At 41.6% G+C, this 144,179-nt stretch overlaps 1 protein-coding gene across 8 annotated transcripts; it reads left to right on the top strand.

Moving 5' to 3' along the window:
* Positions 1–27,462: 27,462 nt before the first annotated feature.
* Positions 27,463–133,782, top strand: TNRC6A (trinucleotide repeat containing adaptor 6A). 8 transcript variants are annotated; one of them, XM_036280313.1, is made up of 26 exons: positions 27,463–27,529; positions 27,853–27,900; positions 62,454–62,541; positions 71,460–71,481; positions 93,336–93,725; positions 103,306–105,888; positions 107,149–107,325; positions 108,201–108,376; positions 109,526–109,558; positions 110,986–111,066; positions 111,347–111,398; positions 114,436–114,510; positions 114,615–114,757; positions 115,139–115,285; positions 115,436–115,573; positions 116,358–116,417; positions 116,835–116,912; positions 117,223–117,433; positions 119,129–119,260; positions 124,538–124,696; positions 125,233–125,373; positions 127,382–127,489; positions 128,249–128,470; positions 129,863–129,933; positions 130,649–130,788; positions 131,169–133,782. In XM_036280313.1, exons 1-26 carry the CDS (start codon positions 27,525–27,527, stop codon positions 131,542–131,544), a joined length of 5,856 nt encoding a protein of 1,951 aa, XP_036136206.1. In that variant the 5' UTR covers positions 27,463–27,524; the 3' UTR covers positions 131,545–133,782. The 8 variants fall into 8 exon arrangements, with proteins under 8 accessions (XP_036136206.1, XP_036136205.1, XP_036136210.1 ...); XM_036280312.1 differs by having other exon boundaries at positions 116,289–116,417; XM_036280317.1 differs by lacking the exon at positions 107,149–107,325 and having other exon boundaries at positions 116,289–116,417.
* The last annotated feature ends 10,397 nt before the right edge of the window (positions 133,783–144,179 follow it).

Genomic DNA, 144,179 nt, shown 5'->3' with positions numbered 1-144,179 from the left:
CCACTAATGTATGCATTCATTATGGCTGATTCTTGTTTGTGCCCTGGCCAGGGATCCAATTTGTAACCTTGGCGTACTGGGACGATGCTCTAACCAGCTGAGCTACCAGCCAGGGCTGGATTGACTTCAATTTTAAAAGAAGTCCTGCGCTGGCCAGTTTGGCTCAGCAGTTAGAGCGTCAGCCCAAGGACCAAAGGGTCTCGGGTTCAATTCTAGTCAAAGGCACAGACCTTGATTGTGTTTTGTTCCTGGCCCTGGTCGGGTCATGCGGGAGAGAACTAGTCTATGTCTCTCTCGCATTAATGTTCCTCTCTCTCTCTCTCCCTCTCCACCCCCTACTTTATCTGAAGATAAATGGAAAAATCTTTGGGTGAGGATTTAAATAAATAAAATAATACAAGAAGTCCTAATGTGGGTAAAATGCTATCAAACAGCATCACATGCTACAGACAAATTATTCATGAAAGAGTCGATTAATGTGGAAAACTTCGCTGTTGTCTTATTTTAAGAAATTGCCACCTCAACCTTCAGCAACCACCAGCCTGATCAGCCAGCACCATCAACATTAAAGCAAAACCCTCCACCGGCAAAAAGATTACACCTTGTTGAAGGATCAGATAATGGTTAGCATTTTTTAGAAGTCAAGTATTTTCAAATTGATATATATATATTGTTTTTTTAGACAAAAGGCAATAGCCTTTTGCCCACTTAATGTATACTGTAGACATAGCTTTTATATGCACTGGAAAACCAAAACTTTGTGTGACTCACTTTATTGTGATAGTTGCTGTATTGCAGTCATCTGGAACGAAGCCCGCAATATGTCTCAGGTATGTCTGCATATGGTAAAATCATATTTTGAATCAGAGAAAAAAAGTAAAATTATACAATGCAGTAATCAGTGTTAGGTTAATTAGCTAACCATTTGGAAGAACATAAGTTATAGCTGGATGCCTATCTGATTCCTTACACCAAATAAATTTCAGACAGATAAACACTTTAAATGTAAATATACAAAACAACAAAAAAAATCTTGGAAGTGTATACACACATATAATTTTGAATTGGACACAATATTTCTAAGAAAGACACAGAACTCAGAAACTAACAAAGAAATATCAACTACAAAAACTTAAAATAGCTACACAGAATAAAAATAGCACTAAGTTAAAAAGTAGTAAGTTAGAAAAAAATGTGTTTTACAATCCAGACTACAGACAGAAAACAAAGACCACTTATAAATACAAAGGAAAATATTACCTTTAAAATTGGACAAATATAAAAACGTAGTTCACAGAGCCCTGACCAGGTGGCTCAGTTAGGGAGTCGTCCTGATACGCCAAGGTCAAGGTTCCGTCCTTGGTAGGGGCACATATAAGAAGCAACCAATGCACAACAACACAAAATCTATGGGATGCAGCAAAAGCAGTTCTGAGAGGGAAGTTCATATCACTACAGGACTACCTTAATAAACAAGAAAATTTTCTAATTGACTATCTAACATCACAACTTAAAGAATTAGAAAGCAAACAAAAAGAAAACCCCAGAGCAAGTAGAAGGAAAGAAAGAGTAAAGATCAGAGCAGAAATAAATGACATAGAGACCAAAAAAACAATTCAAAGGATCAATGAAACAAAGAGCTCGTTTTTCGAAAAGATAAACAAGATTGATGGACCCTTAGCTAGATTCACCAAGAAACAGAGAGAGGACGCAAATAAACAAAATCAGAAATGAAAGAGGAGAAGTAACAACTGACACCACCGAAATTCAAAAGATCATTAACAGGTACTATGAACAATTATATGGCAACAAATTCGACAATCTAAGCGAAATGGACAGATTTCTAGAAACACACAGTCTCCCAAAACTGGACCGTGGAGAGATAGAAAACTTGAACAGTCCAATAACAACTAAGGAAATTGAAGAGGTAATCAAGACTCTCCCAGCAAACAAAAGCCCAGGCCTGGATGGCTTCACGGCGGAGTTTTACCAAACATTCAAAAAAGAACTAACACCCATTCTCCTCAAACTATTTCAAAAAATTCAAGAAGAAGGAAGACATCCAAATTCGTTCTATGAGGCCAGCATAATTCTAATTCCAAAACAAGAAAAAGACACTACAAAGAAAGAAAACTACAGGCCAATATCCCTGATAAACATAGATGCCAAAATCCTGAACAAAATACTAGCAAATCGGCTCCAGCAATACACCAAAAAAATTATTCACCGTGACCAAGTGGGATTCATCCCAGGGATGCAAGGCTGGTACAATATTTGCAAATCAATAAATGTGATACAGCACATAAACAAAATGAAGAATAAAAACCACACGATCATATCAATAGAGGCTGAAAAAGCATTTGACAAAATCCAGCACCCATTTCTGATAAAAATGCTCAGCAATGTGGGAATAGAGGGATCATATCTCGACATAATAAAGGCCATATATGAAAGACCTACAGCCAACATCATACTCAATGGGCAGAAACTAAAAACATTTCCCTTAAGAACAGGAACAAGACAGGGATGTCCACTTTCACCACTCTTATTTAACATAGTACTGGAAGTCTTAGCCACAGCAATCAGACATGAAGAAAAAATAAAAGGGATCCAAATTGGAAAGGAGGAAGTGAAACTGTCATTATTTGCAGATGACATGATATTATACATAGAAAACGCTAAAGACTCCATCAAAAATCTACTAGATTTAATAAATGAATTTGGCAAAGTAGCAGGATACAAAATTAACGTCAAGAAATCAATGGCATTCTTATACACCAATGATGAACTCACAGAAAGAGAAACTGAAAAAACAATTCCATTTACCATCGCGGCAAAAAAAAATTAAGAACCTAGGAATAAACCTAACCAAAGAAGTAAAGGACCTATTTGTAGAAAACTACAGGACATTGAAAAAAGAAATAGAGGAAGATATAAAAAAGTGGAAGCACATACCTTGTTTTTGAATCGGAAGAATTAACATCATTAAAATGTCCATATTACCCAAAGCAATCTATAGATTCAATGCAATCCCCATCAAAATACCAACGACATATTTCACAGAACTAGAACAAATACTTCAAAAGTTCATACTTTTGAACCAAAAAGACCCTGAATAGCCACAGCAATTTTGAAAAAGAAGGACAAAGTAGGTGGGATCACAATACCAGACACCAGATTATACTACAAAGCGACGGTAATCAAAACAGCCTGGTACTGGCACAAGAATAGGCATACAGACCAGTGGAACAGAACTGAGAACCCAGAAATGGACCCAAGGCAATATGCTCAATTAATATTTGACAAAGGTGGCAAGAGCATACAGTGGAGTAAAGACAGCCTCTTTAATAAATGGTGTTGGGAAAATTGGACAGCTACAATGCAAAAAAATGAAACTAGACCATCAACTTACACCATAACAAAAATAAACTCAAAATGGATAAAAGGCTTAAATGTGACCCGTGAATCCATAAAAATTCTAGAAGAAAATGTAGTCAACAAAATTTCAGACATCATATGCAGCAGAATTTTCACTGATACATCACCTAAGGCAACAGAAACAAAGGAGAAAATGAACACATGGGACTACATCAAACTAAAAAGCTTCTGCACAGCAAAAGAAACAACCAGAAAAGTGGAAAGGCAACCCACTGAATGGGAGAACATCATTGCCAATGATACATCAGATAAGGGGTTAATTTCCAAAATATATAGAGTACTCATACAACTCAACAAAAGGAAGACAAAGAACCCAATTAAAAAATGGGCAGAGGAGTTGAATAGACACCTCTCCAAACAAATTTTGGACATACAAAATGGCCAAGAGACATATGAAGAAATGCTCAACATCACTAACCATCAGAGAGATGCAAATTAAAACAACAATGAGGTATCACCTCACACCTGTCAGAATGGCCACCATCAACAAATCATCAAACAAGTGTTGGCGAGGGGTGGAGAAAAGGGGACTCTAGTACACTGCTGGTGGGAATGCAGACTGGTGCAGCCACTATGGAAAACAATATGGTGTTACCTCAAAAAATTAAAAATTGAACTTCCATTTGACCCAGTGATCCCGCTTCTAGGAATATACCCTAAGAAGCCTGAAACACCAATCAGAAAGAATATATGTACTCTCATGTTCAAAGCAGCACTATTTACAATAGCTAAGATCTGGAAACAGCCCAAGTGTCCATCAGTAGACGAATGGATAAAAAAGCAGTGGTACATATACACAATGGAGTACTATGCAGCTGTAAGAAAGAAAGATCTCTTATCCTTTGAGACGTCATGGAGGGACCTGGAAACTATTATCCTAAGTGAAACGATCCAAGCAGAAAAAGACAAATACCACATGATCTCGCTTATGTATGGAATATAATGAATATAACAGTCCAAGGAATAGGGTAAACCCAGAAACACGGAAGTAGGGTACAGACTGACAACCCTCAGAAGAGGGGTGGTGGGGGTGGAAAGAGATAAACCACAGAACTTATATGCATGTATGCATAACCAATGGACATGGACAACAAAGCCGGGGATGGGGACGGGGGGATGGGAAGGAGGGTGTCAATGGGGTAAAAAAGGAGAAACATCTGTAACAAAAATAAAATTAAAAAAAAAAAAAGCAACCAATGAATGCATAAATAAGTGGAACAACAAATTGGTGTTTCTCTCTCTCCCTTTCTCTCTCTCAAATCAATAAATGAAAAAGATGTTATTTCATGAATAAAAAAAACACAATTGCTTATAAACCCATAAAAAGTTTCTTAACAGCCCTGGCCGGTTTGGCTCAGCGGTTAGAGTGTCGGCCTGTGGTCCTGAGAGACCCGGGTTCGGTTCCCACTAAGGGCGCGTACCTCGGTTGCAGTTTGTCCCCGGCCCTGGTCGGTTGTGCGGGTGGCAGCCACTCAATGTGTTTCTTTCACATCGATGTTTCTCTCTCTCTCTCTGTTCCTCTCTCTCTCTCCCACTCTACCTGAACAAAAAAATGGAAAAATGTCCTCGGGTGAGGATAAAAAACAAAACAAAACAAAAAAAAGTTTCTTAACATTACTGGTGACTGAAGAGATACAAATTAAAATGAAATAACAGTTTGGCAAAAAGACAAGAGTATAATAGTGCCCAAAATGAGAAAGAAGAAACAAATGCTTTCGCCCTGGCCGGTTTGGCTCAGCGGTTAGAGCGTTAGCCTGCGGTCCAGAGAAACCCGGGTTCGGTTCCCGCTAAGGGCACGTACCTTGGTTGCAGTTTGTCCCTGGCCCTGGTTGGGTCGTGTGGGTGGCAACCACTTGATATGTCCCTTTCAGGTCGATGTTTCTCTCTCTCTCCCTCCCTCCCACTCTGTCTGAACAAAATATCGAAAAATGTCCTCAGGTGAGGATAAAAAAAATAAAATAAAAAAGAAACAGGTGCTTTCATAAATTGCACAATCTCTTTGAAAAGCAATTTGGTAATATTTTCCACCTTCTTAAATGTTCATATCTTTTGACTCAGCTAGTCTGCTTCTAGGGATATAGGCCACAGAGCTCTCAAATAAATAAACAAGTGTGTAAATAGAATACTTTTTTAACAATCACAAACTAACAGAAAAATTGGAAGTACAGAAAAATAACTTTTTTTCTTAACCACTTGAGAGTAAATTGCAAACCCAATTTGAAAATAGACCCAAATATATGCCACATCACCTTAGAATACATTAGTAAATATGTCCTACAAGCTAGGTAATTCTCAACACAATCATTGAAATAAGGAAATTAACATTGATATCATCTAACCCTTAGATCCCCATGAGCTTCATAATTATCTTAATAATTTTTAGCAAAGGGATCCAGTTCAGAATCAAGCATTGCTTTTAACCGTCATGTCTCTTTAGTCTCCTTCAACCAAGAACAGTTGCTGGCTGGTTTGCTCAGTGGTTTGATTCTCGGTGGGGTGGTGCGGGAGGCTACCAGTTGATGTGTCTCTCTCACGTTGATGTGTGTCTCTCTCTCCTTCCCTCCCTTCCACTGTATCTAAAAACAAAATCAATGGAAAATATCCTTGGGTGAGGATTAAAAAAAAAAGACAAGTCAGTTGCTTTGAAGAGTGCCCCACAATTTAGCTAGGCTGAGGTTTCAAGTGTCTCAGTCCTGACGATCACTCACAACTCCGGGCCTCCCTAATAACAAGTAATTCATTTTCCTTTTTAATTTATAAATAATTTGGAGGACTATTTTGAATGATATCCTCTTCCTTAGTCAAACTTTTTTTTGGAAACAGATTTACTAGCTCATATATTTAAAGTGTATGATTTGTAAGTTTTGACCTGAGAATACATCCAGGAAACCATCACCACAATAAAAAATACAAACATACCCATCCTCCCCAAAAGGTTTCTCCTGGCTTTTTGTAATTTTTTAGTCTCGCCTTTTCCTGAATCTTCCCCTACCCTAGCACTGATCTACTTTCTTTTTTTTTTTAATCTTTATTGTTGGATGTAAAATGTATTACAGATGTTCCACATTTTTCCCCCACTGGCCCACTCCTCCCCACTCCCGCCCCCCTCCCGCCTTTTCCCACACTATTGTCTGTGTCCATTGGTTATGCATATAAGTTCTTTGGTTTATTTCTTCCCACCCCTGCAACCCTTTCCCTTTGAGGTTTGTCATTCTAGCAATGAATTTGTACTTCTTCTTCTTCTTTTTTTTTTTATCCTCACCCGAGGACATTTTTCCATTTTTTGTACAGATAGAGTGGGATAGAGAGAGAGGAAGGGAGAGAGAGAGAGAAACATCGACGTGAAGGGACACATCGAGTGGCTGCCACCCGCATGACCAACCAGGGCCGGGGACAAACTGCAACCGAAGTACGTGCCCTTAGCGGGAACCAAACCCGGGTCTCTCCGGACCGCAGGCTGACGCTCTAACCGCTGAGCCAAACTGGCCAGGGCGAATTTGTACTTCTTAATCCCTTCACCTTTTTCACCCATTCCCCCAACCCCTCTCCCAACTGGCAACCAACAAAATGTTCTCTGTATCTATGAGAATGTTTCTGTTCTACCTGTTCATTTTGTTTGTAGATTCCATTGTTGATAGATATGTATTCATTGCCATTTTGTTTGTATATTTTATCTTTTTCTTCAAAAAGACCCTTCATCATTTCATATAATAACGGTTTGGTGGTGATGAACTCCTTTAACTTTTTCTTGTCTGGGAAAGTCTTTAGATGGCCATCGATTCTAAATAGCAGCTTTGCACGATAGAGTAATCTTGGTTGTAGTTCTTGCTTTTCATCACTCTGAATATTTCTTGCCACTCCCTTCTGGCCTGCAAAGTTTCTTTTGAGAAATCAGCTAAAAGCCTTATGGGAACTCCCTTGTAGGTAACTAGCTGCCTTTCTCTTGCTGCTTTTAAGATTCTCTTTTTGTCTTGAACATTTTGCATTTTGATGATGATGTGTCTTGGTGTGGGCCTCTTGGGGTTCATCTTGTTTGGGACTCTCTGTGCCTCCTGGACTTGTATGTCTGTTTCCTTCACCAAGTTAGGAAAGTTTTCAAACAGGTTTTCAATTTCTTGTTCTCGCTCTTCTCCTTCTGGCACCCCCAAGATGAAAATGTTGGCACGCTTGAAGTTGTCCCAGAGGCTCCTTACACTATCCTCATTTTTTTGGATTCTTTTTTCTTTTTGCTGTTCTGATTGGGCATTTTTTGCTTCCTTATATTCCAAATCGATGGTTTGCTCCTTGGATTTATGTACTCTATTATTGAAGCTGTGTAAATTATTCTTTATTTCAGTTAATGCCTCCTTCATTTCTGACTGTGTATCCATCATTTTTGATTGGTCCTTTTTTATGCTCTTGAGGCCCTCACTAAGTTCAATGAGCATCCTTATAAGTAATATTTTGAACTCAGCATCTGTTAGGTTGCTTATTTCCATTTCACTTAGTTCTTTTCCTGGGGTTTTGTTCTGCTCTTTCATTTGGACCTGTTTCTTTGTCTCCTCATTTTGGCTGCCTCCCTGTGTTTGTTTCAGTGTATTACTTAACGAGAGGTATGGGGCTATTTGAGACCAGATGCTGCTTGTTTGAAAGAATTTAGAAAAACCTGAAGCAGGATCCAAGACCTGCCAATCCTATGGTTAAACAACTGGCAACAGCTTGGGTGGGCCTGAAAGTTGGGTGGGGCGGGGCAGGGCCTCAGAGAATCACCAGGGCGGGGCTACCAGTGTGAGCCAGGTTGCTGGAGTCCCAGATATGGTGGCTGTCTGCCCCCCCCGCCCCCCGGGAAGGGCTCACCAAAGGAACAAAGGCCTCTGACAGCACGTTTGTCCCGGAGAAAGCCCCCTCTCCAGCCCTCGCTCCAGTGCCAAACAGCTCAGTTCTTCCCTGTGTGTCTCTGGCGCCCCTCGAGCTGCCTCCCCTCCGAGCTCAGAGGGAGAGAGTCCGATAAGTCCGTGCGCGGGCCCTTTAAGGAGCTGCCTGGGGCTCCAGCCGCCTCAGCCTCCCTGAGCCTCAGTTCCCGCTGGTTTTTCCAGCCAGAAGTTATGGGGATTCTGGAACCCTGGCACTGGAACCCTGAGCAGGGCACCTGGTGTGGGACGGGGACCCCTCAGTCCTCAGGGAGGACCTTCCCAGCCGAGGTGTCCTCCTGATTTTTATCCACCACACATGGGTGTGGGGCCAGCCCGTCCCCTCTGACCTCCTACCAGTCTGGATGTGGCTGCTGCTTTAATTCCGTAGTTGTAAGACTTCCATTCAGCTTGATTTCAGGCGGTTTTGAATGATGATTGTTCTGTAATTTAGTTGTAACTTTGATGTGGTTGTGGGAGGACGCGATACCTACGCCCGCCATCTTGACCGGAAGTCACTTGTGGAATTTTTGTAGATGCCATCTTCATGTTGAGGAAGTTTCCTTCTATTTCTAGTTTATTATGAGCTTTTATTTTGTTTTTTGTTTTTTTTAAATTGGGAATAAATATTGTATTTTGTCAAAAGCGTTCTCTGCATGTATTGAGATGATTGTATGGTGTTTCCTTTTTATTTTTATAATATGATAAATTACATTGATTGTATTTCTGGGATAACACCACTTGGTTGTGAAATAGCATCATATTTATATATAATTGGGTTTAGGTTTGTTTGGCTTTTTTTTTTTTTTTTTGCTTTAAATTTGTGTGTTTGTGTTCATTAGAGATGTTGGTCAGTGATTTTCCTTATTATTATTAATATTATTATTATTATTATTTTTACAATGTCATAGTCTTTGGTATTAGAGTAATGTTAATCTCATAGAAGTGGTTGGAAAATATGCCTCCTCTTTATTTAATTTTATGGAACAATTTGGTAGAATTTGTATTATTTATTTCTTTAATATTTAGTAGAATAAATAAAGCCATCTGGACCTGGAGTATTCTTCATGGAAAAGTTTTTAACTACAAAGTAAATTTTAAATAGCTATAAGACTATTCAGATAATCTATTTCTTCTTGAGTGAGTTTTTGTAGTTTGTGTCTTTCAAAGAATTTGTCCACTTTACTTAATTTGCTAAATTTTTTGGCAAAAACTAGTTTATGGTATTCCCTTATTGTCACTTAAGTTTCTACAGAATTTGTAGTGATATCACCTCATTCATTTCTGATATTACTGCTTTGTGTTTTCTATTTTTATTCCTGGCTATAATTTTATGAATTTTATTGCTCTTCTCAACTTTTGGTTTCACTGGTTTTTCTTTATTGTTTTCTCTTTCACTTATTTTCACACTGATTTTTATTTATTTTTTAAAATATTTTTTATTGATTTTTTTTAGAGAGAAAGGAATGGAGAGATAGAAACATCGATATGAAAGAGAAACATCAATTGGCCGCCTCCTGCACGCCTCCTACTGGGGATCAAGCCTACAACCTTGGCATGTACTCTGACTGGGAATCAAATCAGGACCTCTCAGTCCATGGGATGACACTCAATACACTGAGTCACACCAGTTGGGTACTGTGATCTTTATTATTTCCTTTCTTCTTTTTTTTTTTAATTTTTATTTTTTAATCTTCACCCAAGGACATTTTTTTCCATTTTTCATTCAGATAGAGTGGGAGGGAGAGAGCGAGAGAGAAACATTGATGTGAAAGGGACACATCGAGTGGTTGCCACCCGCATGACCCAACCAGGGCCAGGGACAAACTGCAACCGAGGTACGCGCCCTTAGCGGGAACTGAACCTGAGTCTCTCTGGACTGCAGGCCGACACTCTAACTGCTGAGGCAAACCGGCCAGGGCTCCTTTCTTCTTTTTATTTTGAATTTCATTTGCTTTCCCTAGTGTCTTAAGGTAGAAACTGAAATAATTGGATTTGAGAGGTTCTTTTGTAATGTAGATATTTGGAGTGCTATTAATATCTTTTTAAGCACTGTATTAACTACATTGTATACATTTTGGTATGCCATGTTTTCATTTTCACTTATTCATACACTTTAATTTCCCTTTTGATTTCTCCTTTGATTTTTGGTTTATTTAGAAGTGTGCTATTTTGTTTCCAAATCATTAGGGATTTCACAGATCTCTTTCTGATGTTAATTTCTAATTTTATTTCATCAAGGTATGAGAACATATTGTGCATGATTGGATTTCTTTTTAACTTGTTGATTTGTTTTATGATTCAGAATATTATTTATCCTAGTAAATATTGTGCATGTGATTGCAAAGAACGTGTATTCTGCTGTTATTGTATGGTCTGTTCTAATGTGTCAATTAACTCAAGTTGGTTGACAGTGTTGTTCAGATATTCTATGTTCTTACTGACTTACTATAGTATTGAGAAAAGTGTTTTGAAATCTTTCTCTACAGTTGCATATTTGTTCATTTCTCCTTTCAGTTATATCATTTTTGCTGTATTCTAAAGCTCTTTTAGTAGCTATATAAATGTATGATTATTATGCCCTTCTAATGAATTCACCCTTTTATTTCCCTGGTAATATTCTGTGTTCAAAAATCTATTTTGTCTGATATTAATATTACCACTTCAGCTTTTTTTTTTTTTTACTAGTGTTAGTGTAGTTTATTTTTTTCATCTTTTTGCTTTGAATCAGTTTGTGTCTTAGTATTTAAAGAGAGTTTCTTATAGGCAGCATACAAATAGATTCTTTTTTTATTCAATCTGACAGTTTCTGACTTTGAATTAGGATGCTTAGACTACTTACATATGATGTGACTTAATAGATTTTAAATTTACATTTGACTATTTGTTTTCTATTTGTTCTTTGTTTAAATTTTTCCTCCCCTCAGTCATACTTTTAGCTGAGTAATTTCTATGATTCCATTTTACTGCTTTGTAGGATGTCAGAACCATCCAATAGTTAGAGGATAGTCTTTCAACAAATGGTGATGAGAAAACTGAATATCCACATGCAAAAGAACAACGTGGGACCGTTACGTTGCACCATTTCACTCCTTTGTTGGCTTATTAGATATAACTATTGTATTATGTAAGTGGTTGCTGCAGGGTTTATCTATACATTCTTAAATTATATTTTACTTATCATCTATCTTAACTCATAGCCCAACCCCAGTTTCCCTTATTCTCAACATCTTAGGTGAGCCTGGTATCTTTGTTACAATTAGTGAACCAGTATTGATATGTTATTGACTAAAGTCCATCCTGTTGTGGATTTCCTTATTTTTCCCTAAATGTTCTTTTTGTGCTCCAGGATCCACATTACATGCAGTGGTCATGTCTCCCTGGGCTCCTCTGCTGTGACTGTTGTAAGGCTTTCCTTGGTTTGGAAGGATAGGTCCAGAAGGGGGTGGGCTGGGAGCTGCTCCAGGAGGGCCTTGGGCAGTGCCTAGGGGGCAGCACTCTGGGGCTGGAGCTGCCCTGGGTTGCAGAGGCCTCCATAGTGCCCTGAGGCTCAGGCAGATATTGCCAGGATCTTGCCTGGTCCTCCAGAAGGGGGCAGTGGGTGCCTGCAGTGCCCCCATCCCACGTTGCTGCTCCAGCTTCTGCTGCTGACCCAGCCTGAAGTTGATGCTGACCTGCTGGATACCACTGACAAAGCTGTTCTGGTCATAGGGAATGAAGCCCATGAAGATCTTGGGTGAACACAGGAGAGTAAGTTGGTGCACCTCGCAGGCGCCTGTGCAGAGGAAGTGCACGCAGCCTGTGAAGCTGGTGCCCTTAAGGCAGTAGAGGATATTGAGGGACTCCGGGTCCTTGTTGGAAAAATAGAACCAGACCATCCATGACTTCCTAAGCAAAGACCACAGTGTGGCCAGCAGCTCCCTAGGGATAAGCTGCTTGAACATATTCAGGGGTCACTGCTCTGTGTTCAAGTCTTGCTGTGATTCATGTACACCTAGCAAGGCAGTGACTGCCTCAGTGTGTGGCTGGTGCCTATAGAGGCAGTTTGCACTTCTCTGCCACTTGAGCACCCCACTCCAGGTCAGGAGTTTGTTGGAAACTGATTGCTGTCCACCAAGGGTCATTGCCCGTAGCTGGGCGGGAAAGGGCTACTTAGCCCACCTTGGGTTACTGTGCTCACCATGGATGGTGCCCCAGGCTGTGCAGTGGGGACCAGGCCAAGACCAGGAGCCACCATGGACTGGTTCTTTTTTATGGTTTCCATGTCCTTTTTTCTTTTTAATCCTCACCCAAGTATATGTTTTTCATTGATTCATCCTCCATGTGGCTTCTTCTTTTAATCTCTAGTTGTAAGACTTATTCTATTCAGCTAGATTTCAGGCAGTTTGGAATGATGGTTGTTCTGTAGCTCAGTTGTAATGTTGATGTGGTTGTGGGAGCCAGACTCTATTTTTGTAACCAGATCTCTTCCTTGCCTTCCTTCAGCCATGTTGAAGTTTCCCTCTCTGGCTGCGTTTAAGACGTTTCTCTTAATCATTGTCTTTAAATGATTTAATTATGATGTTCCTTGTTATTTTCTGCATGGTGTGTGTGTATGTGCGTGTGCGTGTTTGGAATTTGTTGATATTCTTGGATTTGTAGTTTATAGTTTTCATCAAATTTGGAAAAAAATTTTTTTGCATTTATCTTCAGATAGAGTGAGAGGGAGAGGGGGAGGAAGAGAGAGAGAGAGAAACATCGATGTGAGAGAGACACATCAAGTGGTTGCCACCCACACAAACTCAAACGGGGCTGGGCACAAACTACAACCGAGGTATGTACCCTTAGCGGGAACCGAACCTGGGCCTCTCTGGTCTATGGGCCGACGCTCTAACCTCTGAGCCAAACCAGCCAAGGCTGGAAAAAACTTTTTATTGTTGAAAGTATTATAGATATCCCCCATCAATTCCCCCATTGACCCCCCTCCCTGCTCCAACCTCCCTCCTGCCTTCAAACATACTATTGTCTGTGTCCATTGGTTATGCATATATACATATAAGTTCTTTGGTTATCTCTTTCTGCACCCCCTTCCCTCTGAGGTTTGTTAGTCTCACAACCAATTTGTACTTCTTAATCCCTTCACCATTTTTACCCATTCCCCCAATCCCTCTCCCATCTGGCAAGCAACCAAATTTCCCTGTATCTATGAGTCTGTTTCTCTTCTGCCTGTACATTTGGTTTGTAGATTCAGTTGTTATTCTTCAAGAAGACCCACCAACATTTCATATACTGGTTTGGTGATGATTAACTCCTTTAGCTATTTCTTCTCTAGGAAGCTCTTTATATAACCATCAATGCTACATGACAGCTTTGCAGGATAGAGTAATCTTGGTTGTAGGTCCTTGCTTTACATCATTTTGTAACTACTTTATTTTATTTATTTAGTTTTTTTGTTTTTGTGGTACGTGCCCCTGGCGGGAACCGAACCCAGGACTCTCTGGTCCTCAGGCCGACGCTCAACCACTGAGCCAAACTAGGCTGGGCTTTACATCACTTTGAATATTTCTTGCAACTCCCTTTTGGCCTGCAAAGTTTCTTTTGAAATCAGCTCAGTCTTATGGAAGCTCCCTTGTAAGCAACTAACTGCTTTTCTCTTGCTGCTTTTAAGATTTTCTCTTTGTCTTTAACCTTTCGAATTTTGATTACAATACTGTATGTCTTGGTGTGGGCTGCTTTGGGTTCATCTTGTTTGGGACTCTCTGTGCTTTCTGGATTTGTATGTCTATTTCTTTCACCAAGTTAGAGAAGTTTTCTGTTATTATTTTTTCAATTTCTTGTTCGCTTTCTTCTCTTTCTGGCACCCCCATGATGCAAATGTTGGTATGCTTGAAGTTGACCCCCCACCATCCTCATTTTTTGGATTCTTTTTTCTTTTTGTTGTTCTGATTGAGTGTTTTTGCTTCCTTATATTCCAAATTGATGGTTTGCTTCTTGGTTTCATCTACTCTACTATTGAGTCCCTGTAAATTATTCTTTACTTCAGTTAGTGCCCCCTTCATATCTGACTGGTTCTTTTTTTTAAATATGTTTTGATTGATTTTTTAGAAAGAGAGGAAGAGAGAAAGAGAGATAGAAACATCAATGTAAGAGAGAAACATCAATCAGCTGTCTCCTGCATGCCCCCCACTGGGGACTGAGTCTGCAACCCAGACATGTGCCCTGACTAACCTAGAATCAAACCAGTACCTCTCAGTCCATGGGGCAATGCTCGATTCGCTGAGCCACACTGGGTTGGCTTACTGGTTCTTTTATATGCTGTTGAGGTCCTCACAAAATTCCTTGAGCATCTTTATAACAAGTGTTTTAAACTCTGCATCTATAGATTGTTTTATCTCCATTTTGCTTAGTTCTTCTTCTAGAATTTTGTTCTGTTGTTTAATTTGGGACATGTTTCTTTGTCCGTTCATTTTTGCTGCCTCCCTGTATTTGTTTCTGTGCATTAGGTAGAGCTACTACATCTCCTAGGCTTGGTAGGGTGACCTATTGTAATAGGTCCTGTAGGGTCCAGTGGCACAGCCTCCTTGATCACCCCAACTGGACACTTGAGTGAGGTGCACCCCCCACGTGAACTGTACACCCTTCTGTTGTCATTGAATCTTGACTGCTGTTGGCACGTCTGTGGGAGGGATTTACTCAGGCTGATCAGGTGCAAGGACTGGCTCTGCTCACTGATCACTGACCTCTGACCACCTTATATGATCAGCTGTGCAGGGCCCACCACACAGAGCAAGACTTACTTCAGCAAGGCTCTGGTATTTACTGAGTCCACTCCTTGAGTGTGTTTCCTGTGGAGGTGGTTCGGTGGACATGGTCTGAAGCTGTCCACTGGGTGTGCTGGCTCTGGAGCCTCTCAGAAAGTGCAGGCCAAGCTCAGCCCCTGCCTGTGTTCTACCTGGGGCCACCAGGCATAAGCTACAGAGCAATCTGCAGATGGCTGCTTCTTGTGTTGGGCTTAGAGATGCTCAGGCAATGCTAAGCTGTGAACCAAGGCCAGCTGCTGCTGTGCCAGGCCTGGGGCTACTTAGCAAGAGGTATGGGGCTTGCTAAGGCCAGGTGCTGCTTGTTTGAGAGATTTTCAGAAAATCTGAAACATGAGCCAAGACAGGCCATTCCTATGGTAAAGCCACTGGAAAGAGCTTGGGCGGGCCTGAAATTTGGGTTGGCAAGGCCTCAGGGAATTACGAGGGCAGGGCAAACATTGTGAGCCAGTTTGCTGGAGTCCCAGATATGGTGCCCATCTGCTGACCCTGTGGTTGAAGGGCTCACCAAAGGAACAGTGGCCTCCGCCAGCATGTCTGTCCAGGAGAAAGCTGCCCCTCCAGCTCACCCCAATGCCAAACAACACAATTCTCCCCCTTATATCTCTGGCCTTTCAAGCTGCCTCCCCTGCTCTGGAGCCCAGAGGGAGTGAGTCCCAATTAGTTCATGCTGGAGCCCTTTAAGAGGAGCTGCCTGGGACTCCAGAAGCCTCAGGTTTCCTCAGCCTTAATTCCTGCTGGTTTTTACAGCCAGAGTTATGGGGACTTCTCTTCCTGGCCCTGGAACCCTGAGCTGGGGGGCCTGGTGTGGGATGCGGACCTCTCACTCCTCACGGGAAAACTTCACGGCCAAGTTATCCCTCTTGATTTTTATTTGCCACATATGGGTGTGGGACCAGCTCATCCATGCTTCTGCCCCTCCTTGATGTAGCTTCTTTAATTCCCTAGTCATAGGACTTCCATTCAGCTCGATTTCAGGCGGTTCTGAACGTTAGTTGTTCTGTAGTTTCACTGTTATTTTTGATGTAGTTGTAGGAGGACGCAAGTACTGCCTTTACCTACACTGCCACCTTTACCTGAATACCCTGGAAATTTTTTTACTATTATTTCTACAACTAATTCTTCTATTCCCCAGTTCTCTCCTTCAAGGACTCCAATAATACATATATTAGGCTTTTAAGTTATTTCACAGCTCACTGATAATCTCTTTATTTAATTTTTAGTCTTTTTTCTTATCTTTCATTTTAGATAGTTTCTCTTGCTATGATTTCTTTTCTTCTGCCTTGTCTAGTCTGCTGTTAATCTCATTCCATATAATTTTTTTCTCAGATGTTGGAGTTTTCATTTTCAAAAATATAATGTCCTCCTTTTAAAAACCCCTTCCAAATTGTATCCTAACTTTAGAACATATAGAATACAGTTGTCATAACTGTTTCAATATTCTTTCCTCCTAATTTTAGCATCCATGGCCTTTCTGGGTCAATTTCAATTGATTAATTTTTCTTTTCATTTCAATCATATTTTTTTACTCTTTTTGCATATCTGGTAATTTCCTGTTGGAAGTCAGACAGTGTGAATTTTACTGTTGAGTGTTGCAGATTTGGTATTCGTATAAGTGTTCTTAGGTTTTGTTCTGGAATGTCATTAAGTTACTTGAAAACAGTTTGAACTTTTAAAGATGTCTGTTAAGTTTGTTGGGTAGTACAAGAGCAGAGTGTGACTAGAGCTAACTTTGGCTCAATAGTGATGCAAAGTCCTCCTGGGTATTTCAAACGATGCCACAGGTTTTCTACCCTGGTTGATGAGAACAGGAACTATTCCAAGCTCTCAGTGAGCCCTGGGTATTGTTTCTTTCAGTCCTTTTGTGTGGTTCTTCCCCAATCTTGATGTGTAGTTTTATGATAAGCATGCACTACTCAGTTCTCAGCTAAGATCCAAGCATGACCTTCTCCACCTGTGTGGTTCTCTCCTCTCTGGTACTCTGGCTTATAAACTCCATCCACCTTGATCTCTCCCTACTCTCAGCTACACTGCCTCTACTTAGGGAGTCCACTTTGCATGGGTTCCCCTTCCCATACCACTGCAACCATTGCCTGGAAACTCTCCTCAAACAGTGATCTAGAGAAATCATGGGGTTCACCTCCTTTGTTTCCCATCTCTCTGAGATCACCGTCTTTTATTATTTGATGTTCAATGTACTTTTTGTTTCATAAATGTCTGTATTTTAAGTTGTTTTGGAGGGAAGGTAAATAGAGTTTTTGTTGCTCCATCTTGGTTGGAAGTAGAAGTCCTTGTTCCTCATTTCATGTTTAATGAGTGAATGAATGATATACGCATGTGTCTATACAGAAACATAGTTCTCTGCTTTGTTGAGTGGGTTATAATCCTTACTCTAATTGTTTATTTCAATGTTCAAATTATCCCAAATTTAATCAGTGGGAATAAAAGTTTTTTAATATAAAAATGCTTACTGTAGTATTTCTCCACTAAAATTAATGGACTGAGAGTGAAGGAGTTTGGCCCTTTAGGAAAAGCAGGGCACATTCATTGCTTATTCCACTCAGAGAAAAGAGACGGAAACAATAACTGATTGTTTTAGCGGTGAATGTTGAGGGACCTAGTAAGAGGTAGAAATACCCACTTTATCCTCAACAAAACAATGAAGGTGCCTGGTGGATCTGATGGCAAACGAGCATTATAGAAAGAATACTGGTTGTATCTGTAAGATAAAGCAAAACCCAGCACTTTAAGAAATCAAGCAGGTGTCTAGGATAATCTAGACAGGACTTGCTAGAAGTCAAGGTGGTAACAAGCAGGTACCTGGCAAAACAATGATGCTCCTTGACACACATTATACAACTGCTTGGAAAAAAAGATGACATTCATTCTTTATCATTCAACAAATATTAATTCAATGTTTACTGTGTCCTGGGCACTGCTCCAGGTGCTGGAAAATACAACACTGAACACAACAGACAAGTTGCCAGGAGCAACTGGATAAAATTAGTTACCTCATGAGAACATGAGAGATTCCAACCCTAAATACTCAAGGGGTTCTTTGTAGATGGCTTAATTTCTACCTGAATAGGAAGGAACAAAGTCTTAGTATTGGCACTTGAATCCCATCTATATTATTATAAGCTCCAGAGAATCTCAGGGGAGACTTGACAAAGGAGGAAACATTTGAAATGGGTTTTGAAGTCTGAGTTTGTTAGGTAGACATATTAAATGAAGTGTTCCACTCTGAGAAAATAACATGTTCATGTCATAGAGGCACTGAAAACACACAAGGAAATATCAATAGTTCAGTATCACTGGAGCACAAAATAGGAATTCTGGGAAATGGAGCAGGTTGGGTAGTCAGATAATAGTCTACAGAATATCGAGAACCATTCAAGAATTTTAAGCATCAGCAGGATCTGACTGATATACTAATTAGAAAGACCACTTTGATGACAATAAGCAAAGCATGGAAACACCATTCTTTCATTAAATAAATATTATTAAGGGCCCAAATGTACTAAATGCTAGATGCTAAAGATATAGTGATGACAAAGTAGACATGGTCCTTGCTCTCCTGGAGTTTACAAAGAATCTGAAGCATCAAAGATCAAACAAATAATGGCAGAATACTTTATGCAGCCCTAGTTGGTTTGGCTCAGTGGTTAGAGTGTCGGCCCACAGACCCCAGAGTCCCGGGTTCAGTTCCCACTAAGGGCACGTACCTCGGTTGCAGTTTGTCCCGGGCCCTAGTTGGGGTGACATGGGTGGCAACCACTCAATGTGTTTCTCTTACATCAATGTTTCTCTCTTTTTCTTCCTCCTTCTCTCCCTCCCATTCTATCTGAAGATAAATGCAAAAATGTCCTCCAGTGAGGATTAAAAAAAAAAGAAATACTTTATGCAAATATAATCATGCTATGAAGAAGTAGAAGATGCCTCTAGAATATGTAATTGGAAGACCTAATCCAGTCTGGGGCAGTTACACGGGGTTAAGAGGTGAAGGATGGTTAGAAGCAGGCTGGGTAAGGGAGCTGGTCACCTTTCAGCAAATGAAAGAAAAATTTTGGGTTGTCTGGAGCTTGGGGGGAGTGACTAGTGATAACATTGGAAAGATATTAGGCTTTGAATCAAGAGCCCTGGAAAGCCTTTAAATTATTTCAAGCTCAAGAGGAAGATGATCAAGTTTTCTTTTTAAGAAAAGCGCCTCAGGCTGCTCTTTGGGGCATGATTTTCAGAGGCTAGGAGTGAACATGTGCAATGCTGGCGAGGATGTGGAAGAACCAGAACTTTTCCTGGGATTGAACATATAACCCAATGTAAGCATTTTAGAAATATTTTATAGTTTCTTATAGAGTTTTTTAAAAATATGCCCTGGCTGGTTTGGCTCAGCAGTTGGAGTGTTGGCCTGCGGTCCAGAGAGACCCGGGTTTGGTTCCCGCTGAGGGCACGTTCCTCGGTTGCAGTTTGTCCCTGACCCTGGTTGGTCATGTGGGTGGCAACCACTCGATGTGTCCCTTTCACATCAATGTTTCTCTCTCTCTCTCTTCCTCTCTCTCCCTCCCACTCTACCTGAACAAAAAATGGAAAAATGTCCTCGGGTGAGGATAAAAAGAAAACAAACAAAAAACATTTATCCTATAAATTGGTCCAAGAGAAATAAAACCATGTGTCTGCTGTCCATAAAAAAAGACTTGGCTCTGGCTGGTTTGGCTCAGTGTTAGAGCAATAACCTGCAGACCAACGGGTCGGGGGTTCGATTCCAGTCAAGGGCACGTATCTAGGTTGCAGTTCAATCCCAGCCCTGGTCAGGATCGTGTGGGAGGCAACCAGTCAATGTGTCCCTCTCACATCAATGTTTCTCTCTCTCTCCCTCCCTCCCTCCCATTCTATCTGCAGATAAATGAAAAAATATCCTCGGGTGAGGATTAAAAAAAAAAAAGACTTGTACGAGAATGTTCATAGCAGCTTTATTCATAATAACACCAAACTGGAAATAACCCAAATGTCAATCAACAGGAGGATGGAAATCAAATTGTGGTACATTCATTCAACAGAATGCTTTTCAGTATTAAAAAGGAATGAACTTCTGATACATGCAACAACATGAACGATTCTCACAGACACCATGTTCAGCAAGAGAAGCCAGGCACAAAAGGATATATTCTGGATGACTCCATTTATAGAATAAGGTTCTAGAACAGTAATTTACAGTAACATCAATCAGAAAAGTAGTTTCCTGGTGTCAGGTGTGTGCACTGGGGAGAGCAAGTGATTGAATGAAAGGGACGCAAGGGTATTTTCTGGGGTGATGGGAGTGTTCTATATATTGATTGTGGTAATGGTCACATGGGTGTATTTATTTGTCAAAATTCATTGACTTTTTCACTTCAAATGTGTAAATTTTATTGTATATAAACTACACCACCACCACAACAAAAAGAGGAAGAACGGAGAGAAACTGGAAAGGAAGAATAAAAGAAAACTTTGGAGACAAAATACCTAACTTATTGATGGATTGGATGAGGGGGAGGGTAGAGTTGAAATTGACTCTTATTTTCTGGCTGGGGCAGCTTAGTGACTGGAAGTGCTATTGCTGAGCTAGGGAAACCGGTCCCTCTAGGGGAGTTTGTGTGTGGTGGGGGGAGGAAGCAGAGAAGGAATAAGGAGGCTAAGTTTTTTTGTTGTTGTTGTTGTTTGTTTTTTAAATTTCTTTTTATTAATTTATTTTTGTTACAGATGTTTCTCCTTTTTTACCCCATTGACACCCTCCTCCCCATCGCCCTCACCTCGTACCCAGCTTTGTTGTCCGTGTCCATCGGTTATGCGTACATGCATATAAAATGTCAGTTTGGGAGGCATCGCTTGACCCCATTATACTGCCCTGGACCCTGTTTTCCTTCCTATCTTGCTAGAGTCTTTACTGGAGTATCCGAATTCCTCAGGACTCTTTCCTCCACTTCTCACTCCGCAGCAGTGGCTCTCAGTACTCCTCACAGAGTGGGGAACCACCGAAGGGTGTTTGGTTATCACAAAGAGGTGTGTGTGTGTGTGGGGGGGGGTTGCTATTAAGATTCAATGGCTAGGAGCCCTGAAGGCTGGACAAAGTGGGCCCACAAAATAGAGAATTCCCCTCTCACTGGATATTCACGTAGTGAAAGGTACGTTTATAATTATCTGAAGACCTGACGTCTTACTTTTGTAGTTGTGATATACCCTGAGATCACCAGTAATGCAATGAACACATAAGTTGAGAGAGAATTGTCCTAGTTGTTCAGAACTTGACTGGGCCTTGTTCTATATTCCAGAAAAATTATGTCCCCAACATCACTACAGGTCTTGGTGTGTGAATGATCAGTGTGACACTGCTGTGTCAACCGGCATTTGTGGTAGTGATTCTACTCCAAGGGTCCAGCACCTGCCCACCTTACTGTGGCTTCCGGTGCAGACCCACCCCACGCATGTGCTTGTAGTTGTGATATACCCTGGGAAGGACATTTCATTTTTTTATATTTACTTTTAGCTCTTTTCTTTTTTATATCAGAGATAAGTCATTAAATATATATTTTGAAAATATGTGTTAGGTAGTTTATATTATCTATGTTTACCATTTGGGGATAGAGACAGGGGTGGGTTAAAGTATTTCTCAAAGGGGCTGCAGGGTCCCATAGGAAAGAGGAAAAGAGATGTACAATGTAGTAGTTAGTGACCTGGGCGTGGGCACCAAATTGCCTGGTTAGATACTATTTATGTGACTTTGGACAAATTAATTATCCTCACCTCTAATATGAGGATAGCATTCCTACCGTATAGGACTATGTAAAGACAATAAAAATGATTAGTTAATATTTGTAAAGTACTTATCTTAGAACAGTGCATGATTGGCACATATTTATTAAGTACCACATAAATTTTAGTTAAAACAAATACACGCTCTCCAGGAAATTTTGTTCATGTTCATGCCTCAATGTCCATTTGTACATTATTGTGAAAATTCTTCTAAAGTTAAAAATATTTCAAGTGAGCTTTACCTAAAAAAAAAAAATACAGATCTTGTGATGGTATTTTATGGTAAAGTCTTAGGAAAACCGAAAAAAAAAATCTTCTTTCAAGTGCATAATTTCCCAAGTTCTAGGCTAGTCATTTACTCTTCTCAGTAAAATCAGGAAGAAGGGTTTGGAGAACATTTATTTTCTGGTGACTTCAGAACCCAAAGGAACAAAGAACCCAAGAAAGAAAGACAAATGGAGAAAAGGCCTTATTTAAATTTAAATTTGTACAGCCTCTATTTCTTATTATACTTACTAAGAAGAAGCAAAGACCTTCCTGAGATAGTTAGAGATTCTTCCGGAACTATTCCATAAAAATTTATTATTGAAAAAGTATTTAACATCACTTACATTAAATTCTCTAACTGTAGACTTCAACCATGAAGTCTGCAAAAATTCTAATATTTATTTAACCTAGGAACTATACTTGTTGTAGAACATCATGTTTGCTTACTTAAATGAGCGGTGTTAATGAAACCCGTTACTCTATACAGGGCTCTGTTTCTGGTTTTGTTCCTAATTGATTATGTTAGTAAAATAAAAATGGTAACTCTGGTGGATTTAAAGCATCAAATCTGTTTTGTCCACAAGGAGGACCCACAAAGTCAAACTTCCAGCCTGAGCCCTGACTGGTGTGGCTCAGTTGGCTTGGCGTCATCCCGTGCACCAAACAGTTTCCCGGTCAGGGCACATGCCCAGGTTTCTTGCTCACCTCAGTAGGTGGCATGTAGGATTGACATTCGCTCTCACATCGATGGTTCTCTTTCTCTGTCCCTCTCCCTTCCTCTCTCTCTAAAAAATCAATGAAAATATTTAAAAAACAAAATCAAAACAACAACAACAACAACAACAAAGAAACTTCCAGCCTGAGACCTGCTGTGCTGCAGGGTCTTGGGTTGGCTGCCCTTCTTCCTTCAGCGCTCAGGGAAATCTTTACATTTCCCAAGAAGCCTTCTTTGACCACACAGTCTACGTTATACATTTCTTTGTCTTACACTTTCTTAGAACATTCCTTTCCTTATGTGCACTTGTCATAGTTTGTAGTTGTACACTTTACAGTTTGCTTTAAAGCAAATAAACAACCCTGTTTGCCCCCTTAGACTTAATTCACCAGCGTAGTTCCTCCCAGGTGCCAGACAACAGGCCCTAACACAGCACCCGGCGCTTCATAGGCATACACAGGCGAATAGGGGCTAAAGATACGCATTTGAGATGCATCTGCATTTAAATGGTATTTAAATATAAGAGAACGGACGAGATCAAATCCCAAGGAGATCCTGGGGCGTGGGTGGGGGGATGGGGGTTTGGACCAGAGCCTGAAGGATCTCCAACATTTATTGGTATGAAGCAAGAGACGCTGGCGAAAGATACAAAACAGGAATGGTTAGAAAGGAAAAAGCAAATTCAGGAGACTGTGCTGTCATGACGGCCAAGGAAAGAGTCTCTCTTAAGAAGGTGGGAATGTCGGCTGTGGCAAATACAGCTACGAAGGGAATCAAGATCAGGAGAGAAGTGTTACCACCGAGTTTGGCAGGTTCAAGGTAATTTGTAACCTTGATGAGAGTAATTTTGGAGCAGGATCGAGGACGTCAGGTTAGAGTGGGCTAAGAAGGGAAGTGAGCAACTGGAGGCAGCTTGTGTAGATCACTTTTTTCAATTTGCTTGGAAGAAAAGCAGAAAGATGGAGCAGGAGAGGAATGGGGCATCAACAAAGTTGTTTTTTGTTTTGTTCCTGTGCTTTTTTCGGGAGTGGGGAAGTTACTAGAATATGTTTGTATGGTGATGAAAAATATTCAATAGAAACAGACTTTTTTTTTTTAATATTCACTGAAGGATACTTTTCCATTTATCTTCAGATAGTGTAGGGGGAGGTGGGGAAGAGAGAGAAAGAAACAGAGAAACATCATTGTGAAACAGACACATCGACTGGTTGCCTCCCGCATAACTCGGACCAGGACCGAACCACAACCAAGGTATGTGCCCTTGACTGGAATCGAACCCGAGACTCTTTGGTCTGTGAGCTGACGTTCTAACCGCTAAGCCAAACCGACCAGGGCGAAAGAGACTATTTAATAAAGAAAAAAGATAACTAGAGAACATCCCTGTAAGTTCCTGATAAGAAAATAGTTCTGGTTGTCACTTCGACCTATTCCTGTGCACTAAGTTTAAGTAAGAGGTCATTAAAAAGTAATTAACATGACTTCATCATGTAACCCTGGAGGTGTCATATAGGACATGTCAAACCACTCTGGAAGCATCTTTAAGAAATCACATTTTTTCAATTTCCCTGGGGCTGAGAATTAGTCCCAGGGTTTCTCAATCTTGGGTGCTATTGGCATTTTGGTTCAGATACTCTTGTGTTGTGGGGGACTGTCCTGTGCCTTGTAGGATGTTTAGCAGACTCCCTGGCCCTCTGCCTATTAGATACCATAGTATCCAGCTGTGACAACCCAAACCAGACACTGTTAAATGTTCCCTGGGAGAAGTAGGGACACATCACCCCAATAAAGAAACACTGAGTTAGCCCTGGCCAGTTTGGCTTAGTGGTTACAGCTTTGGCCTGCGGTCTGGAGAGACCCGGGTTCAGTCCCCTGCTAGGGGCACGTACCTCGGTTGCAGTTTGTCCCCAGCCCTGGTTGGGTCGTGTGGGTGGCAGCCGCTGTGTCTCTTTCACGTGGATGTTTCTCTCTATCTCTCCCTCCCACTCAATCTGAACAAAATATCAAAAAATGTCCTCGGGTGAGGATTAAAAAAACAAACAAAAAACACTGAGTTATTCAAAGCAAAGAAAGCCTGATTTTTTTAATGTTTGTTTTTTAAAATTGATTGTTTAGAGAGAAAGGAAGGGAGTTAGAGGTAGACACATCCGCGTGAGAAACATCTATCTGCCACCTCCTGCACGCACAGTACCCCCCTCCACGCACAGTCCCCCCCCCTCCACTGGGGATTAAGCCGGCAAAACCGGCATGCGCCCTGACCAGGAACTGGGACCTCTCAGTCCACGAGACAAAGCTCAATACACTGAGCCACACCAGCAGGGCTAAAGCCTGATTTTTAAATTATGTATTTATTATTTATTTTTTATCTTTATTGTTGAAAGTATTACAGATGTCCCCCTTTTCCCCCCATTGACCCCGTCCTCCCCACTCCTATCCCCTCTTGCCTTCCCCACACTGTTGTCTGTGTCCACTGGTTGTGCATATATGCATGAGTTCTTTGGTTTATCTCCCCCCCCATCCCCGTCCCTTCCCTCTGAGGTTTGTCAGTCTGTTCCCTACTTCCAAGAGAAAGCCTCTCTTTTTAAAAAAAGTCAGCTAATCTTGACAACTGTGCAAATGTTGATAAGTAGTACTGCTTTCATTGCCTTATGCTGTTGTGGAAAATTATTCATAAACCTGGTATGAAAGCATACTGTAATTCATATTTTTTAATTCTTAAAGAAATACTGTAATATAATTTTTAACATTTTGAGTAGAAATAACCATGAAAGAAAGCTAAATCAAATATATGTATGGATGAATTGAGGGTAGGGATGCTGGCAGGCAAAGGAAAATCACTAGCATTTATTTGGTGCCCCCTACCAACATATTACATTTTGTAAACCTCATATAAAAAAAATAGGCTTTTTTTCAACATTATCATAAAAAAACAATAAAGCCAAATATATTATGAGAAGAAAATTAACATTTTGGTGCACCTGCTTTAGGACCGTCTGTGCATTAAGTTATTTATTACATATTTCCCGGAGAGAGGATAGGAACTGGGCAGTTAGGGTGGTTTTGTTTCTTTTTAATGGGAGGGATTTGGGGATTTTTAAAAAAGCCACTGGAAGAACCTAGTTTAGAAAGAAGAAAATGGAATGAGAAAGAAATCCATTCTTTCTCAGAATAAAGAATGGATTTTAAGTACAGAGGAAGAATAATTTTCAAATTAGGAAAAAACATGTTGTGAGAGGGTGGAAAGAATGCACACGAATATGTGTCTAACCGTATCCACCTGTGTGTGTATTGTACATCTACCAATCTCCCTGTTGCTTTGTATATAACTTCTGTCTATATACATGTAGGTAGGTATATTGTCTCACTTTATCTACACGTATGTTTCTGTGTCTTAAGTATCTGTATGTTTCTTACCCTGTGAGCTACCTGGGAACCTGACTTTTTCACTTACTCTGTATTGTAACCATTTCCCCAAGGCGGTTACTCGTTTCCCATGGTTTTTAGTTATCCCAAGGTGCTGCACACTGGTGTGCTGCAAGAATCTTTAAGAAACGCGTTAGCCTCACCTCACTATTTCGTCAGGGGCACTGACCTATTTTCCCTTAGATTGTCGAATACAAAAATGACAAGAGCCAACAAACACAATAGCCCTCTGGTGGGGCTGAATCAAAATTATACCAATTTTTTTGGTCAGTGCTGCAGAATTTTAGTAACTAGTTTGTGTGCCATGAGATGAAAAAGATTGCAAATCGGTGTCCTAAGGCATATCAATCTTTCCGGTTTTACTGCCCCCTCGTCTTTCACAATGTTTCACCACCACCCTCAAAGCCAGGACTTCTGATTTGGATGGTGAACTATTTGCAGATATTGAGGGTTATTTTCTGGACAGAAACTCGTGCAAGTGCAACGGCTGAGTCCAAGGGTCTGCCAGATTAGGTGGAAAAAAACCTCTTTTACCGCTGCCAGCACGCCTCGGTGTGCATTCCCTGCCCGAGGGGACAGGAGCAGAGGTTAAACCACCGGCTCAAGGTCAAACTGAATCACAGCTGCGCCGACTCCGCAGGCTGCCGCGGGGGCAGAATTTGCGGTTTAGGAGACTTCTTTTCTTTTCTTTCTTCTTCTTCTTCTTTTTTTTTTTTTTTGGTGTGATTCGGCGGGGGAGGGGCCCGCGGCAGGAAAGGGAACTGGTGTCGCAGAAAAGGAGGAGGGGAAGGGACAAGTCAGATCGGCGCCGGCGCGGCGACACAAGTCGGGCTCGGGACTCCGCGGGCCCCAGGCGCTCGGCGGGGCGCCTGGGCCGTGGCGACCCCCAGGGAGGGCCGGGCGGGGGGCCGACGCGCCGCGCCCGGCGGTTGCCACGCGCTTGCCCGGCCTGCGGGCCCAGTTGCTAGGGCGTCCATCTTGAGGCCGCCGGCCGTGGCGCCCCGGAAGGGGTTGCGGAGCAGGCATTCACTTCCGGCCTGGGGCCTGCGGCGGCGGCGGCGGCGGCGGCGGCGGTAGCGGCGGCGGCGGCGGGTCGGTGTAGAAAATGGCGCTGGCGCGGCGGCTTGGGCCTGTCCCCGCGGCGCTGCGGAGGGCTTGAGGCTCGCGGCCTCACTCGCCGCGCCCCACTCGCTCGTGCACTTTACACACATGAGGTGAGCGGCGCTGCGGCCTCCCTCCGGCGGGAGGAGCCTCGGGCGCTGCCGCAGGGCCCGCGGCCGCGGGTGGCGGCGGGCCAGGCGTCCCCGAGCACTCGGGCCTGGGCGGGCGCGGGGGCGCGGGCTGCTCCGCGGTGGCCGCGGACGGGACCGAGGGGCCGCCGGAGCCGGGCCGGGGGTCGCCGGCCCCCTGACCGCAGTCGGGCTGCAGCCCCGCAGCCCCGGCCCGGCCCCGCCCCTCCCCCACCGGCCGCGGCGCTGGCGTCTGCCGCAGCAGCTCCCTTCACGCGCATCCCTCCTTTTCTTTTGCTCTGTTCCAGAGAATTGGAAGCTAAAGCTACCAAAGACGTAGAGAGGAGTCTTAGCAGGTAAGATGGGCGCGCTTGCCGCCTCGCCCCTTTAATCGTGAGCTCCCGCTTTGGCGTGTGCGCCCTTTTTGGGTTCACAAGTTCCCCCGTGTCATTTTCTTCCGCACGCAGGGAACGCTGTCGGGGACGAGGCCTCGGGGGATCCTGGATGGAGGGATTGCGGGAGAGGCGAAATTACGCGTGTTTGCCTTGGGGGGGAGGGCAGCGAGCAGCAGTTCTTGTAAACTTAGTTAAAGCATTCGCACCCTTTTAGAATTTAATTAGGGGACTTGTGCATTAATTACTATTGTAAGTGGTTGCAGGCATTGTGTGACTCATGATTGAGGCGGCACTTATGGCGGGCTGTCAAACTGTTTTGGCTTCCCCGTTATTACTCTGTAACTCAATTTGTTGCCTTTATAAAAAGATACTATGTGTTCGCATTTTTTTCCCCCAACACTGTAGTCATGAGGATTTTGTTGCGCTGGGAACAGTTTTGTCCTTGAACTTTAAGAAGCAGAAACTGCGTTTTGTTTTTCGAAACTACATTCGTATCTACGCTCCTTTTATAGGCTGGTAAAATAATTAAAAATGTGTTCCCAGTAAGTGGTTATCATTCTTACTGGGCCTGAGTGCTTTGCCCTGGTAACTTAAATCATCATCACATAGGAAGTTTTTGTTTTTCAAATGATGCCTTTATGGAATTGTTTAGCTTTATTGAGCTGTAATTGCTTAAGCATCAAAGCATTGCACTTTTTTACATTTCCTGTCTTACAGACTTTTCCTTTCTTATTTGCTGCTTTCTTTTGCATCATTGTGGGACATTCAGAGAAATTTCTAGATTAACCAAATCAGTGAGCAGCTTTCTTTCACTTGAACAGAATAAAATAAAATTTCTCCTATCTCAGGTCTTAATGTAGTTGTGGTTGATTATTGTAAGTTTTAGGTTTATGTTGAGGGTAACACACAATTCAAATTGCCTGACTATTTTTTACCATATAGAATCATTTCAAATGACTGGTCTTTGAATTTTTGAGATATGAATCTGTTAAGGTGATCATTAAAGATTCTGTTCTGTTTGTTGAACATTTAAATAAGTTTTGTTGTCAAAAGCTATTAAAGAAATGTTAAGATACAAAACAGGTGGAGTTTTTAAGGTGTAGTTTCAGCAGCAGAAAGGAGCTTCAAGTCTGGGTCTATTTCTCTCTCCATTTTTTCATTGACGTAACTATATTAGTATAATTCCTGTAGAGATTTTCCGGGACTTAGTTAAAAAGTGGTCTCTACCCCAGGTATAATTTTTATATTTGATTACAGTCAATTAGATAGAACTTGGAGTCTCTGTAGGAGTCTCTGTATCAGCTATGTATCAGTTTGAATCCTAACTTTGCCACTTGCAATATGACCTTGACTCTTGGCAATTCACTTAGCCTCTCTGCCTAATCTATAAAATGACAGGCTTGGGCCAGACAGTTGCTAAGTCTGTAGGACCTTATATATAAAAAGGAGTCAAGTGTTATCCCTGGCCATGGAAAGCTTGTACAATCAAATAGAAAGACTGTAGTAACTACATAAATAACTAATATAGGATAGATGATAGGGGTCCAAAGAAGACACCATCTCATTCATACACTTGAGAATCTCAGTTGGTCAGAAGGGACGGAAAGGACAAACAAGTATTGAGGAGGTTGCCATGAGAGGGGAACATTTTCTAAAGGGTAAAAGTGTCCTATGGAGGGAGAGATGTGATTAGGTGGGTAAATGCTTCCTTTTACCTTTATCTCTAGCTCTATGCTTCCTTTTTCCCAAATAAGGAGCATCTATTGGTCTTAACCCATTTGTGCCCTTCCCAGGAAGTCCAAGCATTATTCACTTAATAAACATTTCTTGAGTATCTTCTATGTTCCAAGTGCAAGACAAGGCTCTAGGAAGGAGAGGAATGAAAGAAGTTAAATTTATTGAATGCTTATATCTGCCTGGCATACTTTTCCAAAGACTTGAAATGGACTCATCTGATTCTTGGAACGTTCTGTGAGGTAGATGCTCTTATTATCCCTGTTTTACAGATGAAGACTTAGAGGCACAAGAAAGTTAAGTAACTTTCAGGAGTCCACACTATTGGTAATTGGAGGAACTGTCCTCCTTGAGACTATATTGTCTGTGATTAGAGACATGTGTCTCATCTTGAAATATTTGAATCTCTCGGGAGGCAGAACCCATAGATAACATGCAGTACTTCTAGATAGAAGTTTCTCAACCTGGGCACTGTTGACTTTTTGGACCAGATCATTTACTATTGTAATATCTGCCCTATATATTGTAGACTGCTTAGCACCTGCCAAAAATAGTCTCTACCCAATTGTGACGATCAGAAATGTCTTCAGATATTGCCAAATGCCCCCTTGAGGTGGGGGGGGGGTGCCCAAATTGCCCCCATTTGAAAACCGTTTCTCTAGACCTTTGTCTTTCCTGAATATAACCATGTTAATGTTAACTTCAGTTGATTTAAACATCTTTTAATACCATGGGAGTGTAAATCCCATTGTGTGTACCCCTAGTTTGGTAGCTCTAGTCTCTGAATGTCAAAGTTGTATTGCCATTCTCCTTTTCCTCTTTTAAGTTACAAGTCTCAAGACAGTGTGCCAGGTAACCAGTGCCAGGTCAACAAAATTGGCACATTAAATCAATTTGCTTTACCACACTAGGTAAACTATCTTTCTTCACCATTGGCCATTAAAATGGTCTCTTTGTGTCATGGACATTCAAAGGAGGGAACTGGCCTGGCCAGTGTGGCTCAGTGGATTGAGCGTAGTTCCACTCACCAGGAGGTCACCAGTTCAATTCCTACTCAGGGCAAGTACTCAGGTTGCAGGCTCATTCCCAGGTAGGGAGCATGCAGGAGGCAGCTGATTGCTGTTTCTCTCTGATTGATGTTTCTATCTCTTCCTCTCCCTCTCTAACATCAATAAAAACATAAAAATTTAAAAACAAAAGAGGCAACTGTAATGTCTAGGTGGGGGTAATCACCATTGGAATTGAACTTTAAAGAATGTAATTGAGCCCGACCAGTGTGGCTCAGTGGTTGAGTGTTGACCCAAGCACCAAGAGGTTGTTGGTTCCATTCCTGGTCAGAGCACATGCCCAGGTTGTGGGCCCAATCCCTAGTGGGGGGCTGTCAGTCAGTGTTCTCTCTCATCGATGTTTCTGTCTCTCCCTCTCCCTCCCTCTCTCAAAAAAAAAAACAAAAAAACTTTTTAAGAATGACATTGATTTTGAAAAACAGAAAAGGGCAGTGTAAGAACAGCAGGAATAAAGGCATACAATCCAGAAGTACAGGGAATTTTGTAATAATGGTGAGTAGTTCAGTTGGATTGGCATATAAGGGTGGGGGGAAGATGGAGAGGTTCTTGAATATCAGATTGAGGACTTTTTGCATACATTTTTAGATAGTGAAGAGCTATTGTATGCTTTTGGGCCAAGTAGTGAGATGGTAGAATAATGCTAACTAGTGATCTGGGCAAGAGGTGATGAAGACCTGAATTGAAGTGATAGAAAAGGTGAGAGTGTTACATACTGAGGCAGTGGAATATGGAATGCATTGTGAAAGGAGTCTAAGTACACATGGCCCTTCATCTTGGGTGACTGAGAGATTGATCCAGCCTCTGAACAGAAATAGAAGTTTGGGGAGAGAAGAGAAGTTATATTTTCTTTTTATTTTTTTTTAAATTAATTTTTAGAGAGGAAGGAAGAGGGAGAGAGAGATAGAAACATTGATGAGAGAGAACATCGATTGGCCACCTACTGCATACTCTCCACTGGAGATTGGGCCCCCAACCTGGGCATGTGTCCTGACCAGGAATCAAACTGGCAACCTCTTGGTGCAGGGGTTGACGCTCAACCACTGAGCCACACCGACCGGGCAAATTACATTTTCTAGTCGTAAAAAAAAGTCTAACTCAACTGATCTAATTTAAAATATCTGGAGGCCAAAGCCATGGAATAACCAAGTATTTAGAGCTGGATCAAGTATTTAGAGTTGGACCGTGACATTAGGTAGAGACCAGTCAACTTTCTGATCCCTTCAATTTGTGAATAAGAAAGCTGTAGTTAAGACAGTCTCAGTAACTTAGTCAAGGTTATATTCTCTAACAAGTGACAGGCCTTTTGACTCTCACTATAGGGTTCTTCCAACTGTGCGGTAGTGTTTTTTTTTTTTTGTTTTTTAATCCTCACCCAAGGATATTTTTCCATTTATCTTCAGATAGAGTGGGAGGGAGGGAGAGAGGGAGAAAGAGAGAAACATTGATGTGAGAGGGACACATCGACTGGTTACCTCCTGCAGGACCCCACCAGGGCTGGGGATGAACTGCAACCAAGGTACATGCCCTTGACTGGAATCAAACCCACGACTCATTGGTCCACGGGCTGATGCTCTAACCGCTGAGCCAAACCGACCAGGGCCAACTGTGCGGTGTTTTATTTTACATTGCACAATAGAAAAAAGATAACTTTGGCTTCTACTTACTTTCTAAAAATATAAGAACAATTTTTCTCTGTATTTTGTGCCCATCTAGTAATGATTTTACCATAATTAGGGGCATATTGTCTAAGTAACATGCTTCATGTTATGCTGTTTGTTTTTCTAAACCAACTATTAAATACCATCATATTTAAGAAAAGTTGTTTACAATGTTGTAGTACTGTATGAAATAGCATCGAAACTGGGACATTTTTATCTGAGATGCTTTTGCCTGGGACAGATGCTGAATAAGAAAAGATGAGGAACAACAGGCATAAACCAGGGCATTAGGTCCTGCAATTCATCAACCTCTCCCTGGAAAAATAATCATTTGATTTGGTTAAGGTTTTCTGTTACTTTTTTGTAATATGGTTTGTAGGCCAGCAAATTCATATTGGTAGGTTTCTTTCTAGCTTACTTTAGCAGCTATATGGTAAGTCAGTTTTGATAGAATAAATGAATCACAAACTGTAAGCTTAATTTAAAATGTGTAACAACCTTCTGGAAAATTTAAATGAAATGTCATGAAAAAATCTGAGTGCTGTTCTGTAACCTCTTGTGGATTTTGGCATCTGACATCAGTTTGCAATTATGAGTTCATGTCTTTTAGAGTTGTGTTTTATGACAACTTCAAAAGTCTTGCTCATGATTGCAGACTAAAGTATGTATGTATTGTATGCATTATGTACTGTATACATTCTGCTAAGACTGACTTATGACACATCTCTCATGCAAAATCGAAAAAATGTCCTCCTATTTAGAATTAAAAAAAATCATTCTAGCCCTAAGCAAAGAAGCAAGAATAGTGCAATGAATACCTCTACTGTATCTCTACCTATTGCCTAATAGTACTGAATATTACTATTTGCCACATTAGTTTTGTTTTGCTATGTCATGTGCCTCCTAGAAACAAGGGCGTTCTGCATAACAACAAATAATTATCATCATGCAGAGGGAAGTTAAGTTTTTAGTATATATTTTTTATATATGCTAAATGTGAATTTAAGCCTCAGTGCCTTAATCTGGGGCTGCTTTTAGTTGCCTCGTCTGTAATTCCTTACATCAGGAGCAGCAGCTTCTTTTTTTTTTTTTTTATCCTCACCCGAGGATATTTTTCCATTTTTTGTACAGACAGAATGGATAGAATGGGAGGGAGAGAGAGTGAGAAACATCGACGTGAAGGGACACATCGAGTGGCTGCCACCCGCACGACCAACCAGGGCCACACTGCAACCGAAGTACGTGCCCTTAGCGGGAACCGAACCCGGGTCTCTCCGGACCGCAGACCGACGCTCTAACCGCTGAGCCAAACTGACCAGGGCCAGGAGCAGCTTCTTGTCCTTTTCTTCCCCTTTCATGACTGACATTTTTGATTAGTCCAGACTAGTAGACTAGTCATGTTTGCAGACTTCTGGTGGTATTTGCCTGGTTGTTTCTGTGATTAAATCCAGGTTAGACCAGGAATATCACATAGGTAATATGTTTGTTTTCAGTGCCCCCCCACACCCCATTTTAAAGTAAATTAACCAAGTTTACCCAATAAGTTTACCTTACACTAACTCACTGTTTCTTTTATTTTACAATGTATCAAACAATTAGTTTAAACTGTCTGTAATCTGAATTGTTGAAATTACAGTGATTACAGGTTTTCAGGTTTAAATTGATGAGTTTGTAAGGATTGCAGCCTTGTTGAAGGGTTATTCGGAAGGGAGCTCCCTTGTGATTGGACATCAGAGTTGTCTGTTTTCAGTTTCTACAAGTAATAAACTTATAACCCTGGTAAGAGAACGAAACATAGGGCCTGGGCTTGTGCTATGTATTTTTGAAAAGAATACCCTATTGAAGTTAGAGTGGCATTGTGCCACCAGAACAGGAGTTCTTGTCCTGAATTCCACAGAGGGACCAGATGGTAAAGGGTCACGGAGATTTTGGGATTCAAAAGAGAGAAAGTAATATTCCACTAAGGCATAGTTTTTCTTTTAAAAACAAACGTGAAACTAATATAGTTTAAATTTCTTATTAAGGTAGTCTTATTTTTTAAATGATTTACATGCTCTGTATGAGTTGGCTATGACGCAGAATCCTAGCATTTCTACTCTTGTAATCGGGACAGCATTTTGAATTTTCAGTAGTTGTTATATGACAGTGACTCAGCTGACTTCCCAGTTCTAATGGAATGTTCAAAACAGATTGAAACCTAGTTACGGAATTTATACTTTGAACCTTACAAGATATTTTCTGCAAACAGTAATTGATTGGATTTTGTATAATAACAAACAAGGTTAAACCAAGTCACTTGTTCGCTGTTGTTACTAGTGGTTTTAAATCAGCTAGCATTTTTTAAGCAGCTTGCTGCAGTGATGCTGAATACTTTTATAATTTTGACATCTGTGTTTTGTTGACTGTGGTCCCTTCTTTTATTTTTTGAAGTATCCCCTAAAACAAATAGTATGCACTGATTTTAAATGTATTTTTAAGTATTACTTCACTCTTTGATAATTGACCACACAAAGGATATTAGAGATAACAGGTTTCACTTAATATTCTACATGTAAATTTCTAGGTAATATGAGGCATGTAAGTGAGACTCTTACCATGTAAAGATAGAAAGGGACATAAAGTGTGTATTCTCTGCTGCAAGTTAGTCATCCTCAAGCTGCTGTTCTGAGCCTGTCACTCACTATTTCTTTGAAAGCTTTGCTCACTTCCTTAGTGACTCTGGAATTTAAGCCCTAACTTGAGTCTGTGCTCAGCTTATCTGTTTAGGTTTCCTCTACCTCTTGTCCTGTCCTCAACTCTTCTTCCTCTGAATGTTCCTTTCAGTTTCTCCCTGGATTTTTTTTTTTTTTTTTATAACAGCTTCATTGAGATAAAAGTAACCCTTTTAAAATACACGATTCAGTGGTTTTTAGTATATTCTCAGAGTTGTGCAGTTATCACAACTCCCTAATTTCAGACCATTTTAATTAATCTCTATTCTACCCCTGAAACAAAACCTTGTACCCATTAGCGTTCACTCCCCATTCATCCCTATTCCTAACTTCTGGCAACCACAAATCTACACCCTTTGTTTTTAAATTTTTTTTTTTATTGATTTTTAGAGAGAGGAAGGGAGAGAGGGAGAGAGAGATAGAAATATCGATGAGAAAGAACATTGATTGGCTGCCTGCTGGGGATTGGGCTTACAACCTGGGCATGTGCCCTGACCGGGAATTGAACCGGCAAACTCTTGGTGCATGGGTCGACACTCAATCACTGAACCACACTAGCCGGGCTACACTGTCTCTTTGGATTTGTTTTCTGGGCATTTCATATAAGTGGAATCATACAATATTGTGGATTTTTGTGAATTGCTTGTTTCACTTAGCATGTTTTCAGGGTTCATCCATGTTGTAGTGTGTGGTAGTACATAGCTGTATTACATTTTGTTTATCCATTTGTTCATCAGTTGATGGACACTAGGGTTGTTTTCAATTTTGGCCTATTGTGAATAATGGTACCATGAACATTCATGTATAAGTGTGTGGATATATGTTTTCAGTTCTCTTGAATATATACCCTGGGAGTGGGATTACTGGGGCATATGGTAATTCTATGTTTAACTTTAAAAAAGATGTCTTTTATTGATGCTTTGTGAGGAGAGAGGAAAGAAGAGGGAGAGAGAGAGAGAAAGAGAAAGAGAGGGAGAGAGAGAAACATTGATGAGAGAGAAACATCGATCAACTGCTTCCTGCACTGCCCCTACTGGGGATTGAGCCTGAAACCTGGGCATGTGCCTTGACTCGGAATAGAACCAGCAACCTCTTGGTGCATGGGACAGTACCAACCAACTGAGCCACACTGGCTGGGCTATGTTTAACTTTTTGAGGAACTTTTAGATTGTTTCCAAAGCAGCTGCACTATTTTACATTCTCACCAGCCATGTATCACTTTTCTACATTCTCTGAACACTTGTTATCGTTCTTTTTGATTATAGTCACCTCCGTGGATGTGAAGTGGTGTCTCATTGTGGTTTTTTTTTTTTTTTTATCCTCACCTGAGGACATTTTTCCATCCTTTGTACAGACAGATTGGGAGGGAGAGAGAGGAAGAGAGAGAGAGGGAAACACCGATGTGAAAGGGACACATCGAGTGGCTGCCACCCGCACGACCAACCAGGGCCGGGGACAAACTGCAACCAAGGTACGTTCCCTTAGCGGGAACCGAACCCGGGTCTCTCCGGACCGCAGGTGGACGCTCTAACCACTGAGCCAAACCGGCCAGGGCTCTCATTGTGGTTTTGATTTGCATTTCTCTAATGATGATGATATTTTTGTGTGCTTATTAGCCACTGTGTGTCTGGTTTGGAGAAATGGCTATTCAAATATGCCCATTTTAAAAGTTGGTTATATTTTTATTGTTGTAAGAATTCTTTACATATTCTAGATACAAGTCCTTTATTAGATAAGTGATTTATAAATATTTTCTTTCATTGTGTGGTTTGCCTTTTCAGTTTTTCTTGATGTTGTCCCTTGAAGCACAAAAGTTTTAAATGTTGGTACGTCCAGTTTACCATCTTAACCATTTTTAGTGTACATTTCAGTGATACCAAGCACATTCACAATGTTGTGCAACTATCACCATCATCCATCTCCATGAGTCTTTTTTATCTTGCAAAATTCTCCCCTCCCCTCAACCTATGGCAATCACTATTCTACCTTCCGTCCACATACTGTATGTAAGTGGAATCCCACATTTGTTCCACGTACTGTATGTAAGTGGAATCACAATGTTTTTCCATGTGTGACTGGCTTATTTTACTTATCATAATATTCTCAAGGGTTATCCATGTGGTAGCACATCAGACAATTTATTTTTTTGTTAATCCTCACCAGAGGATATTTTTTCCATTGACCTTCAGAGAGAGCAGAAGAGAGGGAGAGGGAAAGACACACCCACCCACCCACCCCAGTTGGTTGCTTCCCACTTGCATCCTGACTGGGGCCAGGGATCAAACCTGCAACCCAGGTACACATCCTTGACTGGGAATAGATCCCGTGACCCTTCACAGCATGGGCCGATGCTCTAACCACATTGCCACAGGGGCCAGGGCTAGACAATTGATTTTTGTATGTGTGTTAATTCTGTACCCTGCATCTGTGCTGAACTACTTTTTTTTTGTTTCCAATAGAGTGCATGTGTGTGTGTTCCTTAGAACTGTCTATATATAAGGTCATTTGTGAATAGGGGTAATTTTCTAACTTCCTTTCCAATCTTGGTGCCCTTTATTTTCCTTGTCCAATTTTCTGACTAGCAGCTACATACAGGATAATGTTGAATGAAGTGGCAAAAGCAGATATTCTTGTCACATTTTTAATGTTAGAGGAAAAGCACTTAGTATTTAAAATAAGTATGATGTGAGCTGTGGGCTTTTGGTAGATGCCTTCTATTAAGTTAAGAAAGTTGTTTTCTTTCCCTTGCTGGGTGGCTCAGTTGGTTGGAGCATCATCCTGTACATCAAAAAGTTGTGGATTCAATCCCCTGTCAGGGTGAGTATGGGAGGCGGCCGATTGATGTTTCTCTCTCACGTAGATTTCTCTCTTGCTATCCCTCTCATCCCTTCCTTTTCCTCTAAATCAATAAATATATCCTCGAGTGAGGATTTTTAAAAAAGTTTCCTTCTATTCCTGCTTTGAATGTTTTTATCTTGTCATGAAAGAGTGTTGGGTTTTGTCTGTTTTGTTTGTTGAAATCACTGTGTAGCTTTTCCCCTTCATTCTATTAATATGTTGTATTATTTTCCTATGTTATACCAACCTTGCATTTCTGGGATAAATCCTACTTGGGCATGGTCTAGAATCTTCTATATGTTGCTATATTTAATTTATTAGTCTTCAGTAAGGGTTGTTTTTTTTTTAATCCTCACAGAGAACATTTTTTGATATTTTGTTCAGATAGAGTGGGAGGGGGAGAGAGAGAGAGAAACATCAACATCAACGTGAAAGGGACACATTGAGTAGTTGCCACCCGCACAACCCAACCAGGGCCGGGGACAAACTGCAACTGAGGTATGTGCCCTTAGCGGGAACCGAACCCGGGTCTCTTGGGACCGCAGGCTGACGCTCTAACCGCTGATCCAAACCGGCCAGGGCTCAGTAAGGGTTTTTGTATTTGTATGCACATTATTGATCTGTGGTTTTACTGTGATGTTTGTCTTCTTTTGTTACCTGGTACCTGTTTTGGAATCTGGAATCTCGGGTCTTGGGCTGTTGGTTTGGTATGTACCTCATTCTGCTATAATAATTACTCTTACACAATGAGTTTCATTTTCATTTTTTCTAAAAATTGTTCAGCTTTTTAAGGTATAATTAATAAGTAAAATCAATTTCAATTTCTCTTTTCCCCCAGCAGTTAGTGCCCTGCACTTGTGTGGCATTTGTCGTTGTTGTTGAGAAATAGTTGACAATAACTTAGTATAACTTCAAGATGTGATGTGATACATTTAAATAGTCCAATATGATTACCACCAAATCATTAGCTAACACCTCTATCATGTCACTTAGTTACTTTTTTTTGTGTGTGTGTAGTGAGAACATTTAAGACTTAGGCTTTTTACAGCTTTAAAATATATAATACAATATTGTTGATTGTAATCACTATTCTGTGCATTAGATCTCCAGAACTTATTCCTCTTCTAATTGTAAGTTTGTACCCTTTACCAATATCTCTTCAATTCCCTCACTTGGTAACCACCTGTTTTTACAAGTTCGGCTTTTATAGATTTCACATATAAATGATATCATACAGTATTTGTCTTTCTCTGTTTGACCTGCTTCACTTAGCATAATACTCTCAAGGTCCATCCATTTTATTGCAGATAGCAGAATTTCCTTCCTTCTCATAGTTGAATTGTATTACATTGTGTGTGTGTGTATCTCACATCTTCTTCATCCACTGACACTTAGGTTATTTTTATATCATAGCCAAAATGAATAATGCTGCAATAAACATGGAAGTGCAGGTATCTTTTTGATATCCTGTTTTCATTTCCTTTGGATATATATCAGTAGTGGATCTGCTGGGTCATGGGTAGTTGTCTTTTTAAGTTTTTGTGTTTTTTATCCTCACCCGAGGACTTTTTTTTTTTTTTTTCATTTATCTTTGGTTAGAGCAGGAGGGAGAGAGAGAGAAACAGTAGTATGAGAGAGACATATTGAGTGGTTGCCACCCACACGACCCCAACCTGGGCTGGGGACAAACTGCACCTGAGGTACATGCCCTTAGTGGGAACTGAACCCGGGGTTCTCTGGTCCACGGGCCGACGTTCTAACCGCTGAGCCAAACCGGCCAGGGCAATCTTTTTAAGTTTTTGAGGACCTTCCTTATTTTCTTTAGTAGGTGAGCCAATTTACATTCCCACCAACAGTGCAGAAGTGTTCCTTTTTTCGCCATGTCCTCGAGAACACTTCTGACCTCATCTTCTTGATAGCAGTACTAAGAGTGGCAATTCCATTTTCTACTGTATGTTCTCCCTCCTTTGGTTGCAGCCTTAGCCTAGCACAGTGTTTTGTATTTGGTGTCTTGATGTTAATGTTGAGCGTACTTTATTATGTACATCTGTTAAGCTCTTGCTCCACATCACATAATTTAATCTTTACAACAGCCCTTTGAGGGAGGTATAGTTTGAGACCACTCATAAATGAGATGATGACTTTTGAGAAAAGAAACGTTTCTTAACACACCAGGCACTGGTGTTGAGAGTTAAGCCCACTTCTTGTCATTGGAGGCAGAGCTCTGAACTGCATGCTATGAAAGGGAAATGCTTGTTTTAAATACTGTAGTAGATTGGATTTAAACTGGTCTTTAAAGAAGTAGAATGTAGGTGGAAGTAAGGGTGAAGAGTGCATGGTCAGTGGTGGTGTTGAGGCAAGAGATTTAAGCAGGAACTGGTAATTAGTGGAGTGCCTGATGCTGGGGAGCACAGTACAAGTAGAACTGGTTTTTGTTCCTAGAGCCCTCTTATTTGGAACAGGGAGATTAACATCTGAAATAATTAGAAAATGAGCATTGTTTAATTAGAGGTCAAGGGTGAGGTTTGTATGAGTTGGAAAGGAACTAGTAATTAAGATAAACCTCAAAAGAGGAATAGAATTTAGGAGGGTAATTTAGCAAACTGGATTTTGGGTCAGCCTTACCATTTACTGCCTTGTACCATTGAAGTCACTTAGACTTTCTGATTCTTAGTTTCTTTAAGTGTCAAATGGGAATAACATCAGTTCTGTGTTTCAGGGTTGTGGGTTCAAAATGGTAATATCTCAGAGCATTTTGTAAACTATAGAATGCTTTGGTCATTATGGTCGGGTAATTTCTAATCTCACCAACTGTCCTCAACCTGAGCTTTTTATTTTAAAATACTTTCAGATTTAGAGAAATTTCATAAGAATAGAGCAAAGAATTCCTGAATATCCTTCACCCCTGTTCCTTAACTATTAACACTTAATCACATCTGTTTTGTCATTCTTTTTTTTTTTTTTTATCCTCACCCAAGGACCTTTTTCTATTTTTTGTTCAGATAAAGTGGGAGAGAGAGAGAGAAACATGGACATGAAAGGGACACATCAAGTGGCTGCCTCCAGCATGGCCCTGACCCAACCAGGCCCTGGGACAAACTGCAACCGAGGTACATGCCCTTAGCGGGAACTGAACCTGGGTCTTTATGGACCGCAGGCCGACGCTCTAACCGCTGAGCCAAACTGACTAGGGCTGCTTTGTCATTCTTTTTACACACATACTTTTTTTCCTGAACTTCTTGAGAGTAACTTGGAGGTATGATGTCCATTTATCCCTAAAAGCTTAACTAATAAAAATCAAAGGCATTTTTTAAGGTAACTACAGAACCGTTGTCAACATTGGGAAAGTAATATTAAAGCGAATCTATAGATGTTACTTAGATTTTGCTAGTTGTCTCAATGATGCCTTTAGAGCAAATAAAAAAAAATTTGGGGGCGGGGTTGGAGATTTAATCCAGGAATACAGGTTGCACCTATTTTTCATCTTTGTTTAGTTATCTGCATTTTGCAACAGTTTCCCAGTCTTTCTTTGTTTTTGAAGACCTTGGTATTTTTTTTAAAGAGTACAGGCTAGTTATTTGATAGAATGTCCCTTAAGTCTGTATTTGTCTGGTGTTTCCTCTTGATTACATTCAGGTTGTGCATTTTGGGCAGGAATAGCACAGAACTGATGTTGTGTTTTGCTAAGTACATCATATCAGGAGGTTCATGATGGCCATTTATCTCATTACTGATTAATGGTAACTTCAACTATACTTGGTTAAGGTGGTATATATACTATCTAGAAGTATACAATATTGCTGCCATCCTGTCTCATCATCTTTTCTCCCCATAGTCCTGTCACAAATAAGTATTTTTATTAGTTTGTGTGTGTGCTTCCAGAATTTCGTTATGCAAATACAAGCACATGGGGATGTATATTCATATCTCTTTTCTCTTAACACAGAAGAGAATATACTGAACCTATTTCTTTCCTCAATTAACTGTAAACCTTCTGGATCCTTTCATTCCAGAACATGGAGACCTTCTTTATCTGTTTTTATAGCTACATAGTATTTCATTTTATGGCTGTACCAATTTTATTTAACTACTTTAGTATTTGCAGATATAAACTACCTGTGGCTGTAAACTAGCCTCTCTCATATTACACCGTCTATTATCACCTTCTCTGATACCTTTATTCCTTAACCTCTTTTCTACCTCCAAATAAGTGAGTCTACCTTATTTTTAAAACAATCCAACAAACTTCACTTTTATCCTGTTCTTTTTATACCACTGCCAGAATTTTTGAAAAACTAATCCAAACCCCTGACTTAACTCTAAACTATTTTTGCTGTAATTGGGTTTCCAATTCCATCTCTGTCTAGTGAAATTACAGTTTTGAAGATTATCAATGGCTTTCTGTTGTGTAGTGCTAGACTGGCATTGGTGATTCATTTTGGTACGGGAAGACAGGAGGAGGAAAAAAAGAGGGTTGGCTAGTAGATAGAAAAAGGGGAAGCAGGAAGGCAGGAAGATGTGAAATGTATTTTTATAACTAGCTTGTAACGTACAGCATGGTTCTGTGTGAAGATGAGCTGGCTCTGGTAAAGTTGCTGGCTGATAGGCTAGTTGGGCCTTCTGGAAAGTTGCCCCTATTTTCTCTTTCCTAAAGCATTATAGAAAGATCTAGCCCTTTGTCCCATTATTATTTCTAACAGCAGAGCCTCCATTTAAAAAATTTGCTTTCACCCTGGCCGGTTTGGCTCAGTGGTTGGAGCATTGGCCCGCAGACCAGTGAGTCATGGGTTTTATTCTGGTCAAGGGCACGTGCTTCTGTTGTAGTTGGTCGCCGGGTCATGCAGGATGCAAACAGTTGATGTGTCTCTCTCACATTGATGTTTCTCTCTCTCGTTCTCCCCCCCTCCCCCCCCCGCACTCTATCTGACAATAAATGGAAAAATATCCTTGGGTAAGGATTAAAAAAAAAAAAATCTTTGCTTTGTAAAATTTGGAGTTGTCATTAATATAGCTCTTTTGTCATTCTTATTAATATTGTCATCTGTTTTGATTTTTTATGATTATCTTGTATTTATTCTTTGCTTTTCATTTCTACTGCTACCATCATGGTTCAGGATGTTACACATTTACTTGGATTACTGTAACAGTCTTCTCACCCTATTTAGAAAATTGATTTCCTACTTTTACACAGCACTTTTCCTCCCTTTTTTCATTCCTTTCAATACCGATTTCTAAAAATTGTCAGGTTGACAAGTCTCCATGCTTTGTTGATGTCTATCTGTGCTCCCTGGCCTAAAAAGGCTCACCTCTCTGTATGTAGAAATCCTGCCTCTTCAAGACCCAGGTTAACTTCTTACTGCTCCATGAAGCCTTCTATAGCTATAACAGCTCATATGTATGTCTTATCCTCCTAAACTTGATTACAGTCTCTACCAAATGATTGCTTGCTTCCTTATTTCGGGTATGCTGTATTGTTGTTACTGTAGAATTGTAGTTTAAAATAATGTCTTCTACTTGGGTTTTCCCAGTGCACAGCAGGCTGCTTGGTTTATACTATAAACTTTATAGGAATCTCTAGGCACATTCTTACTCGTTTATTGATTAAACATTGTGTAGGTTATTATTAAATAATTTGGATGCAGAGCCAGCTCATCTAGGTACCTTGAGGGTCTGCTCTCCTCTGCTTCCCTATCCATTGTGGAAAATGTGTCCTTTTTTAATTTTAATTTTTTCTTTATTGATTTTATTTTTTAATTTTTAAAAATTTGTGTTTTCTTTATTGATAGTAGAGAGAGAGAGAGAAATGGAGAGGGAGAAGAAGATAGAAACATCAATGAGAGAGAACATCAACTGGCTGCCTCCTGCATGCCCCCAACTGGGGATCAGGCCCACAACCTGGGCATGTGCCCTGACTGGGAATCGAACTGGTGAGGTCTTCTTGGTCATGGGTCGACGCTCAACCACTGAGCCACACCGGCTGGGTGGAAAATGTGTCCTTTTTAAATTGGATTTTCTTTTTTGTTTTTCTGACAAATGATATACCTAGATCTGGACCATGACCTTTTTGACTCAGTAGTGTGTATTAGAGATCTTTCTCTGTAAATTCGTATTTGTCTGGGGTCCCCAAGACCACCCTCAGATTTAGTGATTTATTTACTAGGAAGACTCACAGGACTCTGCGTCTAGTTATACTTGTGACTATGGTTTATTACACCGAAAGTATACAAACCAAGATCAGCAGAGGGAAAGGCACATGGGACAAAATTCAGAGGCAACTGGGTGTGAATTTCTAAGAGTTTTCTCCCTGTGGTGTCACACAGGATGCTCTTAATTTCTCTAGCATCAAATTATGACAACATGTATAAAATGTCTATGGAAGTGCTGATTACAAATTCAGTACTTAAGGTTTCTGTTGGGGGCGGGTCATGTAGGTGCCCTCTGCCTAACATGTACCGAAGTTCCAGACTCCCAGAAGGAAAGCAGGTTTTCATCATAAACCATATTGCTTTTACAGTTACCCATATCAGTTAGAGAATGGTGAGAATCTACCTGAAACCCAAGTTTCTTGACACCAGTCTAGGACCAACTTCTCAGTCTTCTCTAAGGATCGCAGTCTCTGACCTGCTGTGTTAACTTTTCTGTATACCATGGGAATCTACAACCCCTTCCTTTTCTTGGACTGGTGTATAGTACTCCATAGTATGAATACATTCTGCTGTGTTTAGCTTTTTCCTTCTGACTGGCGTCTAGGCTATTATTTTGCAGTATTTATATTTGAACAATTCTTTTTCTAGAGGCTTAGATTGGAAATGTTGGATCATAACATAGTGACATTAAAAAATTTAGTGTTAACAGATGCTTTTAAATTGCTCACCAGGGCTTTACTAGTCCATACTTCCAACAGTGGTTTACAAGAGTACCCTTTGGAAGTGATTGCTTTTAGTCATATTCAGTTGTAGGAAAAATTGACCGGCAAACATCAAGAAGAGCAAGACCAGGAAGGACAGTCTAGATCCCACATGTGTTCTGCTGCCATTTGGACACTTGGCTTACCCATTCTCTTCCTGGTCCTAAGACTTCTTGGTTATGACACCCACCTAATTTCCCTCATTATTACCTTTACTCATTAGTCTGGAGGCTTTTGTATTTTTGTTGTTTGTTTTCATCTTATGGAAAATTTCAAACATAACAAACATAGAACCAAATGGAATAAGGAACCTGCTTCTCATAACCCATCTTCAGCAATTGCAAACATTTTGTCAATCTTGTTTCATTTTTCTCTTTTGGGAGAGGAATGGAGTGGGGCCTGGAGTAGTCAAAGCAAATTCTAGACATTTTAGTGTTTATTAAATTTTTGTAGTAATTTTCAAAAACAATGCATGCTTACCATACATTTTAAACATAGTTGTACTTTTAAAAGAACTTAATTGCCCTAAATACATAGTCCATTTTTGAGGTTAGTCTGATGTTTGTAGTTCGGAAGGGTGTTTCCTCATGTCTTGTATAAATGTATACAAACATACACAGACAACTTAAAAATATGGATAATATTATTCATAGATCTGCAGCTTGCTTTTTTCATTTAACAGTATGTTAGGGCCATTCGTTCAATTTAACAAAATAGATCAACTCCTTTTCAATACCATATGCTATGCTATGCTATGATATGACAGCCATTTCTGTATTGATGGAAATTCAGTGTTTTTCTGCTTTTCTGCCCTTGTAAACCTTGCAGTGAACTTTCATATGGATATGGCCTCATGTGCTAGGGCTTTATTATTGTAAGGTACATGCTGAAGAATGTGGTGGCTGGTTAGAATATGTCTAGTTTTATTTTTTAAAGTTATTACCACAGTACCTTCCAAGAATTTTTAGTAATTTTCTTCGAGCAGTGTAAGAGAGAACCTCTTTGTTGTTGTTGTTGTTTTTATTCCTCACCTGAGGATATTTTTCTACTTACTAGATAGAGTGGGAGGGAGGGTAGCGGGGAGAGAGAGAAACATCAATGCGCAATGTGATAGAGCCACATCCACTGATTGCCTCCCCGCAGAACCCGACCAGGGCCTGGGACGAACCACAACCAAGGTAAGTGCCCTTGACCGGAATCAAAAGCGCGACTCATTGGTTCATGGGCCGATGCTCTAACTGCTGAGCCAAACTAGCCAGAGCAAGAGAGACCCTCTTAAATTTCATTCTTGCTAGCACTGGATACTTTACTCTTAAACATTTAGCCAATTAAAATTAGTTTTTAAAAAAAGTGGTATCTCATTCTAGCTTTAATTTGCCTTTATTAGAAAGAAAACCCAGCCCTGGCTGGTTTGGCTCAGTGGTAATAGCGTTGCCCACAGATCAAGGAGTGCCGGGTTTGATTCTAGCCAAGGACATGTGCCTTGGTTGTGGTTTGTCCCTGGCCCCAGTTGGGGTTGTGCGGGTGACAAGCAATCGATGTGTCTCTCTCACATCGATATTTCTCTCTTTCTTACTTCCTTTCTCCAGCTCTGTCGAAGATAAATGTAAAAAATCCTCGGGTGAGGATTTTAAAAAAGGAAAAAAAGAAAACCCAGCAACTTATTTTAAATATTAAGTTGGGTTTATATTAGGAAATACATGTTTGATTCAATATTAGAAAAATCCATCGATACAATTAATTATATCACCAATCAAAAGTCAAAAATCATATAACCAATGTGATTTATACAGTGAGATCTCCCTTCTGCTCACCTGAAATCCACCTCTTTATTCCTATTCTTTCCCCCATAATCCTATTAGTTTCTTTGGTGTTTTCTTCAGGTTCATTTTATACACACACAGGCAACTACGAATACATATCTTCTTTCTTGCTTTTTACACAAATGGTAGCATACTATGTACTCTGTCATGCACCTTGCATTTTTCCTGATGACTTTTTTTTAAAAGGACATTTTTGCTCATTTCTGATAGCTTTCTAGATACTTTCTATTTCTCTTTTGTTTAAAAAAACTATTGAATTCCACAAATGTGAGACCTTACAACTTAGCTATTCACTAGTTGTGGTCTAGTTGTTTCTTCCACACCATCTCCCACAGACATTCGCAAAATAAAAAATACTGGATTTGCAGTCTTGAAGACTACCAGTGCCTGTTCCCTCTTGTCAAGACCAGTGGCTATTCAGTCTTTGTCTTTGATTCTTTTGCTGTTCTTGCCCTGATCACACATCCCCATGCCTCTTGGAACTCTTAATACTTTGTATTGCTGCAATACATTCCATTACGTGTTCTTGTAAGAGGTGGAAGGAAATAAGAAAAGGATTGTGGAGGTGCAGTCTGGGGAGGAAGATCTATCACTTAATGCATCTAAAGGAAAATAATTATCTGTGGCTCCTGTACAGAGCAAGTACTTTGCTTGGGAGGGGAAAGGAAAGACCATGACTTTAAAAAAAGTTTTTTTCTTTTATTGTTGACAATATTGCAGATGCCCCCCATTTCCCCCCTTTGCCCAACTCCACCCAGCCCCCCACCACCACACCTCCCTCGTCTCCACACTATTGTGGCTATGCATGTATGTTCTTTAGCTAATTCCTTCACTGTCCTTTGTCCAACCCCCCTCCCCCACCCCCTTCACCTCTGACATTTGTCAGTCTGTTCCATGTATCCATGCCTTGTTTCTATTTTGTTCATTAGATTCCATCTATTGGTGAGATTGTATGGTATTTATCTTTTCTCTGACTGGCTTATTTTGCTTAGTATAACAATCTCCAGGTCCATCTGTGATGTTGCAAAAGGTAAGGGTTCCTTTTTTTCTGCATCCATGTGATATTTCATTGTGTAAGTGTACCACAGCTTTTTTATCCACTCTTCTACTAATGGGCACAGGGGCTGTTTCCAGATCTTGTCTATTGTAAATATTTCTGCTATGGATTTAGAGGTGCATATATTTTTTTCTGATTGGTGTTTTGGGACTCTTAGGATATACACCCAATAGTGGGATTGCTGGGTCAAAAAAACATTTCCATTTTTAATTTTTTGAGGAAACTCCATACTGTATTCTACAGTGGCGGCACCAGTCTACATTCCTACCAGCAGTGCGTTAGGGTTCTCTTTCTTCCACATGCTCGTCAGCACTTGTTTGTTAATTTATTGATAGTAGCCATTCTGATAGGTGTGAAGTGATACCTCATTGTAGTTTTAATATGCATCTTTCTGATGATTAGTGATGTTGAGCATTTTTTCATGTGTCTATTGACCATCTCTATGTCCTCTTTAGAGAATTGTCTGTTCAGATCCTTTGCCCAGTTTTAATTGGTTTGTTTGTCTTCCTGGTGTTGAGTTGTATTGGTTCCTTATATATTTTGGAGATTAACCTGTTATCAAATGAATCATTGACGAATATGTTCTCCCATAGTGGCTTCCCTTTTCATTTTGTTGATGGTTTCTTTTGCTGTGCAGAAGCTTTTTAGTTTGACGTAGTCCCATTTGTGTTGTTTTTTTCTTGTGTTTCCCCTTGCCCTTGGAGACATATTGGTAAAAATATTGCTATGATAGATGTCTAAGATTTTACTGCCTGTGTTTTCTTTAGGGTTTTTACAACTTACACTTAAGTCTTTGAGTTTATTTCTGTATATGGTGTAAGTTGATGGTCTAATTGCTTTTTTTTTTTTTTTTTGCATATACCTGTTCCAATTTTCCCAGCACCATTTATTGAAGAGACTGTCTTTACTCCAGTGTATGCTCTTGCCTTCTTTGTCAAATATTAATTGACCATAAATGTGTGGGTTGATTTCTGGGCCCTTTGTTGTGTTTCATTGATCTATATACCTGTTCTTGTGCCAGTACCAGGCTGTTTTGATTATGACGGCCTTGTAGTATAGTTTAATATTCAATATTGTGATTCCCCTCCTACTTTGTTCTTTCTCAATATTGCTGAGGCTATTAAGGGTCTTTTCTTGTTTCATATAAATTTTTACAATATTTGTTCTAGATCTGTGAAATATGCCATTGTTTTTTATTTTAATAGGAATTGCATTGAATCTTTGGATTGCTTTGGATAGTATGGACATTTTAATGATGTTAATTTTTCTAATCCATGAACATGGCATATGCTTCCACTGTTGACATCTTCTTCTCTTTCTTCAATGTCTTAAAGTTTTCCGAGTACAGGTCTTTTACCTCCTTGGCCAAGTTTATTTCTAGATACCTTTTTTGTTGTTATTGTTGCAATAGTAAGCAGGATTGTTTTCTTAGTCTTTCTTTCTTTCTTTCTTTCTTTCTTTCTTTCTTTCTTTCTTTCTTTCTATTTTTTTTTTTTTGTTAATCCCCACCCAAGGATATTTTTTCTATTGATTTTTAGAGAGTGTGGAACAGAGGGAGGGAGGGGAGACAGAGAAACATCAATGTGAATGATTGGTTGCCTCCTGCACATGCCCAGACTGGGGCCAGGGATTGAACCTGCAACCCAGGTTCATTTCCTTAACCTGGAATTGGATCCATGACCCTTTGTTGTGTGGGTGGATGCTCTAACCATGGAGCTACACTGGCTAGGGCTTTAGTTTTTTTCCTGGGAGTTTGTTATTGGTGTATAAAAATGCTGCCAATTTTTGGGTATTAATTTTGAACCATGCTATGTTGCTGAATTCATTTATTAAATCTAGTAGTTGTTTCGGTGGACTTTTAGGGTGTTCTATGTACAATATCATGTCATCTGCAAATAATGAAAGTTTTACTTTCTCCTTCTCAATTTGGATGCCTTTTATTTCTTGTCTGATGCTGTGGCCAGGACTTCCAGTAGTAAGTTATATAAGAAAGGTGGAAGTGGACATCTCTGTCTTGTTCCTAATCTTAAGGTAAATGCTTTTAGTTTTTACCCATTAAGTATGATGTTGACTGTAAGTTTTTCATGTGTAGCCTTTATTATGTTGAGTTATGATCCCTCTATTTCTACCTTGCTGAGAGTTTTTGTCATAAATGAATGCTGAATTTTATTGAATGCTTTTTCTGCATCTATTAATATGATCATGTGATTTTTTTCTTTCGTTTTGTTTATCTGATATATCACATTTATTGATTTGTGAATATTGTACCAGCCTTGCATCCCTGGAATGAATCTCACTTGGTCATAGTATATGTATATATGCAATGTATTGCTGGATCTGATTTGCTAATACTATGTTGAGGATATTAGCATTTATGTTCATCAGGGATAATGACCTGTGATTTTCTTTGTAGTGCCTTCGTCTGCATTTGGAATTAGGAAAATGCTGGCTTTGTAATAAGAGTTTGGAAGTCTTCCCTCCTCTTGAATTTTTCGGAATACTTTGAGAAGGTTAGGTGTTAGTTCTTCTTTGAATGTTTGGTAAAATTCACCTGTGAAGCCATCTGGTCCTTGATTTTTGTTTGTTGGGATTTTTTTCATTACTGATTCATTTCGTTAGTTACTGTCCATCTATTCAGGTTTTCTGATTCTTCTGATGGAGTTTGAAAGATTGTATGGTTCTAGGAATTTGTCCATTCCACCCACGTTGTCCAGTTTGTTGGCATATAGTTGTTCATAGTACAGTCAACCCTCGTTTATCGCGGTTAATCAGTTCCATACTCTATCATGATAGATGAATTTCCGCGAAGTAGGTTTCTTTATTTATAAGTGGAATATTTTGCAGTTAGAGCATAGAAAACCTGTTTACAACCTTCTAAATACATTTTTAACATTAGAGCCCTCTAGACATGAAATAATACCCTTTAGTCACCATTACACTCGTATTGCCCAATATATTAGACAAAATATTAGAAAAGACATATTAGACGTTACAAATATATCATTATTATTATTGTACATTTAATTACACACAGTTCTTACACACAACCACTAACATGAAAATAGTGCAACTTGTTCGATGATGAAGCCATGAAGATGAAGAGATGTACTGCACAGCAAAGAAGAGCAAGGTTACTGCTCCTCTGCAGGCACGGCCTCAGTAGGAGAGTCTTCAGGTGGTGCAGTATCTTCAGCAGGTGCGTCATCGTCATATTCCGCTGAAGGAGCACTAGGAGTAGGCAGTGGGTGTCTGGGTGCATGGCTGAAGAACATCATGATAGGCAGTTGCTGGCGCTGTCTTTTCATATGCATGAGGAGGCCTTTGTAGGGTTCTATCACTCCATCAGGTGCATTCCGGAAACCGCAGTGCGTGCATCATTTGTGGGTCCCATTTGCCAATCATGTCCTGTACTACCTTAATAGTTCTCACGACTTGTGAGAGACGCTCAAGTGTAAGGCCAACTTCCTCCTCCTGACCCCCAGGAACGTCTGGCTGCTCTTCCTCCTCCTCACTCGCAGACTTAGTCATCTCCACCAGATCCTTGTCAGTTAAGGACACCTGTTGTGGATGATACTCGCCCTTCTCAAGGATCTCCTGGAACGTGTTGTTCACGTAGTTCTCTGCTGCAGGCTGGTCAGCAGAGGTAGCTTCTCCGTGGAGAACGACTCTTCAGATGATACCTCTTCTGGAACTTCTCAAACCAACCCTTGCTTGCTGTGAAATTTCTGAACGTTGCAGGAGAGGGTCCTGGTTGAGGTTTGTCCGCCGTAAAGCGCTGATAAAGCCGCCTCTCCTTCTCCCGGATGACCATTGAATCCACAGAATGTTTTTCTTGCGGCTGTCGCTGATTCAAATGGCTAGGTCAGAACTTATTACAACTTGTCACGACGTGCTTTGCTTCCTTGTTGAAAGAGACAGTAGCCGTTGCACAGATGTTCTTTTCATCTTTACGGATGGAGTGAACGGTAGACTCATTCAAATCGTAATGGTGGGCATCCTCCATGATTTTCTTTCCATCTTTGATCATATCCAAGAGTTTCACCTTCTCCTGGATGGTAAGCATCTTCCTCCGGCGCTTAGTTTCAAGCAGCACATTTAGGAGCCATTGTGGGGCTTAGATAAAAGTTCTCAGAAATCACAAACACTTACAAGAGCAAAGATGCTTCTGATGTGTAACGATGTGGAAGCGCCTATGAGAGAAAAGAACTTGCATGAGGCTGAGCCAATCAGTGGCCAGGATAAGAAGAGGATAAGATAACCAATCAGTGAACAGCATGCTCTGATTGGCTTGGTTTCACCACACCTGATTTTTTTGGAAAATGTTATTGCCCACACACAAAGAAAGATCGAGGTGTTGCACCTGGCATGCGTTGAAGGATTTGCGGGGGTGCTCGAATACATAGACCTACAGTCCATACGTACAGTAATGTTTAATTTTAATTGTAATACAGGGGTGTATAATTGACTCAGACAGCCGAGCGCGCGCTGTATCATTTTCACTGTTTCAATCAACTTTTTAATGGATATCTTTGAAAAAACCACGATAGAGTGAAGCCGCGAAAGTCGAAGCACAAAGTGGTGAGGGACGACTGTATTTTCTTAACTATCCTTTGTATTTGTATGATTTCAGTTGTTACTTTGCATCTTTCATATCTGATTTTATTTACTTGGGTCCTCTCTCTTTGATTCTGGGTGAGTCTTGCTAAAGGTTCATCAATCTTGTTTATCTTTTTAAAGAACCAACTCTTGGCTTTATTGACCTTTTGTATTGTTTTTAAGACTCATTTATTTCTGCTCTGATCTTCATTTTTCCTTCCTTTTGCTTATTCTGGGCTTATCTTGTCCTCTGTCTAGTTCTTTTAGGTTGTAGGGTTAGTTTGCTTATTTGAGATTTTTCTTGCTTCTTTAGGTAGGCCTGTAATGCTAGGAACTTCTTTTTCAGAACTGCTTTTGGTGTATCCCATAATTCTGGGTTCTGTGTTCATTTTTATTTATTTTGAGGTAATTTTTTATTTCTTCCTGGGTCTCCTTGGTAACCCATTCATTGTAAAATACAAATCAGCTTAATTAGCTTGTGTATGTGTTTTTCAATTTTTGGGGGGGAGTTGATTTCTAGTTTCATGCCATTGTGATCTGAGAAGATGCTTGCTATGATTTCCGTCTTTTTGAATTTGTTAAGAGTTATTCTGTATCCTAACATTTGATCTATCGTTGAAAATATTCCATGTGCATTTAAGAAGAGTGTATAGGCTGCTTTGGCATGAAATGTTCCATAAATATAAATTAAATTTGTCTGTTCCAGCATGTCATTTAAGGTTGCTGTTTTCTTATAGATTTTTTTTTTTCGGGAGGAGTTTAGAAGATCTATCCCAGTGGTTCTCAACCTTTCTAATGCTGACCCTTTAATACAGTTCCTCATGTTGTGGTGACCCCAATCATGAAATTATTTTTGTTGTTACTTCATAACTGTAATTTTGCTACTTTTATGAATCACCATCGGAAATATGTGTTTTCCGATGGTCTTAGGTGACCCCTGTGAAAAGGAGGTTCAACCCCCAAAGGGGTCGCAACCCACTGGTTGAGAACTGCTGATCTATACAATGATGATAGTGGGGTGTTAAAGTCCCCTACTATGACTGTATTGCTGCCAATCTCTCCCTTAAAGTCCACAATCATTTTTTTTTAATACATTTTGGTGTTTCCATATTGGGTGGATATATGTTTACAAGGGTTATGGCCTCTTGTTGGATTGATCCTTCTAATATTATGTACTGACCTTCTCTGTCTCTTTTTATGGCCTTTGCTTTGAAGTCTATTTTGTCAGAAGTCTGTATTGCCACACCAGCGTTTTTTTTTCTCATTTCCATTTGCATGGAGTATTTTTTTTCTATCTCTTCGCTTTTAGTCTATGTTAATAGTTTGTTCTAAGATGGGTCTCTTGTTGAAAGCATATGTATGGGTCATGTTTTCTTATCCATTCAGCTACCCTGTGTCTTTTAAATAGATCATCTAATCTATTTACATTAACGCAAGGTGGGTCTCTTGTTGAAAGCATATGTATGGGTCATGTTTTCTTATCCATTCAGCTACCCTGTGTCTTTTAAATAGATCATCTAATCTATTTACATTAACGGTTTCATTGACTAGTATTTATCTATCTATTTATTTATTTTCATCATTTAGAGAGAGGAAGTGAGAGAGAGATAGAAACATTGATATGAGACAGAAACATCAATCAGTTACCTCCGGCATGCCCCCTACTGGGGATCGAGCCTGCAACCCCAGCATGTGCCCTGACCAGGAATCGAACCGGGACCTCTCAGTCCATGGGAAAACACTCAGTCGACTGAGCCATACTGGCTGGGTGACTTCTTTATTTATTTAAAATATGTTTTCTATTGATTCTCAGAGAGGGAAGAAGAGAGAGGGAGAGAGAGAAATATGTATAGGCTGCCTTTTACAAACTCCCCACTGGAGATTAAACCCAAAATCCAGGCATGTGCCCCAACTGGGAATTGAACTGGTGACCTCTTGGTACATGGGATGATGCTCAACCAGCTGGGCCACACAGCTGAGCCACACCAGCTGGGCCACTGGTACTTATTTATTGTCGTTTTTATACTTTATTTTTAAACTTATCTTTATTGTTGAATGTATTACAGATGTTCCTATTCTCCCTCTCCCCCAGCCCCTTCCTCCTCAATCCCACCCTCCTACTAATTTCCTCATACTATTGTCTGTGTCTGTTGGTTACTTATATATGCATATAAGTTCTTTGGTTTCTCTCTTCCCACCCCACCTACCCCCTTCCCTTTGAGGTTCATCAGTCAGCCAATTTGTACTTCTTAATTCCTTCATCTTTTTCACTCAACTCCCCTCCGGCAACCAACAAAAATTTCTCTGTATCTGTTCTGTTTCTGTTCTGCTTGCTCATTTTGTTTGTAGATTCAAGTGTTGATAGAGAGGTATTTATTGCCATTTTATTGTTCATATTTTTTTTTATCACCTTCAAGAAGACCTGTTAACATTTTGTATAATACTGGTTTGGTGATGATGAACTCCTTTAGCATTTTCTTGTCTGGGAAACTCTTTATATGGCCATCAATTCTAAATGATAGCTTTGCAGGATAGAGTAATCTTAGTTGTAGGTTTTTACTTTTCATCACTTAAAAATATTTCTTAACACTTCCTCGTGGCCTGCAAGTTTCTTTTGAGAAATCAGCTGATGGCCTTACAGGAGCTCCGTTGTAGGTAACTAACTGCTTTTAAGATTCTCTCTTTGTTTTTAACATTTGGCATTTTGATGATGTGTCTTGATGTGGACCTCTTTGGGTGCATCTTGTTTGGAACTCTGTGCTTTCTGAACTTGTATGTCTGTTTCTTTCACCAAGTTAGGGAAGTTTTCTATCATTTTTTCAAATAGGTTTTCAATTTCTTGCTCTCCGTCTTCTCCTGGCACCCCCATGATGTGAACGTTGGTATGCTTGAAGTTGTCCCACAGGCTCCTTATACTATCCTCATTTTTTGGATTCTTTTTTTCTTTTTGCTGTTCTGATTGGGTGTTTTTTGCTTCCTTATATTCTAAATCAATGGTTTGCATATTGGCTTCACCTACTCTACTATTGATTCCCTGTAAATTATTTTTTATTTCAGTTAATGCATCCTTCATTTATGACTGGTCCTTTATTATGCTCTTGAGACCCTCACTGAACTCATTGAGCATCCTTATAAGCAGTGTTTTGAGCCCTGCATCTGTTAGATTGCTTATCTCCATTTTGTTTAGTTCTTTTCCTGGAGTTTTGTTCTGTTCTTTCATTTGGGACATGTTTCTTTGTCTTCTCATTTTGGCTGCCGCCCTGTGTTTGTTTCTATGTATTAAGTAGAGTTGCTATGTCTCTTAGGCCTGTTGTATTAGGTGTCTCATAGCGTCCAGTGCCACAGCCTCCCTGATCACCCAGCTGGGCCCTTGAGTTGCACCCCTTGTGTGGACTTTACACCCTTTTGTTGTAATTCTTCCTTTTGTTGTAATTCTTTTTTCTTTTCTTTATTGATTTTGGAGAGAGAATAAGGAAGAGGGAGGGAGAGATAGAAATTTCAAAGCGAGAGCATCAATTGGCTGCTTCCTGTATGCCCGCCCCCCACTGGGGATCTGGCCCACAAACCTGGGCTTGTGCCCTGACCAGTAATCAAACCGGGAACTCTTGGTGCATGGGTCGATGCTCAACCACTGAACTATACTGGCCGGGCAGTAATTGAGTTTTGAGTGCTGTTGGCATGTCAATGGGATGTTTTTATTCAGGCTAATCAGCTGCAAGGACTAGCTGTTCCCACTAACCACCGACCTCTGATTACCTTGGATGATCAGCGGTGCTCTGGTACCCACTGAGTCCATTTCTTGAGTGTGTCACTTGTGGACGTGGTTGGGTGGTGGTGCTTTGACGTGGTCTGAAGCTGTTCACTGGGTGTGCTGGCTCTGGGGCAAGGTTAGCCACTGCTTGTGTTCTACCAGGGCCACCAGGCATAAGCTACAAAGCCATCTGCCAATGCCTGCTTCTAGTGCCAGGCCTGGGGCCACTTAGCAAGAGGTATGGGGCTCCCTGTGGCCAGATGCTGCTTGTTTGAGAGAATTTAGGAAAATCTGAAGCAGGAGTCAAAACAGGCCGATCTATGGTAAAGCCACTGCAAACAGCTTTGATGGCCTGAAAGTTGGGTGGGGCAGGGCCTCAGGGAATCACCAGGGTGGGACAGACAGTATGAGCCAGGTTGCTGGAGTCCCAGATATGATGCATGTCTGACTGTCCTGTGGGGTAAGGGCTCACCAAAGGAACAGTGGCCTCTGTCTGTCCAGGAGAAAGCTGCCTCTCTAGTGCTTGCCTCGATGCCAAACAACTCAGTTCTTCCCTGTAGGTGTCTGGTGCCTTTCAGGCTGCCTCCACTCTGCGCTGGAGCTTTGAGGGAGTGGGTCTGAGCAAGTTTATGCTTGGGCCCTTTAAGAGGAGCTTCTTGGGTCTCCAGCAGCCTCAGCCTCCCTCAGCCTCAATTTCCGCTGCTTTTACAGCCAGAAGTGATGGAGACTTCTCTTCCTGGCACTGGAACCCTGAGTCGGGCACCTGGTGTGGGGGGCAAGGACCCTTCACTCCTCAGGGAGGACCTTCACAGCCGAGGTGTCCTCCTGATTTTTATCCTCCACACATGGGTGTGGGACCAACCCATCCGCCTCTGCTCCTTCTATCAGTCTTGATATGGCTGCTGCTTTAATTCCGTAGTTGTAGGACTTCCATTCAGCTTGATGTCAGGCAGTTCTGAAGGATGGTTGTTCTGTAGTAATTTTGATGTGATTGTGGGAGGAGGCAAGTATTGTGTTTATCTATGCCGCCATCTTGACCAGAAGTCCATTTTTATACTTTATGTTTCTCTCTATATATGTTTCTTCATCTTCTTAAAGCATTTCTTTTATTGTTTCTTGCAGTGCTGATTTGGTGGTAATGGACTCACTCCTTTAGCCTTTATTGTCTGGGAAACTCTTTATTTCATCTTTCATTTCAAATGATAGCCTTGCTGGGTAGAGTATCTTTGTTTCAGGTCCTTGCTTTGCATTACTTTGAATACTTCCTGCCAGTCCCTTCTGGCCTGAAGTATTTCTGTTGAAAAATCACCTGACCTTATGGGAACTCCCTGTTTCTCTATTGCTGCCTTTAAGATTCTCTCTTAGTCTTTAGCCTTTGCCATTTAAATTATGACTTGTCTTGGTACCGGTCTCTTTGGGTTCATCTTTATTGGGACTCTGTGCTTCCTGAACTTGTGTGACTTTTTCCTTTACCAGGTTAGGGAACTTTTTTGTCACTTTTTCCAAACAGGTTTTTTGTCCCTTGCTCACTTTATTCTCCTTTGGTACCCCTATGATACAGATATTGTTATGTTTTTGGTTGTCCCAAAGTTCCCTTAAATGATCTTGTTTTTTAAAATTCTTTTTTCTTTTTGTTGCTGTGATTGTGTGTGTGTGTGTGTGTGTGTGTGTTTGTTTGTTTTGTCTTTCAAATTGATGATGATAGATCCTCTGCTTCATTCAGCCTGCTTTTAATTCCTTTCAGTGTATTCTTGATGTCAGATATGGTATTCATTTCCAAATGCTTTTTATTCATGGTTTCTATGTCCTTTTTCATGCTGATGTAGTCCTCACTCAGTTCCTTGAGCATGCTTATAACCATTATTCTGAACTCTACGTTTGACAAGTTGCTTCATCTTTTTCTGAAGATTCTTCCTTTTCTTTCATTTGGGGGTTGTTTCTTTCTCTCCTCATTTTAGCTGTCTCTCTGTGTTTGTTTCTATGTATTAGATAAAACTGCTCTGATTTCCAGTCTTCATGGGGTGGCCTTATGTAGTAAGTGCCATGTGGGACCCAGTGGTGCATTCTCTTTGATCTCCTGAGCTGGATGCTCTAGGAATGTTCCTTGTGTGGGTTATTGCGCGCCCCCCCCTTCTAATTGGGTCTTGATTGTGTTGTCTTGTTCATGGGTGGGGTCTCCTCTCAGGCTGACTGTGAGGCTGAACTCTGACCACATTGTGTGAGCTGATATACAGTTGCTGATGGAACAAAACAAAACTAGAGACAAAAACATTCAAAGGACCCCAACAACAGCAGCAAAAACAACCGCAAAAGAAATGAGAATTAGGAAAAAGAAAAGAGGATAAGAATAAGAAAAGAAAATATGAGGTGGAAGAAAAAAGAATAGGAAGGGAGAGAGCTAAAGAAGAATAAGAAAAGAAAATGGTAAAGAGGAAGGAAAAATTATGAAAAGGGGAAAATGAAGAGAAAGAAGAAAGAAACTAAGAAAAGCAGATAAGCGAAAGAAGAGGGAAAACAGTAAAAAAAAGGAGAAAAATAAGAGATCAAAGAAAAAAGAGAGAAAATAATAACAAAGCAATAAAAAAAGAAAAAAAAATGCAATATGTAGTTTGTGTTGGCAGGGTTTAGTGCCTGCTGTGATCTCCCTTTGTGTCCTGCTCTTATGTTGACTGAGGCTGTTTTGTTTGCCTTGTTTGCCGGTTGGTTCCAGGCTTCCCCAGAGGTCTGTGGTGCTAGCCACTGTCAAAACTGTCTACTTTTGGCTCTTAAGAATCTGTTCGAAGGTTCAAGCTATCCACAGCTTGTGGTTACCTCCACAGGGCTTGGCTGCACATAGGAGAGGCCACTGCACTCTCAGGCTAGCTTTTCAATAGCACAGGGCCAAGGGAGTACCATGACTTTGGGAACCAGATTTGAATCCTGATTCCACACTGTACTAGCTAGATGATTTTGGACAAGTCACTTAACCTTTTTGAGGTTCAGTTTTTTTCATCTATAAAAGGGAAACATATTTATTATTTTTTAAAAGTGAAAATATACATAAAGTACTCAGCTTAGTTACTAACACTTTAATTGCTGAGAAGTTTGTTCTCATTCCTAGATCTAGAACTTGCAGATTTGTTCAGGGGATGAACAATTGCTGACTGGAATGTTGTGTTTGTGAAGCATGTGTCAAATATGCTGGATCAGGTAGACCTATTAGGCCCATCAACCTTACTCCTTTTGCTAGATAACTGTAAAGGATAGAACTAGATGTCGTAGATGGATCGCTACTAGCATTTAAATCCTGAGAGCTGAAGTGTTTGGGCATAGGTGGACTACTTATATATATTTTTCCAGTTGACTTTCTGAAGGGGGAGATGTGGGAAAAGTGGTTAGTTTGCCTTGATGAGAGTATTGAGAAACAACTTATCCCCTATGCTTACAACATCAGCAGATGCTGTCGTATTTCTTTGAGAGGAACTGTGGTACTTCATTTAAGTACTAAGGAGACGATTTTTTGCTGGGAAAACACTTGCTTAACCTCATCAAGAAGTTTTCAAAATGAAGTTTGAGAAGGGAGAAAAAGTTCTAGGTAGATAGTAAGGGTACATCCTATGGAGTAAAGTTAGTGACACAGAAGATTAGAGAAGGATGTGCCTATGACTCCCAGAATGTAAGGAACAGATGCTGAACATCCCTGACCTTGCTACATAATATATGCCCAGAGTATCATGAGAAAAGTAGAATAAATGCATTTTTGGGGTGCCACTGAGAATTTATGAGAGGGGTTCATGACTAGGCATTTGAATGCTTCCTAGAGGCACTTTGTTAAGTAACCATGCCTCATTCAATCCTTATAAAAATGTTATGAAGTACATATATATCCCCAATTTCAATATGGAACCTGAGCCTGTAGATGGTTAAGTATTTAGAGATAGTAATCAGCTTTTGATGGGTAACTCAGCCATGATGTAACTTAATTACGTTTGTTTCCTCTTCCTCTCATATGCTGAGGCTGGCTTGATCCTTGACTTTCCAGTATGGGGGAGTGAGTAAGTCATAGTTACAGTTGGCACCAGTATGTTTTGCTATTGTGTTAGCCAGGTGACAGTTCTACTTGGGACAATGACGAAATATAACAAGTAGTCGTCCTTTTCTTGCACCTTCTAACTGATTTTAGCAGTCATTCTTCACTGTACATAGTGTCACTCACTCACTCACTGTTCACTGTCTACCTGTATCTCCACTGGCTACATCCATCAGTAGAGCCAACTTGAGCTTTGTGTAATCTCACTTAGGTCAACTTATAGCACCCCTTCCAATTTCTTACGTATTCGCCTATTTCTTTTATCTTTCTTAAAAAATATGTTTTTATTGATTTCAGAGAGAGTATGGGAGCGGGAGAGAGAGAGATAGAAATATCATTAAGAAACATCAACATTGATCGGTTTCCTCCTGCGTGCCCCCTATTGGGGGTCAAGCCCGCAACTCATGCTTGTGCCCTGACTCAGAATCTAACCAATGACCTCTTCTTGGTGCATAGGTGGACAGTCTCTCTCATCTTACCTTCTAGTTCATATCCCTTGAATCGCTCCTTGTCTGCCCGATATTCATAATGTTCCTTCTGGAAAGCTTCCTCAAGGTAGAGTTTAGGTAGAAATTTTCTCTTTGTGTGTCAATTTTTTTCAAGTATCTGATGATTTTTGGTTGTCTGTTGATATAAATGAAGGTTTAGGTTATAGACTCTATGGCAATTAATGTTGGTAACTGGAGTGGGTTCCCCTTAACTTTGCTTAGCTTTTATTACCCTGTAGGCTCCTCCCTCAAACAGGAGGGCTGATGCTGAGCTGAGCTATGTGTGTGAAGAGTGTGGTTGGCAGGCTTCACTTCACTTTAGGGTGTGAGGGAGGGGTGGCAGTAGTTAGCAATAAGAAAGGCTTTGATCTGGGTCATCAAACCTGCCTTCTGCCAACGGTTTAGTTTTTTTTAATTCTTTTTAGACTTATAAACACCCTTTATTTGCCAAATGCCACATTGGGAGCTGGGAACACATCTTTACTCATAAAGTCTACATTTAATGTGCTTAAAATTTAAGGTTTAGAGTCTTTAAAAAAGTGTTTCTTTAGTTTTAGGCTGGATTTGAATGCAGCTGCACTTTTAACTGTGTAGGCATGAGAATGGGAAGTGCCAGGGAGGAGTTGAGCATTGGCCTTTCTAACCCTTCAGGCAGTCCTGCTGCACTCTTTTTTTTAATCTTCACCCGAGGACATTTTTCCATTTTTTGTTCAGATAGAGTAGGAGGGAGAGAGAGAGAGAGAAACATCAACGTGGAAGGGACACATCGAGTGGCTGCCACCCGCAGGACCCAACCACGGCCAGGGACAAACTGCAACTGAGGTACGTGCCCTTAGCGGGAACCGAACCCAGGTCTCTCTGGACCGCAGGCCAACGCTCTAACCGCTGGGCCAAACCGGCCATGGCAGTCCTGCTGCATTCTAATTTTTGCTCTCCCAGCTCTAATCGTGGAGCCTCTCTAGAGCCCTATCAGAGGATGGCATGTACATTCATTTAGGACTTAAAGTGTTTATTCTTGGGTTGGAGCTTCCTTTATTCTTGTTTATTTCTCAGCTCTGAATAGATTTATTACCTTTTTTTTCTATCATTTCAGTAAGATATAGTGAAAAAGAAGAGGCAGACACATTTGCCCAAGTCTGTCATTTTGAAATGAGCCAGAGGTTCTTTAGACAAGTTTGAGTATTTGTGATTTTAAGAATTGAAACAAGCTTATTTAATTAATGCATTATTGTTTCCCAAGTATTTATAGAATAGTTTGGAATGCTTTTAGAATGTGAAATTATTGTCATGCTGAAGTACATCATCTATATATGAATAACTTATGTTCTAAAAATAGTTACATAGTTTTTTAGAGCAAGGACAGCCAAAGATACCCCAGATACCTGGGCAAGAGAGGATTTTGGCATTGCCATTTGCTACTAATAATTGATAATTGGGACCAGAAGCAAGGTATCTCTGGCTCACATGATGTTATTTATATTATAGAATTGTTTCCTGATGTAACATTAGCTAATTTCAGGTTGTCTTCCTTGATAATGACATTAACCTGTTAACCGGGGAATAACCGGGGAATTCCCTTTTTACTGTATGCAACGTTTGACGTATTTATACATCCCGCTTGGTTAACAGGTTAAGATAAAAACTCTATATGGTGGCTATATAGATTTAGGTTGTAATTTGTGTTTATTTCAGTGAATGATAAAAGAATAATTTGCCATGTCTTTACTTCTAATAGAGTGAAAATGAATCTGTATGCAACATTATTTTTATTTCTTAATACATTTTGGGAAAGTTAATTGCAACTGTATGGTTCAGGGATTTAGTGCAAGAAGAAGAACAGTTGATGGAAGAAAAGAAAAAGAAAAAAGACGACAAGAAAAAGAAGGAAGCTGCTCAAAAGAAGGTAGTATATGTATAAACTATTTATATTAAGCAGTTGAAACATAAATTTAAAAATAAAATTACTCTTATTGAATTTTAAAGCATTCGATTTAATGTTTTAACTTCAATGCAGTTTCATTTTAACCTTTAATATCTTTGACTATGTATATTTAGTAACTTGCCAAATGCATACGATTTAATTTTAATTTAACTTAATGTATAGTTATTTAATCTTGCCAATAGTTTTTTTCCAAAGGTAAGTGCTTTGTATAGGTCTTTGCCTTTCAATTAGCTGTTGATAGGTTTTCATAATCTGTCATTTCATAAGTGAGAAGAGAATGGAATTGGTAGCTGCATAGATGGATTTGAAATCTGGCTCTCTCATATGGCATGCAGAGCATTGTGGCCTTAAACTTTATTTATTCTTTCTGGGCCTTAAAAGTTTTCTTATGTTTTGTAAAATGAGTATTAAATTAAACGAGATAATGTAATACATACACATAATAATACACAATTGGAAATAAAGTAATACAACAATATAGTAATAAAGGAAATGGTATTGTACATAATAGAAAATAAAGTGTCAATTTCCTTTTCACTTTTTGTTTAGTACCTGGACTGGTTTTTAAAATTTGCAGTTTTTATTATGGTATTTTAATGAACTCTAAGACACAATTTGTTGCAAAAGCCGTTTAGCCAGAAACGGTAACCAAAGCAATACAAATTGCAGAAAAATAAAAGATTATGTTCGTAATTTCAAAAATTTTTACAAGTTAATACTAAGGGCTTATGAAGGTTAACTGAGCTGGCTCTCATTTATAGTATCAAGCTTTCAAGGCTCTTAATTGTTCTAAAAGACCCAGTGAAGTTACTGTTGTATTTTTTTATTCTAATGAAAAATTATGATTTTAATTTTTATGTAACTCTTTTGTGCCAGGCACTGTGCTAGGAACTGGATGTATATAACAGCAACATAGCTCTACAATATTTAATAGGGGAAAACAAAGGATACAAAACTCTGGTAGGTAGGGAACTGTTAAAGCAGAGAGAACTGCTTAACTTGGCGTGAAACAGGGCAGGTGACAGGGAAGTTTTGGGGGAATAGAAGTTGGCCAAGTGAAGAAGGAGCAGAATACAAAAGGATTCCAAACAGACTAACTTCAGAAGAAAATGTCCATAGCCTTGCGGTAAAGTATGGGTTCTGATGGGGAGCTAGCCAAGGGTAGAAATGTCAGGGAACGAGACTCAGGAGGTTGATGGTAGCTATCAGCTCTTCTAGGGGTTTGGGCCATTGAGTTTACCTTGGCAAATTATAGATTGGATTGAAAGGGGAAGAAACTAGAAGCTGAGATACTGGTGCAGGGACTAAAAAAAGTCCACAGAAGTTTTTGAAAAGATACGAAGAGAGAGGAACCTAGATTGACTCTTAGTTTCCAGTTTGAGTGATTGAATACATTTTGGGAGCAGTTAATCAGGTTAGAGGATACACAGAACTGGTCCTTGAATAACGTGTTGATGAGATGTAGGAATTTAACTCTTGTTTATATCAATTAGCCTATTGGTTTCATTTTACTCCTTTCCCCATAGTTCCAAGAACCTATTCAGGGCATTAAGTGAGGATTTACTATAATCCAGTTTTGGATGTGCTGAGGTTAGGTTGTGATCAGCTGATCCTGAGGAGGGGTGGAGTACACAGCACCATGGAGGAGGATTAAGGTTGGGGTGATAGGTGACTCCTGCCATTGGCCTTTTGGTTGCTCTCAGGAGTGAATGGAAAGAGATGCATCAGTATTTGTCATAGTTAGGGTTTGGAATAGGCTTCTAGTACAGTTATCCTGCTTTGCTTTTATGAAGAGCTATATTGGTACTGTCGAGTTTTGGCATTGACATTTGACAGTTCCCTTAGGCCTGTGATATAGGATGGTCTTGGCAATCTGGTCAGTCCTTGCTCAGGATTGTGGCTTCTGTAAGTCTAAGATTTTGGGCAGGCATATCAAACTCATGGTGTGAAGGCCATTTACTTAATGAAAAGAATTTATAAGAAATTAAAGACATTTATTGAGGAAGATGCTTGGGCGTATTTTATGTAGAATTAGTAGTTTGGCAAGCATCTGAATATTGATCCCTATTGATCCTTGCTTCTAAGGAATCTTAAGATTTAGCTGGTAAGTCAGGATGTTGTGAAATGGTTAGAGAAAAGACCTAAGTTATTATATAAAGAAGCATGCTTATTTGGAATTTACTTTGTTCACTGAGGACATTCTAAGAAAGGGAGGATTCACTGGAATTTCTTTGAATATTGTGTGTTTAAAATATGTAATGTGAGTATAATTTTTAAGTTATAACATACAAATTATGGCTCTTGTTGTTAGTTTGTTTTTTTCATATCCAGTTTCCAAATCACTAGTTCAATATCTGTAACCATAAATGACAATTTTTGTGCCATTGGCTTCTCGGTAGATCTGAAGTGACAGCTTTCCATGTTCTCACTTCACGCCCGCCTCGACGTATGGTTCTAGTTTCTCATCTCAACCATGTCCTGCTAGAGCTGTTCTCAGAGGCTTAGAGAGGTGGGCAGTGTTTTCTTCTTTTGCCAGACCTTCAGCATTGGTAAGGTATTTTTTTATGTCCCACAAACACAGTAATACCTAGTCAGTGAACACAATATAAAGGAAGGTTTAATACCTCTAATGTTAAGATTAGTAGGCTAGACTGCCACTGTGACACTGTTCTTCAGATTCCAAATAACCAGCTTACAACTGCATTTAAATACAACCCATTGGTGAAGTGAGGACAGCTGGTATTTCTAGATGCTGTTACTAAATAGCTTTTAAAAAACAAAACAAAAAAAACTCTCAAGGTGACATGTTTACAGCCCATATGAAAGATTGTGAGTTACAAGAGTTTTGAGACCAGTTTCTTCGAGCTTGTCTGTTGTAGGAGCAAGCAGGTATATCCAGGTAGGTGGCAAACATCTACATAAGGCATGTAGGCAGGCCCATTATATGTTGGAACATAAATTCACTAAAAGAAAAAATTTGCCTGTTTCATCTGTGTATACTTTTTAAAAATCTATATATTTTATTTCTGAAAAAAACTTCAGATACTCTATGTTCTAATCCATTCATTATATATATATAAGGGACCCAAGCATTAAAGTTAGTTAAATGTCTAACCATGGTTTCATCAGGGTGCTGGAACTAGGAATAGAATCAAAATCTTCTATTCCTCAGCTGGTGCTTTTCCAGAACTCAGTACCATGGCTTTATCCGTTCTGTACAGAACTTACTATGCGTTTGCTTTGTTTTCACAATCTAAAGGTGAACTTTAAAGCTGGAAATAATATATATGGTCTTTTTTTTTTTTTTAATCCTTACCCAAGGACATTTTTGCATTTAACTTCAGATAGAGCTGGAGGGAGAGAGGGCCGGAGAGAGAGAGAGAGAGAGAGAGAGAGAGAGAGAGAGAGAGAGAGAGAAACAGAGAAACAGAGAAACAGAGAAACATCAATGTGAGAGAGACATCTACTGGCTTCCATTCACATGACCCCAACTGGGGCTGGAGAAATACTGCAACCGAGGTACGTGCCCTTAGCGGGAACAAACCCAGGTCTCTCTGGTCTGCAGGCCGATACTCTAACCACTGAGCCAAACCAGCATGCTATTATGGTAATTTTTATAAGGCATTAAAAGGTCTTATGCCATGGGTGCAAAAAACAGTCTCTAGTAGCCACTGTAGTCTTTTAAAGAAATTGTACTTCAGACCACAGGTTATTTTTTTATTAAAAACAACAACAACAACAAAAAAACCCCCAGATAACACAACTCCTTATATAAACAACCAGACACCAACAAGGCTTTCTATAATGTTTTTATTATGATAGCTTTTCTTATTTTGTCTATTTAAATATAAATTGATTTAAATTCATCTTTAAAGAAATATTACACAAAAATTACATGTGTTTTATTGTATCTCAGCCCCAATACATCTCTATTAATTAATAGAGCTCAATGATTGAATGGCTTTGTTAAAAAAAATTTTTTTTTAAATTTTTTTGCAAAACCCTATTTTACATCTCAGAATGTTTTTACTTATCGTCTATTTACTTATCTTCTGATTCTAAGACTTAGAAAATAATTTGACATAGTATTGGGAATATAGTTTCTGTACTTAAAAAGGGGGGAACAATAGTAGCAGTAAGTTGTTACCATAGATTTATATCCAGGTTCTGTTTTTAGAAGAAATTTCCAGGAGTCTTGAGGATATACAGTGAGGAGGAAAAAGAAGGTTGAGAAATGGGTTAATTATAGAGGGGATAATTTAGTATAACCTTTATTTTAAACTTGTAATTGTAGTTCCTAGAAAGCATTTAATCGTTGAGGGCTGGAAGGAAGCAACAATACAAATTGGGACCTTTTTTTAAGAGACAGTTTTGTTACTTAGTGTTAAGTGCTGAAGGGACTTATAGGCTTTGTGGATTCAGATGTGTTTGTTCACTTTGTTTAAATGAGACTTCATTCTCTTTTAGAAATTTTAGTGTTTACTTTTCTTGTCTCTCAAAGACCATTTTGTTCTGAGACTAGGGATCATATTAAGCAGTCTAAGTGGCAGTTTTGTTTGTTTGTTTGCTTTTTCAGTAAGCTAGGGGATAATATAACCAGGCCTGAAACATTGCACTCATCTAGAGTGTCCCCTTATGGTCCTGCCCCTTATTTTAGCTTTCTGCAGTCATGTGCTGCATAAGAACATTTGGATCAGTGACTGATTGCATATACAACAGTGGTCCCCTAAGTTAAGAATGGAACTGAAATGTTCCCATCTCCTAGTGAAATGGTTTGGTGGTAGCTTGGTGCAATACTCAGATACTATTGTGTTACAGTTGCCTGCAGTGTTCAGTACAAGTAGTATGTGGTACAGGTTTGTAGCCTAGGAGCTATGGGGGAACAGAATTTGTCACCCCCAAATATGTCTTTTTGGCCTAAGGGTTATTTTAAGCTGGTTAATTTTAAGAAACAGCAGACGTGGAGAAACTCTGAAAACCAAATAAAAGTTACCCTGTGTAAAAGACATTTACATTGTAAGGGAAATCTCTGTCACAGTGCCTTCCTCTACCAGGAAGAGGGGGGGTGACATTATCTCTAGAAACTCTCATTAGTGCAGAAGTTAATGACAAATCTGTATAACCACCTTTACAAATCTGCTTTATTGTGCTTTTCCTGGGAACCTGCATTACTGACTCCCACCAACCCCAACATCTTCCATCTTTAGCTGAAGAAAGTATTTAAGGTGGTGGGTTCAGTTATTTTGGTAAGATTTTGTTTTCCTGGGTCTTTCCCATGTATATAGGAAGTATATATGTTGCTAAACTTTTTTGTTTTTCTTCTGTTAATCTGTCATTTATTACAGATGTCTCAATTAAAGACCCCGAGGGTAGAGGGAAAGTTATTTTTCCTCTCCTACAGAGCAGTAGGTCATATACCATGCAGCCAAAGTGTGCATTAGGCCATTCCTTCTAGATTTGCTAAGTGCCTCTATGATCACATAACCATATCACCTCATGACGCAGTTCTCAGAATGAATCCCCATTGTTAAGCAGCATGAGATTATTCTCTTTTTCCTTTTTTAAACTCATTTTAATTCAGCAGACTTTGTTTAAACTCATTTTAGTTCAGTTCTAGACTTTGCTAAGAAATCATAGAAAAACTTCCTTACCAGCAGGTGGGGCTGATAGCAGCAGTAGCTGCTGCTATCTTATGAATGTTCTCTGTATGCCAGACATTGTCTTAAGCACTGTATATGAGTTAAATCATTTTATCCTCATTGTCACACTTTTTGTTCTTGTCTTATAGATGAGGAAACCAAGCTTTAGAGAATTTAACTAATTTTGACCAAGGTCACAGTGTGTAAGTGGTGGGGCCAGGACTCAAAAGCCAGGCAGTCTAGCTCCAGGCTCTGACCTCTTAACCAGCAAGTATGCTTAGTGATAGAGGAGTTGGGACAAGTGGTACAGAGCCCAAAAGAAAGAAAACAGCTAGCATGCTATGTCTGCCACCTGTCTGGTGCCTTCATTAATGAATTGAGGCAGTTGTGAAAATTGCTTGTGGAATCGCAGCTTAGGTTTGTTTGTTTAAGGAAAAAAATGTATTCAAAATGTAAGTCATCCTGCTTCTAGACTTTTCAGAATTCTTTAATTCTGTAACTATACCTCACATTTGAATAGTGTTGTGTATTTTCCCACAAAAGATATTTTTATATTTTACTTGAGCCTCATAATAGCCCTGTAAAGCAAACAATACAGTTTTTTTTCTTTTATCCTTACCCGAGGACATTTTTCCATTTTTTTGTTCAGATAGAGTAGGAGGGAGAGAGAGAGAGAAAAAAAAACATTGATGTGAAAGGGACACATTGAGTGGCTGCCACCTGCACAACCCAACCAGGGCCGGGATCAAACTGCAACCGAGGTACATGCCCTTAGTGGGAACCGAACTCCGGTCTCTCTGGACCGGAGGCTGACGCTCTAACCACTGAGCAAAACTGGCCAGGGCCAGTACAGATTTTTTTTCTCCTTATATTTGAGGAATTAGGAAGCTGAGACCCAGAAAGTTTAAATGACAAGGTCATTCAAAAGTCAAAAGTCAGTTGAAGTTAGTTTTAATATATTCTGTGTAACCCAACAGATAACCAAAAAATTACTATTTTAACATCTAACGGTATAAAATATTAATGAGATAGTTCGGTCCTGTGTTTTATACATATCAATTTAGACTAGCTATTTTTCAGTGGTCAGCAGCCACATACGAATAGTGGCTACCATTTTAAACAGTGCAGATAAACACTGTTAAATAGTTTGAGTAATATACTAGGTCCTGGACTAACCCACAAAAACCTATTTTAAAGCAATGGAGCTCTTATCAGTTCCATTCCTCCTAGTCAGTTAGGAGCTCTTGGATTCTGTTACCTACATTTCTTTACTATATCAGTCAATGTTCTGATGGGAAGACATCTTTAGGTGTCTCCTTGTTGCCATTCTCTGTGTATGACAGCAAACAATGAAATTGATCATTTTTCTGAAGCAACACAGTTTCCCAAAGGACTTGCAGAAAGAGTATCCTTTATGTTGTAAAGCCTAGAGGAACAACACTGTATATCTTGGAGTTTAGTAATGTGGTCATGTACTGTAACTTAGTTTTTTTGGAAGTAAACTGTGGAAGAAACAGGAGAGTTTAAAAGAAAAGATTTACAACTTTTAATGTAATTTTTATGCCCTGGCCAGTTTGGCTCAGTGGTTAGAGTGTTGGCCCGCGGACTAGAGAGTCCTGGGTTTGGTTCCCGCTAAGGGCATGTACCTCTATTGTAGTTTGTCTCCAGCCCCGGTTGGGGTTGTGTGGATGGCAGCCAGTCAGTGTGTTTCTCTGACATCGACGTTTCTCTCTCTCTCTTCCCCTGCCTCTCCCTCCCGCTGTATCTGAAGATAAATGCAAAAATGTCCTCTGGTGAGGATAAAAAAAATAATAATAATAGTGCTGGCCGGTTTGGCTCAGCGGTTGGAATGTCCACCTGCGGACCAGAGAGTCCTGGGTTTGGTTCCCGCTAGGGGCACGTACCCCACCTCCATAAAAAATAATTTTTATGCTAATATTTTGGCTTCAGAAAACTACAAATGTTATTGTTTGACATGACACTTCTATACTTTGAAGTATTTATATACCGAGTTCTCTCTAATAAGACTTTTTTACTACTACTAGATTTTTAAAACTATTTCTCCAGAAATTTAGTATTCAACCTAGGTGACTTTTTTTGCCATTGTCTTTCTATCAGTTTTTTTAAAAATACTTGATCCATATAAAGTAAAAGATGGCCCTCCATTATTTTACATATCACTAGTGCTCTAAAACTTGGTAAAGCACAACTGACTCTGGCTCTCTGGGAAAAGATTAATGTTTGTTGTGTCTTTACTATTAGGGCAATTGCCATGTAGCTCTATAATGATATAATTAAAAATTGGCATTTTTGTTAATAATAATTTTATATGACTAAGCAAAGTGAACTATCAAGCCCCATGACAGGAAGTTAAGAAATGCTTTATCTTCATTTAGAAATGATTCCTGGTTATCAGTTAAAATTATTCAGTCTTTCCTCGACTCCCTGCCTATCCTTGTATCTTTTATTTTTTAGGACTCCCATACAATTGGTCTTAATGAAAAAGTTGATTTTATGGTGACCTCTGTCTAGAATCAGTTCTCTCTCTTTGAGCCACCATGAGGCCGTCCTACTGTGCCCAAATCCCTCTCCCTATTGTGTCACAGACAGTGGAAATAGAGGCAGGCATGGAAAGCAGGGCGCATGTCCATGTGAAGTTACCTTCTGAATATGGTAATTTTAATGAATTGTCATATGTCAGAAGTGGCATATATTTGAAAATTTTCCCCAATCAAAAATACTTAAAGGTTAACTATGTTTAACTCTTATAACAGCCTAATTATTACTAATTTGGCTTAAGTGGTTATCTTTAGCTTTTCTTTCAGAAAACTTAACTCATCTTTTATAATTTGAAACAATTTTTGAAGCCGTTTAAACATGTGCAAAACTCATTAGATACATTAATGAAAAGATGAGAATTATGTAAAAATCATTTAAAAACTAAATACGTGCAATTCCATTTTTATTGTACATTGTCATACAATGTCTTCTTTGCATTGCATCTACAGAAACATTTTTTAATTTTTTATTAATAAACATTGTATCAGAAACAGTTGGGTACATCTATGGGAAAAGCATGCTTCCTTTGCATACCTTTTCCTTATGTAGTTCATCTAAATGACAGATTCCTTATTTAATAAAAGTGTATATATGTCTTATATATAATCTATGAGCATTTTGTCATAACAACCCATTTCTTTGTTTCATATTTACATTGTTTTTTGTTTGTTTTTATTTTAGGCCACTGAACAAAAAATCAAAGGTACGTTGTTTAAAGCTATTTTTTATTCTTCTCTCTTTTTTTTTTTTTTCCCCATTAAAGCAAGTTTGTTTATATGCATTTTTATTCACCTCTAGAGTGGGAGAGAGACAAGAATGTAAGAATCAGAGGGTTGGGGGCAGGCTTCTTCAGTGATACCACATTGAAGTCATCCTTTGGGGTTCATACTTTATCGTGGTGGATATTACACTTTTAGAATATACTTTCTCAGGACCTATTTTGCAGCTGTCTCTGAAGATGAACACCACTTCCCTTGATTTAAGTGTTTGAGCACAGGTACCTTTCCCTCAGTCTTCAGTCAAAAGTCTTCCCTTGCTTTATTTCTTGTCCTCTGTGTACATTGTCCCCCTCTCCTTCCTATAGAAAGATATGACATCCACTCTGTATTATCACTGAAGATAGTAGATTGCTAACCTTATGGTCATTGTATCAGGTTGAACAGCTCCCAGTACACAGCAAGCAAAAGACTTCAGAGAGGTAAGGTAACAGGAACTGAATTCCTTTCAGATCCTAAATCAGGAATTCTTCACCCTTGTAGGAGTTGACTGCATGGTATTGAAATGTGTAGGGCTAGCTATCAGATGCTAAACTTGTTAGGCCTAAAGATTCTGAATTTTTACTTTGAGCTGCATCAAAAGTATGTCTGTGCATTTGGTTGATATACTGCCTGTTTTAATTTGAGGTCAGCATTGGTCAAGGTAACATTTATTAGGTACAGTTGTATAAGAGTAAATAAGAAACGTTGTAGCTTATATTTTACCGGAGAAAATGGCAGTAGAAGGACATACCCAAACACAGTATCTCTGACGTGATTTGGTTAAAGTAAATGTCTTAGTTGTCCTGGATCCTAGAGGGATGATAATTAGTTAACATAGTGAGTTAAGGAAGGCCTCCTTGAGGAAGACCTTAAGATTATGAATCTTAAATGATTTAACAGCCAGTCTAAAAGAAAGAGAATGAAATGGCAGAGGGATCAGCATGATGAAGGCACAGAGATAGGCAGAGATAGGCAGTAATGTGGTATTATAGGCAGTGGTGGAATTTCTAGAACATTAAATACACAGTGAGAAGTGAACAGGTTGGAAGGGTTTCTCTGAAGAGATAGGCGGGAATCAGGTCAAAGATGGCTTCATATTCTGAATGTATGAAGGAAATGAGACTTTTATTTTATAGGCTGCTAGGAGCCACTGAAGAGTTTAAGCAGAGGAGTGACATGGTTGGGTTTGTTTTTTTTTGGGGGGGGGGGTCCCTTTTTTAAAGTTTTCAATCACTATGTGGAAGGTGTTGGCTCAAAGATGGAGCTGAGAAAAACAAAGGCATTCTGAGCAGAGGAGGCAGGTGGACAAGAAGAGGGAATATTTAGAGAGTTACTATAGGAGTGTTGGGGAAGTGGCAAAATATAGATAGGCCTAGAGGTTGGCAGACTGGAGAGCTTATGCTGGTTAGAGAATGTATGCATTTAGAGGTCGCGGTTATAAGCTGTGCTTTAGGAACAGTTCTTTGTTGGTAGTATTCAGTGTCACCAGTAGAAGCAGTATGAGAGAGGATAGAGAAGGAGTAGAATGGGTCATGAGGACTTGAGCTGAGGTCTTCTTGGCAGTAGGGGTAGATGGATGACAGATGTGTGAGGCATAATCAAAAACTGGTGAGATCAGAAGGATTGAAGGTGATATATGGCTTTGAACCTGGAAGCCTAAGAATGTTGCAGGGGTGTAGAATGATGTTGGGAGGAACATTGTCACATTTATTTAGTAGGAATGTAAGCTAATTTTTTAAAAACTCTACTTTCCTCACCACTCCCCTATATAGGAATGTTAAATTGTTCCTTGCTCTTTGGTTCAAGACCAGATTCCTCTGGTTGGTTCTCAAGGCCCTCTTTAATCTGACCTCCCATAGTCTAACCAACCTGTTTCCATCATTTCCTTATACTTTTCAGAGTAGTCTTCTCTTTTGCATGTTTATTCCTTTCTGTATTTGTTAATCTAATTTCTCAGCCAAGGATGCCTTTCAGCATTTCCAACCCTCTCAGAGCTTACCTCCCAGTGGATTGCCACAATTGCCATTGGTCCCTCCCTTTCTGATTTCTGAGGAAGTGATGATGTCTCTTAACCTTGGGACACTTGATTATATTCTGTATTAGTTTTTTGACTGCCTATCCCATGGATATTTATTTGTTTCTCCAACATAACCTTTTGATTACCTATGTTTATATTCTTTCCAAAATGTAAGTCATCCTTTTAGATCCATACATCAAATATGAACAGATTTGAATCTTATGAGAACGTTAGGCTGAGTAGAAGGAAGTTGCTTCAAAATGCGTTAGGTTGTTTTGCCCACTCTTTTACTCACTCATCCTTACTTTGGTGGCAGCTCCCTTCATAATTGGTCAAGTTTGTTCTGATTCATGAAAGTGTATTGCTGATCTTTGTGCTATGTGTAATATCTGTGTGGTGCTTATGGTTTGGGTTCACAGGAATTAGAGATTACCAGCTGGAAGCTCGTGGGACAGGTTTGGCCCACAGTTGTTGGTGTCTACTGAACTCTATATTTTGGAATAATTTATGATTTACAGAAAAGTTGAAAAGATACTACAGAGAGTTTCCCACATATACCTCACCCAGTTTTTCCGTTATTCACATCTTACATTTCTGTGTTTCATTTGTATAAACTAAGAAACCAACAGTGATACTAACTGAACTCCAGACTATAGATTTCACCATTGTTTTTTTTCATTAACGTCTTTCTGTTCTAGGATCCAGTGTAAAATATAAGATGCATTTAGTTGTCGTATCTCCCCAGTCTTCTCTGGTCTCCACACGGTGATTTTATTATCACCCTTTAAATTTTTTATTGCCAGCATTAAAAAATCAGGAGAAACCACCCTAATGCAAAATTGTAGTTTCTACTGCAATTTGTACTGTCAGCATTATTTTTTTGTCTTTGTGTATTAGAGAGTCCATATAAAGCTGAAGTTTAGCCACTCAGTGTGGCTATTGAGTTCTTGAAATGTGGCTGAGGAGCAGAATTTTAATTTTATTGAACTGCATAGCTGCAGAGCCCTCTTTTTAAAATAATTTATTAGTTAATTAATTAATTTTATCATCACCTGAGGACATTTTTGCATTTATCTTCAGATAGAGTGGGAGGGACAGAGAGGGAGGAAGAGAGAGAGAGAAACATCAATGTGAGAGAGACACATCGAGTGGTTGCCACCCACACGACCCCAACCGGGGCCAAACTACAACTGAGGTACATGCCTTTAGTTGGAACCAAACCCAGGTCTCTCTGGTCCACAGGCCAAAGCTCTAACCGCTGAGCCAAACTGGCCAGGGCTCTAGAGCTTTTTTGATTGTTGAGTCAAACGGAGCATAACTAGTTAGGCTGCAGTACCCCTGTATAATGAATTCTGCATTAATGAGCTGTTTCTTTTTAATACCACTGCCATTTCCAGTTATATAGTACCCACTAATGTTGCTGCCACTTGGTGGCACACTGTTTATATGAAAGCTGGATTTTTGTAAATTAAATTCTTGACCAGCTTTTTTATGTGCAGATGACTAGATGTTTATTTCTTGGTGCAATGAATACATGATTCACCTAATAAAAACATGGGCTAGTATAATGAGTGGTATGAATAGTTGGATATTTGAATATTTGAAATATATGTATATATATTATGGCCCCGACAGGGTAACTCAGTTGTTCTGATATGCCAAGGTTTTGGGCTTGATCCCCACTTAGGACACATACAAGAATCAACCCATGAATGCATAAATAGGTAGAACAACCATTAGATGTTTCTCTCCCTTTCTCTCTCTAAAGTCAATAAGTAAAAAAAATTTTTTAATGTATATTATGAATAATTTCTTGAAACAACAAGGGAATAATGTGTTGAAAAATTTACTGTGAAGTGTAAGAATAGATGAATAAAATTTAAGATGCCTTGTGGCCTGTATAATGTAAAGGCAGGAAATGAGTTAATGTCCTTGGAAACTTGATTAAGAATAAAAGTCTGTTTTGTTGTTGTTGTTGTTAATCCTTACTCAAGGATATTTTTTCCATTGATTTTTTTTTTTTTTTTTTTTTTAAGATAGAGTGAAAAGGAGGGAGATGAGAGAGAGAAACATTGATGTGAGAGAGACATGCACGACCCCAACCAGTCCCAGGCTGACCTCTAACCACTGAGCCAAACCTGCCAGAGCAAAGATCAATTTTTAAAAACAGCTCTTGAGCTCTGGCACTGGCTTGTTTTGGAAACATGTTGATCATATATTACTTACAAAAGAATATACACTGATAATTTTTGATAGCTAATATTTGTCTGTGTTTCTGTCTATCAGTCTATCATTCCAGGGCTTTCTTCAGGTGACTTCATAAGCAAGCTATATTTTAGAGACTAACAACCCCCAGAGCTTCTAAAGAAGGAGCAAGAAGCCTAGAATGGAAGCAGGAATAGAGAAAAACAAAGATTTTTTGTTTTCTGGTGCTCACACAGTGAAGCATAGTTTATTACTGCTATACTTGTTCTGGATTTAAAAACTCAAGAAAATTGAATCAACATTTGAAACACGTTTTTTTTCCAGTCACTGTTGGAAACCATTGTTTTTACTCAATTCTACCCTTACAATATTTTCAATCAAACACAATTTTATTGCTTAAATTTGTTGATCTGTGCCTTGGGGAATGTCTGGCCCACGGGCCATATGAGACCCGTGAAATCAATACCAGATAACATCACAGGCCTCACCAAATTAATCTGACCAAATATAGCAGGCTAACAAATAAGTTGATAATTTTGTATGGCTATCAAATGATGTTATAAATATCTAAAGGGCCCTTGGCAGAAAAAAGGTTTCCCACCCCTGATTATTCTAGGGAGTGATCAAAAACTAAAGAACTATTAAATCAGCTACATGTTGAATCATATTGGAGACATCCTGACAGCTAACGTACTTACTGTGTGCCTAGTACTGTGCCTTACATACTTCATTTAGTCAAGTAAAATATTTTGAATATTTAATTATTAATAACAAATGGGTACCAGGGATTCAGAGCATGTACTAGAGCAGGATTGTAAAAGCTTAATGTCCTAAGAGTAACCTTTTTTATTGAATTTTGGGAAATATTTGGGACCCAGGGTAGGGACCACAGCATCAGGTTAGGAACTCTGAATGTTGTACAGTGGATATTTAAAAACTAGTGTGCATGTGGGGCTTCATCAGTGTGTACCAGCCCAGTATAAATCTGCATTTAATCCCTGCAGCAGCCCCGTGGGAGTAGATGGTATCATCGTTTATAGGTAAAGTTGAGGCCAAGAAAATGTTAAGTAACTAACTCTACTGGGCTCTACTGTTTCTTTGTCTTTGAAAACAACCCTGTAGTTTTACAGAAGGCAAAACAGGAAGGTTACACTATTGCCCATGCTTTACTAATAATCAACAAATGACCTAAAACAATGCATCTTTTAAAAATACTTCAGAAAGATCTTAGGTTTTATAGTATTTTCTTTCAGATAGAGCACAAATAAATAAAAAATTTATCACCAGCATAATTTTATGAACCAGAGAGGATTTGACAACTTTACCATGTGTGAGGTGGTTGGCTTTGCAGGAATCATTAGAGAAAGCTCTTAAATTGTTTCTTACATCTTTGAGAGTTGATGAAAAAGAAGAGGAGTTTTGAGGACCAAGCAAAAAATCTTTCTCCATGCTTCAGGTCTCTGTGCAGTAAAAATTTATACCATATAGAGCAAAAAACCTGACTGCTAGTTAAGTGTGAAATGCCTTACTCCAACTCTTAAAAGGAAGGTGTAAAGAGACTTGATGAAAAAAATCACAGTGCCTCCATTGCATGCATTCTTTAAAAGGATAAGAAAGCTCCTTCTGATGGCTTGGGCAATAGTCCCTTTCTAGATGTTTATTGCCTGATACATTTGATAAAGTTATAGGACACAGTGTAACTGTAGGAATACTACTAAGATGATTCAGTTGGAGTCCAAGGAGGAAAGTATTTAATTTGTGTGCTTCCCCTCCCATTAATAAAAAATGTTCTTTAGTTTTTCTTAAGATTTAAAAAAGTTGATTTTTATAGAGGAAAGAAGAAGGCGAGAGAGAGAAACATCAGTGTGAGAGTGGAACATTGACCATCTACGTCCCGCACGCCTCCTGCTGGGGATAGAGCCCCTAACCCAGGAATGTGCCCTGACCAGGAATCAAACCAGCAGCCTTTCAGTACATTGTATGATGCCAAACCAACTGAGCCACACCGGCCAGGGCTGTACTTCTTCCTTTAATCGTCACCTCCTGTATCAGCCATGTTTTACAGTCTTATGAGGTCATCTTGGGAAGCAAGATAAAAATGAAGAATAATTGTGTAGTAATTTATTACCCCAAATTTAGGATCCAGAAAGTACTATTGTTTTCTTCATTCAACACTTATGAAATACTTATTGTGTACCAACCCTGTTTTATGCCCTGATGTGCATGAAGAGAAGAAACCCAAGTCCTTGTCCTCGCTGCCCTTCCATTCTCACCTTTGTTTTAGTTTAAAGGTAAATATATGTACCTGGGATCTCAGCTTACCACTCTGTTTTCTCCACAAAGTCTTAAGTTTCTTAATCACAAAGCCTCCTACAATAAGGAAATTTAGGAACTCGGGTGGCTTGACAAAGAATTACTGTACTACATAGGTTTCAGAGGAGATAACTGAGGTACAGCTAGGGTGTGACTTGGAGCGCATTGCCTAACCTCGTTCAGGTAATGACACATGTAGAAAATGGTATTTGTGGGGTTGTTAGGGTACAAGTAGTAGTTTTAAATTATTGTTTAAAACCTGATTCAAGGATTAATGTGGCCCAGAGTTGGAAGTTTGTGGGGGCATCTTGGGATTGTGTTCTGAGTCATAAGATTCTACCTTGGCACAATAGGTGTTCAGTTTCAAAGAGAACAAATGAGGTTTAACTATTGGAGTAGAAAGCAGCGTGGTTTAGCAAGAATAACTTTATCAGTTATCACCAGGTAAGAGAAATCTCAAGACTAGGAAAAAGGACTGTATATGTCATAATTTGCACTTTCATTCATTTAGGTCTAATAAGAGTAGTAGCTGTGCCTCAGAATGGGTCCTGAGAGTTCTCAGTCAGTGCTTTATCCTTAGCAAAAATGTGCCTGATGAAATAGTACATTGTCCGCCTTTACTTGCAGGGATGTGTTCCAAGACCCCTAGTGGATGCCTGAAACCTCGGATAGTACTGAACCCTATATGTACTGTGTTTTTTCTTGTATGTACCTATGATAAAATTTAATTTATAAATTAGACACAGGAAGAAATCAACAACAACGATAATAAAATAGAACAATTGTAACACTGTACTGTGATAAAATTTAGGTGAATATGGTTTCTCTTAAAGTGTCTGATTGTACTGCACTCATACTTTGTGTAATGATGTGAGATGATACAATAGCTACATGATGAGATGAAGTGAGGTGTTCAGAATGATGGGCAATTTAAAACAGACTTATTTTTTAAATTTCTTATTAAATGTTATTAGGACTGTGGTTGACCTCAGGTGACTGAAACCATGGAAAGCAAAACCATAAATAAGGTGGAGGTTGGGATGGGTGGGGACTGTTGTAGTTAAAGGCAGCATTTTGGCCAGAAGCAATAAAGCGTTGAATCATCTATTAAAGATAATCCTGGAATTTTAGCACAAGCTCAACGTAGTGGTTAAAAGTCCAAACTTCTGATTCAGATAGACTTGAATTTGAATATTACCTTTGTAGTTCTTATTTGTATGATTTAGGCAAGTTCCTTAACCTCTAAGCCTCAGTTAGACTCTGTTAAAAGGAGATAATCCAGGCTACTTAATATTGGTGAATGAAATGATATAACATAGAACATAGATCACAGGACCCAGAGCATAGTAGATACTGAGTATGTAATAGATACCTTATTAAAGATACTAAGTGAGCCCTGGCTGGTTTGACTCAGCGGTTAGAGCGTCGGCCTGCGGTCCTGAGAGACCCGGGTTCGGCTCCCGCAAGGGGCGCGTACCTCGGTTGCAGTTTGTCCCCGGCCCTGGTCGGTTGTGCGGGTGGCAGCCACTCGATGTGTCCCTTTCACGTCAATGTTTCTCTCTCTCTCTCTCTCTCTGTTCCTCTCTCTCCCTCCCACTCTACCTGAACACAAAAAATGGAAAAATGTCCTCGAATGAGGATAAAAAAAAAAAAAAGATACTAAGTGATTTTGTGTCATAGTGACTGAACCATATAATTAGTCATTTCCCTATTCTTGGAGAATTTAATTTTGCTTTTATAAGTAATATGAAACTTAATTTATACTAGAAGGAACATTGGACTGATGGTCAGATTTGGTGTTACATTTCAGCTCTGCCATTTACTAGATGTTTGCTTATGGGCAGTCTTCTTCTGAGTCTTAGCTGCCTCATCTGTAAAATGGAAATAATATTTCAAATTTATAGAGTTGTGATGAGGGTAAAGAGCTATCATTTATATGGCCTGGCATCCAGCTGATAGTTGCTTCATTTTAATTTCCACCACTATGATTTGCAGTATCCTAGTTCCTTTCAGCTCCTTGAAACAACATACTTGCGGTATCCCCAATCATTTCAGAGTTTCTCCTCACCCACATGATGACTTGCTTTTTCCTCTCATTAAAGTAGAACACATTCTAGCATGGGTGAGTCACAGGGCAATGTCTCTGTCACAGTGCAAAGAGGATGTCTTCCAACATGAGGATAGGATGTGTTATCTTAATGAGTTTGGTAGACCAAAGTCAGTATATTATTGCTTTGATTTATATTTATTTGTTTATTGGTAAAATGGAATATTACATGTTTAATTAGTTGTTCTTTTTTCGAATTACCCATTCTTGTTCTTTACCCATTTACTTCTTGGGCCTAGAGTTTTTGTTATCAATTTACATGAGCTTCTTATATAAGAAGCTCATTAGCATACATGCCTTCTGATACATTTGATGCAAATATTTGATGCACATTATGAACTATATTACAAGTTTGAAGTTGTTCTGAGGATGGGATACCAGTTAGAAATATCTAACTTTTGCCCAATACAAGACACCATAAAGGATACCTACACAGAAGATGCAAATATATGTTTGGAAGAAGTAAAGCAAAATTAACTAAGTTTTAAGTCTTAGCTGGAACTTCAGTTCTGAACTCTAGTGACTCTGTTGAATGCTTCCCTGTGTTAGGCTTAGCAGCCTTAACCAAAACAGCCACTCCTTTTCTTTCAGTTAGGGAAACAGGTGGGCAGTGGGAAGGAGAGAAGTCATTCCTTTCACAAGTTCCAAAGGACAGATAGTTTTCAGTTTGCCTTTTACTTTGGAATAAAATAGACTGCATAATTTTATTTGGTCAAACTTAATTTTTATTTATTCATATTTTTACTATTATGCTGGAAGAACCTTATTGTATTTGGAAAAATTTTGCCTGTGTTTTCTTCTAAAAACTTAATTTTAGCCCTGGCCGGTTTGGCTCGGAGGTTAGAGCGTTGGCCTGCGGTCCAGAGAGACCCGGGTTCGGTTCCCGCTAAGGGCATGTACCTCGTTTGCAGTTTGTCCCCGGCCCTGGTGGGTCCTGCGGGTGGCAAGCACTCGATGTGTCCCTTTCACGTCGATGTTTAAAAAAAACAAAACAAAAAAAGCCCTGGTCGGTTTGGCTCAGCGGTTAGAGTGTTGGCCTGCGGTCTGGAGAGACCCGGTTTCGGTTCCCGCTAAGGGCACGTACCTTGGTTGCAGTTTGTCCCCGGCCCTGGTTGGGTCGTGTGGGTGGCGACCACTCGATGTGTCCCTTTCACATCGATGTTTCTTTCCCTCCCTCCCTCTCTCTCTATCTGAACAAAATATCGAAAAATGCCCTCGGGTGAGGATAAAAAACAAAAACAAAACTTAATTTTAAAATATTTAATTTATCTAAACTTCATTTTTAAATACTTTGGACTTTTTAAATTAAAAAAATCAGTGAATCATTCTGTATTTGTTAAATGATTTGTATCTTCAGTGATTTATGACAATTCCTTTATTGTGTTACTTTTGTGACCCTTTTTAAATTAAATAATTTAGTGTGTTTGGGATGTTTTTCTTGTTCCTGTTTCAAACTTCTAGTTGATTTTTAGGTTTTTATTTATTTATTTTTTTTCTTTACTGATTTTAGAGAGAGAGGAAGGGAGAGAGAGATAGAAACATCGAGGAGAGAGAACACTGATTGGCCGCCTCCTGCATGCCCCCCACTGGGGATCGGGCCCACAACCTGGGCATGTGCCCTGACTGGGAATTGAACCAGCGGCCTCTTGGTGCATGGGTTGACACTCAACCACTGAGCCACACTGGCTGGGCAATGATTTTTAGGTTTTATCTTTTCTTTCTTGTCACAAATGGAAGTCAGAAGCTCTTGACATGCTACAGAAACTACTAGAAGACTTTTCCAAATTTACTCAAGACATGAGAAAGAACCACATGGTACATTTAAAAAAAAAAAGAATACAGGTTCTGATTTGATAAATCTGTGAGGCTATAGAATCTGTTTTGTTAACAAGTGCCTCATAGCAGTTCTGAATAAATAATTTGGGGGATCATCTCTAGAATTGTAAGTTATGAAAGAGATTTTAAGGGGGTAGTTTGACTTTTTTTTCTTTTAAAGCATGTGCCTCTGTCTGAAAAATACATCTTTCATTATCCCTCTTTTATATACCTCACATGTTTGGACAAGATTTGATAGACAAGTTAACCAAAGATCTTGGAAATACCATATTTTGACTATTGTGCAGTATCCTCCAGCTCTTGAAGAAGATCTGTACTTGAGAACTGGTAGTCCTTGCTGACATCTTGTGCTGAAAAGCAAAATTTGTAAGGTGGTTCCATCCTGAATTTACTTAATGAAGCTCAGGGGAAATAACTTCTTCACTGACATAAACCTAGAGGGTTATAGTGAGACAAACCAGCTGTTTCTCTGGTGATTGCAGGTGGGAGATGTTTGGGTGGGAAAATGGAGTTCCTTGACAGAGCAGAGTCGGGTACTTCCCAGCCCAGGAAAAGTATTCTACCCATTTCTCTAGGATTTATGAAGTGAATTAAAAATAAATAAATTTAACTTAATAGTTATTTTTAAATTTGATACCTAATTTTGAACTGATTGTTTATGATATCTTGCTGTTTGATATTTTTCCTTATTAGGAACTCTTAGCAGAAATGTTAAGATTTGCTTATACATGTATAAAAAATGGAGTCATTTCTCATTCTCCTTGGGGGATTGGTTCTAGGATTCCCTTGGATATTAAAACCTACGCTCAAGTCTCTTAGATAAAATGATGTAGTGTGTGCATATAACCTACACACATCCTTTTATATACTTTATTTTTATTTATTTTACTTTTTCACATGGAAGTTCTTAGTTTATTAACCCTCTTGTGAAAAATCTGCACAGTCATGGCAGATAAAGTCACCGGAGAATCTTCCCTCCTTCTTTTTGCCAGCAGGGACCTTTGTAGTCCCCCCTGACTTCTTTATTCTGTTTTTGTGTTCCTTTCACTATTTTCTTGAGGTGGTCTTTTTCTTCTCATTCATTTTTCTTTGCATGACCCAAGGAATCATAGATCATCCCAAAAGCCAGTTGTCTGGCCACCCCAAAATGGGTTCTGTTTCCAAATACAAAGATGACAACTGGTGTGATCTTGGACATTTTGCTAGGTTTCCCCAAATTTCTGTCTTAGGTACTGCCACCTTCCTGTGAAGGATGTCAGTGGCCATTTGTTTCTGCTGAAATAGTCATGAACTTCCTGGCCTGATAGTGACTGCTGTTTATGATGGTGGCCAATTCTTAAGCAGCCAGGGAGGAAAAGGGACCCCCTTATAGACTTTAAATCATCTCTTGATAATTTATTATACCTAATACACAATGAAAATGCTGTGTACATAGTTGTACTGTATTGTTTAGGGAATAGTGACAAGAAAAAAGTTAAGGCACAACCATCATAGTCCTAAGTGTTATGTTGCTAACCCTCAGCAAAATAAATTTTTTTTTTTTTTAAATCCTTACCCAAGGACATTTTTCCATTTTTTTGTTCAGATTGAGTGGGAGGGAGAGAGAGGAAGAGAGAGAGAGAGAGAGAGAAACATCGATGTGAAAGGGACACGTCGAGTGGCTGCCACCCGCACGACCCAAACAGGGCTGGGGACAAACTGCAACCGAATTACATACCCTCTTTTTTTTTTTCCCTATATCCTACCCGAGGACATTTTTCCATATTTTGTTCAGATAGAGTGGGAGGGGGAGAGAGAGAGAGAAACATCGACATGAAAGGGACACACCAAGTGGCTGTCACCCGCACAACCCAACCAGGGCCGGGACAAACTGCAACCGAGGTACATGCCCTTAGCAGGAACCGAACCTGGGTCTCTCAGGACTGCAGGCCGACGTTGTGACCGTTGAGCCAAACTGGCCAGGGCATAATATATATATATATTTTTTTTTTTTTTTTTTTTTAATCCTCACCCGAGGACATTTTTCCATTTTTTGTTCAGATAGAGCAGGAGGGAGAGAGAGGAAGAGAGAGAGAGAGAAACATCGATGTGAAGGGACACATCGAGTGGCTGCCACCCGCACAACCGACCAGGGCCGGGGACAAACTGCAACTGAGGTACATGCCCTTAGCGGGAACCGAACCCGGGTCTCTCTGGACCGCAGGTCGACGCTCCAACCGCTGAGCCAAACCGGCCAGGGCTATATATATTTTTTAATCCAAGATTGATTTGACTCCACCAGTATGGAACTCAAGGATACAGAGGGCTAACTGTACAGTTGTTATATTTTATAGTTAGTTTTTATGTCTTAAAGTTTTTATAATAGCCATTAACTTCAACCAACTTGCTAAGGATTGGCAGAAGTTAATGGATTGGCAAGCATTTAGGTATTTTTCAGGTTGATTAATAACACTTAAAATTGCAACCATTTATCCACAACAAAAATACTAGTGTTGCATCTCTGTGTATCAAATTAAAAGCAAGACTTTCCCCTCTGTGCCCTTCAGCATTCCAGAAATCACTGAAGTTAGTATAGGACATGGAATGAATATTACACAGGGGAAGTATATTATAAGCCATCCTGTATGGTATTGATGAGTAAGGAGAGGATTTTTCTAGTAGTATAATGTTTGGCCCTGTTTAAAATAAATTTTATTTATAAGCTTGCTTTAATTGAATAGAACTGCTCTTTGCATTGTTCAGCCAGCTGGCTTCTTTACTCTCTTCTCCCCCTTAAAATAGGGAAATGGAATTCAAGTTACTGGGGCTCAGATACAGGCAGAGTGGTAAGCAGTACTTCATAGCAGAAAAATTACACACTACCTTTCCTCCATTTTCTTTTCTTTTCAGTCCTCACCCAAGGATATTTTTCTGTTTATCTTCAGATAGAGTGGGGCGGGGGGGGGGGGGTAGAGAAAGAGAGAAAGATAGATTGATGTGAGAGACACATCCCTGGTTGTTTCCCTCACGACCTCAACCAGGGCTGGGGACTGAACCGCAACCAAGGTACGTGCCCTTAACTGGAATCGAACCCGTGACCTGTGGGCCAACCCTCTAACTGCTGAGCCAAACTGGCTAGGGCTGCCTTTCCTCCTCTTTTTTTTTGTAATCCTCACCTAAGGACATTTTTGCATTTATCTTCAGATAGAGCAGGAGGGAGAGAAGGAGAGAGAGAGAGAGAGAGAGAGAGAGAGAGAGAGAAACATCAACGTGAGAGAGACACATTGAGTGGTTGCCACCCGCACGACCCAACCAGGGCTGGGGACAAACTGCAACTGAGGTATGTGCCCTTAGCGGGAACTGAACTCAGGTCTCTCTGGACCGTAGGCCGACGCTCTAACCGCTGAGCCAAACCAGCCAAGGCTAAAAGGCAAATCTTATATTGTTACTCTTAATGAGAGAATAATATTTTCTGAATAGTTTTAATTGGTACATGCCATCTTGTCTTCTAAGAGTTTAATTTGATAGTTTTGGTTTTTTCTATACAATGATATATATTGAGATTAAAAATAGAAATTCTAGGTGAATTTAAAGTTTGCCAAAAGAAATTTTAAAAGGCACTCTATTATATAAATGTTTATTAAGTAATACTTCTATCTGGTAAAATTTTGACTGTTTTAGCCCTTTTAAGAATTCAAATGCAAATCTATTTTGGAGGTCAGTGTAATATTTCATTTTATTAAAGTGAAATCATGTCTTAACATGGCATTTCATATACTATGCCTATTTATGCAGATAATTTTAAAAGAATTACAATGTAGCCACTATGAAAACTATTATGCAAAGCTAAATTGTAGACTTTAGAAGGACAAGAATAGAGGAAGGGCTTGAGGTATAAAGGCCTGGTGATTGATGTTTTGGGGACTCTGAGAGTAATCCAAGATGATTGATGGCTGGTTCATATTTAAACTCTTATTTCTATTAAACTTACAGAGAACCACAGAGAAATTCATTTGTTTACTATTTCCTCAAATATATTTATTAAAGTGACATTATACAATCGTCTTATTTTAAAGATTTAGAAAAGTATTAATTTAAAATAATTTTAATTATTAATGATTAAAATTTGCTTTTATAAATTTAGAACTTGGTATATTTGAACTTTGAATAGTAAATACCCTTTTATCTTTAACTTGAACATAAGACAATTGCTGTTTTTTTCAATTAATAAACTTTTTTAGAACATTTTTAGGTTTACAGAATGTAGGATGTTTTTACAAAAGAAATATCAGAAAATGCATAAAAATTGCAAAAATTAGTCCTGGCCGGTTTGGCTCAGCAGTTGGAGCGTCAGCCTGCGGACCAGAGAGTCTTGAGTTCAGTTCCCGCTAGGGGCATGTAGCAAAAAAAAAAAAAAAAAGGCAAAAATTAATAATTTAATTGTCATATTGGTTCATTTTACTGTTTCACAAAGTGTGAAGCCTTGATTTGGAGTACTATTTAGGAATGTTGGTTAGAAAAATACTTTGAGTAATGTTTTCATTAAAAATTAAAACATGTTTATTTCTGGGTCAATTCAAAGTTTACTCACCTCCTTTAAACTCTGCGAAAGACAAGTTAAGTCACAGTATGGCAAAAAAATATAAAATATTTTAGTGGGTCTGTGTATTTTAATACTTGCTGAATTAAAATCCTTCAAAATATTAGTCTGGTATTATAGACAGTACAGGGTTGTGGCTATTTAAGGTATCTCTCCACATTAATGACCATGTTAACTGAACTTGTTTTCTTCTGACTCTGGCTTGTTATAGAGCAGAGATTTGTTATTTAGCAGCATACTAACCAGCTACCATTGTTGCCTTACCTTTTCTACTTCTGATCATTCTCCCTACCTCTCATTTACTGATTCTTGGTTATTTGCCTCTTGGATGTGGATGTTCTACAATGTTTCATCCTTAACATTGTTCTGTATTGTTCTTTGAATCCAGTCACCTCATGTATGCTGACAGTTCTTACCTTTATCATTTCAATGAATACTTATACATTTACTGTGTTTGGAGTTAGAAATGCCCACGATAAAGGGGAGGAGAAATAAAAATCCAGCACTTAGAAGCACATGCAGTTTAAAGGATGCATAGAGTTTTATGGGAGCTGAGGAGTCATAAAATGCTTCTAAGATTAGCTGAATCTGGGAGGGGGGGTGATAAGTTGTTTCCTAGGACAGCGGGACAGTAAGATTTGCAAGAAAAGTATCAAGGCATTTTAAGCAGAAGGAATATTATAAAAAGAGCATGTTACCTTTTAGAGAATTGCAGGTGTTGGTATGGAAGAGAAGGAAATATAGTATGTGGATGTAGCAGGATATGAGTCAGGAAAAGTGGTAGATAATGGCCATGCTAAGGACTTTAGATTAATTCTGAAAGCACTTTAATGGTACAGATAACTTGGGGCTGAGAGATGGTAAGGTATGGGAAGAGGTGCAAGAATGTGTGTGTGTGGGGGGGTGGGGGGGTGCAGTGGGGATCAAGGCTTGAACTTGGGGCTGAGAGATGGTAATGTATAGGAAGAGGTGCAAGAATGTGTGTGTGTGTGTGGTGGTGGTGGTGGTGGTGGTGGTGGTGGTGCAGCGGGGATCAAGGCTTGAGCCAGAGAGACTAGTTAAGGTTTTGCAAGAGAAAATTAATTTGAGCCTAAATCACAGCAGTGCGATAGGAGATAGAAGCATGCATTTGAATTATCTCAAGGTATCTACTGGACCTATTGACTGACTAGATCCAATGGGATAGAGAGAATTGGAGGAAGATATCCCTGCTGGAATAATGGATAGATAGTGAGGCTGTTTACTGAAATAAATAACTTCTCTTCTACCCCCTCCAGCACTTATGACTTATCTTGCCATTGCTTTTCTTCTGTTCACTGTGCAAACCTGTTCTTTAGGTCTTGTCATTTCTTCTCATTCTACAGTGCTTGTGACAAGGTCTTTTCCACCTGGATGCTGAATCCTAAACCTATACTTTCAGTCAGATTTTCACTGATCTCTAGATCTGTTGATTCAGTTGCATTCTGCATGTGTATATCCTATAACATGGGTTTCAAAGTTTATCTGAGACCTGTGAGAGTCTGCTTGAAACTTTCATGAGATCCACAATGTCAGAGTTATTTTCATAATAGGAAGACTGTATTCTGTTCACTCTTATTCTCTCATCAGTATGTAGTAGAGTTTTCTGGAGGCTACATAATATGGATATCACAATAAATTGGATGCAGAAAGAAATGTGGGAATTCACCTGTCTTCTGTTAAGCTAGATATTAAGGAGATTGCAAAAATGTAAAACAATGCAAGCTTCTCACTAACTTTTGGTTTTGGGAAATAGTTATTTTAAAATAAATGTGTTTATTTTAATATGTAAAGGGTTTGTTTTTAAACGAATTAAATATTTTTACATTTCTTTTAAATTTCTGGTATGGTAAATATTTATAGATATAACCCACCTAAAAGTTCTTTGGTGCCACTCAGTAACTTTTAAAAGTGTAAAGGGCTCTTGAGACCAAAAATTTTGAGAATTGCTGTCCTACAGTAACAACAAACCTAATGTATTGAAAACTAAAATCATTCTTTCTCACATACTTCCCAAACTTAATTTTTGTGTTCTATTTTATATCTTGGTAAGGTACCACAATTACCAAGATTCCAGGCCAACATCTTGAGGGTCATTCTTATTCCCCCTTCTTTTCTTAACCTAGATGTTAATAGTAATCGCTAACATTTATTAAGTACTACCCATGTGCTAGGTACCATTCTTAGTGGTTTAAAACCATTATCTTCTTAAAGCCTCACAACCACCCTACGTTTTGTAGGTATTAATACTTACCCCCATTTTACAGATGAGGAAGCAGAGATACAGAGTTGTTTAAGTATCTTGGCCATGGTTATGCAGCTAATAAGTTGCAGAGCCAAGATTGGACTCCAGCCAATCTTTTGAACTTATACTTCTTTTTTCTAGAACAGTTTATGTGAAATTTATGTTACGTGTTTCTTAAGGATTGTATACACACGCCCTATAAAGTCATCTAGGCCTGATGCTTTTTAGAGAGGTAAATCTTAGAGGACCTTTTCAGTGTCTTCTGTTGTTGTTTTACAATAGAATTTTCTTCTATGAGCTCATTTTGGTCAATTATATTTTATGGAGCAGAGGCTGAAAAACTACAGCCTGAAAAAGACCAAATTTATCCCACTCCGTATTTTGGTATATAAAATTTTATTGGAACACAATCATATCCATTCATTTACATGTTGTCTATGGATGTTTTTTGTGCTACAATAGCAGAATTGAGTAGTTGCAGCAGAGACCAGATGACCTGCAAAGCCCAAAATGTTAACTATCTGGCCTTTTCCAAAGTAGGTTTGCCCAGCCATGTTGTAGAACATGGTTCAGTTTAGCTGGGCTTTCTGTTTACTGGCATCGATTGTACATAGTATTTTCTTGTCTTTCCAGAATCTCTACATTTGAAATTGTCTTTTTTAAAATTTTTTTATTCCAAGTACTATTTGTATTTCTTCTCCCCCCACCCCCAAATGTTTGGGAGTATTAAAATTTTGTCTGATTTATTGGTAACACTGTTATGTTGGTGTTCCATCTTATGCTGTTTCTTAAAAGTATGCTAGTAAGAAAAAGGAATGTATGGTTGTATTTATTGGTCATTGAAACCTTCTGATCCTGACTGGTGGTTTTATAGATTTCTCCATTTCTCCTGTGCTAATTAATGTGTGTATTTTTTCTCCCTCTTCTGGGATCATTGTTAAATACTTTCTTCCTTCAACTTTTCCAATAAATTTATAGAATTGAGCCTAAGGAAATATTTTAATTTTAGAAATTCTTCTCTTATTTTTTTCCATTTAAATTTTTAAAAAATCAAGTAAACTAGTAGTTTGTTTTTGTTTTTAATAGAACCATGCCTTGGATTTATTGGTTCACTTTTAAAGTAATTGATTTCTACTTTTAGCTTCACTAATTTCTTTTGTCTGCTTCCTTTGTTTCTTGTTTGTTTTTTCTCTTAATCCTCTACCAAGAATATTTTCACATTTATCTTCAGACAGAGTGGGGCGGGGGAGAGAGAAACATTGATGTGAGAGAGAGACATCAACTGGTTGCCACCCATACCGACCCCAACCGGGGCCAGGGACAAACTGCAACCCAAGTATGTGCCCTTGGTTGGAATCGAACCTGGGACTTTTTGGTCCGCAGGCCAACACTCTAACCACTGAACCAAACTGGCCAGGGTGTTTTGCTTTGTTTTTAACTTGAGTTGATGCATTAATTCATTCTTGTTTGCTGAAAATAATTAAGGCTTTGAATTTTTCTTTGAGCACTGGTTTAGCCATATCTTAAAATTTATTATGTATATTCACTATTATTTTCTTGATAACCTGCAGTTTTGGTACTTATTTTCAACTCAAAATGTATTTAAGGCAGACTTATTTGCTAGTTTTGCTCTTTCTAGTGTGATTGAATTATAATTCAGAAATATCTGTATTATTTCTACTTTTTGTAATTTGTTTATGTTTTCTTTAGAGAGAGAGAGAGAGAGAGAACTTTTTATGACTGTTTCATGGGTACTTGTCAAAAAAGGTGTTATATTATCTGTTTTCAAAGTATATCATTTGCTTTTCTCAGTTTCCATTTGGTTTTACATGTTTTGAGACTAAGATTTGGTATATAGAGGTTCTTAGCTATTTATATATTTTAATAGGTTGCTTTTACAAATACAGAATATCTCTTACCCTTGAATACTTAAAATGATACTACTGTTGCTTTCTTTAAATTTTGTTAGCATTTCTTGGTAGTATTTGTTTCTATATCCTCCCTCCCCCCCCCCCCCCATTTTCCTGCATTGTTTTGTTTTAGGAGCAGTTTTTATAAAGCATATTCCTAAAGTTGCAGTTTTCTTTTCTTAACTCAGTTTAAGAGCTTTTATAACAAGTGATTTTAACACATGAACATTTATTGTGATTATATATGTTTTGGGGCTTATGCTCAGCATCTCATTTTGTGTTGCATATTAACCACAATTATTGTATTTTCTGTATCTGTTGAATGGATCAATGTTTTGTATTTTTATTTTTTCTCCTTCCAATGGTTTGGATATTTACTGACATAATTATCCTAAACTTTGACCGCATGTGCAAAATAGCCAATATTATATGGTACTTGTAGTGTTAAAGCTCTCATTCATGTCTTCATATAGGTTATTCAGTGTTTCATATAGGTTATCTTCTGATTCCTTGGCTGCATTAAAGAACATTTTCCTGTTGCTATCTCACACAAGTAATATCTTGTTTGAGTATTAAATTACTGTCACCATCATTTCCTTTTAATAAAATGGCAGACAAGCCTGCTTTTTAGTAAAGGGTAACTATACCACTTTAAGGTATATTCAAGTGCCAAATACCATGCTGAGCCCCAGTACTAAGCATTTAAAAGCTGAATTAAAGTTTTTGTTTTCCTTATAATTTTATAATTACATACACTTTTTGTTTCAAGGTACTTTAGAATATCCAATGCCCTCTTTTTCCCATGATGAAAAAAAAAATATATATTATTGCTGCATTCTGGGAGCGTTAAATGATCTGGGAGACAAAATTTTCATACATAAAGAAATTAGACCTAGAATGTACTTGGCCCAATGATTATTAGTAAGAGGCTTTTCTGTTGCTTTCAAAAAGAATGGAAAGGATTCTGAGCAATAGGGAGAGTGTTTGTAAATTTCATCATCATCCCTCCTGAACTACAATTTGCTTATATTTTTTAAATTGTGACTTTGACTTTTCTAAAGTAATACAAGGTCAAAATCATATGTTAAAAAGTATTAGTATTAGTGACCATCTGAATCCATCAGTTGTTCAGATAAGGAAAACCCTAGTGGGGCTAGACTGTTAAATGAGAGGAGGCTGTAGAACTGAGCGTGCGTAAGTGGAAATTGGTTAACTGTTGGAAACAACACATGTGACCAACATTTTATCACAGAATCATACACATTGTAGGCATTTGATAAACACTTGTTTTATTTGGGCCACAGTAATAGCTTCTTTCTACTGAGTGTTTACATTATACTTGGGTACTAGAGCAAGACTACTGTATAGACAAGGAGAAAGACAGGGATAACCCAGCTGGTGAGTTGTGGGCTGTTTTAATTTCAGGCCTGGAGCTCTTAACTGTTGAACAGAGTTTTCTCTTGAGTGTCCTCACCACTCACATGAAGACTTTATTTCACTTTATTTATGTGACAGTGGCATTTGTGAAGATGCATCAAAATCTCTCAGAAACATTTAACTGCTTCAGAAGTTGAAGGTGGTATTGTGCCACTGTTTATGTAGCCTTGTGCTCTATGAACATTTACATATGTAACCTAAGGATAAAACGAGGTCTGCACCGTTTTATCCCTGTCTCACAGAGGAGCCACGGGCTCAATAGTATTCATGTACCTTTCCCAAAGACAGAGCTCAGGGAAAGCAACCTCGGCTAGAAACCTGGGTCCATCTCGGACCAAAAGTTTATATACCGTGCTGCCTCTCTGTAGTTTTGAGATTGGGTGTATCTTACCTGGTTTAAGGCATTTCTGTCAGTGTATTTACTTATTTAATCTCTTTAAGAGTTCGAATATTCACTACCTATAGTCTTGATTGTTCATACAGTCGACAAGTGGCTATTTCTGAGATTTATTTCTCCAGTTTTGATTAGTCTTATAGATTTCATCCTGTTTTCTTTGTATTTACTTCCCTGTTCTCAGTTTATTTGATTCAGACTTTACATTTTAACAAAGTCATGGTCACCTTCACTTTTTTGTAAGGACACTGACAGATAGTTTCTACCCTTGTTCTTGTATTGTGTTGTCTTTAAAAGATGAAAAATCAAGACCAAACATACTAAACATGAGGCAGATTAAGAACAGTTATCAGGGAATTGAGGATTCTTTTAGGATTACCAAAATTTGATTTGCCACTATTCTTTATTGTGAGTTCCGTAGTTGCATACTCAGTGCTTGTTCTCCAGTCAGGGAATAATAATATCAGGTGGAGATGGTGAACATGAGCTGTCATCTGGGCTCGAGAATGCCGGTGGTCTCCATGACCTCACTGGACAGGGAGTTAACAGAAGGCAAATCAACTCTTAGCAGTGATCTCTCCTAGGAAAACTGGAGCCCATGAATGAGACTGTCCCACACATTTAAAGTTTTGTTCCTTTAGGATTGTTTTTCTTAGTGCCTTTTTACTTAGATGGCTGACTATGGAGGTACACTTAACTGGCTAATCTTTTCCACCCCTTTTCTTTTGTTGGGATCAGTGCCAGAACAGATAAAGCCCAGTGTAAGCCAGCCTCAGCCTGCCAACTCTAATAACGGCACTTCCACAGCAACCAGCACTAATAATAATGCCAAGCGAGCCACAGCCAACAGTCAGCAGCCGCCACAGCAGCCACAGCAGCAGCCACAGCAACCACAGCCACAGCAACCGCAGCCACCACAGGCCTTGCCTCGGTATCCTCGGGAAGTACCACCACGATTTCGCCACCAGGAACATAAACAGCTTCTAAAGAGGGGTCAACATTTTCCCGTCATAGCAGCAAACCTTGGATCTGCTGTTACAGTGTTAAGCAGCCAGTCAGAAAGCAGTGCTTTAAAAAACCAACACCCACAAAATAACGGAGAGGTGCAGAACAGCAAAAACCAGTCAGGTGAGAGAAGGCGTTTCTTCAGCTGTCATCACTAGTGGTGTAGCAGGTTTATAAATTCGCGGCTTTGGGGTGATGTGTTTGTATTCATTAGTATGGTTTGCAAAATAAGAATCTGTACAGCGAGTTATGAATAGGGAGTCTTGAAATGTTGCCTGTGCGGTCCCTGCCTATCCTACATTAAAACTGATCATTTAAATCACTCTCCCTCCAGGTTCTACCTATTTTAATAAGCAGCTTATAGCTAAAATTGATCATAAGACTTTAGGTAAAAATGAACACTCCCCTCAAGTTATATGCTAAATAGTTATGCATATTGTATTTAATCCTCAGCAACCTTGTGAAGTGTAAGCTGTTCTTGTCTCCACTTTTCATTAGAGGAAACTGAAGCACCAAGCCATGAAATAACTTGCCCAAATCACTCAGTTACCATGTGCTATGAAAAAGGCTGCCACTCGTAAAAATTAGGTTCAGATAGCACATGCACTCAGTTGTTGCCTCAGAATGACTTTTCTTAGCTTAGTAATGATTGTGAGGCAGAAAGTACATCTAGTATGTGATTACAATTTTCTCAAAGTCCAGTGTGTTTTGACATGTTGTTCTGATAGGTTCTGAGGGTTGGTTGGTTGATCTATTCTTCAAGCAAAGTATTTTGAAGCTTTTTATCACAAGCCAGCTAGAGGATGGAGGAGCATCAAGGTTCCCACTCATGAAAACACTAGCATAGCATACTGGTAATGAATCATGTCTCTGGAGTCAAGTGGCCTAGTTTTTAAATCCTAGTCCCACTGTATGCTCCATGTGTCTGAATCTCACCCAAGCAGCCCTTTCTAACTTTCCCAGCTAGTTACTCATTTTCTACTTATATGCTCTCTGTACAAAGCAGGAGCTTCTCTGTACATATTGTGATATTTCACAGCTAATAAGTAAGTAACAGAGCCTGTATTCACAGCAAGATCTGTCTGACTCCAAAGCTGTGCTCATGACAGCCATGTTGTGCTTTGGCAACATCCTGGATGTGATAGGTAAGAAGGAAGAGGACAGAAATGTGATTTTTCTAGCATAGGTAATTAGAGCAGCACAGTATTACTGGAAAGGATAAAAACTTGAATTATCATCCTGAGTTAATACTCCCTCCTCTTCAGACACTTATTACCAAGTGAGTTTGGCCAAATCACTTAACTCACCTGAGCCTCTTTCCTGATCTGTAAAATGTGGACAGTAATATCCAACCTATAAGGTTGCTTTGAGGATTAAATTATGTGACATGTTAAAGCAAATAGCTTAGTGCAAAACATTTCAGCACTGGATGAATTATCTCCCCCTGAAAGTTGTACCAAGGACCTCCATTTTTCAGGAAGAAGAGTCTGCTTGAGACACAATCCTTCTAATGCCAGACAATTAATTTGGTTCGAAGTTCATCTGGGAAGTCAGATTGGAAGCAGATGTATTGAGTCATCAGCATAATAAAAAATGCGGGGAAAACCTTAGGAGAGATTATTATGCAGCAAATCCTTGATACCTACTGCAAGTTAAGCAATGGTGGTATGGTAATTAAACAGAAGTGGGTGGTAAATTTAGGAAATGATATATTTTAAATATGCTTTTTCAATTTGAGAAATGAAAGAACAAAGCTGGTTTTAAAATGAAAACAACTGGAGTGTAAGAGTCTTCTTTCTCAAAAATGGATGTGAGTCAAAAAACCCCAAAAGTGTTACAGATGTACATTCAGATGACAAGTGGGCATAGGAAGATGTCTTCAAAAAAGTCTGAAAAGGAAAAATATCCCACCTGTTCCAAAAAGGACTTTACAAGGTTGAACAACGTTAATGTGGAGGGTGAGGTGGAAGTCAGGAGGGTGCAGCAGAGCCTCACTGAGGTCTGAAGTTAGTCCCCAGACAGCTAGAGTGCGGATGCTGAAGGAAGCATTCTGCAGAAGAACCTGATTTGTGCTTTGTCTGCTTTTAAACATTTGTGAATTCCTACCTACCAGCATATGTCACATGTTACAATTTCTTTGTGGTGCTACCAGGAACAATAGTAGAAACTTGAGCCACAGAAGAGACCACTGGGTGTCTGTGAATTAGGGAATACTTCTTAGACAGCTGTGTCCCAACTCCTGAAAGGTTAATATAACAATAGTGATTAACCCTTATGGGGTACTTACTATGATCCACTTATTGTATGAATGCATTTAATCTTCCATTTTACAGATGAGAGAGATCACATTTGTTTCACAGGTTACAGAGTAGCGTGGTGCCATGGGGAGCAGTGTTACAGACAGCATCAACAGCACGAGCGGTAGCCCAGAAGCATGGGGTTTAGTGTTGTGAACTACATGCAGTTCAGAATTGTGGGGACCAGTCTCTTTTTATTTTTGTATATTTGTATTTATATTTGGCCTTTTATTTCCTAAATAGAGATAGTTAATGGAGTCGAGTTGACATTTAAATAAATGTATGTAATACATACATAGAAATATATTTGAAGTCTTTGTGGTAACAGTGAGGAATGCTGGATGTGTCTCCCTTTCCTCATATAATGCATTTCTCATTTAGTCAGGGAGCAGGCATAGTACCTGCATGAGACCGGGTACTTCATAAACCAGAGGTCGCAAACTAAAATACCTTCACAAGCTGGCAGGTAAGTTGAAGTAACAGATGAAAGAGAGTGATGGGAACTGGGGTAAATGTATTGATTTCTGTACCCTGCCTGAAATACCTTTACATTCCCATGTTAAGTTTTTAGAACCCTGTGCCAGTCAAACCAGACAAATCTGTAGGCTGAGCTTAGATACTGAGTGATGGTTTCATTTGACTCTATGAGACCTTTGTAGTTGGTTGCTTAGGCATCAGACCCTGTTACAGCCCAAATGATACTGGAATTTGAGGGGACCCAATGCTTAACAAAGTGGGTAGCACTATTGTTCTTATGAGCCAGTGGATTCCCAGCCCACATTTTATCATCAAGCTTGCATGATAAATACAGAAATGAAGCACATAGAACAGTGAACCCTATATGCTCTCCACCCAAATCCATCAGTTGTTAGTGCTTACCCATCTTGATTTCACAAGCAAACCGTCCCCCATCACATAGACATATATGTTCACATGTGTGCTCAAACATTCATTTCTCTTCACCTTAAATACTTCCACAGGTAATTTCCTAAGAATAAGGACAGTCTCCTAAATAACCATGGTATTATGATCACTCCTAAGCAAAAGGACAACACTCACATTGCCACTGGTTGTCCCAAGAATGTCTTTTGTTTGTTTACAGTATGGTATTATTTATATAAAATATAAAGCATGCAAAACAACGTTATGTATTGCTTAGTAATGGATTAAAGTAGAACATTTTGAGAGGTTACCACTTGGTTACCCAGTGGAAAAGGAAGGCGATGTAATCAGAAGGGTTACACAAGAGTTTTATACTGTAATGACTAGTATATTTCTTAAGATGAACGGCATGTGGTTATTTTTTATATTACTCTTTATAGCCTTTCCTGCTTTTGAACCTTTTTTAAAAGCACCTCAGGAATATTTGAGCTATAATGGTGAAACACCAAGACTTGGGACTATTTTAATTTTTTAAAAAATGTTAACATTAAAATTTTCAGTGATGTTTAAAGATTAAAATACTATCCATCCACCTGTGCTCTTCACTGTCTTTTTAGTGTGGTATTCATTGTTCCTGTCATGTAACTTCTTCCTGCTCTCAACTTGTACCTTCTCCTTGGTCTGTGAACACATTCAAGTCTCTATCACCCTTTAAAATAAATTCCTTTACACTCTCATTCTCTTAAGGCTATTAGAGAATTTCTTTCCTCCACTTTGTCTCCAAGTTCTTGAAGGACTAGCCTATACTTAAGCCATCTCTAATGCATTACTTCAGTTCCCTATAATCTGATTCCGCTCACTTGACTAACAGCTCTTATTATGGTCACTGATCTTGTGAATGTCAAGTACACACTTAGTTTTATTTTTTCAATGTGGCGAAAAACAGACTTTTCTATTTTTATCTTAATAGACATCTACATGTTTTATTGCTGACCATTTTCTCCTTGAAGCTCTTTTCATTATTCTTTGACCAGTTTTCAGATTTTATTCCCTCCTGTGGTTTTGTTTAAAATTACTACCCATGTTTTTAGGTTCATATATTCTGGTCTGGATGTCTTCATCTGATTTTGGGCCCCTCGTACTCAACATGTCCAAAATTGAACTCATTATCTTGCCACATGCCAATTTCTCCTTCTGGATTCCATTGCCCAAAAGATTGGCACCCCCATTCATCCAGTCCCCCATCTAGAAATCTTAAAATCATGCTTGACTCCCCCTATTTATTCTTTTATTTTTTATCCTCACTCGAGAACATTTTTGCATTTATCTTCAGATAGAACTGGAGGGAGAGAGGGAGGAAGAGAGAGAGAAACATCGAAGCGGGAGAGACACATTGAATTGAGTCGTTGCCACCCACATGACCCGGGGCTGGGAACAAACTGCAACTGATGTATATGCCCTTAGTGGGAACCGAACCCAGGACTCTCCGGTCCTCAGGCAGATACTCTAACTGCTGAGCCAAACCGGCCAGGGCTCCCCCTATTTATTCTTAATGTCTCACAGGTTAGTGGTTTACCATCTCCTGCTGATTTTAAGTCCAAAATATCTCTGAGCTTTCTTCTCTCAACTTCACTGCTGCCACCAATGACCTGGCTGAGGCACGCACCATCTGGTCCACGACCACAGCCCAGAATATCTGACAGCTGTCTCCCACCTCCCTCACTCTAGCACTCAAACCAGAACCCACTCATGATCCACGTGTTGCATTTGGTTTTGGTATTGCCATTGCCGTCTTTAATCTAGAACAGAGGTTGGCTTGTAGCCTGTTGGTCACCACTCCCATTCCTTTACATGTTGGTTGTGACTGCTTTCAAGCTACCGTGGTAGAATACGATTTGGCAGAGTGGAGATTCTGCCATATATCTGGCTGGCAAAACCTAGAATATTTACTAATTGGACTTTTACAGAAGAGGTTTGTTAACCCCTGGACTAGAGGCTTGAATAGCTGAAAGAAGCATTTTGTACTTTCTCACTTAAGTGATATTTTCTCATATTTCCAATGATATCATTTTATACTTTCTGGAAATACTGTAAAACCCAAGTACTATTTATTTCTGAAGGTCTTTTCTTTCTGGAGAGATTGAAAGTCTTTAAGGCAGAAATCATATATTTAACTAAATATGATAAAATTTTAATAAGAAAAATATATGAATTTTCCTGGATCTGAATTCGTCCAGCATAAATCACTTGACTTATCACCAGTCTTTACCGTGCCCCCACACGTGTTCTTTGATCTTCCTGAACAGAGATGCTGGTGACATTTTGTACTTTAGATGTTTCTCAGTGAAGGCAGTCATTCAAACCTTCATTGCCTCAGCAGTGCAGTGTATAAAAATTTGTATTTTGCACACACTCAGTAAAACCCCACTGTCCCCCTGCTCCCACCTGCACAGGATCTTACAGTCTTCCTGTTTCTGACTGTTGTCCTGTAAAAGCTTTATGATCATCTTCTACTTAATCATGTTTCCATACGTTTATTTTCTAGATCATTTGTAATGTTGGATTGTGGCTTCCTTGTCTCTAAGGGGAATAGATTATTTGTCTTCTTCCAATTCTGAAGTAGTCTGTGAAACGTTTTAATTGTGATTGCTGAGGAGTCTTACTCTTTTTGCAGCTTCAGTTAGACTAGTACCTCCACACACACACGCACGCACATCTCGGAGTTTTCTATCTAAGCTACAATGTTTTTCATAACTAAAAAGGCCCTTGTAATCCCCCCTTGGTAGATGCAATTTTTGAAATATCCTTTTAATGTAGTTTTTTGGTGTTTTTTTTTTTTTTTTTTTTTTTGAAATATCAAGTTAAGTTCCAGATTTAAAATGAAATTTTTGTCAAATAATTACTGTTGGCATGTTTTCTTATTTTCCTAAAATACATAGGAATATATAGTAGAAGACAAATATAGACCACCACCACCTCCAAAAGAGGCTGGGACCAGATTCTGAGAGAAATTTTCACTGACAAGTCAGTGTGGTTGAGTTTGTTTAACTGGCTTTTCCTTTTTCTTTTGATGTATCCTGACTTAAAAACGCTTTACTTTTTTGGTAAGTCTATGTCATTTTTAAAATGGTTTCTTTCTTTGCTTTTATATATAAAAAGTTATTAACTGATAACTTCATGCTTTCATCTTTTAATATTGGAATTATTTGGAAAATTCTTTCATTTAAAAAATCATTTTTAAGTATTATATATTCCTTTTCTCTTACTGATTTAAAACACTAACTGTTGCCATGTACTTGGGTCTGCTGGATCCCTTTTTCAGCTCAGTTGAAGTGCTTATATGCTGATAGTACAATGCTGTGTAACTCATGATAGAGCAATTCTCCCTCCCCCATGCACTCTGTCAATTTTTTTGAGATTACAAAAATTCTCATTTGTTTTATTTGAATTTTTAAATTACTTCAATCAAGTTACAGACTCTTGTTAGTAATTCTTTTTTTTTTATCCTCATCCAAGGACATTTTTACATTTTTCTTCAGACATAGTGGGAGGGACAGAGAGGGGAAGAGACACATTAAACGGTTGCCACCCACAGAACCCCAGCTGGGGCCGGGGACAAACTGCAACCAAGGTACACGCCCTTAGCGGGATCTGAACCCGGGACTCTCTGGTCTGCCGGCCAACGCTCCAACCGCTGAGCCAAACTGGCCAGGGCTCTTGTTAGCAATTCTTATAATTGGATTAAACTTTGAATATTGTCACAGCTTCCTTTTGAGAAAATTGCTGTACTCAAATTGTCTTCAATGGCCTGCAATATACTTAATCATATATGACTGTAAAGGTTTTTGTAGCTTTATTCTAAGTTGCTTTATAGTTTTTGTTTTTTGTGTGGCTGTTAAAATGAGGCTCTTTTTTTATCAATTATTCCTGTAGTATAGAAAAAACTATGGCTATTTAAACATTAACCTTTTCTGTTTCTTTTCTACTATCTTTACCTCATTTTGGGGTTATGTTTCATCAGTATTTCTAGCACAAATTTGAGTAGTAGTGTTGATGACAAATATTCCATCTTTTTCCTGTTGTTATGGGAATACTTCTGATGTTTCATTGTTAAATTCCAGGTCCTTCCCTTTGCTTTCAACTTGGGTAGTTTTGTCTGGCATTCCCAGTCTCACATTCTTATTTCTGCTGTATGGAGGAACACACATACAAATGAAAGCAAATAATGACAACAGAAATACTCTTGCTGTAGCCTGTAAGGAGATGGTGATGGTGGCTTTATTGTTTTAAGATTTGGAGAAAAGTGGATGGATTTGGGACTTGGTCAAGTTTGGATTTGCTGTGCACAGGAAGGAATCAAGGATAAATCTTAGTTTTAAGAAACTTACTGAGATGAGGAAAATTAGTAAATAAGTGGGATTATTTTTTTCCCTTTGGGAGGAGGTACTTGTGGGAGTTCACCTGTACCCCAGGGTTGCTTCAAGGACTCCGTGACAAAGTGCACATGAAGCACGTGGGCCATAGTGCTGAGTGGTGCTGGTTAGGCAGGTGCTGGAGTGTTGATTTGTTTATCCAGTACCACTGACTGGCTTTTGCTACTCTTTATTTCCTTGTGGGTTCAAAAAAATGATTCTTAAACGAGTAAAAATCAGTCACAGAACTTTAAAATAGTTGGTGTCTCTCTAGTTCTTTTTTCTGCTATTCTTTCTAGTTCCATCACCTTTTGCTGCTTAGTAGTTGTGCTTTGAGAGAAAATTGTGTAAGATGAACCTGATTTTCCTGTTAGCAATACCCTAATGGTGAATTACATTTATTTTCTAGGCCTACAACCCAGTGGTGGGTTCATTAGGTCTGGGGCATGATTTGAACATGTACATATGCTGATTGCTATTGTAAAGAGAACGGGCAGTGTAAGCTACCCCCTAAAGACCTGTGAGGAATTTCTAACTATACCAGATCCTTGAACTAAATCAGAAGCACTAGAACTGCTGCTCTTCATGCTGTAAAATAAGTAGAATGATAAAATATTGCAGTAAGTCAAAGATTATGGGTTCATATGACTGGTCATTAATATCAGCAGTTGATTTTTTTTTACTCCTCACCTGAGAACATTTTTGCATTTATCTTCAGATAGAGTGTAAAGGAGAGAGGGGGGAAGAGAAAGAGAAACATCGATATGAGAGACACACATTGAGTGGTTGCCACCCACACGGCCCCAACAGGGATGGGGACAAACTGCAAGTGAGGTACTTGCCCTTAGCAGGAACTGAACCAGGGACTCTGGTCTGCAGGCTGACACTCTAACCGCGAGCCAAACTGGCCAGGGCAGCAGTTGATTTTTAATCATCGTCATTCTAATCTTCAACAAACCAGTTAACAATTTTTCTGTTGTCTTTCATTTAACATGGCTATGCAGGTAAATTAAGACATTTTTATGAAGAGGAGAACTAAGTATATTCTTACTTGTGTGCAGTATTTTAGTTTGAATATGAACACTAATGAAATGGAACTATAATAGCAAAGACTTCATAAACTTGTCTGCAATATTTCAGGTTAACTATTGAACACTAGTGAATGAAAATGTAATGGAAAAGACTACTTCCTATAGACTTATCATAGTACCCAAAACAAGTGTGTGAAAAAGCTATTCTAACCTGGCAGAGTTGGCTTGGTTGAGCGTCATCCTATGCACCAAAAGGTTGCCAGTTTGATTCTCAGTCAGGGCAGATACCTGGGTTGTGGTGGGTTTGATTTCCAGTTGGGGCATGGGTAGAGGGCAACCAATTGATGTTTCTCTATTTCTCTATCAATTCAATGTCTCTCTCTCCCCCTTCACCCCTACCCACCCCACTCCTACCCCTCTTTCTCTCTCTCTCTAAGCATGTCCTCAGGTGAAGATTATAAAAAAGCTGTTCAAAGACAGAAAGGCTGAAAAAGGATTTGTAAAATACAGGAGTGGGCAAAAGTAGATTTTATAGTTGTGAGTATGTGAAACACAGAGTTCATTCTTGTATTACTATTTCTGAATTTTTGTATTATTTGTATTACAACTATAAACTTACTTTTGCCCATCCCTGTATTTCTAATGTAGTTAATTAAGTTTGGCCTGTTCACTTGTCCTTACCCAGCTATATCTTAACCCTTCTTCCCATGTCGGGCCTCTAAACCTGTGTTGCTTTATACATACTACTAATACAGTTATTACCACCTCATCCTTCTTGACCGTGGAATTCTTTTACTTGCTGATAATTTAGCAGCTCCTTCATTCAGCAAATATTTATTGAGGAGCTCTTATGTTCCAGGTACTGCTCTAGGCTCTTAGGACATTGGTGATCAAAGTGCAGAACTCACTGCCTATGTGGAATTGATTAGTGGATGTGGAAAGTGGCTGGGATATAGCCAGTGCACTTGTGACTATACCGCCAAGTGTTGTATCTTGTTGACACTGAGTAGTCACATACATTTATCATATAGTCCTTAGTTGTTCAAACACTTCCTAAAAGTTTGTACTTCTTTTATTCTAGATACAAACCACAATACTTCCGGATCTCATTATGAAAATTTGCCGTGGGGACCTGTGTCTTCTTCTAGCGACTCTAGCACAAACAGTAAGGATGCTGTTGTAAACAACTCCCCTGAAAAAGAAGCATGGCCCTTGGTCCCTGGCAGTGATCCAGAGTTGGCTTCAGAATGTATGGATGCTGATTCCACCTCCAGTTCCGAATCAGAAAGAAACATCACTATCATGGCTTCAGGGAGCACAAGTGGTGAAAAAGATGGCCTTCGGAACAGCACTGGACTTGGTTCCCAAAACAAGTTTGTGGTTGGCAGCGGCAGCAGCAATAGTGTGGGTCGTGGAAGTAGTACTGGGCCCTGGGGCTTCTCCCATGGAGCTGTAATAAGCACATGTCAGGTCTCTGTGGATGCTCCTGAAAGCAAGTCAGAAAGTAGCAACAATAGAATGAATGCTTGGGGCACTGTAAGCTCTTCATCAAATGGAGGGGTAAATCCAAGCACTTTGACTTCAGCTAGCAGCCCTGGTGCCTGGCCAGTATTAGAGAACAGCGGACTTGCCCTAAAAGGGCCTGTAGGGAGTGGTAGTCCTGGCATCAATATTCAGTGCAGTACCATAGGCCAGATGCCTAACAATCAGAGTATTAACTCTAAAGTGGGTGGTTCTTCTACCCACGGTACCTGGGGAAGCCTTCAGGAAACTTGTGAATCCGATGTAAGTGGTACACAGAAGATTTCATTCAGTGGTCAACCTCAGAATATCACCACTGAAATGACTGGACCAAATAACACTACTAACTTTATGACCTCTAGTTTACCAAACTCCAGTTCCGTACAAAATAATGAACTGCCTAGTAACACGGGGGCCTGGCGTGTGAGCACAATGAATCATCCTCAGATACAGGCTCCATCAGTTATGAATGGCACTTCCCTTCCTCACCTTAGCAATGGAGAGTCAAAAACTGCAGGCTCTTATGGTACTACCTGGGGTGCCTATGGTTCTAACTACTCTGGAGACAAATGTGCAAGCCCCGATGGCCAAGCTGATGGTGACACTGTGAACGCAACTCTGATGCAGCCTGGCATGAATGGGCCTGTGGGCACTAACTTTCCAGTTAACACAAATAAAGAAGGTGTGTGGGAGTCGGGGGCCACAAATCCCCAGAGTGCATCCTGGGGAAGTGGAAATGGTGCAAACTCGGGAGGAAGTCGAAGAGGATGGGGAACTCCTGCACAAAACACTGGCACTAATGTACCCAGCGTGGAGTGGAGTAAACTGCCTGGCAATCAGCATTCCAGCGACAGTGCAAATGGCAATGGGAAGAAGTTTACAAATGGATGGAATTCTACTGAGGAAGAGGATCAGGGTTCTGCCACATCTCAGACAAATGAGCAAAACAGTGTGTGGGCCAAAACAGGAGGTACAGTGGACAGTGAAGGTAGTACAGAAAGCACTGGACGCCTTGAGGAAAAAGTCACTGGGGAGATTCAGAGTAGAGATAGAAGAAAAATTGATCAGCACACATTACTCCAAAGCATTGTTAACAGAACTGACTTAGATCCACGTGTCCTATCGAATTCTGGTTGGGGACAAACTCCTATTAAGCAGAATACTGCCTGGGATACGGAGACATCACCTAGAGGGGAACGAAAGACTGACAATGGGACAGAGGCCTGGGGGAGCTCTGCAACACAGACTTTTAACTCAGGGGCATGTATAGACAAGACTAGCCCTAATAGTAATGATACCTCATCTGTATCGGGGTGGGGAGATCCCAAGCCTGCTCTGAGGTGGGGAGATTCCAAAGGCTCAAACTGCCAGGGGGGATGGGAAGATGATTCTGCTGCTACAGGAATGGTCAAGAGCAATCAGTGGGGGAATTGCAAAGAAGAGAAGTCCACATGGAATGATTCGCAAAAGAACAAACAGGGCTGGGGTGATGGACAAAAGTCAAACCAAGGGTGGTCTGTTTCTGCCAGTGATAACTGGGGAGACACGTCAAGGAGTAACCATTGGGGTGAGGCTAATAAGAAATCTAGCTCAGGAGGTAGTGACAGTGACAGGTCCGTTTCTGGTTGGAATGAACTTGGTAAAACTAGTTCTTTTACTTGGGGAAATAATATAAATCCAAATAATTCATCAGGATGGGATGACTCTTCTAAATCTAACTCTTCCCAAGGATGGGGAGATCCTCCAAAGTCGAGTCAGTCGCTGGGTTGGGGAGATTCAGCAAAGCCAGTCAGCTCTCCAGACTGGAACAAGCAACCAGATGTTGTTGGGTCTTGGGGAGTTTCTTCAGCTCCAGGCAAACCCTCTGGTACAGGCTGGTTGGGAGGACCTATTCCAGCCCCAACAAAAGAAGAAGAACCCACCGGCTGGGAGGAACCATCCCCAGAATCCATACGGCGCAAAATGGAAATTGATGATGGAACCTCAGCTTGGGGAGATCCCAGCAAATACAACTACAAGAATGTGAACATGTGGAACAAAAATGTTTCAAATGGCAGCAGCCGCTCTGACCAGCAAGCACAGGTGCACCAGCTGCTGCCGTCTGCAAGTGCCATCTCAACTCCAGAGGCAGGTGGTGGCTCCGGTGAGTTGTTAACTTTGTGGAGTCTGATAGTCTTAACAAGCACTTCATAGAACTGAGAGCCTGGTTTCAGTTTTCTTTATGATGAGATGTGTTTAAGGGAATATTTGGTATGCACACAGAGGCCTGTTTTACTCTAATCTAGGAGAAGCTTACAGGGAAGAAAATTATAGGTAAGGTGTTCATCAGGGGACACCTCTGCGTTGGGCAGTATTGGGTGTGAATGCTGTTCTCTTAGGAATGCTACAGAAGGCAGAATTGGAAAGGGTTTGTCAAGTGGGAATGCTCTGCACTGTTCTCAGGTCTTCTGAGTCAGACTGCACTTCCTGCTTTTATTATTTGACTAAAATGTTCTCAGAAATAAAACAAGTGTTAATGATAATACTCTAAATACTAGGTACTGTATTTGGCCTTAGCCGGGGTTATTTAAATAGGCATGAAATCCAAGTCTGTTAGATACAGCATATGTGTGTGCGTGCCTGTAACATTTGATAGTACATGCCCTCTTTCCCCTCATAACAAGGAACTGATTTCTGTCTCTGCAAATGATCTTGGCAGTGACATTTTCATTAAGTGTCACTGGAATGTGTTGTCTTAGTTAATTGGATGTGGCAATTGGAGTGTTTTCATGAACTAACCTTTTAGCACCTAATTTTTTTCCTGAGTATAGTTTAATTGTTAGAAGAAACAGCTGTGTATCTAAGGGGAAAGCTGTATTGGTTTTTTAAACATGTTTATGGCTTTGCCTTTCTTTGTTTTGGACAACTTACTAATACAAAAGTTTTAGGAAGCATTGTCCAACATATATAAACATAGGATGTGTTTTCCCAGAATGGTGGTGTTAAAAGGTTGCATATGTGGTAAAAATTCTGTACACTCACTGTTACCCAGCATGATCACCTGCTTTAATTCACTAGGTTTGGTTCAGACTGGCTTGACTTTCCAGGAATTAAATTTATCTTTAAAGGAAGATGACTTGCCATAATTAACGTTATTCCAAAGAATCTGCTCTACACCCAGAGGGCAGTTATGAAAGAAGAGGTGATAAGAATATTCACGCATTGCAGTTAAATTACAATAATGGGAAATGATTTGTCTTAACATAAAACAGATGCCATCTTTTTTGCCCATCACAGCATCACTATTTAATACATAGATGTGAAGTTCTTCATCTTTTGTTCCCTAAGTATTCCTTATTGCCTCTTGATTCCACTGTACCTCCCTACCATGTGCTGATGACTTCTTTTCCCACACTTTCTAAAGGCTGGGGTGAGCCCTGGGGGGAGCCTTCTACTCCAGCCACAACTGTGGATAATGGTACTTCAGCATGGGGTAAACCCATAGACAGTGGTCCCAGCTGGGGGGAACCCATTGCTGTGGCATCCAACACATCCACGTGGGGCTCCAGCTCTGTTGGTCCACAAGCGTTAAGCAAATCTGGTAAGTTGTTGATCATACCCGGTAGCTCTTTTATAGCAGTGGTGCTCTCTCATTGAATATAACTAATTGGATAATGTCTGTGTCATTGTTAAGGTAGCCATGTATCATCATGCTAGATGATACTATTTGGCTCTTTGCATTTGTAACTTGGTTTGATCTTTTATCTTTCTGAATTTTCCTGTCTTCTCATTTTCCTTAGAACTGAAACTATTAAAGATTTGCATATACTTCAAATCTAAATCATATTTTACGAAATTAGATGATCTGGAAATAGTCAAGCAGTTTTCAGGCTATCCACCATGAGAGACAGACTATAATAGTCACAGGACACGTACGCAAACTGTCTGGCTTAGGTTCCAGATGATTCCCTGAATGTTATACAGAAAATGAGCATATTTCAGGAAGGACCTGGTATTCATATGAACATTTACTGTCCAATAGCTTGTGTATGGGACACCCCATAGAAACTCCAAAGGCCAAGTGGGTAGATAGGGTACTTTCTGCATATGACTTGCAATACTTTTGGTCACTCCATGAAAATGAACTCTTCTGAATTTTATCCATCTTTGTTCTGTGCGTCACCATGCAGATTGTTAAGCTAGTACAAACAAGAATGCCATAATTGTCCCATGTTTAGGAACCTTCTGATTCGTAAAAGCATGAAAGTTTTGTTTGGAATTTTTAATAAATAAATTCTTGCTTAATGAAACTTTTAGCTCAGTATATGACATGCATTCCTGCTATGCAAATTTGGGAAGGGAGATAAAAGTGGATTTTTTTAGGTTGTTCCTGCCCCCTGCCCCTTTAATGTATGCACATCCTCTGGAAAGAATTGTTTTGTCAAAGTACATTTCTCTATTGCAAATCCACATCAGGGCCAAAATCTATGCAAGATGGCTGGTGTGGTGATGATATGCCATTGCCTGGAAATCGCCCCACTGGCTGGGAAGACGAAGAGGATGTGGAGATTGGAATGTGGAATAGTAATTCATCTCAAGAGCTTAACTCATCTTTAAATTGGCCACCATATACAAAGAAAATGTCATCGAAGGTAAACATTTCAAGGGCAATGCCCTTGAAACTTTAAATTCCAAAGGTAATTACCCACAGAAAATTAATGTTCTGTCTGCCCATTTATGGCAGTCAGTATAGTTCAGGCAGTCCCCAACTTAGGTATAGCCTCCTGTATGGGCAGCCACCCAGGAAAACATAAGATCTCAGGAACTTCCTTTCTCCCCACTGCTACAGCTTGGGATTTCCCTCCTCCTCCCTTTCCACCAGTGCTGCCTGGGACAACCCTTCACCCTGGGGTGGTGCCTGCAGTGGTGAGGAGGAAGAGAAGGGCAAATCTCCATGTTGACTCTTGCCATCGTACTGCCAGTTCATCTCCCATTCCACCTCCTCACCCGGAGTCCCATCCTCCCCGAACTCAGAATCCTCCTCCTGCTCATCCATCACTTTTGTCCCTTTCCCATCCCCAAAGGTCCTGTGACAAAAATCCCTAGGAATGAGCCAAGCTCAGTTTCACTTTTATATGTGGACAAATCTTACCCCTAGACCTGTACATCAGAATCATGTGGGATTTGTTAAAGGGACAGTTCCTATATCCCGGGCCTATTGGAGTTTCGGAATTAAACCATGTTCTTGTCCTAAACAAGCTTCCCAAGTTTGTGCTACAGAGCCAGGCTTGAGAAGTGCAGGTTCAGAGCTCTGGTTCTTAAGAGCTGTTGTTGGATGCTGGTGTCGGGTTCTCCTGGAGACCATTTTCAGAATCCCCCAGGTTGATTCTGATACATCCTCCCCACCCTGCTTGAAAACTGTTCCTTTTTGAGAGACCCTAGCAGTCAATTATCTTGTTGTATAACTAGTTGACTGCCAGGGCCTTTCTCTTCTAAACCTGGGATTCTAAGTCTAGGACCTGCCATTTTCATTTAAAAATGTTTTTAATTTGACTGAATTTGCCTATTGCCTCACCATATAGCTTATGAAGTGCTTTCCCATATTTTACATAATCATTTGATCTTCATAACCTTCTGAGATAGAATACTGATGAATTTGAGATTGCAAAAAGTGGTGACTTGCCCATAGTTGCATAACTAGTAAGTGACAGAGCAAGGACATAAGTTCAGGTCTTCCAATTCCAAACCCTGTGTTCTTCCCACTGGACCATGCTGTTTTGTGACTTTGTCTTTCCTTACAGGGTCTGAGTGGCAAAAAAAGGAGAAGGGAAAGGGTGTGTAGCCTTTTTACTCTTTCTCCTTTGTTTCTACTAGTAAAAATCTTTTAGAAAGCAACTGCAAACTTTTTATAGCCTCTGCTGTGAGCAGGTACTGTGCTTTGTGCTGGGGGTTCAAAACAAGATAGGAGCTGCACCTTGAAGGAGCTCAGAGTCTACATGGGTTATTAGGAGCACTCTAAGCAGTGTCATGCCTGGGGGTGGGACGTGTTAAGGAAAATAGTAGCCTGACATGACCAAAATGTAGAATTTCTGCAAAAAAATGAGGTCTGGCTCTGTAGTTAGACAAAGTATGGAGCCAATAAAATTGAATGGAGGATAGCATCAGTTTGATTTTAAATTTTAAGTTCTTTAGAGAACGTTAACCAATGGTAGATTGAAAGATAAATTAGAACAGAGGAAAGACCAGAGTTAGGGATCTGAATTGGGAAGCAAGAATGGATGCACAGTAGAAGGGACTGGTTTGAGAGACATTTGAAATAGAAGGATAGAAGGCCTTGGCCACCAGTTAGGCTGGGATGGCAGTAAAAGAGGAAAAGGAATCAAAGACAACTTCAGAGCCTCACAAAGGGTTAGGTGCTTGCTTCAGAGACCTGCCTCTAGCGGGGAAATTAAGCTGTCTTCTGTTTCACAGTCAGAAGGAACAGGCAGTAGCAGTGGGGAAGGGAGATAAAGGTAGCAGACTGAGAATGGTCCTGTGAACTTCACATAAGTTGGAGACGTTGGTCTCTGGCTTCCAGCCTCCCTGTCTACCACCCTGCTAATCATGGACCATTCATTCTCTCAGTTCATGTTCCAAAGCAGATTCTGTGTGGCCTATATCCCAACCAGCCTCAAAGCCAACACCAAGTAGGAGGAACCTCAGCTTTAGCTGCTGTTGGGCATAGGGTGTTCTTGGCAACACAAATTGAAATTTTAAAATACTTGACCATATGGAAACGTGGTATTTTTCATTATAGGGCTCATAGCATAACTAAATGATGGCTTAAGCTGGTTTCTTCGGACTAACCTGAGAACCTAATAACTGTTTTTACTTTGGTTTGGTGTTAGAATTCTACAAATCCAGATTATAATTTATCCTTCAGGACTCAGTTCATTTGTAAATTGGAAACTGTCTGGTGAACAGTTCTCTATTCAGAGGACCTTTTTTTTGGTTGACTGAGGCCCTATGCTTCTGTCTTTTCCTTCTGACTGTTTGCTGTTAGAGATTTCTCTGTACATCACAGCTATACCAGAGGACTGGAGCAAAGGAAGTTGAAAATCAAATAAGTTGATTTAAAATTTTAACAACTCTGTCAAGAGTTGATTGGTGGAGAAATTGGCTAAAAATGAGAGTTGAGAATTGTCTTGAAGTGTACTAATCCATCACTGTACCCAGATAAATAGAAATGGCCATGGCATCTCTCTGCTCTTATTTTACCAAGGGAATGATGAAGGGTGGAAGCAAACAAGAAGAAGCGTGGATAAACCCATTTGTTAAACAGTTTTCAAATATCAGTTTTTCGGTAAGTGTGTTGTTTTCTTAAATTGTTTATCTTTGCGTTCTTATGAATAATAAGCTTGAGGTTAGAGTAAAATTGGCCACGAAGCCTTTATTTTTATTGTTTGAGCTAATAAACTAGTCACGTCTTATTTAAAAAGGATTTTTTATTAGGCAGTGAAAACTGAAGTTTTATGATCCACTTGAATTTCACAAATAATGAAATAAAATAAAATTCTTTTTTTTGTATTTATTTTCATTGATAAATTAAGGTCTGCTAACATGCTGCTTTTTCTTAACTTCAGAGAGACTCACCAGAAGAAAATGTGCAGAGCAATAAGATGGACCTTCCTGGAGGTAAGAAAATAATTAAATTAGTTTGAGTTTATATTCATCCTTGATGGACAGACATGTCTGTGGCATGATCCTAGCTAAAAGAGCACTGATTTAGGCCATGAGAGAGGAAACCAGGTTCTTGTTGCAGAGTTGATGTGCGTATAAATATATACAATTTATTTTTTTAATCCTCACCTGAGGATATGTCCATTGATTTTTTTTTTTTTTTTTTTAAAGAAAGGAAAGGCCCTGGCCAGTTTGGTTCAGCAGTCAGAGTGTTGGCCTGCGGACTAGAGAATCCCAGGTTCGGTTCCCACTGAGGGCATGTACCTCGGTTGCAGTTCATCCCCAGCCCTGGTTGGGGTTGTGCAGGTGGCAGCCGGTCAATGTGTTTTTCTCACATTGATGTTTCTCTCTCTGTCTTCCTCCTCCTCTCCCTCCCGCTCTATCTGAATATAAATGCAAAAATGTACTCGGGTGAAGATTAAAAAAAGAGGGGGAGAGAGAGAAAGGTCTATGAAAGAGAGACACATCAATCAGTTGCCTCCAGTACATGTCCCACTGACCGGAAATCGAATCCACAACCTTTTTGGTGTATGGGACGATACTCCAACCGACTGAGCCACCTAGCTGAGGTGAATTGATGTACCTTTAAAATACGAATCACTGTGAAGCTGAGGTATATAGTTCATGACATTAGTCTGAAGTATGGGATTAAAGAGTTTTAAACGAGAATGGCATGATTTGGTTTTAGAGAAATAATCTTGACTGTAGACTTACGATATCTTGGGACAGAAAACATTGGCTGCAGAGGACAGACAGAAGGCACTAAACAAAGTGAGTGCAGCTAGAGATCTGTTACAGCGGCCAAGGAGTAGCTTCTAAGCCTCAAGCTAAGATAGCAGGTGTGAAGAGTCTAACTCACTGGAGGTGTGGGAATTAGAATCAGTGAGGGTGTAGCCGATTTGTTGTGGAGGGTGAGGGAGTGGGTTTGATAAAAAGCAATCCCCAGTGTTCTTGCCTGAGCAGTTTAGCAATGGTTTTATTTAGTCTGATTCTAGGCAGGAGAGAGAAACTATGCAGTAATTTGAATAGGTGAAGTTTAATGTAAATATAAAAAATTAATATTAGAGTAATGATGGTTTGGCCAGTCAGAGGTAGAGAAAGAGTATGTGAATATTCTACAGAATATAGGAAGAGCATACATAAGGAGAAGTAACTAATTTTAGGCCTGAGATAGCATGTCCAACGAAGGGCCCCTTCCCCCACCCTACCTTGCCCCGGGACTGTGATCTAGACTCTTGGACATGGCCTTGGTTCAATGCATGGCAGAGAAGTCACTGAGGTGTCACCACCATGGGATTATAGGAACGGGGGGGTGTCTCTCTAGAGGTGCTCTGATACAAAACTGCTTGAGGCTGCTGGTGGGAGCTGCTGGCTGCAGTGAGTGAGCAGGGCCCGCCCAGTGCTGGAGCACTGCCTGTGCTATGGGAGGGCCCGGGGCCAGACACAGCCTTTCTCCCCAGTGTCTCCTGGACCCTCTGCCGGCAGCGTCCGTGCCCTGACAAAGGAGACCTGCGTAAAGTACTTCAGGGAACTGACGCATTTCTAAAATGTACCTATTCTAAGGATTTGTTAAAAGTTTTCTTCTGGTCTGGCCGGTGTGATTCAGTAGTTGAGTGTGGACCCATGCACCAAGAGGTTGCCAGTTCGATTCCTGGTCAGGGCACATGCCCAGGTTGTGGGCCCGATCCCCATTGGGGGGCATGCGGGAGGTGGCCAGTCGATGTTCTCTCTCATCAATGTTTCTCTTTTTTCCTCTCTTTAAAAAAGTCAGTAAAGAAAAATAATATTTAAAAAAAGTTTTCTTCTGCCCTGGCCAGTGTTGCTCAGTGGTTAGTGCATAGGTGCGAGGACCAAAGGGTTGCAGATTCGATTCCCAGTCGAGCACATGTATATGGATTGCAGGTTCAATCCCTGGCCCTGGTCAGGGTGGGTGTGGTAGGCAACCAATTGATGTGTGTCTCTCTCTCTTCCTGTCTCTCACACTCCCCCCTTCCACTCACTCTGAAAATCAATGGAAAAAATATCCTTGGGTGAGGATTAAAAAAAAAGTTGTTTTCCACTTGCCTGGAATGAGGGCAGAAAGTATTGTGTTGATGGTGGTGGTAGTAATAGACATCTCAGAGGACAGGAATTGCAAAGAAATGATGGGTGAGATTGGAGGATGGAGAAAAAATTTGGAGGATGAGGGCCAGGGAGATTGAGAAAGAGATTTCAAGTCTATATGACTGGTCCCATGAAGGAAGATCTAGGGAAATGTGCTTGGTGTCACCTGTTAAAGTGACAATAGGATGTTCGAATAGCTATGCTTATTAGCAGGCAGTTAAAGAGTGGGACTAAGTTCAGGAGTGAAGTCAAAGTGGACATTTACATTTGAAGAGCACGTGAATGGGGGTGACTGTCAACACGTTGGTCGCAAATAAGTCTAAGGGAAGCATGTTTTTAGAGAGAGTGTACTCTGTCTCTGCTTTGACTGAGGCGGCCTTGGTATTTCCCAACATTGAAGAAGCACACGGAAGTGGGCTCAACTGTGGAGAGAAGGGGAGAAACCAGGATGGGTATTTGGTAAGGCTGTGGAGACAGAGAGCAGTGTCCACGTTTAAATGATTTGTTGAAGTAGGATGGTAGCTGAAGGGCTGGCTGTTTCAAGCAAAGGTGATTTTGCAGGATGGGAGTTTCCATGAGAAGAGATCATTATTTGTTGCAGAGGAATCAGAATAAGGAGATTAATGGACAGAACAAGACGTATTTGGCCTCCAGCCTCCCCATCGGCTGTCAGGGGTGATAATAGTTGCAGGCACTCAATTGGAAGGCACAAAGCATATAGAAGAGTGTCTGGTAGTTTGTCATGCTGCTGTTTTTATTTTTTGTTGGAAACTGTGTTTATTATAAAATTAACCAGACTAGAGATGACCAAAGATGTCTTAACCTTCTGTTTACTGGTCTGTTTTCAAGTTAATTGGCTCAGTAAAATAACATTATTTGCCAAACCCAGCTTTGCTTGTGAGGAATGCAGGACTGACTAAAGACCCCAGTGCGTTTCTCACATCCTTGTCCAGGCAGAAGGCAGGTCAGTCTGGGAAGGGAATATTTTGCTTTCTACTGCAAATTTATCTGAAACCAAATAGGTCAATTGTCTTCCTACTGGATAACATAGTTTCCTGCATTTGTTAGGAATGTTACAAGACAAACGAATGGAGATAGATAAACATAGCCTAAATATTGGTGATTACAATCGAACGGTCGGGAAAGGCCCTGGTTCTCGGCCTCAGATTTCCAAAGAGTCTTCCATGGAGCGCAATCCTTATTTTGATAAGGTAAGTTGTCTATTTTACTCCTGTGGCTAATAAACCAATATAGTTAATAGCACAGTTTTGTCATTAATATTTCAGAACATTTAATGTTATATACAATGTTATAATCCAGTTCCAAATCCTCTTACTGGATTTGTTTGTAGTTCATTGTCCTTTCTATGTCTCAGTTTATCTAGGGATTGCATTTATATTTTCTTCTTAATCCCATAAAATATGTTTGGTTCTTTTTATGTGCTCTAGAATTAACACTAATCTGATCTCTTCTGTTTTCTGCCTGTTTCCTGTTGATGCTGGAATGTCATGTGACTTCTGTTCCTGCAATGATTTCTCCCTTCCACTTGTTTGCTTGGCTGGTGTTGCGCATCTTTCTGTCTGTCCAATCAGGATGGCATTGTAGCAGATGAATCCCAAAACTTGCAGTTTATGTCCAGTCAGAGCATGAAGCTCCCCCCTTCAAATAGTGCACTACCTAACCAGGCCCTCGGCTCCATAGCAGGGCTGGGTATGCAAAACTTGAATTCTGTTAGACAGGTAAGTCCATGTGTGTATTTTAGGCTCTCTGTTGAATGATTGTAGAAGCAATAAGCTCTCTCTTACATGTAGTTACTGTATTTAAATCAGTAGTACAGTGTGGTAATGAACTGTTGGTCCTGAAGAACACCTGGCTGTTTGTTTTTGTAGAATGGCAATCCCAGTATGTTTGGTGTTGGAAACACAGCAGCACAACCCCGGGGCCTGCAGCAGCCTCCAGCACAACCTCTCAGTTCATCTCAGCCTAATCTCCGTGCTCAAGTGCCTCCTCCATTACTCTCCCCTCAGGTGACTATGTTTCTATGATACTCCCTTCTGTTAACCTGGAAAAGAACCTTGAGTAATTTTATATTTAAATGAGGTGACTGGTTGGTCATCGTAATTTCTATTGGTATCTTTGAAATGCATCTAATTTAGAATTAATTGATAAGACAAAAGGTTGTAGGGAGGGTGAAAAAATAAGTCAAAGGTAATTTAAAAGTTACCATTATTTTTTATAAACCATTTGAGGGAAGACTATAGCAAAGGACATTTGCTAATTTAAGATTCATTTCTCTTGCCCTGGCTGGTTTTGCTCAGCGGTTAGAGCATCGGCCCAAGGACCAGAGTCTCGGGTTCCATTCCAATCAAGGGCATGTACTTTGGTTGCCCTTGACCGGTTCGGTCCCTGGCTCTTGTCGGGGTCATGTGGGAGGCAGTCAGTTGATGTGTCTCTTTTGCATCGATGTTTCTCTTTCCCTTCCACTCTGAAAATAAATGGAAAGTTATCCTCGGGTGAGGATTAAAAAGAAAAAAACAGAGTTTCATCTCTCATCTTTTACTTAACTCATGAAAGTATATGTGAATAGTAAGTTAGTAAAATGAAGAAACCAGTTAGGAGGTACATAATCCCCCAAATAATAGTCCACAAATTTAATTGCTCTACTGATCATTTAAAGTACACAGTACACGTAGCTATTTGACTCTCTTTATCCCATTATTAACTTACGGTTGTGGTCCTCAGGTTCCAGTTTCATTGCTGAAGTATGCACCAAACAATGGTGGCCTGAATCCGCTCTTTGGCCCTCAACAGGTAGCCATGCTGAACCAGCTCTCCCAACTAAACCAGCTTTCTCAGATCTCCCAGTTACAGGTATGTAGAGTAACAGCCTCTCATTCAGTGTACATTTAGCGAGTGTCCACTGTGTGCTAGAAGTATTGCAGTAAACACACCAGGCATTCATGATCCTCACGGAGCTTCTAATCTATCAGTGAAGAAGGTGGTGAAACCAAAGAGCAGGATGCTATGAGCAAGCCCAGCCAAGTCTGGGGTGGCGGTAGGGGTAGGATGATCAGGAAAACTCCCCTGTTGAAGTGGAGGTTTAGACTGAACAGAGGCCTGAATTAACAGACCAGCAGGAGGCAAGAGTCCAGGAAGAGATTGTGTTGGATTAGGCAGGACGTGTTGGTGTTGACCAGATGAATCCATGCCCACCTGCCACAGTCACTCTGAAGCTTGCTAATCTGCGACGGCATGACACTGACAATCTCTCTGCAATCTTCCCTGCAGCGGTTGTTAGCACAGCAGCAAAGGACGCAGAGTCAGAGAAGCGTGCCTTCTGGGAACCGGCAGCAGCAAGACCAGCAGGTAGATCAGAGCCTTCCCCTCTCTGTGCTGTTCCCTTGTGAGAGTGACACTGGTTCTTAGCTGTTCCCTCTTCTAGGCTTATCCTGTGTCTCCATGTTCCATTGTAACGAAACTCGAAATGCCTTCATGAAAACATAATGAAATAGGTTGTTTATTAAGTCCTCTGTTTGCCCAGAGTTATATCAACTGGTACATGGTAACTGTTCAACTTCCTAAGGAGAGAGACGTGAATGAAAACACGAAGAGGAATATGTGGGTATCTGGAAAGACTCTTCTCTACAGCTTTTCCCAATCATTTTGTCGTTTTAAGAGTCGACCTCTTAGTGTGCAGCAGCAAATGATGCAACAGTCTCGTCAGCTTGATCCAAACCTGTTGGTGAAACAGCAGACGCCGCCATCTCAGCAGCAGTCACTCCATCAGCCAGCCATGAAATCTTTCCTTGAAAATGTCTTGCCCCACACCACACCTGAGCTGCAAAAAGGGCCATCACCAATCAATGCTTTCAGCAACTTCCCTATAGGTAGGTTTCTCCTTGGCCAAACGGTCAGCTGATGTGTGGGATCTTTCTGACCTGGCAGGACTTTTCCCTTGTGAGAGTAACACTGGTCCTTAGCTGTTCCCTCTTCTAGGCTTATCCTGTCTCCATGTTCCAGGGAGTATGCTTCATGCTCTCTAGGCAAGAAAACCACATTATTCCAAAAATTCCACACATACTCGAGGGTCAGTTATTGTTATCAAAAGCCATACACCAGAGAGATTGTGAGCAGTGCTGCTTTGGCGAAACAGCTCAGAACAGGAGCATTGTAGTTTTCAGAACCTGGAAATTTGATTGTATAAATATTTGTAAATGATTGCTGGGATAAATGTAGAAAACAGAGGAGCTATAGCTTCCCCCTTCCCTTTTTTTCATTGTCTCCAGACTTTTACTCCCTGTGGAAATTTCAGGCTTGTACACTGGAGGAATAGGTCTGTTTTCTGACCACAGTACGGAAGATAGACATGTTCTGTCCTCCCATGAGGCTGTCTGACATGTCATTGTCTGAATTGGATAAATTGTACCTTAGGGTATGGGGGTCTGGCCCTGAGGTACAGTTGTTAGAGCAGGACAGTTTTACTTCAATTTTTTAAATATGTTTTTACCGATTTTACTTATTTATTTTTTTTAGAGGGAGAGAGAGATAGAAACATCGATGTGAGAGAACATTGATTGGCTGCCTCTTGCACGCCTTCTACTGGGAATCGAGCCTGCAACCCTGGGCACATGCCCTGACTGGGAATTGAACTGGGACCTTCCAGTCCATGGGATGATGCTCAATCGACTAAGCCACACCGGCTGGGCCAGTTTTACTTTTAAATGACAGTCTTCTTTGGCTGGTCAGCCAGTTGAAAATTGTTCAGTTTGCAAGTAAAGGATAGCAGCTGAAAGTGATCATATCTGATTCTTTATGCATGGTACTCTTGGGAAGTAGCTAGAGAGAGAGATCTTATTAGAGATAAACATTAATATTTTGCCACCTCAAATTTTTCTCTTATTTTACCAAGGAATTTAAAAATAATCAAAATTATGTAGAGAAATAGTTTCCCACAGATAACACAGTTTTATAGTAGTAACAGTTTTATGGTTTGAAAACACTGTATTAGTGAGTATCAGACCAGCTACTTAGGATTTCTGGCCCTGGCCGGTTTGGTTCAGCGGTTGGAGTGTCGGCCTGCGGTCCTGAGAGACCTGGGTTTGGTTCCCGCTAAGGGCACGTACCTCGGTTGCAGTTTGTCCCTGGCCCTGGTTGGTTGTGCGGGTGGCGGCCACGCGATGTGTTCCTTTCACGTCGATGTTTCTCTCTTTCTCTCTCTCTCTCTCTCCCTCCCTCCCTCCCTCCCTCCCACTCTACCTGAACAAAAAATGGAAAAATGTCCTCGGGTGAGGATAAAAAAAAAAAAGGATTTCTGTGTTGCGCGCTCTGGTAACCTGGCTGTGGCTCTTTCTCCCCACACTTTTCTGCATGACATTGGCCAGGAGCAGAGTGTGTTCCGCCTGCCCAGCCTTCCTTCGTATGCAATCACGTGACTGCGCTGCAGTTGCAGGACGGCCTTGACTAAGGAACTTGGGCAGGATGGAAAACACTAGATTAGTTATTTAAATGTTTTTCTAGGAAGTGGAAGTTGATTCAGACATGCTGTATCTTAAGAAGTTTTTTTTTAATTATTTATTTTTAAGGCTTGAACTCAAACTTGAATGTAAATATGGATATGAACAGTATTAAAGAGCCACAGTCAAGACTAAGGAAGTGGACTACAGTGGACAGCATTTCTGTGAACACATCTTTGGATCAAAACTCCAGCAAACATGGTATAAAATGCATTCTTATCTTAAACTCGAAAATATGGAATACTAAATTTAGGCCTTTATTTTAAATATATATTTTAAAAAGCCCAATTCTCTTAGAGCCTTTTCTCATTACTAAAAGTGCTTTATTAGTTAGTAAATTTTAGTTAAAAACAGAATTTTTATTATGTTATTGTACAAAATAGAGATCAGAATATACCTTTACAAAATTACTTCCTTTTTGTTGGTCTTTTAGGTTTTTGCAATTGATTTTATTATTCTGATGTTCTTCTTGTTAACATTTACACCATTTAATGTGATGTAGGGTATTAAGCATTTCCACCATAATTTAATTTCTATCAGTTTCTTACACATTGACACATTTTCTTTATATATTTTGTTGATTTGTATAAATCACAGATTCACTATTCTTTTCACCAGTTAATTACATTTATTTTATTTAATATCCATTCATCTAGCCACTGTTAATGAATATCTTCTGCTTTCCCAGGATAGTTCTAAGTACCTGAATATGCGTAGGTACATATGTACAGACACACAACTGAGTATATGTAAGCAGGTGAAAAAGTCAATATGTGTAATAGTGCAAATAGTACAATAACGCAAAGCCCACCGGAGGATTAAGTAGGGAATGACAGTGATGGGTGTGGCTTTAGAGAGACTCATCATGAGTGGAACCTGCACATTCACCAAATGAGTAAGAGTGAGAACAGTACAGAGTACAGTGCAAAGGTCAAAGACAGGGCAGCCTGATGAGCACTATGTGTGGGCATGTCTAGAGGTGAAGGTCAGTGAGAGCAGGAAGATGAAGCTAGACTAATAGTGGGTATAGAACAAGTAATGGACAACTTTTATATCATAGGTCATTTTAAATATGCAAATGATAGCTATCTAGGGGCACGTAAGACGTCTGTGTGAGAGGCAGAGGGCGATGGGCACAAAGGAATGTGTCGAAGAAAGTGTTAGAACTCGGGACTAATGAAACTCCTGCAAACGAAATGTACATGTCTTGCCCCCTTCTGTTTAATGCCCGCATCTTTAGACGCAGCTCAAAAGTCATTTCTAGGAAGCTTCCTCCAGGCTCCGTGCTCCTTCTGTATCTCTATCTTGTGTAAGTGTCCATGTAGGCCTCTTTCCTTCACAGGACACAGACTCCTGGAGAGAGGGCTCAGGCTGTGCTTACTCTGGGGCCCCACTGAGCACAGCGCAGCAGTCAGTGAGCATTTGCTGGGTGAGAGGACGAGTGAGTGGTAACGCAGAAAAGGAATCAGGCTTGGTGCCCTGGCCGGTTTGGCTCAGCGGTTAGAGCGTCAGCCTGCGGTCCATAGGAATCAGGCTTGGTGCGAGAGATAATTAATATTAGACTTGTTGAGTGTGATGTTTAGGGGGCTGGCTCAGTGTGGAAAAGACCAGTAAGAAATGAGAAGTAGAGGCCTAGTACGCAAAAGGAAAAATCTGGGCTAAAGTAAGATTTGGTGTTCATCAGAATATTGAGGTCATGGCCCAACAGAGGGAGCATGGAAAAAAGAACCAGAACAAAAGCCTAGAGCTGCTAGTAGTGAGGAAACCCGAGAAACAGTGGCTGGGGAGACAGGACAGTAGACCAGAAATGTGTCTGCCACACGGTTTTCTGTCCCTCAGGTTAAAATAAATTTTCTATGTCTGTTTTGCATATCTGAGCCTCAGCTTCTTTGTAAAACTGAAGTAATCTCTTTCTTTAACTGCTGTTGTAGGATTTGTGTATATCATCTACTTCTGACCTTTGAACAACATTGGGGTTGGGGCACTGATCCTCGTGCAGTCGAAAATTCTCCTTTGAGTTCCCCAAAACTTAACTACTAGGTTACTGTTGACTGGAAGCCTTACTGATAATACAATTAATTAATACATATTTTGTGTGTTACATGTATTATGTACCGCTTTCTTACATTAGAGTAGGCTAGAGAAAAGGAAATGTCATTAATACAATCGTAAGGAAGAGAAAATATATGTTACAGTATTTTTTTTTTTTTTTTTATCCTCACCTGAGGATATTTTTCCATTTTTTGTTCAGGTAGAGTGGGAGGGGGAGAGAGGAAGAGAGAGAGAAACATCGACATGAAGGGACACATCGAGTGGCTGCCACCCGCACGACCAACCAGGGCCGGGGACAAACTGCAGCCGAGGTACATGCCCTTAGCGGGAACCGAACCCGGGTCTCTCTGTACCGCAGGCCGACGCTCTAACCGCTGAGCCAAACCGGCCAGGGCTATTTTACAGTATTAATTGGGGAGGGTGGATCCCTATATAAGTGGATTCACACAGTTCAGACCCATGTTGCTTCAGGGTTTGCTGTTTTGTCCATGCTCAGTACACTTACCAGGGCAGCCTTCGTTCTTGTTACTGGCTTCACTGCTGTCTCAGGAGATGCCTGCCTCTGGCACAGCTGTGTCTCCAGTGCAAACACAGCTGTTTGCTTAAGCTAAACCTACTGCATAAGTTTTACATTTTGTTTTTCTGGTGTTCTTCCATTCAGTGATTAGTAGGATATAGTTGGATACTTTTTATATCAAGCCCATTTTCTTTTTTAATAAAATGAAGTTTTAATAAGTAGAAATTGTTTATTACTAAAAATGGAATATTTTTATCATCTCGGGTTCCTGTATAAGAGTTGATCAGTCCTGCCGGTTTGGCTCAGAGTGTCGGCCTGTGGTCCAGAGAGACCCGGGTTCAGTTCCCACTAAGGGCACGTGCCTCGGTTGCCCTGGTTGGGTCGTGCAGGAGGCAGTCACTTGATGTGTCCCTTTCACGTCAATGTTTCTCTTTCTCTCTTCCTTTCTCTCCTTCCCACTCTATCTGACCAGAAGATGGAAGAATGTTCTCAGGTGAGGATTAAAAAAAAAAAAAAGAGTTGATCACTTGAGCTCTGGCCGGTAGTTCAGTGGTTAGAGCATCAGCCCTTGGACCAAAGGGTTGCAAGTTTGGTTCCCAGTCAAGGGCACATACCTGGGTTGCAGGTTCAATATCTGGTCCTGGTCATTGTGCAGGAGGCAGTCAGTTGATGTGTCTTTCTCATATGGATGTTTCTCTTTCTCTCCCCTCCCTCCTTCCCTCCCTCCCTCCCACTCAATCTAAAAAAAATCAATGCAAAAAAAGCCCCAGGTGAGGATTAACCCAAAAAATGAATTAATCACTTGAAATTTGGCAACTGTGCTTTGTATTACTTACACCTACTGCTTTATTTATATCCTACTTCACTCTCAAGTGGCTTTAATTCTACTTACAAAGAAGAAACATGGTTCACTCAGATAAAAGCAGAGGGTGAGGAAGCCAGAGAAGAGGGGAGAGGGAATCATGGGATGACTGCATCAGGTCAGGTGCAGGACGGTGCCTGCTGGCGAGGGCATGAGGGCCTGTTGAGGTTGTGACCCGCCTCCAAGGAAACTTGTGTATCACCAGAAACTCGAGCTAGAACAGCCTTGAGTCCACGAACCCGAGCTTTTCCCACCTGTGTGAACTCGAGGCCCGGGTCCAGGTACTGGTCCTCCTTTTCTCCCTTGCTCCTCCTGTTGCCATCAGTTGTGCCTCCTTCAGGTGGTTGAAGCCGGAAACTCAGAGACTTCCTCCTTTCAATAAAGGTTTATTGAGATAATTTACATGTAATGCAGCTTTTTAAAAAGTGTATGATTCAGTGGACATTCTCAGAGTTACTTATCCATCACCACAATCAATTTTTGAACGTTTTCTTGACCCCAGAAGAGCCCTCAGATATCACTCCTCCCACTTTCCTTCTCTCCCAGTCGTACATAAAAGCTCATCTGGCTGTGTCCGGCAGCTTTGTCCATCCTGGATATTTTATGTAAGTGGCAGCAGGTACTGTCTGGTCTTTGTGACCAGCATTTTGGCTCAGCATAGTGTTTTCCTGGTCTGTTCATGTTGTAGCATGCAGAAGTACTTCATTCCTTTTTACTTCATTCAGCATTCATTGGCTGTTTAGGTCTAGAGATATTCTTGAATTCTTCTTTGCTCTCACCTCCATACCCAGCCCACCTGTGACTAGTGCCCTCTCCACCTCCCAGATGCCTGGCACATGCGTCCATTTTGCTTCACTGTCTCACCACCTGCTGATGTCTGCCTGCTCCCGTGCTCACCTGCCTCCCAGTTTTCACCCCACAGCACTGTGGTCTCAAAACAAAGCTGGTGGTATCACTTCTCCAAAAACCCTTCAATGTAAAAAGTCTTCCTTGCTGAGTTCTACAGAGTCCTATGTGAGGGTGTTTAGTCTGGTGCCTTCTGGGAAGAGGCCGGTCTGCAGCAGTGAGGCCTGGGGCAGGTCCAGTGTGCATACCCCCTGCGACCTTCATTCAGTTCCAGGTGTTTAGAACAAGACATGCCTGGTCATCCCTCTCTTCAGGATCAGGACGCCATCTTCTTCTTGTTCACAAAATAGTCTTTCAGTTCCTTAGACGTGTTGAGCTGTTTCTCTCCTCAGGTCCTTGGAGGCTGTACCTGCACCTAGAATCCCGCCTCAACCCTTTGCACAAGAGCTCGGCTCCTCCTTGCCTTATGCCCTGTCCCTTCCGTCACTGTCCATTTGCTCACCTTTTTGTTAGAGTATACTGTCATCAGAGCAAGGACCCCGTTCCTCTTGCTCAGTTCTCTGGTCCAGCATTTAGCACAGTGCCAGGCCTGTCCCAATGAGGAAGTGTTGTGTTTGCCACTTGTGTGAAGCATCAGTCACTCTAAGATGCACTCAGAGATGGGTATAGAGAATAAATCTCAACACGGATGATCATTTCTAAGTGTAAGCGGTGTTTTTATGGGATTTTGCACTCATTTTGGTAACCTATCTTTTGTACCAATGCTGTGTAGTCCCCCAGGTGTGGAGTATAGGGTAGAAATGTAAATGTCCTGATGGGAAAGATCTTCCCTGTGTCTTTACCCACATAAACATATCTTGGGGTCCCAGGCACTGCTTTTTGCCACTCGGGTTGTTCTCAACCATAGCTCTTTCTTCCCCCCAGTGCCCCTCATTCACCCCCAACATGAATCACCACAAAGGGTGCACTGTGCTTGTTCCCCGTGTAGGCCACGATACAACTGTCTTCATGATTTGGAAGTAATTTTGTACTTATTCTGACCACTTAACATCTTCCTTGAAGTGAAGTGACTGTATAATATCAGGTGTCCACTACGGAGAGGCCGGTGTGCAGGTCTCAGGAGCGAGCCGGCCTCTTTCTTCTGCGTCTTCACACAGCCACAGAGACAGTAAAAAGGGTCATGGTCATTTTTCTCCTTCAGGTGCTATTTCAAGTGGTTTCAGGCTGGAAGAGTCTCCGTTTGTTTCCTATGACTTCATGAACAGCAGTACTTCACCTGCCAGCCCTCCAGGTTCAGTAGGAGACGGCTGGCCACGTGCCAAATCGCCCAATGGCTCTAGCAGTGTTAATTGGCCACCAGGTAAGATGCCAGCAGCTTCTGACTTAGTGATGATTTAGCCCGGTTCTGTCTGATTGGACTGACTGTACTCAGGATAAGCAGGAATGCAGAGAGATGATGAAGTTGGGCATCAGGTCCGTCCTGTTACCTTTACGCTCTGAGCAGTGAAAGTGGGACTGGCATGAAGAATGATGTAAAAACCTTCATTTGTGTTCCTTCTTCACCTGTGCCAGGGAACCACCTTGACTACGTCTCAGTTGTGCTGCAGGTAGCAGAGACGCTCCCAAGGCCTGCATTGTCTACTCGAGTTGCTATGGCTTTGTAACTTGTAATAAAGAACTATGGGATGTTACTATATAAAATACGTAAACCCAGAGCATTGATTTCTGTTGTAAAAACTTGCAAGTTATTCATAAATAACAGTTTACATTATATTCCCTTTATTACTGAATCAAACCATTTGAATAAATATAAATATAGGAGTAAAGGTTTTACATATTTAATATGGATTTTAAAACAGTGATTAAGCCGAACTAATTTAAAGTCTTCATTTCCAGAATTTCGTCCTGGTGAACCATGGAAAGGTTATCCAAACATCGACCCAGAAACTGACCCTTACGTCACTCCTGGCAGTGTCATAAACAGTCTTTCAGTTAATACTGTGCGGGAAGCTGACCACCTCAGGGACAGGAACAGTGGTATGTAGGCGGGCACATTTTGTTTCTGGACAGCATGGTTTGAGAATGCCTCAAAGGCCCTGGCCTGCGTTGTCCAGTGGTTAGAGCACCTGTGCTCTGAAGGGTCGTAGGTTCGATTCCTGGTCAGGGGCATGTACCTGGGTTGCAGGTTCAATCCCCAGCCCTGGTGGGGGCATGTGTGGAAGGCAACCAATTGATGTCTCTCACTCTTCCCCCTCTATCTCCCCACCCCCCCACCCCCCCAAAGATCAATGGGAAAAAAATATCCTCGGGTGAGGATTAAAGAAAAGAATGGCTCAAAGTAGGTGTGAGACCTTCAGCAGCAAAGGTCACTTCAGCACTTCACCGCACCCAACACCCAGGACACTGTGACAGAGTAGGCTGGTCCCTCCTCCCCTAGGCAGCCCCTAGTCACTGTACATGGTGAGGATTTATCATCACTTGATATGCTAAACACCCATATTGGCTTAAGTTGACAAAGTTAACAAAGGACCAACAAATACTTGTTTTTCAGTAACTATATTACTGCAGGTGTTGCCTACTTAGTAATATTGTGGTTATTAAGAAATGGGTGCTTTTTGTAAAGGATGTTTTGTTGTTATTTGTTTATATACTCTGGATATTAAAAGGATTTTCATCTGGAGAAGAAATTGGCTTTCTGTGTCTCAGAGTGAAAATAATACCAGTTTGAAGGGTCCCATAGTCTAGATGAACTTTTTAATGGGCATCAAATAAAACCATTCTCCAGCATCCGTGTGACTGTGTCACTGTGGCATTGGCAGGTGTTCCACGTGTGCCCTGGGGAAAGGAGGGTGGGTGAGGGAGAGTCTTCTCTGTTATAACATCTGTCCTTCCATCTCTCCCCTTAAACAGTGTATAACAGAGAATGTGCACCAGTCTGCATCTTACATTAACTGTGTAACTGGTGAGCATGTGTTTGCCATGTCACAGTGGTAAGAAAGAGTTGTCATTAGTCTAGCACAGCTGGATTTAGCAAACAGCTTTGTAGAAGTAATTCAAGCCATTACTTTAACAGGAGAAAGGTGTTGAGGGTCAGAGCCTCACAGATGTTCTCATGTCCTGGTAGTACATGAAAGACTGGTGCTCGCAGAAATGAGCACTTCTTGTCTGGGGACAGTTCTGACAGGAGAGGAATTTAGGTTTGATACTAAGAGAAACAAATCACTGAAGGTTTTGAGTGGAAGAATCGACATTTGAGGTGAGTATTCTGGTGAACAGGTGGGTTGGAGTGGGAGAACAGTTAGGAGCTGTTGGGGAGTGACCAGATAGTGGTCAGGTCTGGAGCTGAAATAGAGAAAACAGGGACATGGTGGGTTTTGGAGATGGAATGTGAGGCAAGGTGAAGGAGGTCAGGCCTGGCTAGGCGCAGTGCCTGGGCAGGCTGCAGCGGGATGTCCTCGGGGTCTACAGGAGCTGGAGCAGTAAGAATTAGCCCTCCTTTTGGAGCCGAGCGCTGCGGGTAGAGCCAAGGCTGCCTGGGGCGGTGCCCACTCACCGACGGTGGTGGGGAAACGAGTGTGGGGGAAGGGCCTCTGAGCCGTGGAGAGAGCATGAGCCAGCTCTCCGCGTGCTATGGACAGGAACGAAGGTGCCATCTCGGGCACCTCTGTGATCCTAAGTGAACTGTTTTCTTTCTTGTGGCATGCTGTGAAGTTGCAGTTTTTTTGTTCGTTTGTGTTTTTAAATCCTCACCCAAGGCTATTTTTTCATATATCTTCAGATAGAGTGTGAGGGGAGGAGAGAGAGAGAAACATCGACTGGCTGCCTCCTGCATGACCCTGACCAGGGCCAAGGACCGAACCACAACCAAGGTGCGTGCCCTTGATCGGAATCGAACCTCCGACTCTTTGGTCCATGGGCTGACACTGTAACCACTGAGCCAAACCAGCCAGGGTTGAAGTTGCAGTTTTACTGGACACTTTTGTTTGTTTTCAAATGCCAGGTCCCTTGCTCTGGGGATGACTAATTGGACTCTTTTCCCACATAGGGTCATCTTCATCCTTGAACACCACGCTGCCTTCAACTAGTGCCTGGTCATCCATTCGTGCCTCCAACTACAACGTTCCCCTCAGCAGTACAGCACAAAGCACTTCAGGTGGGCCCGGGGCTGGGCGTTGGGGTGAACCCTCTTCCTTATGTCCTGGGGTGGTCGGCTTCTCGAGAGCTGCCGCCACCCCACTGCTGGGCGCATGCTGGGCGCCTGCTCACCACGCACCTCGCTTCTGAGGCAGCGCCTGCGAGGGGAGGAGCTTTTGCCCACTGTTTTTATTTTATTTTAAAGCCAGAGAGGCCTAAGTTTGAATCCTGGCTCTGCTCTGGATCCACAAGCACGTGGCTTACCCCCTGACCCTCCACACATGTGTCAGTTAGAGGAGGTGCCAGGTGCCCTTGGCACAGAGAGGTGCACCTGGTGACGCCTGCTGCGACCACTCCGCGAGATGGGGCTGCCTTCTCTCCACGAGTGAACCACAAGCTCTAACATCTGCTCAGTGGCGCGCGTGGTGGTCCTGAGTGACGGCGGCCGCTGCTGCGGAGCGGTTGGGAGCCGTGTGTGGCCTTCTGGTCCCTGTTAAGGCGCACTGTTGTGCACTGCACTGGGAACCGGCTCGGGGCCCTGCCCTGCGTGGCCGGCCGGTGGTCTGAGGGCTTGGAGGTGGAGGAGACTTCCACACTGGCTTTCTGCTTTCTTGGGCTGTTTGGTTTGGTTTAGGAGTTTTTCATAGAGTTTTACTTTGTTTGATTTGGTTTCAGTGAGAGAGTGGGTATTGTCATTATTTAAATTTTCTCTTTTTTAAAAGCATCATCTCTCTCTCTCTCCCTCTTACCCTCCACTTTTTTTCTCCCCTTCGAGTAGCCAGAAATAGTGATTCCAAATTGACGTGGTCTCCGGGTTCAGTCACAAACACCTCTCTGGCCCATGAGCTGTGGAAGGTCCCTTTGCCACCTAAAAACATCACTGCTCCGTCCCGCCCACCTCCGGGGCTCACTGGTCAGAAGCCACCCTTGTCTACGTGGGATAATTCTCCCCTTCGTGTAGGTGGAGGATGGGGAAATTCTGACGCCAGGTATACCCCAGGTAAGAAAGGGTGCTGGGCACTGAGGGCGCCGCAGGCTGATGCAACAGACCCACGCAGTGCCCTCTGTGAAGGTGCTAGAACCTGAACAACCACTGCCCCTGCGGGTCTGAGGCTTCACTTGACATTTTGCCCGTTTGCCTGAGAACACGTAGCTAAAGACACACAGCGGCAGTCAGTGGTGAGTGGATGGGACGGGGCTCCTTTCTTTGAGAAGTTCCTCTTAGAATAGTGACCTGCTCACGGCAGGATTCTGGGCCCCACAGCACACGGGGCGGGGGCAGTTCGGGGGCAGGGCCGGGAAAGCTGGCGCAGCCCCTCGGGCCTGAGGAGTGGGGCCTGTTTGGGTGAAAGCCTGGCCTAGACGTGGGTGATCACAAACGAACTGTTCACACCGGCCGTGCGGAGTGCGGGTGCTGCTCGCCAGGGGCCGGCGGCTCTCCTGCCCCCCTGTGAGTGACCAGCACGGGCTTGCCGCCGCCTCCAGCACCCTCGGCCCAGGTTGACCCCGCGCTGTCTGCCAGTTCTCCCAGCAGAGATGTCTTGCTTCATTGAGCCCTGCACCCAAATGTACCAAACTTTGACATCTCCAGGCTGAAAATGGTGACATCTCATTAATAATTTCTGATCTTTAAACAGCTGATTGGCTGAAACAAAATTTAGTGTTTTAAGCTACTCTATTCAAATTACTTTAATGGGTGTTATGTGGAAGTCGTTCCTTCAGGCCACGGACATCTGGGTGCCTGCTCAGTGACTGGTCGTGTAGTGTGAGGGACATGATAGAAGGGGCCTGAGAGCCTCCACCCTAAGGAGGGGTGAGCTGAGTGGGACCAGGAAGCCTGGAAGAGGAAACCAAGTCAAGCAGAGGGCACAGCATATGCCAGGGCTCAGAGACCTGGAGACACGCTAGGCTCCCTGTGGACTCAGAAGGGGTTTCAGCGCAGGGTGGCTGAGCCGTGTCATGGAGCTGCCTTCTTCAGCTGCACTGCAGTGTCTGCGAGGTGCCTTGAGACCGTTGTAAGGCTGGCTCAACCACATCTTAAAGGTCTGCTGCTAGGAGAGAATGGGAAGGCAGGGCCAGCTCCTGCGATGTCCAGAGCAAACTAGGGTGTCTGCACAATGGTCTGCGCCTCCTCCCTGGAGCCTGCCCTGGGCGCCGCGCCCGTGCAGCTGTCGACACCTGCCAGCCGCACGCCGAGGCCTTCCCCCAGATGGCACTGTTCTGAGACAGCTTTAGCTTTATAAGTGAGAAGACCCCAAAGGGGACCTTTCTTTCTGGCTCCCCAGCCAGGAGCCCCGCCTTCCGCACACCTGTAATCCGACTGGCTGTGCTTGTCGTGAGTCCTTCAGGCCGTAGGCTCAGGAACTGACTGTCCTCTTTCCTCCTTGTTCAGGGTCCAGCTGGGGTGAGAGCAGCTCAGGGAGAATAACAAATTGGCTTGTTCTAAAAAACCTTACACCTCAGGTAAGAGCACCCGGCATCCTTGTTTATACGGGTACCCTAGGTGGCATGGGAGAGAAGGGCTCCAGGCTTGTTTAAGTGGAGGTAAGAGCTGCCCAGGCTGCTGACTGGCACTAAGTAGGAGTCAGGGCAGAGGAGATGGAGAGCATGGCCTTTGATCCCTGCGCAGGCAGTGGTCTGGTCCAGCCATCACCCTGTGAAGTGTGTGGGAGCTGACCCAATACAGGTTCCCTGGTCTCAGTCCACACAGTGGTTCAGGGGATGTGGGCCTGGATGGGCTCTGCATTCTCACCAGGGCACTCAGATGGGCTTGAGGCAGGTGCTCCAGTTAGAACATCTCAGTCCCTGGCCCTCCCCCTCCTCTGGAGGCTGGGTGTTAAGAGCCCACCCCTCCCCCCCCAGGGAGCAGTGCCTTGGTGGATCCTGTCCTCAGGGCAGGGAAGAGAGAAGACTTGAAGCCACAGCAGGGCAATGGCTAACTAAGGAATTGGGGATCTGGGGAGTGTCCAGGAGTCTAGAGGCCACAGAGGTATGGCTCTGGGACCAGTGGAGGTGGGGAGGGGGGCACTGTACCTTGTCACAGCGGTGAGTCCCAGTGAAAAGTGGCACCAGGAGTGAAGAATCTTGGGCAAGAGAGAGGATGAGAGTCCCATCCTGGGACGGCCTCCCTGGGTGGTCCTTAAGACAGCGCATCTATAGCCTCTCCTCTGTTTCCTAGATTGATGGCTCAACTCTGCGCACCCTGTGCATGCAGCACGGCCCCCTGATAACATTCCACCTGAACCTCCCACATGGAAACGCTTTGGTCCGTTACAGTTCAAAGGAAGAGGTAGTGAAGGCACAGAAGTCTCTGCACATGTAAGTTGGCCTTTCTGTGCACCACCTGGCGGTGCCCTGCTTGGGGTCCTTGGGTGTGAGAGCACCCCCGCCGGCAGCATGGTCCGTGCAGGGCACTTGCTCACAGCTGCGGCCCTATCTGGGTCCCGTGGTTGGTACTCAGAAGAGTGTTCTGAAAAAGAAGCATCGCCCTGGTCCCATGGCCCTAGAAAATCCCTTCAATTGCCCAGCGGGGACAGAAAGACTAATTGCAGGCACAGCTGCCCTGTGGGGTGTTACGAAGGCAGGTGCCCACATGGGGGGTGCTTGGTACTTTGTGTCCTAGACATTGTGTTGTCTCTATGTTGAATCAGGTGTCCCCTCAGGGTGCTGAGCCCTCACCGTGCCGTTTCTCTCCTCAGGTGTGTATTGGGGAACACTACTATTCTCGCTGAGTTTGCCAGTGAAGAGGAGATCAGTCGTTTCTTTGCACAAAGTCAGTCTCTGACCCCTTCCCCCGGCTGGCAGTCCCTCGGGTCCAGCCAGAGCCGGCTGGGCTCCCTCGACTGCTCCCACTCGTTCTCCAGCCGGACTGATCTCAATCACTGGAATGGTGCTGGGCTGGCGGGAACTAACTGTGGAGACCTTCATGGCACTTCCCTCTGGGGGACTCCGCACTATTCCACAAGCCTGTGGGGTCCTCCAAGCAGCAGTGACCCCCGAGGAATGAGCAGCCCATCCCCCATTAATGCTTTTCTTTCTGTTGACCACCTGGGTGGGGGTGGAGAGTCCATGTGACAGGTAGAGGTAGACTCGTGACCATGACCTCAAGATTCGAAGGAAAGGGGCACTAAGTTGAGCTCGCTGCCTGCAGCCGGGGCCACCTGTGGGAACAGCTCTTCTCTGCACATTTTCCACTTTGTTTTCCCCGAAACATATCAGTTTGAATACTTGAATCATGCAGGCCAATATATAATGTGAAGGTGTCTCGTCCCACTCCCACTGGCGCCGTGCGTGCTGACCGCGTAGTGAGCTCACTTGTGCGTATTCATCATGTTTAGCCTTTGGGTTCTTTTCTTTTTCTTTTTTTCTTCCTATTCCCCCACCCCACTCCCTTTTGTTATTGCAAAACCATTATTTGGGCTGATGATGTATGAGCTTTTACCTTTGCACTGAATGATGTTCTCTCCGTCTGATCGGCAGTGGGGGGGCAGCTGTTCCGGTGTGATGTTTACTCAAGGACGTTGTAAGGTGTGTGCTTCTCCACGATGCCTTGATGTCCGCCTACCTTACTGTGGTGTCATGGGGTTTGAGATCGCGTTATGATGCTGACTTAGGACGATAAATGAAAGTATTGCACCATTTCTTCATGTTATAAAACTAAAGAATTTCGCTCTGCAGTTTGAAAAACTGTGGCCACAGCTGTGACTTGCAGCCCACCTGCCACCCAGGACGGGCCCGCACTTTGAATAGGCTTTTCCATTTTCTTTTGAAGGCTCCCACGTTGAACCTTCTTGTTTACAGATTTTTTTGTTTGTTTTTTGAGAAAAAAATGTTTACTCTTCCATCATTTAAAAAAAAATTAAAAGACAAAAAAAAAATGGAGGATGACTTAAAAAATGCTTTCTATCTCTGGGAAAAGGAGCAGCATTTGGCCATGTTCTTTTGTTTTTCTATTCCTGTCCTAAATCAAAGAGCATGGTTCTCAGGAAAACCAGTTCCCCAGTTAAAAAAAATCCTTGTAGTTTCTTATAGGAAAAGAGGAAACCCCAAGTTCTAGCACTGATACTATGTATTGCTCTGTTAAAGAATTTTCTCTGCCAAAAAAGAAAAACAAAAAACAAAAAAATGCTTCAAGCTGGAGTTCGACGTTCTGCTTTCAGACGCTGTCTTTTTATTAGTGAGTGATGATGGTTTGCTAATAATCAGTAGGTAATAATTTTTGTAATCCCATCAAGTGGCTCTCTGTTTCTGCTGTCGTGACTGTGTTAATGTTTAACTGTTGTACCTTAAAGCTGAAATCAGTAACTATGCATCCTGTAAGCAAGGTATTGGGCTTACAGAATCGTTCATTGTATAAAGAAAATTTTAAATGTTGTTGCGAACTAACGAGTTACACCATTTTTACAGTTTCTTTCTCTCCTCCCCCCTTTTTTGCCCACAAATGGTATTATAATGCTTGCTTAGTCGAAGGAGAGACTAAACAAGGGTAAAAATTTTAACAGAGAATTTGCCATCATTTCATTGCCTTGATTCTAACTGTTTGTGTCCTACGATGCAAAAGAAGTCAGTGGCTTTTAACTGTTTACAAATAGAATGTGATTGTAAAATGTACAGTTTGGTTGTGTTTAATTATGAAATTTCTTTAGGTATAATAAACCATGACTTTTTGGCTGCTCAACATTAATTGTCTCTTTTTTGTGAATTTATTTGTACGCTCTTTTTATAATGAAAGTTTTCAAGTTGCCATGTATGAGGGTTCTCATAGTGCAACTGATTAAAAATCTAAGCAAATATTGGAACATTTTATCTGAACTTATCCACAATCTTGCCCTGAAACAATGTGAGAACAATGGGAAACTGTAGCTTGCTCCCTCCGGCCCTCCGAGCACCTGTGGGATCTTGTTGCTCAGAGCTCCTGTGACTTCATCTTCCTACCGTTTGTGCCCGTCTCAGGCCTCAGCGAGACCATCCAGGACATGCAGCCTGCTGCCCTGGCGGTGCCCTGGCGCTGAGCCCATGCCTCTGTCGCAGAGCAGGAGGTGCCACGCCCAGACTGGCCTTCTCCTCTGCAGGAGCTCCGGGTGTGACCCCCAGGTCTCGCTCCCCCGGCCAGGTGTAAGCTGGTGTTCAGTCGTTCGATGTGTATTGACTTCCATACTGGTTTTTCCAAAAACCAAAGGTAGCTTTGAAAAACCACGTCTGGAGATGTTTGGAACGTTGAGCTGATTGACCTTTTGGGGCTTTGAGAAGTATATAATTGACTTCATAACTGCGTTAATTGTATTGTTCAAGTGTTTGGGAGTTTTTTGCGCTTGTTATGTGGAAATAAAGTGTTTGGTTTAAAAAATTAACAAGTGGTTGATTTTTCTTGATCCTCAAATAATACAACTCTGTTCCCTAAGCCACTGTGTTTCTCCGAAATCGACCTTAATCTTTCCCAACTGCCCCTGCCTTGGTCCAGGCTATTAGTCTGACTGACAGTTCCCTGCTTAATGGCTCCCGGCCACTGACAGCCAGCAGGAGAGGGTCCCAGTGGCCACGTGGCTCCTCCCCCGGCCGTGCTCTGGGCTCTGGCCGTCCTGAGCTGCCCTGGCTCTGCGTTCTGCCTGCACCAGTGGGCCCGCCACACCACCTCACCCTCAGAAATGACCACTGCTCTCCCTGTCCCATTGCCGAGTCCCGTCGGCACGGCCTCGAGGTCCTGTGCCTGGTCGTGAGTAAGCTCTTGCTCATTTGTGTGCTCGTGAGTGGCCAGGCGCGTGGTTATGGGAAGGAATAAACTGTTTACCTGTTGACATTGCAGGACCAAAGACGGGGTACCACTGTTGAACTGCAGGTGGATGAGCCAGAGGAGGAGGAGGTGAAGTTCTTCACAGGCAGGGTTAAATCCAGGCTCAGTACTGGGGAGAGAGGGTTTGAGGTACAGCAGGGAGACGTTTCAGTCAAGACAGGAGTACAACCTGGCTGGTCTGGCTCAGCGGGTAGAGTGTCAGCCCCTTCACCTAAGGGTCGCAGGTCCAGTTCCCAGTCAAGGCCACATACCTGGGTTGCAGGTTCAATACCCAGCCCCGGTCAGGGTGCACTTGGGAGGCAACCAATTGATGTGTCTCACATCGATGTTTTTCTCCCTCCTTTCCACTCTCTCAAAATCAATGGAGAAAAATATCCTTAGGTGAGGATTAACAACAAAAAGACAAGAATACAGATTGAGGTTGCACTGAGAAGTTGGCTTCTTGTCCAGCTGAGAACGTTTACATCGTTGGGAATCGACTAGTTTACCCTCTTCAAAGTTTGAATCTTTTCCTATGGAGCCTTCGTTTTCAGATGTGAGTGGTGGGGCCAGACTGCAACCCATATGGACCTGAGCCCCTTACACAGACCAGGTGTCCCAGGCACTTGGAAAAGCATGGGAAGGGGGAGTAACCTTACTGGTGTGTTAGGGTTTACACACCAGGTGCTCTGTACATGTTTTCTCACCTGACTCGGCACCCCAGCCTGCCCCAGCACAGGAAACTACCGTAGTCAGGGTTTCTCATTGTGCAACACCGCCGAAGCTGGGGACGGCAGGTGCACCTCCCCTCGGGATCTGGAGGCAGAATTTCAATCTTTGCATGCTAGGTTAAGACTGAATATGTTGCCTTCTGCTCTAGCACATCTGTTTTCATCCGAAAATAAGGTAAGAAGTAGCCGTGAAGTTGCCCTTCCGGCAGTCTGCTGCGGAGAGCTCCAAGGACGCTCGCGTCCCAGAGCAGCAGAAAACGATCTCAAGCAAGGGACCATAGTGACCCCTGCTCGCTGACCCGCCCCTGTCGGAGCCCTTGGGGGCCAGGCTCCCCAGCCTGCGGATAGACCAGGCCTCGCTTTTGGGTGACTGTATCCGCAGTCCAGCCAACTTCGACGAGGACAGATGTGGAATGCCAGGATCCGAACAGCCCGCAGCCCGAATCCAGTCACGCCCGTTACCGCACCGCATCACTGAACACCTGGGTTTTCATGGCGCTCGTGGTTTTTAAAGTCAAATCAATTTATTGACAAAGGAAAGTTGAAGGCATATGGAAAGAAATCAGTGCTGTTTGCCATGAAATCAAGGGAGCTATTTTTTTTTTTTTTTTTTTATCCTCACCCGAGGACACTTTCCCATGTTTTTTTTGTTCAGATAGAGTGGGAGGGAGGGAGAGAGAGAGAGAAACATTGATGTGAAGGGACACATCGAGTGGCTGCCACCCTCATGACCAACCAGGGCCGGGGACAAACTGCAACCGAGGTACATGCCCTTAGCGGGAACCGAACCCGGGTCTCTCTGGACCGCAGGCCGACGCTCTAACCGCTGAGCCAAACCGGCCAGGGCCAAGGGAGCTATGAAAGAAACACGAAAACAAATAAAAACCAATGCATTGGAGTCTGTGGGAGCTGGCGGGAGAGGTGAGATCCCGGTGGAGGGTCGAGGCCACCGCAGACAGCCAGACGCAGCCGACCTCTGCCAGGGCGAGCCGTCTCCATTTGTGGCCCAGTGTCTCCTCTTCGGCGGAAAAGCCTGTCAGGTCACCAGGGTCTGGGACCCACGCTTCAGGAATTGCTGCTCTGGGAGACTTGAGGTGTGTTCAGGGGGTCGAAGTCACCTCCCAAAAGTGTCCTGCTAGAAGCCTCCGGCTCAGCTTTTCACGGAAGCACCTCTGACCCCAGCTCCGGTCTCCACAGAGCAGCACCCGTGACGTCCGAGCCACCCACGCGGGACAACCCTGAGCGGTGGGGGTACACCAGGTGCCCTTGGGGGTACACCAGGTGCCCTTGAGGCGGGGCGTTCGAGCAGACCCTCGGAGCGACAGCCGGGCTTGGCGATGGCGGCCGAGGCTGAGCGGAGACCCGGGTCCGAGGCACGGCCAGGAGACCAGCAGTGGGGCTGCGGACAGTGCCCCCAGCCAGGATTGCCTGGGAGCGGCGGGACAGTCGCCGTGCTCAGGAGCCGCAGAGTGATCTCACTGAGACCAACATACTTTAAAACCTGCATTTTTTATAGCACAAGTTATACAATCTGACGTCCCTTCAGCACCCTGCCTTTTGCCTGACCCCTGCCTGACCCCTGCCTGACCCCTGCCTGAACGCAGAGCACGTGCCTTCCCGCACGTGCCGCCGAGGCTCGGGGCAGCGACCAAGCCTCACTGCACTGCCAGCCGCCTCCCGCCGGGGCCCCGCCTCCCGCCCCCCCCCGCCCGGGGCCCCGCCTCCCGCCGCGCCCCCCCCCCGCCCGGGGCCCCGCCTCCCGCCGCGCACCCCCCCCCCCCGCACGGGCCCCCGCCTCCCCCCGCGGCCCCCACCGCCCGGGGCCCCGCCGCCCCACTTCTCTGTGCTCTTCACTGCCTGGGGCGCACCTCTCGCTGCAGCTCCCCACTGCTCTGCCACAACACCGTCCCTCAGAGAGGCTCCCCTCATTACAAACACTGTCCCTCAGGACCCTGGTTCTGAACCAGGGCAAGTTCGGTCCCTGTCCCAGGGGACAGTTGGCAATGCCTGGGGCCCATCTTGGCTCTTACGGCTTGGGGGTGGTGACTGCGCCTGGCATCTAGTGTGTGGAGTCAGGGGAGCGACTACATGTCCTGGACGCGCGGGACAGCCTGGCAAAGGACTGCCCAGCTCCAAGTGCCAGCAGCACCAGGACGGACCCTGCTTCAGCACATGGCTCCCTGTGCCCTGTGCCCTCACGCAGAGCAAATGCCTCCGTCCTCCCTCTGACTGCAGAGCGCGGTTAGAGCAGGTCACCCCCAGCCTCCAGCCCTTCAGGGGTTCCCACAGCACTCAGCATAAAGCCCATGACCCTTGTTTCTGTGGCCCCACTGACCTCAGGCCTCCTCTGGGTGAGTGCACAGTGGTGGCCTCAGAGAGGACACCAGACGGTTCCGAGTCTGCTTCCCAGCTGTGAAAGAGAGGTGCCAGCACCCCCATCTCCAGTTCTAAAGCCCAAACAGCTTGGAGAACCAAAGGCTTTTTGGTCAGTTTGTGGCAAACCCAGCTGTTGCAAAACTGACTTGAGGTTCTTCACAGGTCTTTTTCACAGTGTGAAAAGTTTCAGGTCTCACTGCGGAAACAGGGATGTGTTTGGTGGTGGACAGTTGTCCCAGTCCCCCTGGAGTGTTGTGTAAACACAGGAAGAATAATTAGGGTGGCATCCTCCCTGCCACCACCACCACCAATGATAAAGGCGTTATCTTGACAGAATGGAGATGAAGCTCAATTCTCCAGATCCAGCCCCAAGAGTCGGAGAAGAAGTCACCTCTGGGGGCCGCGTAGGGGTGCAGAGGCAGCACAGCATCCAGAGTGATCGGTGAGTGTCATCGGTGGTCATCGGTGAGTGTGTCAGGGCACAGCTCCTGTCCTGAGATGTTCCAGTCTGTCAGGGGGCCACAGCAGGAGTGTAGGACTAGAGTCCCCAACAAATAACAATAAGACGAGTAAACTGAGGCTTTCAGAAGTGTACCTGCCTGGCCCAAAGCCACGGGGCTGGTGAGCAAGGGAGCCAAGGGGTCTGAGCCCACACCTGCCTGACTTCAGACCCATGGCCTTCGAATTTTGGAGAGCACCTTTGAACAAGCCGAGCTCTGTCCCCTGCTGGCGGGAATGTAAATGGCACAACCACTTTGGAAAACAGTTTGGCAGCTTCTTACATAGTTAACTGTACACTGACAATGTGACCCAGCCATCTCCCTCTGCAGTACTTACTCAAGAGAAAGGACTTTATTGTAGTCAGCCCAAACAACTCAAATATCAACAGATGAAGGGTAGCTCCATACAACGGAGCTATTATTGATAAACAGAATGGATAAATCTCAAAATAATTATGCTAAGAGAAAAAAAGCCAGACGAAAAAGATTACATACTAAATAATGTCATTTGTGTAAAATTCTGGAACATGTGAACTAATCCACAGTGAAAGAAAACAAATTGAACCAGTGGTTTTCTAGGGATGGGGGTTGCTCAAAATTTTGGGAGGTGATGGATATCATCTGTGGCAATGGTTCCAAGGTGCATGCATATGTCAGAACTCATCCATGGGACATTTTTCATATGCACGATTTTTACTGCATCAATCATTTATTATAGCCTTTAAAAAAAACTCCCTTTGCCCTGGCCAGTTTGGCTCAGCGGTTAGAGCGTCGGCCTGCGGTCCGGAGAGACCCGGGTTCGGTTCCCGCTAAGGGCACGTATTTCGGTTGCAATTTGTCCCCGGCCCTGGTTGGTCGTGCGGGTGGCAGCCACTCGATGTGTCCCTTTCACATTGATGTTTCTCACTCTCTCTCTCTCTCCCTCCCACTCTATCTGTACAAAAGATGGAAAAATGTCCTCGGGTGAGGATAAAAAAAAAAAAAACTCCCTTTGGTAAGTCTTGCATTAAAATGTTCAAATCCTCTTGGAAACAGCCTTTTGCTGCATCAGTTCTGGTGGGAAGTGTTCTCCAAACCACCCAGCTAGTCCTGGTGAGAGTGGAACCCTCATTTGCTATGGGTTTGGGGTTGCAAATTCCTTTAGCCCAGGAATCACTACAAGAAAGTGTCCACCAGGGGGCGCACAGTGACTTTTTTTTTTTTTTCCTAGAAGAAGTTTTGAGAAACCAAGTCATCTAGAAGTGAGATTAGCTGGCTTCCCACAGGATTGTAATTAAATCTTATAAAACAAAATCAATTAGTCTATCTTTAATACAGATTTTTAAAAATCAAAAACAGCCAAACAAATCACAATAAAAAACTTTGGTAGCCCTGTCTGGTGTGGTTCAGTGGCTAGGCATTACCCCTTGCACCGAACAGTTGCTGGTTTGATTCCTGGTTAGGGCACATGCTGGGCTGGGGGCTCAATACCAGGGAGAGGGCGTGCGGGAGGCAACTTTGCTCTCGCACTGATGTTTCTCATGTTTCTCTCTTTCTTCCTCTCTCTCTAAAAAAATCAATAAAAATATTTTTAAATAAAAACTTTGGTAAAGGTCCTTCTTCCATGGTTCAGCAATCTCTGTCTAGGCTCTGATGTAGGGAGGTTCTAGTACAGGAGGGACATTGACCACCATGGTCACTGCAGCCTTGCTTGTCGCAAACAACAGTCAGAGCAGTTTTTCCCGGACTCGAAGGTGCACGCGGTCTCCTGGGGTCTCATTAACAGCAGAGGCAGGTGTCAGGTCCAGGTGTGGCTGAGGCTGCTGGGTGGAGGGCCACGTGTTGGGAAACCCGGTTCACCAGCTGGGCCAGAGCCGCTGGAGAGCATGGCTTCCACCACAGGGGCCGCCATGTGTATCGGCTGCACCGTGTCCTTGGCCGGTGCCCCAGGCTCCTTGCATCCTTCAAATGTCTCTTTTGTCTGCACGGGCTGAGACAGCTCCTTCCCACAGTGACATCCTCGCCAGTGAAAAAAGAGACATTTGCAGATATTGTTTAAAAAAAAATCAGGACTTTGGAAATACAGTTGTCCTGAACTTAGATAAATGAAAGAAAAAGAGTGGCAAATGCTAACTTCAAGACAACCTAAACATTTTATGCCCCAGGAACTCAGTGTGGTGTCAGGTGGGACGCTCCGAAGTACGGACCCGGGAACGTGGGCTAAAATCCATCTCCAGCTGGGCCCGGCCAGTCAGCCGCCAGCCCTCAGGGAAGTGGCAGCCTCACCCCCCTGCAGTGGTGAGGAATGTGCCGATTAGACCGGCCGTTCAAAAGCGCAGCTAGAAAACGAGGCTTTCAAGTAAGATAAACAGGATAAAACACCTTTTTTAAAAAAAAACTGACAAGGATGGAAGAAGAGAAAACAGTCACAGGACATGTCCCAGCAGGGTGGACATCCTTAAATGATAATTTTTCTTTAACTGAGAGAAATGAAACAGACATCAGCAGGGTTAAACAAAGGTTTTAGCACACTACCAAAAGTTGAATGGGCTAAAGTGACCCCCTTTGGTCCGCCCACATTGAAGGGTCCTAAATAAGTTAGCGTTACTGACCCCAGAGTGGAGAAATTTAAAACGCTGTACGCACAGATTACAATGAGAAACCGACCAGCAGTCGCTTGGGGCGATAGTCAAGTTAAAGATGGGTAACAGGACCGGGGTCCCTTGGCTTGGTCCCTCCTGGGGACTTGTTACATGAGAGGAGGTAACATGGTCAGGGGTCGAAACGAAATTTCCAGGACTCCTTGATATGGGAACTCACAAACTGTGGTGCCGAAACCCACTGCTGAAGCCTTGACTGGCTGCAATTGGAGGGAAAACTAGAGAAACGTAAGTGTTGATAAGACCAGGAAAATGGGAAGCTTTAAACAGCCTTTATGTTAAGAAGTTATGTCAACCTTACCTGAATGTTCTGTGGGAGTGAAAGTCGTGCGTGGCCAGGGACACTTCTCCCACCTGGCTGCAAAACCAGAAGCGGCCTGCCGGTGGAGTCCTGAGGCGGTGGCAGTTAGGGACGGGCGTCGATGGACCAAGGCAAACGTTAGAGGCGGACGGGAACCTCCGGACAGGCCGCGGAGTGACCGTCTGCCTGGCCGGACTGTGGGTGTCGGCCGCTGTCTCGCCGGCCTGGGACACAGGCTGTCACTTCCCTTTGACCGGGTCCGTGGACTTGTCTAGTGCTGCCGCACGTGCCTACTGCTCGCCCAGCTGAACCCTGTCAGAGGGGTGAGGAGATTCAATAACTTTTCATCAGAAATTGGGCAAAATTTGGAAGCTGACGATTTGAGAGCCTGATAGGGGTTTTCAAAGGTCTCCTCCCCTAAACTAAAACAGAACTGTGCACCCGGAGGGGGAAGAAAGCAAACGACGAAGGTGTCGTTGGGTGGGTAGGTCACGTGTGACACCATGTGAGAAACGGAGCCGCCGGGAGCAGTTGTCCTGTTCACAGTGTGAAACCCCAAATGCAGCCCGTCGTGGCCAGAGAACCAGAGGCCACCAGAGCCAAGTTACAGCCAGACAGAGAGCAAAGCCTGCCGGCGACCGGTCCCGAGTGCTCGGAGACCAGCCCCGACTTCCAGCTACGTTTTTATTGTGTAGGGGCTTGTTACAGATTTCTGCAACTGGCCTTTCTTGTTGGCCTCGGGGAGAGCGAGCAGGTACAGAAGCGGGGGCAGGAGGAGCTGCATCAGCCCACATCTATGGCCAGGGCTGTGCTGCTATTCGCTCCATTTTCTAAGGTCTGAAAAATAACACACTCGCTTAGAGGACACAGACAGGCCGGCTGGTGCTCCCCCGGGTCGCCCCTGAGAGCTCCCCAGCCGGCCTGTTGTGTGATTTCATCAGGACGAGGGGGCGTGAGCAGGCCGCACCTTCCCCGCTGGTTCTCGGGGGAATCAAATCATCGTTTCCTCTCCTGAATTTTGAGTTCTTTGGTAATGGGTGCTTAGGACCATAAGTTTAACTGTCTGGATCCTTTCTCTGATATACTTAGTTAAACAGCTAATAATGATGGGGCCAAACAGTAGGACTCTGAGCAGCAGTAGAAGATGCCCTGCGGTGGCTGGCAAGAGGGTCATAAGCCATGAGACCAATGATACAGACCCTCGAACCAGCTGCTTCCTGGTTTTCTTAATTCTTCTCTCTTTTTTTTTTTTTTTAAATTTTTTTATCCTCATCTGAGGACATTTTCCATTTTTTGATAGAGTGGGAGGGAGAGAGAGGAAGAGAGAGGGAGAAACATCGACGTGAAAGGAACACATCGAGTGGCTGCCACCTGCACGACCAACCAGGGCCGGGGACAAACTGCAACCGAGGTACATGCCCTTAGCGGGAACCGAACCCGGGTCTCTCCGGACCGCAGGCCGACGCTCTAACCGCTGAGCCAAACCGGCCAGGGCAATTCTTCTCTATCTTTAATTCTCTGTCTAATGGAGTCAAACTGTCTCTTATTCCGGAGTGGTCAGCATAAAAACAGCAGGTCTCACCCAGAGCCATGCATAGACCTCCTTGTTTTAAGAAGAGGAGATCAAGCCCCCATCTAGTCTGTATTAGGGAATTTAGGGACTTTTCTAAATGGGTGATAGAGTTCTCCAGGTCTGAGAGGTCTTGATCTATTTGTTTATTAAGTGCCCTAAAATTCTGGTCTCCCGTGGCTCGTGCAGTCGTACCAATGGCTGCGGAGCCTGCTGTTCCTAAGCTCGCTTAGAGTGGAACTAACGTGGGTGTTGCCCGTTTTTCCCTTCCAGCTGAGATTCCAAAATGTTCGTGCCCGCCTTGACCGGAGTAAAAGTGGACCTGTGGGATTGCAGAAGTTAGAATACATAGTCCAAAATCATCATTATGTGAGTTAATACAGGGAGTCAGTCCGGTAGTGCAGGCGAACCAAGTCCCTTCTGGGGCTACAAGCAATCTGGGGTCTTCGTCTTCTTGGAGGTCCTCTGGCATAGGAATCAAAATGTAAGTTTGGCCCAGCTGGGTGTGGCTCAGTGGTTGAGCATTGACCCAAGCACCAAAAGGTCACTGGTTCGATTCCTGGTCAGGGCACATGCCCAGGTTGTGGGCTTGATCCCCAGTGTGGGGCATCCAGGAGGTGGCCAGTTGATGTTCTCTCTCATCAGTTTCTAATTCTCTCTCCCTCTCCCTTCCTCTCTCTCTCAAATCAATAAAGTATGTTCGGGGTTCCATAGGATGTGTTAGTGGCAATAATGTGTCCATCATGGGTCCGACCAAGGTTCCATAGATACTGAGTCAGCTGATGGGGATTTCCCAGAGTCCGAGAAGCAGAGGTCCCAAGGAGCAGGAGCAGGAGCAGAGCAATTTTACCTTTAAAGGGTCATCTGTCCGTTGAAGGGTCTATTTTTCTGGTGTCTGGTCAGGGTGAACCTTCTTACCTGGGAGTGATGAATGCAGAAACGGTGGCCTGTCACCTTAAGGGCCATGGGAGTGGTGAGGATGACAGGCAGGGGACCAGTCTATCTGGGTTCCAGCGAAGCAGCTGAATTCTCTTGATCCAGATCCAATCTCCAGGCTGAACACTGTGGAGATCTGAGTCATCCGAAAGAGAAGGCTTGGGGAGGGCGTCTCTTATCATCTGATGTTCTGCTGGGCGAGTTGCAGAGCCTGTAAGGACTTAAGAAGATAATGGTGATTTAGTTCGGTTAGGGCTTCTTCTCCCAGTTTGGGGAGAAGCGGTGGTGGTCTCCCGTACATTATTTCATAGGGAGAGAGACCCTTAGTAAAGGGAGTACATTGGACCCGCAATAGGGCACGAGGAAGGAGGATGACCCAATTTTCGCTTGTCTCTAGTTTTAATTTAGTAATAGTCTCCTTTAATATTCGATTCATCCTTTCTATCTGTCCTGAATTCTGAGGCCTGTATGCACAGTGTAATTTCCAAGTAATTTTTAAAATTATAGCTAAGGCTTGTGAGATCTGGGCGATGAACACCAGGCCATTGTCGGACCCCAAGGCTAAAGGGAGGCCGAATCGGGGGACTATTTCTGATATTAGTATTCTAGCTACTGTCTGAGCTGTCTCAGATTTAGTCAGGAAGGCTTCTCTCCAACCTGAAAAAGGGTCAATAAAAACGAGGAGGTATTTGTAACCAAACTTTCCTGGAACTATTTCAGTAAAGTCTATTTCCCAGTGTTCCCCTGGGTTCTGTCCACGTAGTCAAATCCCCGATTGAGCATTTCCTTGTTGTCTTGTATTTATTTGAGCACAAGTAGGACAGTGGGCTGCAGTTTGCTTGACATAATGGTGAAGTTTTGGAATGTAATAATCTCGGTGAAGAAGT

Source organism: Molossus molossus, unplaced genomic scaffold (genome assembly GCF_014108415.1).
Source record: "Molossus molossus isolate mMolMol1 unplaced genomic scaffold, mMolMol1.p scaffold_m16_p_3, whole genome shotgun sequence".
NCBI lineage: Eukaryota > Metazoa > Chordata > Mammalia > Chiroptera > Molossidae > Molossus > Molossus molossus.
Note: the sequence above shows the minus strand (reverse complement) of the source record. Positions and strands in the feature narration are given on the sequence as shown.

Coding starts and splice junctions, on each gene's coding strand:
- TNRC6A (XM_036280312.1), top strand. Junction 111,067..111,346: donor TTTCAAATATCAGTTTTTCG/GTAAGTGTGTTG, acceptor TCTTAACTTCAG/AGAGACTCACCAGAAGAAAA. Junction 129,934..130,648: donor TAAAAAACCTTACACCTCAG/GTAAGAGCACCC, acceptor TCTGTTTCCTAG/ATTGATGGCTCAACTCTGCG.